The 137,390-nt window shown below is 53.4% G+C and overlaps 3 protein-coding genes across 9 annotated transcripts in view; 2 read left to right on the top strand and 1 right to left on the bottom strand.

Annotated features, from left to right (window-relative positions):
* The window catches only part of AGRN (agrin), a 132,067-nt gene extending 75,123 nt beyond the window's left edge, over window positions 1-56,944 (top strand). For all 3 annotated transcript variants that reach the window (XM_064470517.1, XM_064470516.1, XM_064470518.1), the window contains 33 exons: window positions 11,832-12,047; window positions 13,042-13,266; window positions 15,396-15,620; window positions 15,769-15,975; window positions 21,952-22,173; window positions 23,920-24,114; window positions 24,971-25,171; window positions 26,585-26,730; window positions 26,904-27,009; window positions 27,371-27,484; window positions 29,195-29,359; window positions 29,944-30,087; window positions 30,460-30,584; window positions 30,985-31,090; window positions 31,309-31,692; window positions 31,840-31,974; window positions 33,392-33,519; window positions 35,853-35,967; window positions 36,312-36,431; window positions 37,161-37,520; window positions 39,000-39,192; window positions 39,853-40,068; window positions 40,337-40,566; window positions 41,045-41,179; window positions 41,345-41,441; window positions 41,875-42,039; window positions 42,454-42,565; window positions 45,077-45,193; window positions 45,529-45,718; window positions 46,506-46,593; window positions 51,268-51,492; window positions 52,168-52,271; window positions 53,885-56,944. In XM_064470517.1, the coding sequence (XP_064326587.1) occupies window positions 11,832-12,047; window positions 13,042-13,266; window positions 15,396-15,620; window positions 15,769-15,975; window positions 21,952-22,173; window positions 23,920-24,114; window positions 24,971-25,171; window positions 26,585-26,730; window positions 26,904-27,009; window positions 27,371-27,484; window positions 29,195-29,359; window positions 29,944-30,087; window positions 30,460-30,584; window positions 30,985-31,090; window positions 31,309-31,692; window positions 31,840-31,974; window positions 33,392-33,519; window positions 35,853-35,967; window positions 36,312-36,431; window positions 37,161-37,520; window positions 39,000-39,192; window positions 39,853-40,068; window positions 40,337-40,566; window positions 41,045-41,179; window positions 41,345-41,441; window positions 41,875-42,039; window positions 42,454-42,565; window positions 45,077-45,193; window positions 45,529-45,718; window positions 46,506-46,593; window positions 51,268-51,492; window positions 52,168-52,271; window positions 53,885-54,042 (5,669 nt within the window). In that variant the 3' untranslated portion in view covers window positions 54,043-56,944. The remainder of the gene's footprint in view (window positions 1-11,831; window positions 12,048-13,041; window positions 13,267-15,395; window positions 15,621-15,768; window positions 15,976-21,951; window positions 22,174-23,919; window positions 24,115-24,970; window positions 25,172-26,584; window positions 26,731-26,903; window positions 27,010-27,370; window positions 27,485-29,194; window positions 29,360-29,943; window positions 30,088-30,459; window positions 30,585-30,984; window positions 31,091-31,308; window positions 31,693-31,839; window positions 31,975-33,391; window positions 33,520-35,852; window positions 35,968-36,311; window positions 36,432-37,160; window positions 37,521-38,999; window positions 39,193-39,852; window positions 40,069-40,336; window positions 40,567-41,044; window positions 41,180-41,344; window positions 41,442-41,874; window positions 42,040-42,453; window positions 42,566-45,076; window positions 45,194-45,528; window positions 45,719-46,505; window positions 46,594-51,267; window positions 51,493-52,167; window positions 52,272-53,884) is intronic.
* A 6,415-nt stretch (window positions 56,945-63,359) lies between these two features.
* Window positions 63,360-123,146, top strand: LOC104049694 (tyrosine-protein phosphatase non-receptor type 11). The gene is made up of 16 exons (XM_064470557.1): window positions 63,360-63,459; window positions 98,851-98,973; window positions 109,850-110,044; window positions 112,828-113,020; window positions 113,128-113,247; window positions 113,554-113,667; window positions 114,089-114,185; window positions 114,948-115,027; window positions 115,723-115,878; window positions 116,848-116,979; window positions 117,206-117,360; window positions 117,759-117,826; window positions 119,003-119,154; window positions 119,373-119,473; window positions 121,131-121,250; window positions 121,693-123,146. The coding sequence occupies exons 1-15, from the start codon at window positions 63,446-63,448 to the stop codon at window positions 121,213-121,215; spliced, it is 1,785 nt and encodes a 594-aa protein (XP_064326627.1). The 5' UTR covers window positions 63,360-63,445; the 3' UTR covers window positions 121,216-121,250; window positions 121,693-123,146.
* Window positions 123,147-124,327: 1,181 nt separating this feature from the next.
* On the bottom strand, window positions 124,328-137,126 carry RNF223 (ring finger protein 223). Of its 5 annotated transcripts, none has more exons than XM_064470559.1 (5): window positions 136,903-137,126; window positions 130,646-130,713; window positions 129,172-130,557; window positions 126,561-126,692; window positions 124,328-126,214 (listed from the first exon to the last, which is right to left on the bottom strand). In XM_064470559.1, exons 4-5 carry the CDS (start codon window positions 126,610-126,612, stop codon window positions 125,367-125,369), a joined length of 900 nt encoding a protein of 299 aa, XP_064326629.1. In that variant the 5' UTR covers window positions 126,613-126,692; window positions 129,172-130,557; window positions 130,646-130,713; window positions 136,903-137,126; the 3' UTR covers window positions 124,328-125,366. The 5 variants fall into 5 exon arrangements, with proteins under 5 accessions (XP_064326629.1, XP_064326630.1, XP_009504133.2 ...); XM_064470560.1 differs by having other exon boundaries at window positions 129,447-130,557; XM_009505838.2 differs by lacking the exon at window positions 126,561-126,692 and having other exon boundaries at window positions 136,903-137,125.
* Between the last annotated feature and the right edge of the window lie 264 nt (window positions 137,127-137,390).

The following is a 137,390-nucleotide window of genomic DNA, read 5'->3' as shown; positions in this document are numbered from 1 at the left end:
TCTAAGTATTTTTTTTCTTGTGCTTGCCTCCCTCTCTCGCGTGGGCTCTGTACAGGCTGCCGTCCCATCTGGGTCACTCTTTGTGTGCGCTGAGCTTTGGGTGTTTTGCTGCAGCGTGGCTCCTCGGGGCAGGTTCCTGCTCTTGGCTGCTTGCTCTGTGGCGAGGCTGGGGGGGTCTGTGTGTGCTGGGGTGTGCAGGCAGGGCAGCCGGAGCCTGCTGCTGAGGCTGGCTCCTTGCTCACATCTCCTTGTGGAGCGCGTTTCCAAACTGCTTCTCTCTCTGATGGAGGCTGATGAATTCTTCCAGTGATTAGGAGCCGTGACAGTCTGCTCAGAGCTGCTCTGGCAGGGGGCTCATGACAGATTAATGAGAGAGTCTTTTAAGATGATGTTTGATTTGCAAGAGTGAGTCTGATGTTTTAGACCCAAGAACACGCTGCTTTCAACTCCTCCCTGCCCTGCCCGCCCCCGGCACCGCCTTCGCCTTGCTCACTACCATCTCTGTGCCTCCAGCGCATGAGTTTGCTTTGAGATCTTCCAACCGATCAACTTTTTTTTTCCTTGCTGCTCACCCGTCCTGACCCGCAATTACAGACTGTGTAATCAGCTCTCCTCCCGCTCCTCCTTTGTCTGCCTTAGCCCGTGCTGCCGGCATCGCCGGTGTCAGCCCTGCGTGGCCGCCCTTTCCCAGGATGGGCTGCAGCGCTCGCTGCTCTGCTGCTGCTCGCAGGTTATGCTCTACTTGTGGTTTTTAGAAGCGATGAGTTTTTGCAGGTAGCTGTGCCGTAAAAGGTTGTGGGTTGCGACCACCGCATTTCTGGCCCCCCCCCCTTGCTGCCTCCCTGTGTGATGCAGGAGCACAGGGTGTGTTTGGGGATGCTGAACTACCACACTGTGGTCTCAGGAGGAGATACCTGGTTTCCCAGAGATCTCTGTCATGTCTAGAGCTGTGCAAGCAAGATCCTTGGAGAGCCAAGAGCGTCACAGGCACTCCCAAAGTGGATAGTGGATGCCTACTGTTCTCTCAGCTTCTTAAGGACCTTCCATCCATAGAACACATTGGCTTGAAAACTTTAAGTGGTCTGGGGTCTTGTTCTGGAGAGGTTCTCGTGGCCTTGGAGACCACGGATTGGCGGCTGCAGTGTAGCTCAGCTCTGTGGCTAAACTGTGGAAATGAAGATGTGCCCAATCCTGATGAGCGAGGAGGGGCGCTGCCTTCCCCATCCCGCTGGTACCTGTAGGGCTGCACGCAGCGGTGCTGGCAGCGCCGGTAGCCGGCATTTGCCCCTCACTGCTGCTCAGTGAGGCTGACTGCAGCTTTCCAGATCCACGTCGGTGGCATTGCATGAAGTCACTGTCCCACATTGTAGGTGAAGTGCTAATCTTCATGTGGGTGAAGATAAGCGACACGGGGGCTCGAGGACTCGGGGCTAGCATGCCCCTAATGCTGCTTTGGCTGTGTCAGGGCTAGGGGCTCTAAGCAAAAGTGCCGTGGTTAAGCAGTGTGGTGTTAACAACACACGATCTGACGGCTCTGCGTTTCTTTCCCGGGAGAGCCCGTGCCGATCTCGGCCAGGGCGGTGCGGTGGATGCCCCGGCTCTGCTGCCGGCGCCTGCGTGTGGCTCTCCCAGCCCCGCAGCGGAGGCCTTTGAGCAGGGCAGGCGGCTCCTTCTCCCTCACTGAGCAAGCCCTGGGCTGATGCAATTAATATCAATGGCAGGGAGGGTGGCCCCGGGAAGAGGAGTAAATGTGCACGGGCGAGAGTCTCGGCTGGAGCGCCAGCCTAACCGGTCTCCATGGCAACGGGCACCTCGCGCTCATGCAGAATTAATGCTGGTCTTTGCCGTCCTGACACACGCGCACGGCTCCGTCCCTGGGGTCTTGCGTTTCCCTCTGCCCTTTCGGCGCAAGGAGGCCCCAGAAGCAGCTCTGCCCCGCTCTTTGCTTGCTTCCCCTGCCTTTTGCACCAGTGGCGTCCTTACGTTTTGGATGGCAGGAGGGCAGGCTTGCTTAGGTTGTCCTGGTGGGGCCTTGCTCCTTCTCCAGAAGGAAGGCTTGACTTTGGACCGTGGTGTTTATTGTTCACATGCTCTCGCCCTTTGCTATCGTGCGTGCCTGCCCGTTCTCCCCCAGCCCGCTGGGCTCCAAGGGCACTGTCGAGCATTTTTCATGGCTTCTTGCCTACTCTGTGATGGTGGCTTCTCTTCTCTAACGCCGGTACTTAAGAGTGACTGCTCTGAGGCAGATTTTGGGACAGGGCAAATCCCTAGTGACCTCCCCATCCCTGGGGACCAGGTGGGGAACGGTGGTAGGTGGCACACAGAGGTGCCTCTCAGCTCAGTGCCCCTCGGTGTGCATTAGGGATTGAAAAAGGTCCATTTAAGCATCACAGCTTTTCCCTTCTGCTGCCCAGCCTACCCAGTTTAGGGCTGCTCTCCACTTTGTATTCCCCACTCCAGTATGCTTTAAATGGCTTTAGCTGGGAAGCACCCACCGCTTTCCAGAGAGGGAGAGGTTTTAATCCAACAGCATCAGATTAAAAGGCAGCCACCTTGCACACTTGGCACGGGCATCCTCATCCTTCAGTTTCAGGCTCTTCCCGTGAACAAGAATACCCAGTGCCAGCAGTTCAGCTACGAGTGGGTGCCCGGAGGTGGGTGTCTGGCGGGGAAGTGTCTCTCTCCGTCTCCTGCCTGCGGCCCTTGCTGCAGGGATTTGTGGCTGTGCCTGTCTGGAGCATGGCAGCGCGGCTCTCGTGCATTGCTAGCCTTTCCTCTCTCCTACCCCTTTCCAGTCACTGGAGATACTTTAAGCCGTGAAAGCAGGTACATCCCACCCTCGTAGCTCCCACCTGCGAGCTGTAATCAAGTTTCTGGCTGTGCTTTTCTGATTGTTTTTCTCGGCCCGTTCCGAAGACTCCCCTGGGATCTGGAGCAGGTCCATGCTAGCAAACACACGTTCTGCCTTCAGCCGGCAGGCCTGGCTGGGGAGTGGGGAGCTGCCAGGAACTGCCTGTGCGTTTTCCCGGCATCCCCCTCCTCTGTGGGTGTTCAGGGCCCTCCTCCTCCTCCCTGGGCAAGATTCCTGCTGAGGAGAAAGCGTCGGTCCTGGGGGCAAGGAACGGTGTGCCTGCCAGAGCCCCTCTCGGGTGCTCCTCTCCGTGGCCCGGCTGCGTGGCCGGGCGCTGCCAGGGAACGCGGGGCAGGCAGGCGTGTGCTGCAGAGGGCCTCGCAGGGTGCAATAAGCAGTCGCCAAGCTACTCCAGTAGCATTTTTTTTTTCTTTTCTATACAGTGGAAAAGAGCAATTTTGACATTACATTTATGATTATTGTTATTAAGCTGGAGAAACATTTTAATGTGAATGCTTGGGGCTTATTAGATAGAGCTCTTTACCTCAAGATCTCAAAGCACTTGACAAAGCCAGCTTGTTATTAATCCCTACTACTTATATTGAGCTATTTACCTACTGACATTGGGGGTTTGGTGATTATTATTATCTGCATGTTTTGTAAATGGGAGGTCCAAGGCGCAGAACTGGCCGGGGGGTTGAAGCTGGAAGCTCTGAAGCCTAAAGCCGAAGCTGCTCTCCACCCTCCCTGCCTGCAGCCGGCTCCCAGCTCCCCGCTGCCTGCTCTCGCTGCTCTGGTCCAGGAGGCTCAGAAGGTGGCTGGGATGGATTGAGAAGCTCACCCAAGAGCTCTGTCTGGAGGACTTGGTGCAAACTGCAGCGTGGCCAGAACTGGCGGCTGGGAGGGAGGTGGAGGGTGCTGGCTCCAGGCTGGGGAGGGCAGCGTGCAACTGGAAGCCTTGGCTGCTGCACTTTTTAGGAGCAGGGGACTGAAGGAGGGCACAGAGCAAGCCTGTGTGTTGGGGAGGGGAGAGGGGTTGCTGAGGCACAGAGCAAGCCCATTGCATACATGTATTTTCACGGGCTCTCCCTTGGCAGAATAGTTTTGCCAGCTCTGGCCCAGGAGTGCTTCGGGATGGGCCGGTATATATGTGTGCGCTGTGCAGCACCTTTGTTTTGCCCAGTCTCTCGGGCCTGGCTCGAGCAGGGCCTTTGCTTCAATGGCAGTCTTCTCCCGAGCTGCCTGCAGCCTCACACCAACTCCTGCAGCTCTGCAGAGCGGAGCTGTGTGCGAGGAGCCTCAGCCGTTCTTGCGGAGGCTCTGGCCCTCCCTGCTGGCCACAGTGGAGCCGTCCTATTCTCAGCTGTCCTTCCAGCCGCTTTGGGCATCTGCAGGCACTGTTGGACACAAGGAGGTGGAGCTGGTGCCATCTGTCCCGGCAGCTACTCCTGGAGTACCAGCCACCTGTGCCCGTGCAGCCTGCTCAGGGAAGTGCTGAGCTGAACCTTGGCAGGGGCTTCCCTGGTAATGAAGCATCCCACTCCCTCCCTGGTGCTAATTAGGGGCTGCCTGAGGAAGTGTCACGGATGGGGTGGGAGGCTTGGATCTCAACCTGTGTCATTACACCTGGTGCAACGGGTAGTCATTCTGCTTTCTGCAGGAGTGGCTTGGTTCTGATGAATGAATGCCAGCAGCTCTGGGTCCGGACCGCAGTAAGAAGCGCTCTGCAACCCTGACTCTCCCTCTTCCCACCCCAGTTTCAGCTGCCAGCGTAGACAGGCTCCCAGAGGCTCATTTCAGCTTGTCATCTCTCTCCTTTCCCCTGTTCTTCTCTGCGGTTCATTGATGCAGGCATCCCACCCTGGCCTCCCGCGCATCGGTCCAGAGGATCGCTGGCAGGCTGGGGAAGGTGTTTCCATAGGTGGCTTCTGTCACCTGGTTGCTGTGCTTGGCTGGTGCCCCTGCCCCTCTGCCTTTTGGGAGGAACCATCCCCTCTCACCCCAGCGTTTTCTGCAAACCCCCCATGCTGCAAGCCCCTGGGCCAGGCGAGGTCTGCCCTGCAGGCAGTTGTGGCACCCCAAGTTCGCTCCCCGTCTGCTCGTTTTGGGGGCCCAGGAGGCGTCAGGCAGAGGCCGGCCACGGCTCCAGCCGTTGCGTGCTGCCTGGCACGCTCCTCCTGCCTGACGGGTAATGCAGCCACGTGGCCTGTTCTCCAGGCTGCGGCAGTGCCCTGATCTTCCTCTGCTCTGGGCTGTTCAGAGGAGAGGCCAAGCGCTTCCGTGTGCCCCTCACCTGCCCCAATTAGCCACGGGACAGGAAACCCTCATTAGCATCCCTATGTGCTCTTCACCCTGAACCAGGCGGTCACTGCAGGGTGCCAGGTAGAGCCTCAGAGCTCAGAGTAACTGGGTTCGGAGCCTTGCTCCAGATCAGATAGGTCTTTCCTCTAGCCTTCGTCTCTTCTAAAAGCTTTTCTTTTGCAGGCTCAGCCTGGGGCTGCTGAGGGAGAGGAGACTGCCCTGTCCGTCCATGGAGTCATGCTGACTCCGTTGTGGCGGGAAGCATGGTAACATGAATTATTTGTAGCAGCACCTTTTGCTTTTCCCCTCCTCTCCAGCAAGCGCACTTTTTTATTATTGTTGTTGTTGTTATTGTTATTTATTATCCTGTTTCTGCTCCAGTGCTGCTAAGAGACATGGAGAGGCTTGGCTGGTATTCAGTGTGGTTACAATAAGCCTAAGCCCTCCCTTTTGTTCTGTACAGCTTGCTCAAGTGTGTATAGATACCTTACTTTAGCTGTTTCTCTCCCTCATCTTCGGCGGCTCAGGAGGTTTGGGAAAGGTCAGCTCCGAGCCGTAGCTTTTTTCTGCTCCAGACAAGCGCTGCTCTCATTGTTTGCCAAATGCCTTGCTGTGCCTCGTCTCTGCAGCACTAGGATGATTTAACCAGAGCCGTGCTTCGCTTCAGATCCAGTCTGCTTTCTGATCTTGCTGCACAGCCACGCCGTGTGCTTTGTAGATGGTTTTGAAGCACAGTCCTGAACAAGTACTAAGAGATCCCACCTCCTCTTTGTGACCGGGGAACCGGCACAATAGGCTGTAGCCTCCACCATCCCAAGCAGGGACTCCGTCTGTTGCAAGCTCACGCTGACTCCGGTTCACCACTGCCTTCCAGCGTCCGCCCTGCAGAGGTGTCCCTCACAGCTGGCTCCAAAGCCTCCAGTGCAGTGTTGCTGTGGATAAGGCAGGCTGCCCTGGCATGTCTGTCGGGTGATGTAGAAGGTGCACTGGTAGGAAGACATATGGTTGCTATCCTGGTGATGTTGTAGAGGTGGCACTAGAGGGGAAGCAGGCAGGCTGTCTGCATGCCCCTGGTCTGTGCTGCGCGTCCCAGTTGGCTGGGCAGGTAGATGATTTTCTTGCCGTGCTGGCGAGCACCATCTTGTCTCAAGCTCAGGAGCACGAAGGCAAGGCTGGTCCCTTTGTTGCATCTTGGCCTGACACCCAGCAGAGCAGGGACCGGTCCTGGGCGCCCGAAATCGCAGCGATGCTGAGAATAGGCAGCGGTCTGCAACCCTTCGCTTGTGGGGTGCTTTTGATAGCACGGTCTTCACCAGCACTGCCGGGAATTGAGTTTGAGAGGTCCTTGCACTTCTGTATGCTTTATCTGCTGCCTGGAGTTTATTCAGGCTGTTGCGTACGAGCGTTAGGACAAGAGCGCTTTGCGCCTGGCGTGTTGCTGCCTTCTGCCCGCACCCAGCGGGGCGGTCCTGTCTGTAGCGGCTCTGCAGGGGGAACGGGGTGCGAAGGCTTGGTCAGTGCCAAGTACCCTGGAACTGGGCTGATAGCCTCTTCTTCTTTCTGCTTCTAATTTCACAACTTCTGTTCCTTCTGCGTCAGTGATGGTTATGCTTCTTGCATCCTCCCAGGTAAAATTAGAGAGAAAGAGTGTGTCATGGTTTAACCCCAGCCAGCAACTAAGCACCACCCAGCCGCTTGCTCTCCCCCCACCTCCCCGTGAGATGGGGGAAAGAATCAGAAGGGTAAAAGTGAGAAAACTCGTGGGTTGAGATAGGAACAGTTTAATAATTGAAATAAAGTAAAATAGTAGTAGTAATAATAATATACAAAGCAAGTGATGCATGATACAATTGCTCACCACCTGCTGACAGATGCCTAGCCCTGAACAGCAGTCGCTCCCCCTGGCCCACTCCCCCCAGTTTATATACTGAGCATGATGCCATATGGTGTGGAATATGCCTTTGGCCAGCTGGGGTCAGCTGTCCCGCCTGTGCCCCCTCCCAGCTTGTTGTACACCCGGCAGAGCACGGGGAGCTGAAAAGGCCTTGACTAGGGTAAGCACTACTTAGCAACAACTAAAACATCAGCATGTTATCAACAGTATTCGGTTGAATACTGTACGCAGCACTGTATCAGCTACTAGGAGGAAAATTAACACCATCCCAGCTGGAGCCAGGACAGAGAGATAGAGAGAGATGTTGGGGAAGAAGGAAGCTGCCTCTGGATTTTGTCCTTTGCAGAGCTTGTTGGGCTGAATCATCTCAGCTGGCATAATAAACCCGTTTCATCTCCTGGGTCTGGCAGGGGAATTATGGCATTTTCTTTTATTCTTGTTGGTGTTCTGAGCTTGCATCATCCAACTGTATCACAGCATTGGATGGGTGAGTTTTCAAAATCATCTGCCGTGAACTTCACCGGCTTCTTCACCAGTAGCACCAGCGGCGATTAGAAGTGAAAGAAACTTAAACCAATTTGCTTGTCACAATTTGTTTCTAATTTGAAGCATTTTTCCTTCTCATTTTGGTTGCTTCTTGGTCTGATCACTGAGACTCAGTCAAGCTGGCTCCTTGTCTGCAGGAAGGACTGAAGCATGGTGTTTGGGGCTTGCCCCCTGCCATGCCCCCGCGCTCTGCCCTGCTCCCGCATCCGCCGGGCAGCTGGGCCATCCCCTTGAGTCGGGATTAGCTCCGAGGCACCGCGGTGTGCAGGGTTCTCTACCGGGGATGGAGCTCGTTGGCAGGGAGTGGGAAGGTGTCTGTCAAACACCGGTGCTGTAAAAGCTCACTTTTACAACATTCGGTTGATGTAGAACAGGAGGTAAATAATTACCCTTTATATCATCTCTTTTGCTCACATATTGGCCTATTATGTCCCCGATGTGTTTATGAAATACAATTCTGGGGGCAAGGATAGACTGAAACTTCAATTCTGATAAAATACCAGCTTTCTTTATGTGGCTTGACCCAAGTAACTTCTTAAGTTTGTGGCCTTTTTGCCATTTACCTTTGCTTTTATCGCTTCAGATTAAGAGATTCTTAAATATACGTGAGAAAAACAATTACAGGGAGGATGACTTTCAAGGTGACAAGACCCAGTTTGGCTCCAAATCTGAATGAACAATTTAAAAAGTGTTTTTGAAGAAGAGTCAAAACCATCAGTAATATTTTAACAACTTCTGAAGTCCTGTCCAGCGCTGAAAGCTTTTTCCTGCCAGGTTCACAGGCTGGCTGCTGCGGGGCGCTGCGAGGCCTGGGAGGAGAAATGGATGGGAGGGGACCGAAGGCAAAAGTGCTGGTGGTGCATGAGCTGCGTGGGAAAGAAATAGCACCAAGTGTCTTAGGACAGGGTTTGAAGTTCTTGGTGCTGCCCTGAATTGGGTCCCACTGAAAACTTCCTCAGTTTGGGTGAGACCAGGCCTGGGTCAGCCATTAACTTCAGAAACCCTCGCTTTGGATGTGTCAGGCTCGTTTCCCGACCTCTCAGGCAGAAGACAAGAACAGAAGGGCTCAGGAAAGGAGAGAGCTGTCCCTGACACCTCTCTGAAACCCTGGACATGCTTCCCACCTTGGATTTCCTATGTGCAAGTGTGCTCATGAACCTAGGCTGGTGTGTCCTGAAGGCAAGTGCCTTCAGACGGGCACCTCTCGCCCCCTTGCCTCTGAGCAGGCGCCTACCTGAACTCTGCCTCAGCCTGGCTCCGCATCCTGCATCTGCTGCGCAGGCCAGCTCCGTCGCCCTCTCGCCTCCCTCTGGTCGCTAGGACAGCTCCATCTCTGCCTCCCCTGCGACTGGCAGCTGGTTACGCTCCTGCTCCACAGGCCCGTGCCTCGGGGCGGGGGGACGGGCTGGATCCCCACTTGTCCTGCATTTCACGTTCCTCACTTGCACACCTCCCCTGCACCCTCTCGTCTCGGAGCTCAACAGGCTCATCTGCATTTTTGTTTTTAAAAAAAAAAGAAGGGAGAGAGAGAGAAAGAGCAGCAACGGAACGAGCAGGGGAGACTATCCAGAGTGCTTCATAAAAATGATGAATTGCTTTTAGATACTGGGCAGGAGAGGAAGAGAGCTCTTTTTTATTTGATGATATTAGTCTCTTAGTGGTGCATTGTTGCTGTGCATATGAGCTCAAAATCTCAAGGCAGTCAAAGGCAAACGCCCGGGAATTGAAGTGTAAATGAGCCGCTGTCGAGAATTTTATTTTGCCTTTTATGATTTCTTTTTCTGTCATAATGTAGGTCAGAGTCTGTTTCTAGCGTACGCAGTGTGCACAGGAGAGAGTGGGGCGGTGAGGGGTGCCCGGCGGTGCCCTCCGCGTGGGTGGCTGCTGGTGGTAGGGACTGGTGCAGGGACAGGCGCTGGCTGCTGGTGGTAGGGACTGGTGCAGGGACAGGCGCTGGCTGCTGGTGTGGGGACTGGTGCAGGGACAGGCGCTGGCTGCTGGTGCGGGGACTGGTGTAGGGACAGGCGCTGGCTGCTGGTGGTAGGGACTGGTGCAGGGACAGGCGCTGGCTGCTGGTGGTAGGGACTGGTGCAGGGACAGGCGCTGGCTGCTGGTGGTAGGGACTGGTGCAGGGACAGGCGCTGGCTGCTGGTGGTAGGGACTGGTGCAGGGACAGGCGCTGGCTGCTGGTGCGGGGACTGGTGTAGGGACAGGCGCTGGCTGCTGGTGCGGGGACTGGTGCAGGGACAGGCGCTGGCTGCTGGTGCGGGGACTGGTGCAGGGACAGGCGCTGGCTGCTGGTGCGGGGACTGGTGCAGGGACAGGCGCTGGCTGCTGGTGCGGGGACTGGTGCAGGGACAGGTGCTGGCTGCTGGTGCGGGGACTGGTGTAGGGACAGGCGCTGGCTGCTGGTGGTAGGGACTGGTGCAGGGACAGGTGCTGGCTGCTGGTGCGGGGACTGGTGCAGGGACAGGCGCTGGCTGCTGGTGGTAGGGACTGGTGCAGGGACAGGCGCTGGCTGCTGGTGGTAGGGACTGGTGCAGGGACAGCCGCTGGCTGCTGGTGGTAGGGACTGGTGCAGGGACAGGCGCTGGCTGCTGGTGGTAGGGACTGGTGCAGGGACAGGCGCTGGCTGCTGGTGCGGGGACTGGTGCAGGGACAGGCGCTGGCTGCTGGTGCAGGGACTGGTGCAGGGACAGGCGCACGCAGGGTGGCGTGGCGGGTGTGCGGTGCGTGCCTGCCCGCGTGTGCGTACGTACCTGCCCGGCGGTGCCTGTCGTGAGCGTAGGGCTGCGTCCGTGGCAGCAACCGCTGGGCAGAAGGTGCTGGCATGTTTTGCTCCCAGTGCCTCACCTGAGACCTCTGAGTCTGGAGACACCTGTCTTCTCCCTTCCTCCTTCCAACTGAAGAATTACATTTCCTACCACATTAGCAATGCAGATGCTGAACTGGTCTGTGCTGGCTGCTCTGATTAGTGGATGCGATAAAGAGATTTGTGCTGTCTCCTTTAGAGAGACACCAGCCACGTGATTTGGCTGCTTTGCATAAATGGCAATGAATAAAGCGGTGTGTGCTTGTGGGACAGTCCGTCCCACGCGGGACAGGTGAGGATGTTTTCTTCTCCGGTCCTTGACTTTCCTTTCCCTTGCTGGTTAGCAGAGAACACGTTGTGTTGTAGAGGACTCACAACAGCTTGAGCAGAGGCGCCCTGGGCAGAGCGATTGCTTTCCAAAGCCCTGGGGATGCTCCTCTGTGTCTGTAGTGGGGTTGGAGGCACCTCCCTCCTCACGAGCTGGGCCTTGACCTCCCTGCTGTGGTGCAGAGCTGGTGGCAGACCTTCCTTTCTCCAGTTCACGCTGACAAGGAGCAGAATGGGGAGCCTAGAGTGAGAGGGGGCACAGAGGAGGCAAGAGGGCTGACCGTGGGTTTGTTAGCTCCTTTTGGACCGTGCTGCACCCCAGCCTCTTCCCTCCCTGTCCTTGCATGGGAGGAAGGTGCCTAGCACATATCCTGCCTTACCCGGCCGCTCTCAAAGGGCAGCAGCGCTCAGTCGCTCCGGAGGGTCTGCGGTACAGCCAACGCGGGCAGGGGTGCGGTGCCTGGGGGCAAAGGGGGTCCTGCCTTCCAGGACAACCTCCCTTCAGAGGAAGCTTCCTCTGGGTCACAGGCTTTGGTCACTGGATCCTGCTGGCCAGTCTGCCCTTCCCCGTGACCTCTGTGCTGTCTGCTCCGCACGGTGCCGGCACGAAGGCGCAGGCGCTGAGGTTACCTGTGCCTTTGCTTAACGCCGGTGCTCTGGGTGCGGGAGGGAGATGGGGGCTCGGGGCGCAGCCTGGCTGCCTCGCGCCGTTCCCTGCCTGCGCTGGGAAGACCCTTGTTCTCAGGCACGTGGCTTTGGGGTGGGTGCCTTTGGCAGGGTTGGCTCGGCCCCCCTGCACCTCCAATGCATGCTAGGCGTCCCTGGAGAGGTATGCAACTTAACCGCATGGCTGCTGGCAGGCAGGGAGAGGTGGCATGCTGAGATAGTGACATCCTCGCCCTAAGCCAGGGAAGGACCTTGCTGTGCCTAGAGCATCCTCCTCTCGCTGTCCTGGTCCCCCCGAGGGCTGCAGCCTGAGCCTGGGCGGCGTGAGCAGCTCTGCCAGGGGAGGTAGGAGAGGCACGGGCGCTGGTCTGCACCCCTCCTGTGTGCAGAGGAGCAGCCGCGGCTCACCGGTGTCTCTGTGTCTGTGCCCACAGCATGTCGAGGGATGCTGTGTGGGTTCGGGGCGGTGTGTGAGAGGAGCCCCACCGACCCCTCCCAGGCCTCCTGCGTCTGCAAGAAGACGGCTTGCCCTGTTGTGGTGGCTCCTGTCTGTGGCTCCGATTACTCCACCTACAGTAACGAGTGTGAGCTGGAGAAGGCCCAGTGCAACCAGCAGAGGCGGATCAAAGTCATCAGCAAGGGACCCTGCGGTGAGTGCAAGGGCAGGCTCTCCCGCTTTCAGGAGGCGACCGTGTGAGGCCAGGGAGGCTTGGCCCGAGCTCACGTCGTTGCTGCGGTGCTGGTGATGTCCTGCGGGATGGGGACGGGGCTAATGGGAACGGCAGAGTTTGATAAGCAGGCAAAGCAATGGCCAAAGCCTGTTCAAGAGGTACGTGGCAGGCAGTGGGGAACAGCTCTGCCTGCTGCCTCACACTGCCTCCCCAGCGTGGGTCACATCTGCCACAGCTAGAAGTTGGAGCTAGAGGGCCAGGCGTGTGCACGGGCTGGGTGGGCTGATAAAAGCCCTTCCTCAGCCTGGCATTCACCATCTGTGAGCAAGGAGCTGTGTAAATGAGACCCCGGTCTCCTCATCTCAGAGTAAATTAACTTGACCTTTCTCTCATGCAGCGCTCTGGCTTGCAATAAATCTGCACCCGGCACTCCTGCTGGGGCTCTTGTCAGAAGGGAGAGAGTTCCGAGTGATTTATTTAAAATAATAATCATAAAAAAGTGACAAATAAAGGAGGAAAAAAAGGCAAAAAAAAAGCCGGCAAATAAATTTTGGCCCTTCCCCATCAGTGAGGAAATTGCTCCTTGAGCTCTTCCTCTAATTAAGGTTTGCAGGAGGTGCCTTAAGGACCCTTGTTTTGCTCGTCTGCTGAAGCAAGAGGATCTCAGAGACCATGTGCAGGGAAAGGAGCTCGCAGCAGTGAGACTGAGAGGTTTAGAAAGGCGGAGCCCTGCCTGAAGTGCCAGGTGGGGAGCGAGCTCCCTTCCTCGCGTGCCGTGGGTTCGGGGCTGATCCTACAGCCTCACGATCCTGCCTGCCTCTGCAGACGTTGGGGTGGATGAGCTCGCTGCTGTGGGACCAGGTACATGGCACTGGCTCCAGCATCTGCTGAAGCCGAGGGGAGGAAATCCATTGCCATCATGTATGTGTCTGGGCACTCAGAGACCGTTTCTGACCCCTCCTCCCTCCCGCAGGCTCCAGGGACCCCTGCGCAGAGGTGACCTGCAGCTTTGGCAGCACATGCGTCCGCTCCACTGACGGCCAGTCGGCCAAGTGCGTCTGCCCGTCGTCCTGCAGCGGCGTGCCCGAGAGCACGGTGTGCGGCAGCGACGGCAAAGACTACCGCAGCGAGTGCGACCTCAACAAGCACGCCTGCGACAAGCAGGAGAATGTTTTCAAGAAGTTTGATGGCGCCTGTGGTGAGTTCCCTGCCCTCCCCCCGCCAAGGGGTATTGCTTTAAAAACATTTCCTCTTGCATCAGGAGTATTGAGGGCAGACTGGTGGGAAATAGCAAGAATTGGGGAGAAAAACCTGCTCGCACACCTGCTGTCGTCAGGTCAAAAATGCGGGCTGGGCAGAAAAAAGGTCAGTCTGTGGGTGACAGCGTCTGAAACCGAGAGCAAGCCAGCGCTTCCCCCACGGCTTTCAGTTGTGGGCATTTCTGCTGGGGACCCACTGACCTAGAGAGCCGTGGCAACATCTGTGCCACCTCCTTTCCCTCCTGCCGCTTCCCCTGGCTGGAGTCCCCCGGCGGCCGCTTTTGGCAAGAAGCCTGGTGCTAGCTGGTGTCCCGGGGCTCTAATTAAAGCAGCCCGACAGGCACAGATCCCAGAGCGCAAACACAGTCCTGCCACTCCGAGAATGGCTTCCTCTTTGGCTAATGGTGGCTGTGGATACTTGTAATTAAAAGCAACTGTATTCATTAGGAAAACCATGACATCAGCCAGGACACGTGCCAGACCAGTCTTTGTCCCCTGGGGAAGGAGTGTGGGGGTGTGTTTGGGCAGGCTGCGAACCTGGAAGAGCTTTAATTATGCTCAGTCCCAAGTAGGGCGAGATGGGTGCAAGTGGGATGTGCGAAAGAGGTGATGTCATGCTGGGTGCTCCTGGTTTCTAGGGCAGAGAGAAGGCTTTGAGCCTCACTGTTCCTTTGAGGCCCTCCTGATTTTAGCTGGGTGTCAGCAGAAACTCAAGCAGTCTGAGCTGAGCAGCCAGGCTACAGAACCTGAAAATACTTGAAGGTGTTTGGACTCTATCGGATGCACTATGAGGCTTGAGGATGTACTGCAAGGTTGGGGAAAGAGTGGGGGTGAGCAGTGCAGGCAGAGTACACCTCAAATATCCTCGTCATGCTGTCCCTGAGATGTGTCTGTGCATCTGCCTCGTCCCCAACCCCTCTGATGTGGTCCCCATCTCCTCAGCTGTACCACATCTCTGCCTCACTACGGCAGCCTTATTTACCCACAGCACCTTGAGTCCATGCATGATGTTCTTGTGATTTGGTTAGGGGTTCGTAGAAGCCTCCAAGGAGGTAACAAATCCCTGGCTGTCTGCTGGTGTGACTGCAGGGCAGCAGCAAGCATGGGCAGGTCTTGCCAGAGGGGGAATAGGAGATGGATTGGGTAGGTCCTGTGGGACCTCCTTCATCTGCTTCACTTCCATGATTACTGCACGTGCTAAAATGGATAAAGCAAAAGACTTCAGCTGTGACCCTGTCTTAGGCCGGCCTTTCCCAAGGGATGTGGGGGTGGCGGAAAGGGAGGTCCCTCGCCAGCTTGTGGGAGGCTGAGGAAAAGGGGTGCTGTATTTTTTCCTCCCCTTCTCAGCCTGGGACTGTGGTCAACGCAAGGATTTCAGACTGGTAGGATTAAAGGGTGGAAACATTAGATCGTGTTTCTGCAATTGCAGAAAATGAATCAGCGCTCTCCAGGTACCGTGCTTGACAAGGAAGAGAAAAACCCAGGGCTACAGGAGGGATTAGTGAACAGTCGGCACCTGTTTTGCCCATGTCTTTGGTATGCTAATGTGAGCTCAGCTCATCAGAGAGAGTGATCCGGGTAAGCCTAGATTAGAGCAGTGGGGCAAGGCAGCGTGTGGCCCTGGCTGCCTTCAGGGCTCTTGCAGCACTTTGGAAAGGCAGGGAGGGAGAGGTGGAGGAGCAGAATAGGAGTACCGAGCGTCTTGGAATGCCCAACAAATGCCCCTTGGACGGGGAGGTTTGCCTGGGTCAGGGGAGAGCACCCTGTTCCCTAGACAGAGGGTGTGAAGGCAGCTCAGGATGGGAAGAAAGGCAGAGCTCATCCCATGCGGTGGTCGCTTTGGAAAGGGTGCGTGTCCTCAGTGTGTGCAGCTCAGTAAAAAATGAGTCCTTAGGTGTGCAGAGCCCTACAGATGTCCAGTCCCAAGGAAGAGATAAGCATATGTTGAGTGCTGCTGGGGAAGGCACGGAGGCTTCTGGGGCCAGCTGGGAGGGAGGAGGACAGGCCAGGAAGCACTTCTCTGGGCAGGGCATGTGTGTGCCTAACTATCTGCTCTGGCTCTGTGCAGACCCTTGTAAAGGCATCCTCAATGACATGAATCGTGTTTGCCGGGTGAACCCCCGCACCCGAAAGGTGGACGTGCTCTCCCGCCCCGAGAACTGTCCCCCAAAGAGGGAGCTTGTGTGCGGTGATGACGGGGTGACTTATGACAACGAGTGCGTGATGGGGCGCTCGGGGGCCATCCGGGGCCTGGAGATCCAGAAGGTGCGTTCAGGGCAGTGCCAGCATCAGGGTAAGTACCCCTCTGCTTCGTGGGGAACAGGAGCACTGGGGTTCCTGACCTTCCCCGCCGCTCCGTGCCGTGCTCTTGGCAATGACAACATACCCCCTTCCCCTGTCCCCGGGGTGGGTGCAAGCAGCGCTATCCTCTCTCCTCCCAGACAAATGCAAGGATGAGTGCAAGTTCAACGCTGTCTGCCTGAACCGCCGTGGCACCGCTCGCTGCTCCTGTGACCGCATCACCTGCGATGGTGCCTACCGGCCTGTCTGTGCCCGGGACAGCCGGACCTACAGCAACGACTGCGAGCGCCAGAAGGCCGAGTGCCACCAGAAAGCTGCCATCCCCGTAAAGCACAGTGGACCCTGTGGTAAGCGCTGGTGCCGCCGGGCTGGTTGCCCGCAGGAACACTGGTACCCCCACACTTCTCGCTTCCCAGCCCCAGCAACTACTTTTTAAGTCCAGCCTGTGTCAGTCCCTTCCGTGCAGGCAACGGTGCTCGAATTGATGCTGGAAAGCTGCAGGTGAGTTGTGTCAGGGTGCCCACCGTCTGAGCAAGCCACAGGCTCTCTTCAGTCTTGCAGCCGACAAGCCCTGAATATCCGTTCCTCCCTGTTCCTTTTCCTTCCAGCAGTCAGCAGTCCTTGTGTGTGTGTGTGCATGTGTTCCTCCTTGGTCTTGTCTCTGTCTGACGTGCTCAGTAACACAGGGAAAAATCATTTGTGTTTAAACAGTACTGAAATGTCTGTGATGTCCAGCTGGTTTCTCTCATTCATCGCCACGGCCAGGCGCACATTCACCACCACGCAGCTCCCGTGCAGCCCACGCCTTTCATTTCCCCTCCCAGGGTAGTGCCAGTCCCCAAGCTCCTTCCATGCTTCCCCTTCCATGCCTGCCTGCTTCTCTCAGCTCCAGGTACTCTCCATAAGGAACTCTTCCCAGCGTGCCCGCTCTCTGGAGGTCTCGTCGTGTCTTTGTCTCACCTCTGGAAGAAGCTTTTGACCTTTCCAATGGATGCTTTTTCAGGCGTACGTGATAGGATGGGGCTTTGGCTCCGTAGGGTGTTGGGAATGTCCGAAAAGAAAACGGAGGAGGTTAAACACCGTCACTGGATTGATTTGTATGAGTCGGAAGGACTGTTCATTTCAGCTCAAATTGGTTTTTGCTAGATCTAGAACTGTGTCCTATTATTTTAAGCTGATGTTTTGTAAGGTATCAGCTGTATCAAACCTTCTGAAGTAGTTGGAAATTAGGCCCTGTGTTGCAGGTCTGTTTTGTTGGCTTTGTGCTCCTGCAGTAGGTTTTTTAAGGCTGCCAGGCCCCGCTGCCTGAAAACTGTTTGTCAGGCTCCCAAAATCACACTCAGTATAATCACAACTGTTATTTTTAATCACCTGTTTCACTGTGTTTCTGGGGGTTGGCTGTTTAGGAGTCAGTTCCCCAGGTTCTCCCTATAGGGAGGGCAACAGAGGGGCCATGGGGAGCTGGGGCTGGACAGTAACCAGCAAGCCTTGAGAAGCAGCTGTGCACGCCGGCAAGTCTGGCGCTCGTTTTCCTGCCCTGATGTGCTGCTGCAAAGCCTTGCGGGAGGTGTGACTGGCCTCCGGGACCGGCGTGGGGATGCACGGGGCTGCTCCTGGCGAGGCAGGCTGCCTCGGCGCAGGGGAGGGTGGGGGCGAAGCAAGGTGCCTGTGCCTGGGCTCCTGAGGCAGCCCTGGGGCAGTGGGGCCAGGAGGGTGATAGTTTGCAGCTGGGTGCCCAGGCCCTGGTGCCCTGGGGTCTCTACAAACCTTTCCCTGCACCTCCTTTAGAGTCAGGGCCTTGCTAAGGCTTTCCGAATTTCTAGGGTGAGAGTAACTCGTGTTGCTAGTTACCCTGCTGTCAGGCGTGCATCATTTCCACCACGTTCAGTGGAGTGAGGCCAGTGGACAGTAGGATATGGTCCCTATGCACCTGCTGCTCCTCTCTCCATCTTACTCTCTTGTATTTCAGCTTTCCCCCAGCTTCTCTTCTTCCAGGTGAGGACAGCAGATGTACACATCTGCTTTCAGGAGCTATATCCTTGTGGGGTAGGAGCAAACGAAGCCTGCCACCTGGGGGAAGTAAATTAATGCTGGGGCTTTGTCTGCCAAAGTCTAGGGTTTCGAAGTCTATGTGACAGCTGCAGGCTGCCCTGTAGCAAGCCACCGTGAGGTGTGGGCAAGCCTTTGGCCTCCCCATCAGCTTAGGAAGGCATCTTCTCTCTGAGTTTGATGCTGTCCCTTGGGAAGAAGCACATCCTCCTCTGTGTCACCAGTTCAGACTCAGTGTGAGATGGGAAATGGATTTAGAAACAGGGATGGGGTGGTGATGTTGCTTGCCAACCTGTGTGTCAAGACAGGTCTTCTCAGCATGAGCACTGCTGGTGGTGCTAACTTCTCTCCTGGCTGGCTCCCCTGGGATGCAGGGTGCAGTCCCACCAGCACAGGCTGGGACAGGGCTGGTGGGACGCTCGGCCGTGGGCGAGACTGGGCGCCGAGGGAGCTACAGGCTCTGTCTGCATCCAGCACCCAGCATGGGAGGCGTGGAGAGTTCATCCACGCCTCCGTGCTGTGAGGATACAGGAGGCGCACGGACCTGGGGAAGGGGAGGAAAAGAGACAGGCCATTAGTGCGGTTGCGGTGTTTTAATCTCTCACGCATACCTGTCTAATGAATGCTAAGCTCTGCTGCTGTCTTTTCCAGCAGCAAGACAAAGGAGGCAAAGCCAAGCAAAACAGTCCAGGCCTTGTTTTCAGTCCTTCTCTGCTTTTACACCACGATGGGGCAGTTGAGAAAGAAGGGATGGGATGAGACTGACGTGGACAGGAGGTGGAGGGAAGGTGTCTGTAGTTGCATCTGTCTTTTCCTCCCTGCCTCTCTCTGCTCTCTTCCCCCCCTCTGCTCTCTTTTTCCCTCCTCTCTCTCTTTCCTTTTTCGTCTGTGTCTTGTGTTTTACAGTGTTGCCTGTTTGGAGGAAGGAGTTGTGTCCTCGCAGCACCCTTCTGCTCCCTACCCGGACATCTCTGCTAGGAGGTCGGCTTTCTCTCCTTCTCCGTAGCCAGTGCCTGTCCTGGCCTCCTCTCACTGCTCCCCTCCTCTCTAGTTTTGCTTGAGAGCCCCTGGGATGGAGAGATTGTCCTGGTTTTGCTCCCATCCCTCGCCCCAAACACTTCCTGCTGGAATGGAAATGCCTTGCAGTGCAGTGGGGTCTTGTCCGATGCTTGCCGTGGCTTGACCCTTCGAGGCAAATGAGTGGGAGCAGAGGTGGGTGCTGTGAGCCCCCCGATCCTTGGCAAGCCCCTCTTCGGCTGATACATCAATCTGGACTGCTCCTGGTTGATCTTACCTCTCCTTTTGCCCCCAACTAACCCTCCTTTCTTCCCCACCTCCTCTTTCCCAGAGATTTGTGCCTGCCTGGGACTGTGATGCTTGTCCCTTTGCTCTCCGTAGTGTGTGTAATGCTTGTCTGTGCAAGTCCAGTGGGCAGGGGCTCTGCAGGGATTGCAGCTCCCCTCCCCAGCTTCCAGCAAAGCACTGTGTGCCTTTTTGAAGCACTGAGGAGCTGTCTGTGCTCAGATGTGGTTCTTCTCTAAGAATACTCCCCTATGTCCCTGTGGAGCTGGTGCTGGAGCCCACTGGGTGTCATGGGCACAGATCGATGGGGCATGATGGGTTACAAAGCAGCTTCAGGGCCTCTTCCCCATAGCCATCTGCAGGTGAGGCTTGCAGGAGAGCTCAGTGTCCTCAGGGCTTGGTTAGGCTTATGCACAGCTTGGCAGCAGGTGAGGGATCATGCCCTTGAATCAATCAGGTGCAGAGTGAGCATTTTTGCTCTGTGCCTCAGTTTCCCTGCCTACAAGATGGAGAAGGGCCAGGAATCAAAGCGGGTCTTGATTATAGCACAGCCTAAGGTCCTTGCTCAGTAGGTCCTCATTATATCCACCCACATCAAAACTGGTGACAAAACTCCCATTGACATCTGCAGGTGCCCAGGGCTGTGTGGGAAATTTCACAGGCTGAGGTTCAGGCTGTGAAAGAACTTCATGTGCTGCATCTCTGCAGGTTTGCTTGCTCAAGAAGGGTGAGAAACGTCAGGGTGGTGTTCTCCATCAGGCTTGGCACCTCCCTGCACTCTCACTCGCTGCTCACTTGCTCCCCAAGACAAGAGTGTAAATTTGGATTTCAAATGAACAAATGTATTTGCTCCATGCCCAGCTCGTTGCATCCTCACCGCCTAAGTGTGTCCGCAGAGGCGCTTTCTCCACGCGAGTGTGTGTCTCTGGGTTTGGGGGACATGATTGTGGTGCAGAAGTTGTTTTAGAAAAAGTGAAACACAAGCAGGGTGTGAGCAGCATCACAGGGCTAAGCACAGCAGGGAGCGGTTCCTGGTCCTTGGGAACTGCTCATAAACTCTTCACTGCAGGGAAGTTGGGGGCACAGTGGAAAAGGCTGGGTTGAAGTCATGGCCATGTGCCTGAACTGTCCCGCTCTTTCGTGCTCCTTTGCCGACTGTTGGCTCTAAGTTTTGACTTGGCAGGTACATCTCAAAGAGCCAAATCCAAAATTCAGACTTGCCTGTGCCCATGCTATGGGCTATGTTCTCACCAGTTGACAGCGTGCAGCCGGACTTCTGGGGGCTCAAGCCTTGCTCTTGCTCTGCAGATATGCCACCTTGGTCCTAGCAGGGGAGGAAAACGGAGCTGTTGCCCCTGTCCACTCTGTGCCACGCCAGCAGGCTCTGGAGGGCTTTGTCTTTCCCGCCGCACTCCGGCTCCGTGCCTGCCTCTGTGTTTAGTGTTGTTGGGGCTGTGCTGTGTCTGCCTGTTGCATCCATCCTGCCTTGGCCACATTGTCTGTTCCCCACATCCGTTTTGTCATGTGTCCTTGTCAGCGTCCAGCACGGAGTAACTGTGTCCTGTCCTTGCCCCAGGTCCTCAGGGCTTTTCTCTTGAGTCCCAAGAAGGGGTCGCTGGGCACTGCTGGGTCTCTCCCCAGCAGCACAGCCGATCCTGCCTTTTAGCTGCCTGTCTTGGCTTGTGGATGGTGGAGGGTGTTCTGGAGGGGCATGCCTGCCTTCAGGCGGGCACGGGAACCGGGTGGAACCGCGGGGCTTTCCCCGCAAGCTGTTGCAGAGCCGTACCAGGGAGTCGGACGCAGCCTTTTCTCTTTGCTGTCACCGTCAGGGCTGGCTGCTCACCTCATCACTGCTGGGCATCCTGCAGGGAAGGTGCCACCACCTGCTCGGCTGACTTGGATTAAGCAGCTCCAGTGAGTGAGCAGAGGGGGCTGCTGCCTCTCAGCCCGCAAGCCATGCTGCGGGGCTTTACCCATCCCCAGGGAGCTTCAGGGCTCTGATCCTAGAGCCAGATGCCTGAGGACTGGGCCAAAGGAAGGCTACCAGGTCTCTTCATCCTGTCGCACAGCAGCTCCCTGGCCTTTCCGACACCAGCTTTCAGGAGGAAGGGAAGGGAGCTGAGCTGCTGGAGAGAGACAGGCGGTGTGGTGAAGCCAAATGAAGGTGTCCCCTCTAGCCAGGTCTTCGTGTGTTCATGGGTATGGCCACAGAGGGCATGAGGGTGAGCTGCTCAGGGGACAGCATGGTTCTGAGGATGTGAGGCCTCAGTGAAAGGAACTATCTCTGTGTAAGCTTTTTGGCTCCTGAGGGTTCCAGCTGGTACCAGGTACTGCGTGATGATGTAGCGAGTGTCCTGGAGGCACCGAGACCCGCACTGATGAGGGCTTTGTGCTGCTCCCTGCCCTGCCCTCCCGTCTTTTAGATCCGACTGCACAGGCAGGCTTGTGGCACCACTGCTGCCCGGGAAAAGAAGTGCCAGCTCTTCTCCTGGAAACGAGGGGCCTCAGCCTCTGTTGCCCTCCCTCAGTGTAGGACGCTTGTTCTTGATGCTGGCTGGGAGCTGCTGGGGAGACCCAGACATCAGGGTTTGGTGCAGAAGCCTGTGGGGCTGATCCCACCTCTGAGCGGCCCCTCGGGGCAGAACGTAGCTGGGATGAGGATGGGATGGAGGAAGCGAGGCGGGAGTCCTGTTCATGGGGGGCAGGGAGAAGATCTTGTGCCTGCTTCCCATCCCTAACCTCTGCCAAGCATGTGGAAGATGCTGAGCTGGGCATGTCGGGGTGGCATGGAGGGTGCAGGGACTGGGCCGGTGCCGAGGCCAGGCGCTCTGTGCATTTGCCGTGGCTTGGGGGGAGGCAGGCGTGGGCCTGAGGCTGGGAATGCTGGCATGCATCGCTGTGCATAGCGGCCCCGGGGAGCCGGGGAAGCAGCAGACTGAGGCCGGTGCCTTTCTCTCCTGTCCCCTCTGCAGACCTGGGCACACCCAGCCCGTGCCTGAACGTGGAGTGCACCTTCGGGGCCACGTGTGTGGTGAAGAACCAGGAGGCCGTGTGCGAGTGCCAGCAGGTGTGCCAGGGCCGCTATGATCCTGTCTGCGGCAGCGACAACCGCACCTATGGCAACCCCTGCGAGCTCAACTCCATGGCCTGTGTCCTCAAGAGGGAGATCAAAGTGAAACACAAGGGGCCCTGCGGTAAGAGCCGATCTCGGGGGGTTCCTCCCTGTGCTGCTGGCCACAGCTGGGTTTGCTGGCTGGGAGCAGGCGTCTTAAGCACGAGTGTGACCCCAGCTGCAGGGAGATAGGGCTGTCGGGGTGTCTCTGTGCTTTGGTTGCCTCCGTGGAGCGTATGCAACTCATACCCACACACAGCAGTTCCGCCTGCAAGCTCCCTCTTTGTGCCAGCAGGGCTTTGCCGGTCAGAAGGTGTTTGCAGGCAGGCATGGCCTGAGCTGGCTGGTTTATCCTAGGGCAAAATCTGCCAGGATGGTCAGGTAGGGCTAGACTCATTGTGATTTTGTCAAAGTACAGTCTTTCTGCCCCTAACTTTCAGGCTGGGTATCAGGAGCTGCTGCCTGGCTTCCCACCCAGGGCTGGTGTGGCTTGGTGTGGCATAGCAGTGCCCTGTCAAAACTGGGCTTAATCCCTTACAGTTATTTCCCCACTGTTCAGTCCTACTTGGGGAACATGTCCCTGAGCTGTAAAGCCTTTGAGACAGCAGAGAAAAGGAAGACCCTTCCTCCAGAGAAGGAAGAACCCCTCCAACCTGCAGAGCTCCCCATTGCAGCATAGCAGAGGGCCCAGCAGGATTCAGGCCAGAAGAAAAATGCTGCTACCAGCTTCACACAGTTACAGGAGAATCAGTGAAGGATGCAAATACTTCAGCTGTCAGGCACACGCACTTGAGTGCCCTGTAGGAAAGAGTTGCCCTCGTGTGCACACAGGCTGCCTTGAGCAGCCCGGTCCCGACCTGCAGAGCCCAGGCGTGGCTGCAAACTTTGTGCTGTAGATAGAAACCTCCTGGCCAACAGCCTGCGCAAGCCAAGCAGGGGGTTGTTGCATCTTCCCTCCCCCATGCAAAGGCAGCAGCTGCTCTGTGAAAGAAAAATAAGAAAAACCGTCTTTGAGCCAAATTCTTCGTGAATTGAATGGCGGGAGGGAAGAGGGGCATTTGTCTGAAGGAGAAAATGAAGCCGTGAATCACTAAATACCCAGGAGAGAGAAGGTGTGCTGGCTGGAGTCTGGTCTCTCCTGCAAGGAGTGATAGCTCCTTTGCAAGTGAGTTATTACAAAGATAAATGTCTTCTCTGACCCGAGGCTGCATGCGCGTGTTTGCAGCAGGCAGGCTGAGGATCCCGCTGCGGGAGGCGGCGGCGCACTCTGAACTGGTGCTGTGTTATATGGGCGTCCAGCACTGCCGGCAGCCTGATAAACCAGGGGAAGACACTATCCCTCTTCGTGGCCGACTACCTCTTCCCACCCTGCCAACTTGCTGTGTGTGAATCCTGCTGTCTCTCCGCCCTGGGAGACCGGCCGCTCTCCTGGGATGCTGCTCTCCTCCTCCCAAGGCTGGGACTGATTTATCGCTCCTTGTAGTTGCACTCAGCCCCGTGCTCTCTCCCGCCTCCTATTTAGCTGTAGCGGCACACAGCTCTGGTGACATTTCATCATGGCTGCCCCTCGCCCTGATGGCTTTTATGAGTAGTTATTGTCTTTCTGCCTCCGAGCCTGACTCTCCCTCCTCCTGCAGCCCTCGCCTCGGCTGCTTCCCTTGCACTGCGCCCTGGGACTCCAGCTCCAAGGCTGCCGGCGTCTGCAGGGGCTCGACCTGGGGGAGGAGGGCGCACTGGGGTTTTTATTTCTACTCCGGTGCTTCATCAGACAGCCATGCCTGCCTGACCTGTTGTTTTAACCTCCCGCTTTTGTTCTTCATCTGCGCAGACCGCTGTGGCAAGTGCCAGTTCGGGGCCATCTGCGAGGCAGAGACGGGAAGGTGCGTGTGCCCCACGGAGTGCGTTCCCTCCTCGCAGCCTGTGTGCGGCACAGATGGCAACACGTACGGCAGCGAGTGCGAGCTGCACGTCCGGGCGTGCACGCAGCAGACGAACATTTTGGTGGCTGCCCAAGGAGACTGCAGTGAGTCTGGCAAGGTCCCCTTCTTCTCTCGTCTCACCCCTGCTGGTGGCATTTCAGAGGGCGGATGCTCAGCCCCGCTGGCCACCCGGCCCCCACGGAGCTGCCTGGCCATGGCCTTCCAAGGCTCACCGGTCATTTGTAGCGCTCGTAGCCTATAGGTTTGCCCTGGGAGGCACCTGAGAAACGCCAGGATCGGGATGTGTGGAGGGACATTGGCCTAAAAACATGTTAATGGCTACTGAAATGCTACTGAAAGCATTGAGGGTCTGTTTGATCACACGGTTCACCCCAGTAACTTTCCCTTCCCTCCATCCCCTGGGGTTAATTCCTCTTTGTTCATGTGTTTCCTCCCCACTCTCCTGCACAGGGAACTGTCTGTGCTAATTTCTTAATGAATCAAAAGCCCTGCCTACGTTCTTCATTAGGGCAAGTACTATTACAGTAAAAACAATGTGTTGAGCTTCATAAAACCTGTGTCTGTGTTCCTCTCTAAATTTGGGAGAGAAGAGCAACCGAGTGTGACAGGTGACTCTCGGTGCTCTGTGGGCACTGCGAGCAGGAGGAGGCTGAAGTCACCGTGAGAGTAAATGGGATTTCTTACTGCTGTCCTAGAAAAAGCTGTTGGACACAACACCTGTGGGTGCTGATGAGAATCAGAAATGCTCAGGACTGTCACCTGTCCGTTGCAGTCTTTGCATGATTTAAATAAGCAATAACAAACCACTCTGGGGAAGGAGGACTTCTCTCCTTGCCTCTGAGGGCATGGCATTAGCGGTCCGCAGCTCTGTGACACTGGTCAGTTGGCTCCAAAGGTCCCTGTGACATCTCACCGTGGTTCCTCCCTCTGTCCCCACAGAGTCCTGCGGCAGCACAGTGTGCTCCTTCGGCAGCAAGTGCGTGGGTGGGCAGTGCGTGTGCCCGCGCTGCGAGAGGCAGCCCTTCGCCCAGGTGTGCGGGAGCGATGGCCTCACCTACGACAACCAGTGCAAGCTGCAGCTGGCCTCCTGCCAGCAGAAGAAGATCATTGACGTTGCCAGGATGGGGCCGTGTGAGGACGGTAGGTCGTCGCCGTTCCTCCGGCCGCGTGGGTGCGAAAGGTGGGGGAAAGGGTGAGGAAGGACTGAGGCTGCACGCAGCGGGCTCTTCCCCTCGCTGCTCTGCTGTGCCCCGGCCACCAGATGAGCCCTGCTGCGTGGAGCTCAGGCATCGTGCCCTGTGACACCCCCAGCATCCCCAGCACAGCCGGTCCCATGCCAGCGATGCTCTCCTTCCCTCCTGGCTGGCTGCTGTCACCCAGCACTCCGCCTGCTGCCTCCCTTTCCGCTTTGTTTTTCTGTATCCAGCAGTAATGAGAGATGATGCCCCCTAATTGGCTGGGCAAGGAGTTTATCAGTGCTTTAATTTCACACTTCAACAAGCCTCGGCTGGGGGAAACGGAGCAGTTCCTGGGACAGGGAGCCTGGCTGCTGCGTCACTTATCTCTGCCCCAGGGTCTGCTTGACGGCCTGGCCTGTGGCCACTACTGAGCACCAGGGAAGGTCACGGGGTTGGCTTGGTCACACGAAGAACTAAGAAGCTGCTGAGTTTTCCCACTGTAGGGGGAAAGCTGTGGGTTAACGCTGGCTGAATCTGGGTACAGGAGGCACGTAAACCTCGCGCTCTGGTGTGCTGACCTGGCAAGCTGAGATTCTCTGGCTCATTGCACATGTAGTCTAGCTGGAAAGGACTTCAGTGCTATGGCAGAGTTTAGGGAGAGGGGAAGACATAACATGGTGTTTGATCACAGCCCTCCTTGGGGAATTTCAGGTTGATGTCCCTCTGGGAAAAGATCTTAAATAATTCTCTGTGTAATGCCAAATCTGAGCCTTTGATCACTCAATAAAAAGGGCCGGGTTTTCCTTCCCCCCTGTTTCCCCTTTAAGAAGCCTTTGAAATCAGCAGCGTGTCTCTCTAGCTGCTGAAGCTCTGAGCATCTTATGGAGAGGCAGCCAGGCTAGGGACAGAATTTATATATTGTTAAGAATACCTGCCTAACTGAACTTCAGACTAAACCCAAACCCCATCCCTTCTGCTCTGGTTTCCGTGTTTATGTTAGAAGCAGCAATCTCCCTGCTGCCCTGTGTGTTTGGGAGGGCAGGAGAAGCATCTCTGTGCCGTATTCATTATGTAGGGGTAGCACAATCCTGTGAGAGTGGTGGGAGAATCTGCTTTCTCCAAGGCAGAGGGATCTTCTCTGAAGTCCAGGCATAAGTGTCCTAAAATACGTGGGCCCAGGATTCTGGGGTTCCCTGTGCCGAAGAGGTTAAATCTGCTGTGATTTGGATGTGCCGGTGCAGCTGTGGGCTGCTTTCCCTGTCCCGGGCACAGCCTCGTGTCAGGGAGAGGGCTTTGGCCCCATCCCTTCTGCTTACCCCTAACTCTGCCCTGCTGGGCGTGAGCCCTTTCTCACCGCGGTCCTCCTTCGCTCCAGAGTGCGGCTCGGGGGGCTCGGGCTCCGGCGACGGTAGCGAGTGCGAACAGAACCGGTGCCGGCAGTACGGGGGCTGGTGGGACGAGGATGCAGAGGATGACCGCTGTGTGTGTGACTTCACCTGCCTGGCAGTGCCACGCAACCCGGTAAGCGCGCTGAGCAGCGCTGGGCTGCCTGCCGCAGTCCTCGCTCCCCTCCTCTCTTCTCCCTGGTGGCCTTCCCGCATGCTTCCTGGGCAGGAGAGGGCATCCCATGGATAGGCAACCTGCCACCCTGTGCCAGGGGCTGCCCTGAGCGGCTTCCCTCCCTGTCCTGGCAGGTGTGTGGCTCTGATGGTGTGACCTACACCAACGAGTGTGAGCTGAAGAAGACACGGTGTGAAAAACGCCAGGATCTCTATGTCACTAGCCAAGGAGCCTGCCGCGGTGAGTCCCCCGAAGGCAGCCAGCCCCCCCGGCTGACACAAGCTGTGTGCGCTGGTCCCCAGCCTGGTGCCCTGCAGTCAGACATGCCCTTTCCCTGGGGCTAAGCAAGGAAGCGCTCGCCAAGGACACAGCAGTGTCTCTGTGGGTTTGCTTATCCCCGCTGCATCGCTCCTGTTTCATGCCCTGTGCTTTCCCTGGTCCATGGGTAGGACCTGACCTCATCACCTGTTCCCAGCATCTCTGCAAGGACCACGTGGTTTTGCAGGAATGCTGCTAGCTGCTCGACCCATACATTGGCAATACTGCCCTGCGGCAGCCTGCGTGCCAAAGATAACCTGTACCTCTCTGCCTTCCTCCGCAGCCCTTGCCACAACCCCGCCACCTCTCCTGGTTGTGCACTGCAGCCAGACCATCTATGGATGCTGCCCAGACAACATGACCTTGGCACTCGGAGTGGGTGCAGCTGGATGCCCAAGTGAGTGACTATTGTGTTCCCTCCTGGGGGGGAATGAAGGGCCTTCAGGGATGGCTGGAGGCAGGAGGGATCAGGTGGATGGGGAACTTGGGGTCCCGACCCAGTGGAAACAAAGGAGGGTGGATCCTCCCCACTCCTCAGCTAACTAGTGACCGCCCAGGCTCAAAAAGCCTCTCTTTATCTCCAGCTCCAGGCTCACAGCATGCACACAGGGGCATGTGCGTGCATGCTTTGCCCTCTCTGTCTACCAGTGATGCTCTTGTCCTTTCAGAAGCCCTGAGTCAACTTCCAGGTCTAAGTTCCTCTGAAATGCAGGTAGACAGGATGGTGGCTCAGAACTTGTCTGGTGCCGAGGCCATGCTGGACACCCCAGAAGGTGCCCCTAGGGCCAGACTGTGCCCTCTGTGCCTTCAGCCCTTTGCTAGAGGCTTAGGGCTTTTCACTGGCCTGAGTGACAAAAATATTGCTGTATGCATGCACTGCAGGCTGAGGTGGAACAGAGCTTTTGGGTTCACCTGTGGACCTGCTGCAGGCCACCCCAGGACCAGTACCTAGTGGGTAACTGCACTGTGCAGGAAGCTGAGTTGGCAAATGTATCATTAATATTTATTAAATAATTATCAGAGTCGGTGCTTTAGCAGAAGATGCATTTTGAAAGGCATTAGCAAACTCTTAACAGCTGAGGCTGTGACTGCCTGTTAGGGAGACACATTATCCCGTGGAGACACGATTCACACTGTGCTCAGGCCTGGTTGATGCCTGCTTGATGAGGATGTAGTGCTGTTTAATGTGGCGTATAATTTAAAAAGCAGCAGCATTCAAAGAATGTCCAGAGATCCCCTGGCAGGGGGTGCGCGGGGCAGGCTGCGGGCTGAGGTGGGTGCTGGAGGGGGCCCATGGGTGGTGGTGTGGTGTGTGCTGGCCGGGAGGGGCCGGCAGAGCAGGGAGGAGCCGGTCAGTGATGCTACATAGGACACAAGCGTTTCGCTTCCAGCATCGCCCTGCCAGGTAGTGATGTTCCTCTGTGTCTCTGATGGAAGTCCTGTCCCCTGCCCTCCAGTTCCTGGACACAGCTTCCCAACTGACTGGGATTCAGTATCCCACTGGTTTCTGTCCCACCTGTGTCCCTCTGTTGGCAGTAAGCATACATCAGGAGGTAATTACCACTTAACCAGCAGCTTGAAGCCCCTAGGGCAGATTTATCCATTGCTGCCTGTTCTGGACATGCCATTTCCCTGCCTCTGGCAGTCTGGGGATGCGTGCGTGCACCCTACTTGCTGCTCCCGAGGTCTCCCTTTCTGCCCAGCTGGGCACCATGTCCCCTTTCTACCGCTCCCTGTGGATAAAGGGAGCATCTCTCTGTCTATCTTTGGATCATTTCCCTCCATCAAGTTCCTAATTAATGAATTAATAATAAACTTCTAATAGCTTCCTCCCCCTTTGATGTTAATGAGAGAGGAGTTCTTCATGCCAGCAAAGCAAGCGGGTTAATCCCTGAAGGTTTAGTTCCCCCTTGTAGCTGCGGCAGAAGAGAAGTATTGAGAGCAGCTGGTGAAACCTCCTCCTGCCCAGCGTGACACCACGTTCCTGCCCTGGCTGAGCAGCTCGGTGGCTCAGCAGTCGTTCCCTCCGCCCTGATGCAGCCCCCAGCATCCCCCCGCCTCCTTGGCCAGGACTCAGCCTCACGCTCCCTCTCTCTCTGGCTCGCAGGCACCTGCCAGTGCAACCCCTACGGCTCCTACGGGGGAGCCTGTGACCCCGCAACGGGGCAGTGCTCCTGCAAGCCAGGCGTGGGGGGCCTGAAGTGCGACCGCTGCGAGCCCGGCTTCTGGAATTTCCGCGGCATCGTCACCGACAGCAAGAGCGGCTGCACACGTGAGTGCGGGCAGGGCTGGGCCAGTGCCCCGCGTCCCCCGCGGCTCTCCGCTGGCACGGCTCCCTGGCCTGCTCCGCGGGGCTCAAGGCATGGCAGGGTATTGTGCTGTTTAAAACAATGAGCCATAATGTTGCTCTTACTGTAAGTCACCTCCGGCGGCTGTTTCTGCGGAGCTTCATGGCTTGCTCTGCGCAAGAGACAGGGTGGCCTGAAGCATTGCAGGCGTGTTATTGCTCCTGCACGGAGCAGCTTGGCTAGGAGATGGTGTCTCCTTCCATGGGCCTGCTCCCTGACCAGATGCTCTGCAGGGCTGCTTGAGCCCAGCGTGAATGAACCCTGAGGTCCCTGCCTGTGCCTGTGGGGCAGATGTGGGATCACAAGCCATAGGACCAGAGGGTAGCGGGCTGAGGCCGGTTCCTGCAGCTGGTGTGGGGTCAGTAAGCGCGGGGTAGCAGTTGGCATCATGGTCCTCCCCTGGACCCTTCTCACTCTTCTCTTGGGTTGCTGGGGGACCTGACTGAGTCTGCTGTTGGCTCCACAAATCCACCAGCAAAACAGTGTCTTTTTTTGCCTTCTTGCCCAGCCTGTAACTGCGACCCGGTGGGCTCAGTGCGCGATGACTGTGAGCAGATGACTGGACTGTGCTCCTGCAAGACTGGGATCACAGGCATGAAATGCAACCAGTGCCCCAACGGCAGCAAGCTGGGCATGACTGGTTGCGAGAAAGGTGAGGGAGCCACGTACCAAAGGGGTTGTGTGGGGCACTGAGAAATGGGTATCTGGGTACCGCTGCAGGGCAACACGTAGGCCCATGAAAGAAATGCAACCTCCAACCCTGCGTGGTTGCGCTGCAGGGGGAAGGGGTCCTGGCCTCGTTCGTGGCTGGGTTCCTGTTATCTGTGCACTCATGCACTGCGTGACGGACTGTTCCTCTGTTTGGTGAAAGTCTGTCTTGTCCACTGGTCTGAACTGCTCTGGCAAGTCCCTGGGAGAGCTAAGACCCACTGAGAGGAGAGAGAGATTTTGATTCAGCCTAGCCTTTCTGTATCGTTGGGACGTGCTTTGTGGTCATCTCTTCCCCCTTCTCTCCCTACCCCAGACCCATCAGCCCCAAAATCCTGTGAAGAAATGAGCTGCGAGTTTGGGGCCTCATGCGTGGAAGTCAACGGCTTTGCCCACTGCGAGTGTCCGTCCCCACTCTGCTCGGAGGCCAACATGACCAAGGTTTGCGGGAGAGGCAGCCGTGGGGGGCTGAGCAGTCTGCGCGGGGACGTGCGGCTAGCTCAGCTGCATCGGGTTGGTGCAGGCAGCGCAGGAGTCTGATGTCTCTTTCCCCCGCTGCAAGAAGCAGGCGGGCAAGTTTGGTCACCATCTTTGGTGCGTGGGGAAGGGTGACATGCAAGTCGTAGATGTCTCCCAATGGAGCCAGGTGCTGTGCGCCCTGTCTGGCACCTCTGAGCTGCTCTGCTCCTCGGCTTCCACAGCCCTCCCTTGGGTCCCTCTCTGCAGACCATTGCCTCTTTGCCTGCAAAGCCTCTGCTTCCAGCATTTAAGGACCAGTTTATTTTGCCCAAGGCTTGGAGGAGGACAGACATGCAGCTCATGTTTCCCCTCTGCTTCCCAGGTGTGTGGCTCTGATGGGGTCACTTATGGGGACCAGTGCCAGCTGAAGACCATCGCCTGCCGGCAGGGACAGACCATCACAGTGAAGCATGTGGGGCAGTGCCACGGTGAGTGTCTGCAGCTCTCGGTGCTGGGGCAGCGCCAGCTCTCTGGCCTGACACTGGACCTGGGTCTGGCTGCCTCCTGCTGCGGTTCCTCACTGTGCCCTGACTCTTCATGGCACAGCAGATGCACTGCCCAAGGCAGGTGCCTGAGGGTTTGCAACATGCTTCCCGGTATCATGGCCAGCCTTTCCTTACCTACCCTGTCTTGCTGCTCCTTTCAGAGTCCATCACTCACACAAGCCACCCCTCACCACCCACACCGCTGCCCACGCTGCCGCTGGACAAGTTAATCCTTCCTCCACCACTGCGGCTCACCACCCGGGCTCCAGAACCCACCGAGCTGGCTACCAGCTCCCTGCTGTTGGAAGCCAGGCCTACTGAAAGAGGTCACCCTACAACAAAGCGCATCACGACTGCCAGACCAGCTACTACACCATGGATGACACATGGGGTGTATAAGACCACCGTCCGCCCTCTCTCCACCGCACCGGTGGTCCTGGCCACCACCCAGCCTGCCTATGTTGAATCAGGCAGTGCAGAAGGCAGCGGGGACCAAGAGATGGGCATCAGTGGAGACCAGGAATCTAGTGGGGCAGGCTCTGCTGGTGAGTGTGCTTTGGCTTGGCAAGTCAGTCGTGGGCTAAACCATACCCTGTCTTTCACGACAAAATGAAGCTGTGCCTCAGCCCCATTCTCTAAGAAAGGTTAGGTCTTTCCTCCTGCTGGTGAACGCTCCCCTTAATGCCTTGCAGGGGAAGAGGAGGTGGAGGAAAGCCAGGTAACTTCCACCCCAGCCATTGAGAGGGCAACGTGTTACAACACCCCGCTGGGATGCTGCTCTGATGGCAAGACTGCGGCTGCTGATGCAGAAGGCAGCAACTGTCCAGGTGAGTTTGTCCTCGGGACTGGTCTCTGGGCTTCCTTTGGGTGGTCAGGAGTCAGGCTGAGCTCTTGCAGGGTGCGGGAGAGGGAGAGACGCCGCTGAGAGCCGACGGGCGAGGAGAGCAGCGTGGTGCTGTGCTCGCCCGGCTGGCAGAGAGCGTGGTTCCTGTGTCCAGCCTGGGGGCTGGCATGGTCCTGGGGACGTGCTGAGCCACGGTGGCTGGCAGATGTGCCCACCTGCCGCAGCCCCCGGCAGCCAGCCCTAGTGCTTGGGTGGGTGCTGCACTTCATGCAGGAGCCAGGGCACGCTGCAGTTTTCTTCGCTTAGGTGGCCACTTTCTTCCTTGACTGCTACAGCCCTAAAACTTTGACCAGTGTTTTGCCCAGGCTTCTGCAGAGCTCACGACTGGCACTAGGGGGGATGCGGGAATTTCTTGGATTCCCATTTTATCTACGTCAACAGCCGTAAATGGGAGCTGGGCTGACCAGGACCGTAGCCCCAGCATCCCTGCTGGGCTTCCTGGGGAGTCTGAGCTTCTTGACTCACGCTGCGGTTCCCAGGAGAGCACACTGCTCTCATGACCTAGCTGGGATCTGTCTTACCCACTCTCAGTCCCTTTCACACTGTCCATGTTGAGGGAACAGAGCCACCTGTGCTCGGTCAGAGTACCGGTTGCCCTGTACATACATCCTCGTTACCCTGAAAATTGTTGCTCTGGGGCGGTTTCCCAGATATTTGCTCACTGAGGTTCTTCTTAACTGTCCCTGTTCCTTGGGGGTTTCCAGCAGGACATCCCCTGTTCTTCTGGACACCGTGTTCCCCTTTTAACCCACGAAAGGACAGCTGTTGGGAACCTCCCGAGTGGGGGGGTCTTTCTGTAGCTGCCTCTGCACTCCCACAGCTCCGCTGGAAGGAAACCACACCTTGGGTTCCTCTTGCAGTTTCGGTCTGGTTTTGCAAGGCTGGCCACAGCCTGTTAGCTAGCAGGGTCTCCGCTTCCCTCTCCCAGCACAGGTCTTCTTGTCCAGAGCCCACATTTCGCCCTCCTCTGCCCCCTGTTTGCATGCACGTGTCTGATCCTGCCGTATTGACTATGTGCTGCTCTGGCTAACGTCTTTCTCTTGTTACTCAGCCGGTGCAGGGGGGCTGCTATCCGGGCCGGAGCTCAGAGGAAACCGTATGGTAAAAGCTGCCATCTCCAGCCTGGTCTTTGCCATCTGCTCCAGCACCCTTTGATACTAATCCTCCATGGCGCTCTCCCAGACCCATCCAGACTAACCCCGACACTGGCACTACCCGCACACCGCCATCACCCTTTCCCCCCAGGGACTCGAACGCTCCTCGCGGCTGTCAGCCACACGCCTGTCCCCTGCCCACAAGCCGACTAAAGGTGTTTGTCTTGTTTACCCTCCCTCCCATAGCTACCAAAGTCTTCCAAGGAGTCCTCATCTTGGAGGAGGTGGAAGGCCAGGAGCTGTTCTACACGCCTGAGATGGCTGACCCCAAGTCAGAGCTCTTTGGGGAGACGGCCAGGAGCATCGAGAGTGCGGTGAGTCCTTTGCGCTTGATCTAGGGTCTGGGTAGGGCTTTTCTGACCTCATCAAAAGAAGAGAGGACGCTGCCCATTGTGGTGGACAGACGGCTAAACCCCAAACGTTCGCTTCCAGAAGCACAGTCCTCCCCTTCTCAAGCAAGCAGGCGTTCGCCGAGCTGCTGCTAATAAGCAGGCTTGTCGGTTCAAGCGGCGGGGTTCCCACCGGGAGCCAGCCCGTGGCAAACCAGCCCGTGGCAAACCAGCCCGTGGCACGCTCGCCTGCTTGCGTCCGCTTGCCCCCGAGGCGCCAGGGCTCTGCAGGAAGGCTGCCTGCCTGCTGCGCTTCGTTCCGGCCGCCCCGCTGCGGCGGGGGACCCAGGGCGCTCGGCTTTCTGAGTGCTGCTCCCCGGGTGCGTGTTACGGTACCCTGTGGCGACGCCAGCCTCTCCGACTGCAGACGCTGTTGTTCCAACCACGGGGACAGCTGTGGGTTTCCTCCTGCTTTGGCTTCTCGTTCGCGATGGCTTTTGGGGAGGCTGTGGCCTGTTATTGCTGTCTGTCACAGGGGAACACGGAGACCTACCTGCGAAAGGTGTTGAGTGCCTTGGAGGAGCGTTGCTCCATCTTGGAGTTTGGGCTGGGTTTTTTTGAGATGGGCTTAACCTACAAAAGTTGGGAGCGAACATGGCTTGTTGCCAGGGCCAGCGCTTTTATGGGGTGGGCACTTAAGAGTGTAAGGAGATGATGCACCAATTCTGCCTGAGAGGTACCCTCTGAATTTGTCCAATCTCTTTTTAATCTGCGTGGGTTATTAGCCTCTGCCACATGCTGTTCAGTGGGTTCCATCCTTTGTTATGTGCTGGGTCAAAAGCTATCCTTTTTCAGCTTGATTTTGGTGGTGGGGCTGTTTAGACAAGAGGTTACATCTTAAAGCCCTGGATTTCCTAAAGCATCCTTACCTCCATGAAAAACCCTTAGACAAAAACGTGTCCAAAACCCCCTCGCGCCTCCAGTTCAGCTACACAGCTTGGGAAGCTGCTTGTGTAAATCCAGTCTCCCACCTTTAAGGAGAACCCCCCTGCCTTGCCAGCTCTCGGAGTAGGCGGACTTTGCGTGGCAACGTGTACATATGGGTATGCCAAGGAAGCGCTGGGTGGGGTAGCAACATTATACTGTAGCCTGCAGTGTGGCACAGCAAATACAAAGCATCTTTGCAAGATTAACATATTTCGAGCTGGTTCCAAGCCGCACTTAGAAGTTGGCAAGCCCTCAGTACAGTCATATAAGCAGATGTGTGCCTGGCATATGGACCATATGTTTTGTGCAGTTCTGTATCACAATAGCGATATTTCCCAATACAACAGTGGCTTCTATCTGAGGATGCAAACAGGCACACAAAAGCTTCTCTCACTGGTTCTTCCATTCGCCCTCCCCCTGTGAGAAGGCAGGAGATTTTGCTGATTTCCGTTTTCCCAGGGCTGGGGGAAATGAAGGCATGGCACAGGCCCTCTGTCCCAGAAGCCATCTGTGGCTGGGCTGAGAGTTCCTGTGCTGCAGAGACCTGTTGTCCCTGTGCAACCTACCTGCAAATACTCGTGGATGTGATGTGCTCCTTTACCCCTCCGAGATCACTATGCCCAAATTTATAGGGGGAGACTATACCATGGGGCCATCAGTCAGTTAATTACTTTCTTCTGGTTTTGCCTTGAAGCCAAGGGAAGGAAGCGGTGACCTCTAGCTGTGGCGACTGCCAGCCCAACACGAGGTTGGACAGATAGCTAGCAAAGGTGTTAAAGCCGTGACTTGCTGTAAGCCTTTGACTGTCACTGTCTCCTTCGTGTGACTTCAGACAAATCCTGCAGTGTCTGAGAGCCAAGTTTTAAAAGGCAGTCAGGTACATAGAGATGCAGAATGGTGCCTTATGGGATTTTCCAAAGTGCCTAAGCAGGTTTACGCAGCTTTAGAAGAGATCAGTAAGACTTAGATGCCACTCAGTAGAAAATCCCTATATGAACTGCAGGGTGTCTCTGGTCTGGCTCTGTTCCGCTCTTCTCCATGGGTACGATGGCGATAGCTCTCTTCCCCACACTGTTTCTGGATCCTGTTCTTACCTTTGAGTGCAGGGCATAAAGAATAGGGGCCACCTGAAATTATGACCCTACACAAAGGGGCACTGCTCTCTGCATGTGTCTGTGGGAGGTGTTGCGAAGGTTTGGACGCAAACTCCTGTGGGTTGAAACCGAGGAGACCTGCTGAGACTCAAGATCTTCTACTGAAAGGACCCATGCCCTAGGATTTCCCTGTTACTGAGTTTGTTTATCTTTCCTCCTTCACCTCCGACCAACTAGCTGGATGAGCTTTTCCGCAATTCTGATGTTAAGAAGGATTTCAAGAGCATCCGTGTCCGAGACCTGGGGCAGAGCAGCGCTGTCCGTGTCATTGTGGAGTCGCACTTTGACCCAGGTGAGAGCCTTCCCGGTGCTGATTCCATGTGGCATCCACAGCTGCCTGAGGAGGGAGCAGGCACTCCCGGTGGGGCTGCAGCCTGAGAAACACGCGTGCAGCAAGGAGCATGAGAGAACCGTATTAAAACTGGCCGGGGCTATGTCTTCTATCCAGCAAAATCAACAGATGCTGTGAGAAGACCTGGGAGGAGGTGCACCCTAAGCTGGTGCCTGGAAGGCTGGAAGCGTTTTCCTAGGGAAAAGTGATTCGGATGCGTTGTGGGGAGGTCACGAGAGGGAACTGCTAGGTGGGCCTGCGTCTTCACCCTTGCCTTTCTCCTTTCTCCCCCTGCCTACGATTAGCCACTTCCTACACGGCAGCTGATGTCCAAGGGGCCCTGCTGAAGCAGATCAAAGCTTCCAAAAAGAAGACCATCCTGGTGAAGAAGCCCCAGCAGGAGCATGTCAAATTCATGGACTTCGGTGAGCCCCCTCTGTCTGCGGTCAGTTCCCTCTCTTGGTTTAGGCTTTCAAACAGCCAGGCTGCCTCTTCTGGTCTTGCTAGGGCCTTTCATCTGTAGTGGTAACATGTCAAATGCTTCCCCAGACAGTGCCCTCCAGAGGCAGGGCTCAGAGGTTAGTCCACGTGCCCAGACTTACATCTCAACTCAGGAGGGCTCTAAGGGAGGGTAAAATTGCTCCCATCTTCCACAGCACGTGGCAAGCGGCAGTGCTGCGCCGTGGCGATGTGACGCTGCCCACAGTACTGGAAAGCGATCCCTTTCTGGCACTCCCGAAGGGGTGGGCAGCCTACCCACGTGGTCTCATGCTGATAAACCTGAAACACTGATTTTTCAGGAAAGAAAAGCTCGTGGTCCCCCTGCACCAGGCACGCAGCCCTACCTGGGAGCATGTCTACCCCCACGCAAGGGTGGGAGGACAGGCAGCACTGCGGTGCTGCAGGGGAGGACCCTGTGCAGACACGCACCCTGTGCAGGCCAGACGCGTGGGCTGGGATGTGCAGCCAGAGCCCTGGGGCCCGGAGAGTGGAGGGGGGAGAGCTCTTGGGCTTTTGGGCATGCGGGAGCCTGGGAGAGCTGTCTGTCCGAGCCTCTCTGCTGCCGTCTCGCCCCAAAAGCCCGAGCGGCTTTCACAGCCCCCAGGGAGGGTCGCAAAGCCACCAGCCTCTACCTGCGTTCTGCTGTGTTTCAGACTGGATCCCCAGGCTCTTCACCACCACTGTGACCACAACCACGGCCACCACCATGGCACCCACCACCACCCGCAGGTACACCACAGCTACCGCTGCCACCACCGTCCACGTCCTGCGCCCAGACGCCGCGGGCCGACCCAGCACCAAGACGGCAGGAGCCGTGAGCACCAGGAGACCCACCTCCACCCTCCCTGCCACCACCGCCCGGCGGAAGCCCACGCGCCAGCCCCCCGCCATGAAGAAACCCTCGCGGCCCTGCGACTCTCACCCCTGCCTGCATGGTGGCACCTGCGAGGATGATGGGAAGGAGTTCACGTGCAGCTGCCCGGCAGGCAAAGGGGGAGCTGTCTGTGAGAAACGTACGTGCCTCTGACCTGTCACGGCACCGGTAGCAGAGCTCGCAGCTGTAAGAGGGCGAGGGCCAAAAACGGGGACAACACAGTCAGGGGAACCACATCACGTGGAGCTTTTGAGTTCCACCTAGAGGCTCCAGCCGAGGAAGCTGGGAGGATGCAACTGGGAAAGCGTTGCTCTGCTGTTGCCCCTTTTCTTACCTGTTCTCCCTAAGCATGTGCTGCTAGGCACAACCAGGGCTGAAGGGCTGGGCTTCACGCAGTGTGACCCTTCCGTGCCCGTCCCCCCTCCAGCAGACTGCGATTCCTGCATGGCAGCGGAGAGCCGTGGGGGCACATGCAAACCCAGCTCCGTAACTTGTGCTGGCACCGCACACAGGCAGGAGGCACGGCAGGGGTCAATTTAACCGGCTTTCTTAACTCTGCCAAGAGCAGGTTGTACATGCGCTGTGTATTGTAAGAGTCAAGGACAGCGAGGCTGCAGGGTAAGAAGGTGCCAGGAGCAATTTCTTCCTGGCTCCACTTCTGATATACCACTGCCGCGAAGCATGGGGATTGTGAGCTTCTGCTTTTTTATCTCAGCCTGTGCCATTGTCACTCACAGCTCCTGCAGCTAGTGACGGCTAGTTAGTGTAGCAGAGAGGCAGGTACTGACTGTCCTCTCAAACACCAGGAGACGTGTGCTGATAATTCAGGCTCTATTCCCTGGCACTCAGAGCTGCTTAGCAAACAGCTGCAGACAGGCAACGTGCTTAACCAGAGCTGCTGTTATTTACTCTGAGCTCCCACTGGCAATTTGGTGTCACGCCGGGGGCTCTGGGTGGTTCAGTGCTTACTCCTGAAAAGATTTGTCCCTAAAGCTATAAGCCGGAGCACTCAAAGCTGCTGCTGGATGTGGATGTCCGGTCCTGCTAATATTAGTAGGGCTTGGCTTTCCAGATCCCTTGGAAAATCTCAGCTGCAATAAGTAAAAGCCTGGAGTGATGAATGTAAATCCGTCTTGTGGGATTCTGGGAGGACAGATAAAAATTACCTAAGGAGCCGGGAAGTTGAGTGTAAGGAGCTGTATGTGCAGCAGAGCTCAGCTGAGGGCCCAGGGGATGTGATAGCTGGGCACGGAAGGGACCGGCAGCACTGGTCCTTAACTGGGAGGAGCTGACTGGGACCCCACTGAAGCTAAGTACTGGGAGAGCAATACCACAGATCTCTAAAGCCTGGGAGCAATCTTTGGGTGCATGCCATCACGAGAGGAGCTGGTTGCTACCAGTATGGGTGTTTGGGAAGCAGTGACGGGCTAATTGCACAGGAGCATGGGCCCAGAGGAGAGAGCAAGCTTCTTTCTGCCATTTCACAAGAGTTGTTTGCTCGTACAGGTAGGAAAGTGTTCACAGGCTCATGTCAGGCCTTTATCTGCTCTCTGTTCTTCTGTTCCCTCCTCTACTTCATCCCCTTGTCCTTTCTCTGTGTCCTCCTTGGCTCTTGCAGCTGTCAGGTACTTCATCCCCAGCTTTGGTGGCAAGTCCTACCTGGCCTTCAAGATGATGAAGGCGTACCACACCATGCGCATCGCCATGGAGTTCAGGACCGTGGAGCTCAGCGGGCTGCTGCTCTACAATGGGCAGAACCGTGGCAAAGACTTCATTTCCCTGGCGCTGGTTGGCGGCTTCGTGGAGCTCAGGTGGGTGCCCTTCCCCTCGGCCCTGCGTGCTGCGGAGGAAGCAGAGCAGCCGCTCCTGCCAGAACGGTCCTTGCAGAACACCAGGAGGCTTCTGGGCTCAAACTTGCAGGCTGAGGAATAGTAGCATTAAATGGACAAGAAGAGGAGGTTTCTTTCCAATGTAATAAGAATACTATGGGGAGCCATTCCCTGTGCTACTTTCAACAAAGTTATTTCACTTATTTCAATTTGAATTTTGAAAAGCTAAAAGCTGTGGGAGGTTGATTTTTTTGGGGCAAGTGAGAGGTCTTTTTTTGGCACTGTTTTTGTACTGGGAGAAGAAATGGAGGGGGGGGAAAAAAGGGAGAAAGGCCCCAAAAATCTGAGCCGAAATTATTTTTCCAGTTCCAAAAGCCAAAGCCACAGACTTGGAACAAGGTGAGGTGGCAGGAAGACCTCTGGAGTCTGCAAAGTCCAGACAAGTTCCCAGGCAGCCAGTCCCGATGCTCAGCAGGGGACGGCTGTATGCTCTGAGCGCAGCCTGGCCCAGAGGTGGGGAGGGAGGGGGGCTCCCGTGCGCTCCCAGCTTCTCCGTGGGACACAGCAGCCCCTGTGCCATGGTGTAGATGTCACCTTTCTGCAGCGTGGCACAGACAGAGGCCTCCCCCTCTTCCGCTCCAGGTTCAACACCGGCTCCGGCACGGGTATCATCACCAGCAAGGTCCGCGTTGAGCCTGGGAAGTGGCACCAGTTAGTGGTTAACCGCAACCGCCGCAGTGGCATGCTGTCTGTCGATGGGGAGCCCCACGTCAGCGGCGAGAGCCCGACGGGCACCGACGGGCTCAACCTCGACACAGACCTGTTCATCGGGGGAGCACCGGAGGACCAAATGGCTGTGTGAGTGAGGGCGCCGGACCGCTGCCGTGGGTGTCGCCGCATCCGCTGCTGCTGCGGGCACAGCATCCGTGGGGGCTGCAGCCCTCTGCCTGCTAGCAGGCTGCAGGCGGTGGCTGGGGGAGCATCGTGGAGCAGAGCTTCCCTGGGCCTGGGGGGGGCCTCTTAATGCCCTGCTGGGGAGCACAGACTGACCCAGAAGCTTGGAGGTCCCCTGCGTTTTTGTCTTTGTGGACAAAACCCCCACCCACTTTGTCCTCTGTCCCCTCAGGGTGGCAGATCGTACTGCGGCTACAACCGGCCTGAAGGGCTGCATCCGCCTGCTGGACGTGAACAACCAGATGTACGACCTGCGGGAGAAAGGCAGTGATGTGCTGTATGGCAGCGGGGTGGGCGAGTGCGGCAACGACCCCTGTCACCCCAACCCCTGCCACCATGGTGGCATCTGCCATGTCAAGGAGGCAGAGATGTTCCACTGCGAGTGTCTGCACACCTACACCGGTACGGGGAGGGGGCCGCAGGCAGCGTGTTGCTGGGGCTCCTGATCCCGCTGGCTGGCTCTGAGGGATCGCAGAGCCTCGGGGGCTCATGGTGTGAGCTGCAGGGGGGGGGGGATGTGGTGTGGAGTGTCAGCAGTGGGTTAGAGGGAGAAGCGTAGGATGAAGCCGCGTCTGGTGAAGACAATAAATTTAGGAGGTAGACCTATTCCTAAGGACGTGAGCCAAGGGCCAGGATCTGTCTGTTCTCACGTACAAAACAAAATTGCCCCTTGCGTTTTGTGCAAAGCATAGTCTGGCAAGGGTATCACCTGCTGTTTGTGGGGTCCTCTGAGGGGGGCTTCTTGGGTCACTGGAACCCAACCTGGGCAGGTGAAAAGAGGCTGGTGGGGCCATCAGGAGACTGTTTGTCTCTGGTGAAATCATGCCTGATGGCTGTTGGTTTGAGATGCTGACGTGACAGGCTGCCTTTTCTGCTGCAGGCCCAACGTGTGCTGACGAGAGGAATCCCTGTGACCCTACGCCCTGCCACGTCTCTGCCACCTGCCTGGTGCTGCCAGAGGGAGGTGCCTTGTGCGCCTGTCCCATGGGCCGGGAAGGAGACTTCTGCGAGCTAGGTGGGACGGGAGCTGGCAGAGGAGCGGGTCTGGGGAAGGGGGTGGAACTGAAGGTGCTGATTTCCCCAGCCTGGGTGGCCAGGAGGCTTTGCCTGCTGTGGCTCTGGGGCACTGGCTGAAGCTGCTCTGCCTCCTCTTCCTCACCCTTCCCTCGTTTGTGCCCAGTGACAGAGCAGGACCACACCATGCCCTTCCTCCCGGAGTTCAATGGCTTCTCCTACCTGGAGCTGAATGGGCTGCAGACCTTCGTTCCTGACCTGCAGTAAGTGCCAAGGAACAGGAGAGGGGCAGGCGAGTGCATTGCCTGCGTGGCTGATCTGGGGGAGAGAGCTTGGGCTCTGAGCCTCGCCTGGCACATGCTGGCTCTCCCTAGAGGCTCTCCCTTTTGACAGGTTTTGGAGGGTTTGTCCAGAGGGACTGGCATCGCCAGAATCCCCGCAGCCAGAATGAGCCAGCAATGCTCCCCAGGGGCTTGGGGTTGCAACGGGCTGGGTAAATAAGCACCACGGATGGTATCCTGAACGTGGCAGATGTATCTCTTACCTGGCAAGGGTGCCTTACGGGAGTGGCATCTCTCTGCCATACCTGTAGTCCCAGGCAGGCAGGGGTCTTCTAAGGGCTCGGCACATGGGAGCGGAGGAAGAGGACACGTGGGTAGCTGGAATGGAGGGTATCCATAATCCTTCTCTCCTCAGGGACAAAATGTCCATGGAAGTTGTGTTCCTGGCCAAGAGCCCCAGCGGCATGATCTTCTACAATGGCCAGAAGACAGATGGCAAAGGGGACTTTGTCTCTCTGGCCTTACACGATGGCTACCTGGAATACAGATATGACCTGGGCAAAGGGGCGGCTGTGCTCAGGTAGGGTGGGCTACAGGCTGGGGAGCTGCTCCTCAGGGTGGTGGTGGCGACAGAGGCAGGAGAAGGACAGTGGTGGCTTTCAGCATCTAGCACTGGCTTTGAGCTCCCCCTCCCCAGAAAACCATAAGGAAGCCGGGGGTAGCAGGCTTCATACTGGCCTCGGCTGTTTGCTGTAATGGCTCTGGGGCGGCTGTCCCTCTGTGGGGCAGGGCAGAGCTGGGCCTGCCTCCAGCTCCTGCCTCTCTCCCGGGCTCTGCTGGGCTGTCTGCATGGCTGCGAGCTGGGGCAGCCCAAGCTGGTCAAGCTGCGGTGGCCTGGGCAGCCCAAGCTGGTCAGGGGAGGTTTCCAGCGCTGTGTTTGGAGGTGGTGATGGCAAAGCTCTCATTCACATGTCTTCTCCCTTCTCACCACCAGGAGCAAAGAGCCAATTCCCCTCAACACCTGGATAAGTGTCTTGTTGGAGAGGAATGGGCGCAAAGGGGTAATGAGGATCAACAACGGCGAGAGGGTGATGGGAGAGTCACCGGTAAGTTGATGGGCAAAGGAGAGCTCTCTGGGCTTTCAGCCCCTGCTCCTCTCGTGTGAAATGAGCTGAATTCCCAGCCTTGTGGGCTTTTAATGCCTGTGGTGCATGGCTTTAAGGGTAGAGAAGAAGTGGGCAAGACCTGGGGAGAAAAGGATGCTGCAGGGCAGAGCTTGCCTGCCCCTCTCAGCTGCGCTGTAGCTTGGCCCTGGTGCTGTAGGACAGCAGCTGCACACCTCTTGCAGCTCTTCCTCCCTCCTTGTCCCCCACCAGCCACAGAGCTGCAACCCCTTTGCCAGCACCACGCATGCCCTGATTCTTGGGGCCTCGGTTTCAGGGATGTGCTTGACTGAGCCCCCCTCGCACAACATGCACACACCCGCACACCCCCTTTTTTGGAGGTCCTCGAGTTTCCCTGAACAGGGGCAGGTACGCAAGGCACCCTTGCAGCCCCGGGAAGCGGCTGCCCGTGCTGCCGCTGTGTTGGGCCCCTGTGGGTTTCATCCCGCGCCCTTGGCGCTGGGCTCAGGAGCCCTCCGAGCGCGGGAAGCTCGGCCGGGAGGAAGTCACGGAGTCGTAAAAGCCCCGTTGCACTGTTGCTGCTGAATCCATTAGTGCTTTCTCTGCTCAGCTTCTAAGCTGGCAGCTTACCTCTCTGACTTCTCCCGTGTCCTGTCCCCCCCTGCACTTCTGTCTCTGCACAAACAGCAGGGTTTCATGGCAGGGCTACTGGCCGTCCTTCCATCCACCTTTCCAGTGGGGAAGCTGATAATGCAGGAAAGGGCCTGACTGCTGCTGAATTCATCCTTAAGCTCCACATAAAAGTGCAGCATCAAGATTATGCAACGTTCCTGCAAAACAAGGGATTTCTTCCTTCCCTCACTCTCATCTTTTCAAGCTCCTCTCCAAGTGAAGGTCACCCCTGGTTGGCAGGGTGGCAGCAGCCCCTCCTGTTGCGTTCTGCAGCTCCCCTTCCCTGGCTATCCCGGGCACTGGTTGCAGTGGTGGTCTTGCAGCCGTGCATGTTACAATGTTACCCACTGATCTCCCTTTTCTCTCTCTCTCTTTCTCTCTCTTCCTTTTTCATTTGTATTTTTCCCTCCCCTGCTGTCTGGATCCCAGAAATCCCGTAAGGTAAAGATAAGTATGACCCACTGCACCTCCATCTCATCCGCCATTGGCACGTTGTTCTCTTTTGTTTTCCATTCAGATCTCAGTGTTTCACCCACTCCCCTTCCCATCTGACCAAGCAGCTTTAGGATCTCTGTAGATTAGAGACACTTCTTTTCCTCTTCCGTCATTAATTTCCAGCCAGTTGTTACGTTTTGTTCCGGAAGCATTTCAATTAATCCAGTCATGTTTCTCGTGTTAACTCCACAAAGCATTAGCTAGTGATTCATATAACTGCATCTTTGCCTTGCTGCTGTGCCTCTGGGTCTGTCCCAGGTGCACAGGAGGGGACCTTGCTCCTGTTGTGTGCCCGGTGAGCCGTGTGGCTGAAGTCTCACCTGGGACTTTCCGTGCCATGCAGTTGGGGCTGCAGGGTGGCAGCAAGGAGGGGGTCTTTCTCCTCCAAACTCACAGCCCCGTGCGATGCAGGAGAACCTCCTCTAGCCTTTTGCCGTAAGGGACCTGCAGCAGCTGGATGAACCCAAGCTCAATCCCTCTGGTTTGGGTTTAAACATTAGTCCTGGCGAGACTGAAGCAATATTTGTTTACTTGGTTTTGGGGGCCACATAAAGCCAGGGGCCTCCACGCCTGAGGACGTCAGAACAGCATCTCCCTGAAATTAAATTCACAGGAAAATCTTTCCCTTGTGTGCCTGCTGGCAGGTGAGACCTTGCAGCTTGGCGTGAGGAGGTTCGCTGGGGGCTCCCTTCTCCCAGCGCCCTTTACGCAGCCTGGTTTGGTGCCAGATACGTGGAGCTCATCCTCCCCCCGTGCTCGGCGGCGGCTCGCCCTGGCAGTGCCGCGGCTGGTGGGCGGCTGCGGGTCCCAGTGGCAGAGCAGGGAGAGCGAGGGCTGCAGGGCATGGGGAGCAGGGGCAGGAGCAGCACAGGGAACGGAGGAGAAGGTGGGGACCTGGTCCCAGGCGGGATGTGAAACCCAGCCTGCCTCTCCCTGCCCGGCCCGCCTCCTGCCTGCCCACCCCAGGGCAGGGCTGTCCTGCCCGCTCCGCTGCGGCAGAGCCTGTGCGGGGCCCCTGGCATGCTTTCTGAGGGGCTCTCCTGCTCCAGCCTCCGCAGAGATGGCTAGCGGTGCCCCAGCCAGCCCTGGCCCAGGGCACAGCCCATGCCTTGAGGGAGGAAGGCAGGGAGTGGGGGAGCGCCGGGGACAGGCATTTTCTTTCCCACCAGCCCAGCTTCTGGTTGTGCACGGGTGCCTGCTCTGCCGGCAGTGCCGCCCTGCTCTCAGCCTCCTTTAGTCCTCGCGGAGCTGGGCCAAGTGCCCAGCTTGCAGCTTAGGGATAGCCTGACATCTTCTCCATCTCACCTTCTCCCCTTTCAACCCCAGGTGCCTCACACCTTCCTGAACCTGAAGGAGCCATTTTATGTGGGGGGAGCCCCTGATTTCAGCAAACTAGCTCGAGCAGCTGCCATCTCCACCAGCTTCGACGGAGCTGTGCAGAGGGTAAGACCCTACCGGGCAGCCTGGGGCAGGCGTCTGGCTGGGAGATGTTCCATCTGCGCTGGCATCGCCGGAGGAGAGCGAGGATGAGCCTGAGAGTGGGCTTCCCTGGCACCTGGGTCCATGTGCACGGGGGGAAAACAGCCAGCTGAAAAGTGGCAGTGGTGGGTGGCAGAAGAGGAGGCAGGGGTGCATCGCAGGAACACGTGTGGCTTGGGGATGGGTTCCCATCTCCCTTTTCCTCTTGAGGGTGCTGGCCTCTGTCCCCCCGCCAGCCCCGCAGAGAGGTGGGGTGGTGAAGGCTGACTTTCGTGCTTCCTCTTGCTTGCACCTGTCAGATCTCTGTCAAGGGGGTGCCTGTGCTGAAGGAGCAGAACATCCGCAGCGCCATTGAGATCTCCCCCTTCCGAGGCCACCCCTGTACCCAGAAACCAAACCCCTGCCAGAACGGAGGCACTTGCAGCCCCCGGCTAGAGAGCTACGAGTGCGCCTGCCAGAGGGGCTTCTCCGGGGCTCAGTGTGAGAAAGGTGAGACTGCCAAGATAGGGCTGGACATGGACCCTCACCCACTGGCCAGACAGAGCAATGAAACTGCTTCTATGGTTAGCTGGTGGCAGCAGGACAGCACAACGCTTAGGCCAAGCCTGAGGTCTTGCCCTTGTGGCAGGTGGGAGGGATCCAGGGGAAACGAGCTGCGGCGTTTGCAGGCTGGCGCTGTTGTGCAGCTGTGAAGTCGAGGCAATGCCATTTCTCAGAAAGGCAGGCATTGCACTGCACGCAGCAGGGCAAATGCTGCTGCCCACGGGTAGATCACCCAGCCCTGTCACCTCCTTCTGCCAGTGCGCTCTCACCTGTCTGGTGTTGCTGTGCTCACTTGAAGCAGGCTGGGGCAGGGAAACGTAGAATCATAGAATGGTCTAGGTTGGAAGGGACCTTTAGAGGCCATCTAGTCCAACCCCCACCATGGTTTGGTGCTGTAGCAGATCAGGGTTTCTTTCCTGCTGCCTCCCTGAAATTAGCACTTGGGCCATCACCGAGTCCCGGTTCCTCCCCAGCTTCAGCCAGGAAGACAGCAAGGCTGCAGATTTCATGACAGTTGGCTGCAAAACAAGGAGGTGGTCCAAACTCACAGGCTTTAAAGCCACAGCAAAACTTTCCAGGGGCTTGCTTAGAGTGCTGACATGCCCCAAGGGGTGGCAGGTTTGTGCACGCCTTCGTCCTGTTTTGAATTCTCAGTGTAAAGGGGGATTTTCCTATCTCCAAGGACAGACGGGCCATGCCATGTTACCTGACAGCTCTTTTTTCCCACCTCCAGTGATCATTGAGAAGGCTGCTGGAGATGCAGAGGCCATTGCTTTTGATGGTAGGACATATATGGAGTACCACAATGCCGTGACAAAGAGGTAACTTGGCTGCTGAGCTGAACCAAGATCAAAACAAGGAGTTAGGGCTGCTAGCGGGAGGAAGAGCTAGGGTGGGAGAAGTCCAAGTACAGAGCTCAGAAAGGGGCAAGCCAGACTGGGGCTGTGAGCACTCGCTTCCAGCCGCTACCTCTAAAGCTGCCTTGTTGGCAGAGGGCTTTTCCCCACAACGGCAGTGCCTGGCCAACCTCAGGTCTGGATAATCTCATTCTGTAGTGTGTGGGCCACCTTCTGGGTTACCATCGTCTGGTTTGCGAGTGGGATAAAGCTGGCTGAGTCCACCCATGGAGATGGTTAATGTCCCCTGCTCCTGGTCGGTGCCTTTCTTTGCCCACATGCTCAGGAGAGGGTTATGGGCTGGGTGAGCTGTGCTGAGGGGAGAGATAGCTCTGCCTCTGTTTTATTTCACGCCTGTTTGCCAGCTCCTTTGTCTCCCTGGCTGTTTGTGCAGCAAGGGGGCGGTTCTGCCAACAGGGATGGGCCGTCGCTGCTGCAGGACCTGGCTAGCCTTCTCCAGCATCTGCTCGACCCTGACCCCATGGGCTAGGGGTACGTGTTCGGACCCTGTGGCCTCTGTGGCTGTACTGGTCCCGGGGGCTTCTCGCTCAAGATAAGCAGAGCCTGGTACGCAGCTGCTGACTGAGGACCCCTTCAGCCTCTGGGCTGGATATTTCTCCTGCAGTAGACTCTCGCTGCACTGCAGCCTGGCTCAGCACCGTGCTCCTACAGCCCCTGTGGTTAATCCCAGCTCCATGGCACCGGGAGAGGGGATTGCATAAGGCTCTGTCCATCTGCCTCTTACACCCTCAGATTCCCTGCTGCCCCAACACCCTGCCTGGGGTGGGCGTCTGTGTTGAGCTGTTGTCTGTCAGTCTCTGTCTGTCTTGTCTCTTCTCAAGGTCCTTGTTTCTTTGTTTTCAAGCCACCTGACCAATGAGATCCCCGCGTAAGTACAGTCGTCCCCACTGCCCAGCTCCTCCCTGCAGCCATCTGCCCTCCACCACGTCTCCCATTGCCACCCTGACCGCCAGCCCACCCGCGGGGGAGCGCAGGGCAGGTGTGGGAGGAGGAATACGGGCACTCTCCCAGGGGTCTGCCAGGGACAGGGGGTTCCCGTTTCAGGGTGAGGACGACACAGGTACTGACCGCAGCTCTGGCAGCCGTACAGGGGCCCGAACAGAGCCACGATGCAGCAGGAGCGACGCTGCCTGGCTCTGCTGCAGTCAAGGTGTTGTCCCAGCAGCATGCTGCAACATAGCCTTAGTTTAAGTGGATGAGCATAGGGGAAGAGAAGTTCTTGTGACTTACCTTTTCCATCAGTGGCAAAGGCATTGGTGATGGAATTAAGGGGTGCTAACCCTGCTGTGGTTTTTCTGGCACGAATGTGGTGTTGCTGCCGTAGCAAAGGGGCCAGGCTGGGTGATAGGAGGATGTTCCCCGGTCAGGGGTGCGTGGCCTGGGCACCCCCTCACAACATGTGCTGCGGCCAGGGGGGCAGGTGGATGGGGAGAAGGGCTTCTTCCCTAGAGCAGGCTTGACAGCTGTTGATTTGCTGTCTGTCTGTCTTGCTGGGTGGCAGGAGTGGAAGAGAAGTACTGGTTCATGCAGCTCCAATGTGTGGGGAGAGAGTTTGAGTGATACCTGCCTGTCACATCTCCATTTCACCTCATTTTCTACAAGCTGGGGTCAGACAGAGGCTCGGGAGGCTGAGTTGCGTGCATGCGTGCATGTCAACACCTGGGGAGCCACAGAGCCCCTCACCTGCATGGTCACAACAGCTTGGGAGGTGGTCTGGTGTCTTGGAAAGGGCTTTTTGGGAGCCAACCATCCTCCTAAGCTACACAGTGTGCCCTATGGCAACGAGAGGCATGTAGTGGCCTGCACAACAACTCTGCCCCGTGGCAAAATGCCCAGCTGTCCCTCTGCACAGACGTGAGCCACATCCCTGCAGATGAGCAGAAAGCTGCTCCCCGTGTGTCCTGCCTCTCCCAGTGCACTGCAAAGGGAAGGTCACCATTCCCAGCCTTCTCCCTGCCTGAGCCAGCCTATTTTGGCTGTGCATGCCCCATCCTGCAAGGGAGCTTAGCACTTCTCCCCAGATCCCTCTGCCGGGATTTGGCAGCGGCACTCGGTAGCCCCGCCAGGGCTGAAGGACCCATTGGGCTGCCCATAAAAAGTAGTTTCTTCTGTCTCCAGGCAGACACTGGGGTGTGCCTTGGGCAGGACTAACACTCCAATTGTTTCTCTGGGCTCTGCTGGCCATGACATGCCCGTACTTCTTTTTTTTTTTTTTGAACATACATTTTTATATATACATCTAGTTAGAGCTGATTGTAATGCCGGGACTGTAGCCCCTAACACTTCCAGCCAGTGCCAGCAGGACAGCTGTAGTGCTGGGTTTCCCCTTCTCCATGCACGCCCTGCTGCCCAAGTGCCCCAAGGCTGACTCAGAGGCCTTAAGTGACAAGTCAGCTCTCTGGCTAGGTGGGAGCCCATTCTGCGGCGTCCCAAGGAACCAGCCTGAGACCTGCGTGCAGGTCTGCCCTGGAGAGAGTCCTACTGCAGGGCCGTGGGCCAAAAGCTCCCTTCTGCCAGCAGTTCTACCCTCTGTCCTGTCCTGGGATGCTCATCCCAGCAGGGCGGCATGGGTGATTAGCAGGAACACTGATAGTCATAGAATCATAGAATCGTTAAGGATGGAAAAGACCTCTAAGAGCATCAAGTCCAACCAGCAGCCCAACACCACCATGCCTCCTAAAGCATGTCCCGAACCCAGGAGAGCATTGCAGAGTCCCTGCACCACTGGGACAGGGCTGTATTCGCTCGTTGGCGTTATTAGGCCCACTCTGGCTAAGCAACAGCTTGCAAAAGCCTCGCTGGCTTGAGGAAACTCAGCCCCAAGGACAGCGGCTGAGGCTTCCTGCTCATGCTGGGTGGTTTTCTCAGCTTGGGCGTTGTGGAGGGTGAAGAGCTGTTGCTGTTGAGCAGGGCTGTTCCCTGTCCGTGAGTTGGGGTGGGAGGGAAGGGTCTCCTCCGCTGTTCTGCGCTTATCGCATGCTCCCCTTTCTTCCTGCATCTAAGTCCCGAAGCGCTGGACTATCCTGCAGAGCCCAGGTAAGTCTGTGCCAGGCTTTCAGCTCTTGTGTCTCGTGCTCTGCTGTTGCTGCCTCAGCATGTCTCTGTCTCTGTGCGTGTTCTGTGTGTCCATACCCCCGGCTTTTTATTTATAAGGGATACAGCTCTGCAGATGGTGAGAGTAAACATGAAAGAAGCTGTGTCCTTCCAGCATAGGAACAGCAGCTCCTGCATAGCTTGAGCGCTGGCCCTTGCTCCTGGGGGACCTAGACAGCAAGTAGCTGCTGGTGAGGGGAGAGGCTGAGTTACCTTGACAGTACAGCCCTTGTCCAGCCCCTTGGACAGTGTCCCTTGGGAATAAAAAGCTGTCTGTGTTGCCCATGTTGTGTGGTCTGTGTGTGCACATGTGTCAGCAGCGTGTCTCAGAGCATCCCCGGAGAGCGGATGGCAACTCCATACGGCAACGTCACCAGTTGCCAAGAGCCTTTTGCCTGTTCCAGAAGGGACTGAGGAAAGATGGGGGTGCCAGTGTGGGGGAAATTCTGTCCTCCTTTCATTCCTCCCTTGAGAAAAGACACCACGTCTAGGAGAAAGAAGGCTTTCCGCTTCTGTGGACAGCCTCCATCCCCTTCAACTGCAGGGTGCTCATCGCCTCACGGACCCCAGCCTCAGGTTCCCGTTGGGCTTTGGTCAAGCAGAGGCAGCGGTGTAGAGCAAACGCCTCCAAGGCTGATGGCTGCGTGGTGATGGCATGGGGAGCAGCGGTCCCCAGGCACCCCAGCTCTGCTGGCACCTCGGGTGCCTGCCAGCAGGATGAAATGGTGTTGACGCCAGCTTAGCTGGTGCCTGATCTGGCCAACAGAGCCCACTTTGTTCTGACTTCTCCCAAATCAAAGGCAGCTCTGTGGGGAAAATCCTTCTGGCGATGTGGGGGCCAGCCCAGTACTGTTCACCAGTCCATGTAACAAACCTCTTCCTTCAGCGCCTGCATATGAGGAGGCAAAACCAAGACTCGTGTGTCGCAGTTCACAGGGGTTGATGTGTCCGAACCTTGTGCTCCATGGAGGGCAAAAGCAAGGGTCAGTAGCCCCAGGCTATGTCTTTGGAGGTTCAAGCTGGATTTTGGGGAAAACGCTTCATCCCCGAGAGGACTGTGCAGCCCCCGCTCAGGTCAGCAGGAAGATGGAGAAGCTCCATTCTTGGTGTTCCCAAGCTCCACTGGGCAGAGCCAACGCTGCTGTCATGTAGTGCTGGCGCTGGTCATGCTCTGAGTGGGAGCTGGGTTGGAGAACACCAGGGGGCTATTTCTTTGATCCTGTGGCCTGGTTCAGAGCTTTCCATCTGCTCCCCACCCCCCATCATGCAGCAGGCCTGGGATATTGCAAAGGCTGCGACCCCTCAAGTGCAGCAGGTAGGGACTGAGGCCCCATGCGTAGCCTGATGCCAAAGGTTGGTTGAAGGTTCTCTTCAGCAGGTGAGCTAGTTGGCTGGGATCAGAGAAGGCTGCTCCGAGGAGCTGACTGGCTGCCTGTTGCTTTTGTAGCCGTGTTTTTAACTCTTTTCTGTCGTCTCCCTGTGCAGCGAGAAGGCCTTGCAGTCAAACCACTTTGAACTAAGCATCAAAACAGAAGCCACTCAGGGGCTGATCCTGTGGAGTGGGAAGGGGCTGGAGCGATCAGACTACATCGCCCTCGCCATAGTGGATGGCTTCGTTCAAATGACCTACGACCTCGGCTCCAAGCCAGTCGTCCTACGATCCACGGTCCCCGTCAACACCAACCAGTGGATTCATATCAAAGCATACAGGTGTGAAGGCTCGTGGGAGGGGAGAGCAGGACCGTGGCAGATTGCTCTGAGATGGGCAAGCTGTGAACTAGGGAGCCTGAGTCATGGCCGTGGCTCCATGCCCTGTGATCCCCAAGGGTCACTCCTCTTCTTGGATAATAATAGAGGAGAGGCATGTGGGCAGTGCCGCGTTGGAGGGGTGCGTGTTGTGACACGCCTGGAAATGTCAAAGGGGCAGGCTCAAGGAGGTACGAAAGGTTCACGGCTTTTATTTTAGCTGGCTGAGGGTTTGACATTCTGTTCGTGTTGAGCCCAAGCCATCCCTTTTTATTTTTATTGGTGGTGGGAGTGGTGAGCGGATCATGGGGCTGGCATGCCAGGGATTTCTGCTGATGGGTCTGGACGGCACGGGAGGAAGCTGTGGCTTCTGGCAGGGCCGGCAGCGGGGCCGCGGGATGCCGTGGGGATGCCGGAGGGGAGCACTGGCTGCCGGCTCTGCGGCGCTCCCCGGGGAGGCGTCGCACCGAGGACCGCTGCGCGCCTCGTGGCCTGAGGGAGAGCCCCGCTCCTCTCCAGGTGGAGAAGGGCTGATGGTGCCCGGCACCTGGATTTAGCGTAAAGCAGAGGGCAGCTCTGGGTTATTCCTCTAAGGTTGCTAATCATCTTCTCTTCCTTCTCCCCTCTCTCCGGGAGCAGGGTACAGAGAGAAGGTTCCCTTCAAGTTGGCAACGAAGCCCCCATTGCTGGCTCTTCTCCACTCGGTGCAACACAGCTGGATACAGATGGGGCCCTGTGGCTGGGTAAGTTGGTGTGGAAAGGGTGAACCTCCTCTGTGCCCCTTGCTGTGCGGGGCTCGGAGCTGGAGCCGGGACACTGATGCTCCCTCACTTGTTTCAATGGGACATCTCTGCCTCCCAGGTGGCTTTGACAGGTTTGGCCTAAGAAGTCCCCGGCTCGTTCTCTGCCTACCAGGGCGGGATGCTGGTGACAGCTGAGGGACGAAGGGTTGGCTTTACCAAATGCCAGTCCTTTCCAAGTCACCGTGTCCCCTAAGGATCCCCTGCCGCCAGTGGCGTGGAGCACTCTCTACTGCAAACTGGGAGTGCTCCCACCTGCCGAATTCCCTCACGTGTGGGAGCCTCCCTTAGTTCACAAGCCTCCCAAACGTTACTTGCTTGGGTAACTCTGGTTCCCAAAAGTGAAACAGCTGAATTGAGAGAAAGGTACTTCTGTCTGGAAATACATAAATACCCAGATTTTAAATGTTGCTTTATTTGCATAACAGAATAAGCAGATGTGCCAGAATGTGCCCGCCTGTGCAGCAGAGTCAGGTCCATTTGTGTGTTTGCAGTATTTCGATCCTGCAAGCAGAGTTTGGCCCATTGCAACTACCTCACACTGCCTGTGGCAGATCTGTCAGCACAGACAGAGGCTAGATTTGTCCTGTACCAGCTCAAATAGGCCAGAAATCCACCCACAAGTGTAGGATAATTGCGCTTAACTACAACCAGTACTAATCTGAGCTAAGAGGAGAGCGAAGTCCTTTTTGGAGCATAAAGGATGAAAGAAGCACGCCCAGTGATAGGGGATGCTGCAGGTCCCGGCTTCATTCCTCTCGAGGAACCTGCATGACTCAGCTCTCCATCTGTAAGTGAAGGACTGGGCTTCTCCTCCGGCGGGTGCTGTAGCTGTCCTAGCGTTCAGGATTGCAAGGGGGCACAAAGACCTCAGAAATCAATGGACAGAAATGTTCATCTGGGGATTTCAATCAGCTGTAATGAAGAAACAGTGAATTAGATTCTGTTCACGCTTTTCAGAAGCATCTGATCTTATCTTCCTAGTCTAAGCCTGTAGTTCCAGGTCTAACCCGACTTATAGAGTTCATGTTCAAAAATGTGGCCTTACGTCTGAAAAGACAGATTCCCAGATGCCATTTCTTGTTCTGAAATCTAGAAGAAAGCAAAATTTTTCCATGAGAAATTTTTGCTTGGCTTCCCCACTAGCTCTTCCAAAGGCTTTGTTTGCGATCAGCCTTTCAGAATTTCAGCGCCTCGAATGAGCCATAGTTCACGTCTCAGTAACTGAAATAAAATTCAGTTTGAATTTAGGACCGATCTCCAAGGAAATGAAGTATTTTAAGTTGAATTGGTATTTTAGAATGCAAGTTACTGGTTTAGGTGTCTTCAGGAAACCTGCGTCTATTGGTTGGAACTGGCATTTCTCTGATTTAAGTGAAAATAAATAGTGGCCAGGAAAGAGGGTTTTTCCCCCGCTGTTGAGGAGGGCGCTCCCAGCAGCGCCTGCACTGCATGTGTGTGCGCATGAGGGTGCGACGCTGCCCGGGGCAGGCCGCTGGCCGGCACAGCAGCCTCTCCTTGCCCTCCCAGCCGACCTTCCGCGCTGTCTCTTGCAGGGGGAATGGAGAAGCTGAGCGTGGCTCACAAGCTGCCCAAGGCCTACAGCACTGGCTTTATTGGCTGCATAAGGGACGTGATTGTCGACCGCCAAGAACTGCATCTGGTGGAGGACGCTTTAAACAACCCCACAATATTACACTGCTCAGCCAAATAGAGCCCCAGGGACCCTTCCTTCTCCTTCCCTCCCTCCTGCCTATTGCTGTAATTATTTTCTATTTTTGTAAACTTATTGCTTTTTATATTTTGGGGGGAGGGGGGAATGGGAGGGGAGGAAACACCTTTTCTTTCGGTTTATCTGTTCGGTTGCAGTCTATCCAGGTCAGTCAGACTCTAATCAAACAGCAGCAACAAAGAACAAACCTTGAACCAAGTCTCCAAGAAGTGACAGAAGAACTTCCCCATTACACCTGCATTGTAAAACTTTTTCATACTTGAAGCTTCTTTTTGGGTTATTTTTCCCCCTCCTTACTTGTGTTCTTGGGTTGTTGTTCATGCCCGTGGGGGAAAGGATGCTGGTGCTGGCGAGATGTGTGGCCTCCGTGGATTCACTGCCTTCCCACCTCAGGCCTGGCCCCAAAGCCCCGCTCTGCAGGGCTGGCTGAGCAGGGAAGTGGCCACCAGAGAAGCGGCAGTTGCCACCCTGCTTTGGGGCCTGGCTCTGCCAAGCCTTCTCCTGGCCCTGTGTCCACCCTATCTCCCTCCTCCCCCCTTCCTCTCACTATAATTTATGTGTGTAAGAATCTCAAGTGCTTTTCTCCTTTATGCTCTGTTAAAATCAGGGATGCCATGCACTGGAAGAGAGACCAAGGTCTGCTCTGAGCAGGCAGGAAAGCATTGCTCTTTGGTTGTCTTATGACTGTTTGCTGGACTGAGAGGTGCTGTAGGGGAAATGTTGATTTCTCTGTTGGCTCTCCTCCTCTTGGACATGTGCAGAAGCAGCTGTGAAACCTCATTTCCACGCTTTGTTTTTATCCAGACATGTCCTAACCACCTGCTTGCCCTGGCTGCTCTTCCCAAGAGCTTCTGTGTACCAAGCGTTGCCCTCCCCTGTGCACCAGTGAACTTGCAGCACCTCTTCAAGAGCTGGAAGTGTTCTCCCTCTTCCAGCGCTGTCAAACGGGCTGCCAGGGCACGGGGACTGGGTCCCTTTTCACTTTTAAAAAAATAATCTGTTGGATGTGTCCTTCCATGACCCATGTCCATTTTCCAGCCTCCGGGCGTGACTTTGCCCTCTGTCTACCATGAGGATGCTTGCAGCTGGCCAGCATGGGAATCGCTGTAGAGCTGGTATTAGAGCCTCTCCCATGAAGAGTAATTGGAGTTTTACCTTTGACTATAAGTTTTTGCAATGCCCAGTGCAATGCGGGGTCTTCCACGCCATGATCAAAGCTCCTCTGGATGCCGCCAGCCCAGCAGCGATAGCTGGAATGGGAACGGGGCGTGAGTCAGCTGTCGAGGCAGTAGTGTTTGGGAGGAGGGGATTTTTTTTTTTTTAAGGGTTTTCTTCCTCCGTGCAACTCTTGGAAGCAAATACTGTGGTGCCAGTTACAAAGCCAGTATGTGTGTTTCTGAATGAATGAGTGTATGTTTGCGAGCGTCCGTCAACCAGCACACGTTTGCATGCAAACCCTGAATCTCCCGTAAGCAGGAGAAGAACAAACGGATTGCAGCTATGAAAGAAATGACCCGCTCCATTCTGGTTCCTTCTCCATGGGAAGAATTTACTGGTGCTGTGTAGCATCTGTGTCCTTTTCCACCGCCGGGACACAGTGTGTCCCTTTCCCACCCTGAGATGGCAGCTGGCTCTGTGTAAAACCAGCTTTATGGAACGTACAGAATTAATCTGAAGGATTCCACCAGGTATCAAGTGTTATTTAATATCCAGAGTGCCATCGTTTTGCAGTTTTACCATAAATTTCTAGCGCACCTTGTAGTGTCCCTTTACAAAGTAGTGCACCCTTTAAAAATGTTGTTTCTCGGCACTACGTTTTGAGCCATGAAAAGTCAAATTACTTTTCTCAGGGTGAGCTCTGAACACAGATGTAATGAAGGGGAAGAATATTGTATAAAACCACTTGGCTTTCCTTTTTTCTTTCTTTTTTTTCTTTTTTTTTTTTTTAATTAAAGGAAATCTGTGCTCCCCCCCCCCCCCGCCCAATCTCTACCTAATCTATTGACATTCCTCTAAAAATCCAGTGGTTAAATATTTCACGGGGGGGGGGGCTGCACCCTCTGTGGGATGGAGCCTCCAGGGTGGGTGTGTGTGGCTGTGTGGGTGGAAATACCACATTTTAAGTGGCTAATGTAATGTATATAAATTGTGGTTCCTGGTGGGGAGTACTGTGACTGTGTTGTGAAAGGGATGGGCTGCTGTATTTTGATCACGAGGTGTAGATAGATGGGGGCTAACTAGGACTGCAGCGTGGGGTGGGCTGGGAGGGAAGCTCGAGACCCTCGGTCTGTGTTTTGAGAACGTGAGTTCTAGCTGGGCAATGCAACTGCGTCGGCCGAGACTGAGGGCTGACCGTGCCAGCTCCGGAGGGAGAGGGGCATGCGCAGAGGAAGCTGCTAATTTTCTAGAATGCCACTGGAATGAAGCCAGGGTCACTGAAAAAAAAAAAAAAACCAACTAAACAAAAACAAAAACTCTGTCTGCTTTTGCTGGGGCTTGGAAATGCCTTAAAACAGGACTTTGCGTCCTCGTTGCCAAGCATCTTGAACCAAGGTCAGATTCAGCAGTGCTCCCTAGGGGCTGTGCACTTAACTTCGGCTTTATTTTTAATAGCATTTATAACATGTATGTACAAAAAAAACAAGACATTGAGGTTTGGGTTTTTTTCTGGTTTGTTTTTTTTTTTTTTGCCTTTTTTTTAAAAAAAAAGTTGTCCATGTGGCTTCATTTATAGGGTAAATTAATGACCATTGTGAACTGCTGTATGAATTCTGAAGGGCAATGCACAGTAGAGGAGCAGCATGATATAACCATTACTAACTTGTGTCTTTCGTCAATCACCATGAAATAAAGTTTGAAAACTATTAAATATGTTTTTAAGGGGCCTATTGCTTTTTTTTATTACTTTTGAACTCTGTGCCTCCCGCTTGCTGACTGGTGTGTGTCTGTCTCCTGCACAAATACCGTGTGAAGTCAAACCAGTATCTCCGTTATCTCCCTTAGAACCAGAGCGGCTTGTGCAGGAACCTGCTCTGTCTTCTAAACGCAGCCTCTTTCCAAATGCCAACCTCAATCCTATCTACCCCGTGTCTGCAGGAGGAAGACTCCTGTGTGGCTCTGTGGCCATCTGCCCTCTGTGGCCATCTGCCCTCTGAGTGGTTTCACCTATTCAAGTACCCGCTAGCCTTTCCTTCCTTGCCATGCATGCTTTTATCACCTCTTAGGTAGCGTTTTCAAAGGAGGCTCTGTATCCCACTGACATCGAGCCTTGTCAACCAGACAGAAGCGGTGCTTCTGTGGCCTGCTGCTCACTGATGGCAGCAGTTTCCCCTGGGTTTCACCCTCTGTAAGCTGAGGAGCCGTGGAAAGTCAGTCGCAAGCATGCAAGCAGGATGTGGTTTGAGACGTACCAGCGTCTTAAGTTCCTGCTCTCAACAGGCCTTCCTAATGGGGCCTTTCCACCTGGCCAGAGCCCTAGCTCTGTAATCTCTACAGCTTCATCTTGCTGCAAGAAAAGGTGGGAGGTGGAGAATTTTGTTCGATCGAGAGCTCATGTTCATCCAAGTGGTGTGAAGTGAGAAAAGAACGTGGGTTTCCTGCCATTTGGGAGGCAGCTAATTTAGCAAAACGAGTCATTTTGATATCCAGCGGTGATGCACGTTTGATCGGTGTCTGCACCAGCTCAGTGGGAACCGGCTTTTCAATGGACAATGCAACGCCGAAGAGTCACAATGGGGAACAATGAGGCCAGTGTTTGAGCAGCCACAGGGGTTGCACAATTCACAACCGGGGCCGTGCTTTGCTCGAGATCAGCCTCCTGGTGCAGCATCTTCTTGACAATGACCTTATTATGCCACAACAAGCACGGACTTGCAAAGTCAGTACCTCTTTCAGAGGCGTTTTGCCAGCTTGCTGCAGAGCAGTAGGAGAAAAAGCCATGGTTGTCTTGGCCCGAAGGAAAAGCTGAGCTCTGGCAGCTGGATGGTGGTTTTTTTTTTTACTACAGGCTGGAAAAAACCCATTGTGAGGGGAAAGAGGAAGGAAAGAAGGACAGGAGCCACACTGGGGGCATCCTTGGGCAGGCAGCAAGCATGGCTCTGGGGAGTGGCCTGGCCATGCTTTCTGGCAGCCCGTGCTCTGAGGGCAGCGCGCTCAGCTCCCAGGAACACACCGTGTGCGCATCGAGCCTGACCGCCCGGTCTGCTCTCACGGGGAGCAAAGGCAACGAGGCTGTGTCATCCAGAAGGAGAGGGCAGTTGAGGTTGGATGGTCTTACCCGTCCTCAGCTTGCGCTGGCACTCCTAGCCTCTGGGAACAGCTAACTCCGACAGCCAGTTGCGAGCCTCTCCCATGCCCAGGAGCTTCAGTCGGGGACTAAAAGCAGCTTGCTCCTTTCTTAAGCCACTGAGCTGAGGCGTCAGCAGGATGGTGGGAAAGCTGATGGAGGGACCTGGGGGAAGCGAAGGGCAGTACGTGTGTTGCTTTGGCGATCGTGTGAATGGTCTCACAGGGCTCTCCCATGGGCTGTTGCTCTGGTGTGTCACCTTTTAGAGCTGCACGCTTCCTGAGCTGGTTAGCGTGAAGTGAGAGACCGGTCAGCGTGCTGGTTCCTGAGGTTGTTGCCGCCAGGCTGGTGGGAGCTAGTCCTTCTGGAAGTAGCCTTACTCAGCGCTTGTCAGGCCATGCCTGGAGCACTGTGTGCAGTTCTGGTCCCCGCTGTACAAAAAGGATGTGGCCAGGCTGGAAGGGGTCCAGAGAAGGGCCACAAGGATGATCAGAGGACTGGGGAGCTGCCATACGAGGATGGGCTGGGAATGCTGGGTTTGTTCAGCCTTGAGAAAAGGAGGCTCAGAGGGGATCTCATCCCCGTGTACCAGTACTTAAGGGGCAGCTACAAAGATGGAGCCTCCCTTTTTACAAGGAGTCCCATGGAGAGGACAAGGGGGGATGGACACAAGTTGCTCTTGGGAAGATTCCGATTGGACACGAAAGGGACATTTTTCACAGTGAGGACAGTCACCGTTGGAATAATCTCCCCAGGGAAGGGGTTGGCTCGGCCACGTTGGGCACTTTCAAGAGTCACTGGACAGGGTGCTGGGCCATCTTGTCTAGGCTGGGCTCTTCCCAGAAAGGTTGGGCTAGATGATCTCTGAGGTCCCTTCAAGCCTGGGGTTCTGTGACTCTGTGATTCTGTGAATACGGCAGATCAGACCTAAACCTCTAATGAGTGTTATTTGTGGCTGCCATCCCTTTCCCCTGTAGCCTGGGGTAATGGCTGTTAACAGATCTGGACTCCTTGGCTCCATGGCTGCTTGGCCTCATTTTGCAGTGTGTGTGGTGGGGGGCAGGAGCTGTGGATTTCTTCCCCTGCTCGGCTGCTGTCGCAGCCTGTGCCTCGGGCTGGTCGCTTCCACTGCCTGCACTGCGCTCTCCTACCTGCCAAAGCAGCGTAATGATCCATTACTCTGCTCTGTAACGTACCCCTGTGTCTCTGGCTGGGAAAACGTGATTATTCAGAGAGAAAACAGGCTGCAGTGTTTGTAAGTAGACAACCTGGCCCATGAACACGATCTTTCAGGCTCTTCATCAAAGCAGCCTGTCACAGGGTCTACAGTTCAGGGCTACGTAAATGCCCTGAATTTCAGGGTTTATGGAGCTCTTGCAGCTGTGGCTGGGAGTGCAAACGTCTTCCCAAAGCTGAGCACATGCAGTGGTTCTGGGCTGCCTGAACTGCCATCTCTCAGCTGGATGTAACGTGAGGGTCCTGGCCCCATGTGGACCTGAAGGAATGGGACTAGTTCCCAGTGTCTGGCCAAGGTGCACCTGGGGGAATTCCCTTCTGTCAGACTGGAATCCCAGTCGCTTCCTCTGCATTCCCAGCACCAGCTGTTGGAGAGCTATGCGATGTGGCTGTGTCCTGGTACGCACCTATCCCTTCCCAGCCTGCAAATGGCAAAGCAAGCGTGTGAATCTGCTAATATCAATGAACAGCTCAGGAGGAAATTGTAAGTGACTTTGAGTAGCTCTGGGTGGGTGCTCCTCTGGATGAGTGACACAGCTGAAATGGCATCTTTATAGCGATCCTCACTGCAAACATTACAGGCACCTGGAAGCATTATTCCCAGAACTTAACATCTTCAGAGACACTCCCCATGGAGAGTCTGGTGTCTTAACCCAGCGATCAGCCTGGACACGGACACAAAGCCTTCTCCCGAGTCTCCTGTCCCATGTGACTGCTTCTCCCCTCCAGCGGCGGCCAGCATTTTGGTGGGATGTCACCAAAACGTTCTCACTGGGGACCTTCCGCCCTGTCCCCTGGGAATTCTCCAGCCCAGGCACACACTCTGCAGTTGAGAGACAAACATTATGCCTCCCCAGGGGCGTTCTCACTTTTCTTTGCTCCTAGACGTGCTGTCAGTATCGTCCTGGTAATTAGTATGTGGCATTTCCAGCCACTCTCCCACCCCTGTAGATATTTCCAGAAGAACATACAGATTAGAGCTAAAAAATGTGCTCTCCTCTGCCTGCAGCAGGAAATAGGGCTAGGGCAGCACCACCAGACTCCAGAGCTCCTGAGTAAGATGCCAAAACCCACTTTCTCCTGCTCTCTGGGCCAGCTATGCAGGATCCTGGCTGCTCCCCCATTCCTGGGGCACAGAGCAGAGCAGGTGCCTCCAGCCATCACCGGGCACCCAAAACACCTGTCCTTGCTGGGGGAAGTGTAGCAGGGTAGAGCCCAGCCACCATTAAAGCCTCTCCCAGCCAGCCACCAGCTGAGACTGGGCAGGTTAGAGAGCAGATGGGGTCACACAGCCATCTAGCACGCCTGCTACTGTCACGGTGCATTTCTGTCGCAGCAGGTCCCCTGAGGGACAGGCACCATCCCAACCCCGACAAAATGGGATGTTCTGGCTGCAGAGAGCTCCCAGGCCAGAGTCTGGAGTTCTCTGCTGGGCCTTTCCACGGGATCAAAGCATTCCAATGGCCAGGAGACAGGAGGGCTAAGGTCTCGCAGGAGGGGCCCGCCCATTTTCACCAGTTATCTGTGTCCCAGTAGCATAGTCTAGAAACCAGGATCTTACAAGAAGGGGGGCAATCTGTTTTGATCTGTTTTTCACCAAGAAGCTGATCAGCCGTCCCCCCCGACCATGTGCATTGCGCTGAGAAGGGGTCTTGTTGCCCCCCCACCGTACGAGACAGGCACACACAGAAGTCACAGTTCGGTCTCTCACAATGAAGTCTCAGTGCTGTGAAAGAAGGTCCCAGTAACTCGGAGCCTCGCTAGCAGGGGAAATGAGGAAGGAGAGGACAGGGGTCATTGTTATCAGGGTTGCTATTTGGCCTCTGTGGTCCTCGTTGCCCCGTGAGCAATCCAGTGGCATGCAGGAAAGCTATGCAACCCGCCAGTCCTCCTCACTGAGAAATGAGCTGGCTCTTGCTGCCAGCTCTCTGGGTATTCCCCGAATAGACACGGAATTTGCTGAGTCTTATTATAGTTATAAAACTGCTATTTTTGCCACTATGGGTAGACTGGGGGTGGGGAGGGGGGGGGGGCTTGCTGGCTGTATCCTGGCTTTTTCTCTCTCTTGGACAGCTGGCTTTGTTTTCTCACCCAGCATTCATGAAAGGTGCCAGATTCAGGGCATTTCTTTGGGTTAATTTCTATCTTTAATGTGAAGCAACATGTATTTGACGAGTTTGTTAAAGGCCTCCAAATTTACACTTCAGATGGCAAAATGTGCTCTATTTGTATAAAGCCTATAGCACACCTGACCCCAGCTGACCCCAGTGGAAGATTGGGGTGTCACCATCCCCATCTCACCATAGATATTGGGATGAGAGTGGGGAACCCCCTCCGGGGACATTGTGCCTTCCAGACTCCAAAGCAGCCCCTGAGCTGGGGTTGTTTAGGGATACCAGCAAACGTGGCTGAGCCTTGCCAGACTCAGATGCTCAGTGTCTGGTGGCTTGCTTCCTTCTCTTGGTAGCATGACTCTCCAGTCTTTGTGACCTCAGCACCAAAATCTAGACCTTCAGTAGTGTTTGGGTATGGAGCGCTGTCTCAAATCACTGCTGGTGTGAAATCTCACATGCTGTCAAGACTGTGGAGCTGCCTAGCGAGGAGCACGGATGTGTGGAGAACGTGGTTACCAGCCTGGAGGGTGAAGGAGCGCTGGCACCAGAAGGGGAACGGCTCCAGGGAGGAGGGAAGAGGGGAGGCTGTGTGTTGCTTAAGTCTTATGAGGAGCAGCTGAGGGAGCTGGGGTTGTTTAGTATGGAATCATAGACTCATGAAGGTTGGAAAAGACCTCCAGGATCATCAAGTCCGACCCCCAACCCCCCAGGCCTCCTAAACCATGGCCCCAAGTGCCACATCTACAAGTTTTTTGAACACCCCCAGGGATGGTGACTCCATCACCTCTCTGGTGGAGAAGCAGAGGCTGAGGGGAGACCTTATCACTCCCTACAACTAACTTAAAGGAGGTTGTAGTGAGGTGGGTGTTGGTCTCTTCTCCCAAGTTACTAGTGATTGGGTGAGAGGCAATGGTTGTGCCAGGGGAGGTTTAGATCGGATATTAGGAAAAATGTCTTTACTGAAAGAGTGGTCAGACATTGGAACAGGCTGCTCAGAGGTGGGGGAGTCACCATTCCTAGGGGTGTTCAAAAACCTGTAGACGTGGCACTTGGGGACATGGTTTAGGAGGCCTGGGGGTGTTGGGTTGGGGGTTGGACTTGGTGACCCTAGAGGACTTGATGGGACTGGACTCTTTTCAGTGGTGCCCAGCAACAGGCCAAGGGGCCACGGGCACAAGCTGGAACACGGGAAGTTCCACCTGAACGTGAGGACAAACCCCTTCCCTGTGCGGGTGCCAGAGCAGGGGCACAGGCTGCCCAGAGAGGCTGTGGGGTCCCTTCCCTGGGGACATTCACCCCCCGCCTGGACGCGGCCCTGTGCCCCTGCTCTGGGGGTGCCTGCTCCAGCAGGGGTGGGACGGGGTGAGCTCCAGAGGTGCCTTCCAGCCCCCACCAGTCTGGGATTCGGTGTGACTTCTCCGGCCTCCGTGACTCCGCGCTGCCTGCTCGGAGCCCGGTCGGGGTGTGCCATGCAGCCCGCGGCCGGGGGCGCTGCCGGGGTCCCGGGGCGCTGCCGGGGTCCCGGGGCGCTGCCGGGGCGGGGGACGGAGCGGGGCGGGCGGGGCGCTGCGGGCCGGCGCGGCCGCTCGGGCAGGCGGCGGCGGCGGCGGGCGGGGCGGGGCGGGGCGGAGGGCGGGGATTCCCCCGCGTCACAGGGAGGGGTTTCCCCGCCGGCCCCGGGCCCGGGCGCCCCGCCGGTGCGGGCAGTCGGAGCGGGGAGCGGGGCCGCTGCGCGGAGCTCGGCGGAGCCATGACCTCCCGCAGGTAAGGACCGACCCGACCCCAACCCCGACCCGCGCTCGGTGCCCGCCGTCGGAGCACCCGCGGCCACCGGGCGCCGCCTCCTCGGGCACCGGCTCCGGTTCGAACCTCCCCGCCCCGCGGCGGGGCCGGAGCGGCCGCCCGTGCCCACCCGTGTCCGTGGGTAGGTGCTGCCGCCGGCAGCGCGGCGGGCGAGCGGCGCTGGGGGCGAGGAGCCCGGGCCGGCGTTGCAGCCCAGACACCTGCCCCGAGCCCCGGCCCTGCCTCCGGCCCCCGGCCCGCGGCCGCCCCCCGGGACCCTCCGCCGCAGGGCGCTCGGTGCCGCCGGGAGAAAGGCGCTGCCTTGAAGCCCCCCGTCTCAGCAGGCTCTGTAACCGGCGCTAGGGATGCTGAAGAGGGGATGGCAAAACGGGACCGAGCTTTAAAACTTGCTTGAAATATCTTTGTGGGCTGCGAGCTGGGAAAAAAAAAAAAAAAAGGATGCTTCGGTGCATCTGGTGTGGTGTTGGTGCCTCCCCCAGCTTCTCCCAAAGAAGCTGTTTCAAAGCTTCAGTCTCTTTTTCTCAGTGGTGGCAGGAGCCTGTGTGACTTGGGGACATCATCCCGTCTCGGTTTCTCCTCGGCTATGGTTTCCAAAGGGGTAAATAGTCGTCCGGTGGATGATCTCTTCCCGTGGCTCTTCGGGAACCAGCTCCAAGCACCAGGTCGCACACGTAGCTCCCGCCGGCGGCAGTGCAGAGGGGTTTCCCCATCGCTGGTTTGGGGGTTCTTGTCTGTCCTTTCACAGAGAGAGCCTTAAGGTGACCTGAAAAAGCGTTTGTTGCTATTAGAAGTCAAGTGTGTTTTGAAAAACCCTGAGAAGGGTGGTGGCCGGGGAGCCGCCGTACAGCTGACGGTCACTTCAAGCTGAGAAATGGGATCGGTTACAGGACAGGGAGTGCTTGTTTGGTGTCGGTGCAGGACCGAACACTGGCAGGTCACGAGTGGGGTTTTTGCAACCATCTCTTGGACGTGCAGGAACTCCAGATTCTCCTCACACGCATTCCTGCAACGTCAGGATCCTGGGAGTTGTTTGGTTTATGGTTTTTTGGGTCTCTTCTTGCCATCCAGCACTGGCTGTCTCTCTTGTACAAGTGCTGAGCTGTGTTTTGTGAGTGCCTGATTCAAAGCGTGCAGAAGTTTAGGAAGAGGCAGTGCTCACCTGGGCGGTGTCACATTAAGTTACGAAACATGCTTGCTGATGGGTGATGGAGTATAAAGCAGAGGGCTGGGACTTGGGGCCCCTGGATTTTATTCTTGGCTCTGGTAGTGCTCTCGGTGCCCACAGGCAAGTCAATATTTGTCTACGGTACCTATACCTTGCTAGCTCCACCCTGTCGGGCAGTTACCTAGGGCAGCAGACTGCTAGAGACAGCAAAATGGTTGTAATGCTGCTGCCAGCTCAGCCCTTGCAGGAGTCCTGAGGAACCTGGCGAGCTGGTAGTACTGCTGCTGGGAAGAGGTCAGGGCTGTGTGGACTGGCATTTGTATTGGGGATTGATTGCTCCCAGCCTCTGCTGCCCCCACCCTTTCCACCTGTGCGCTGGAGCGCTGAATTTGCTGCTCCTGGTTCTGTAACACTGCTCAGGTCCTTTTTTCCCCCCCCATGTTGTGGCAAGACTGGCTTGGCCCCAGCCTTTCTTCTCTTGCTTAGCAACACGTAGGGTGCCCACCAGATTTGTATGGCATCTTTCTCTTCTGCCTGAACCCCTGGCCGATGCTGTTCTCCCTCTGGCTCAAAGCACGGCCTGGCTCTGCCCAGGTGGATCCACTGAGATCACGACCTATGCTGGTGGAGTGTTGAGAGACTCGAGCAGTCCCTCAGGAGGGATGGTCCCTGCAAGGCCCAACTGAAGTACGAAATAGTGGACCCTTTGCGTACTGTCACCATCCTACCTGCATCCTTTCTTGCAGGTCGTTCAGGCTTGCCTGGGAACCCTTGGAATTCAGGGCACTTTGGCATTAATGGGCTTACAGGCCGACTACAAAGGCTGGCAGTGTGGAGCTGCTGAAAGCTGGTGTAGAGCTGGCCTGTTGTGTTGAAAGAAGCAGGGGGATCTGCAAGGACGTCATTTCTCAGTAGCTCCCTTTCAACGGAGGTGCTGATTCCTCTCTTCAGGGACCACCTCTGTGGCTGCGTATTCGCTTTGCGTCAGTGGGCGGCGGTGAGGCTGTCACCAGCTGGAAATGCTGGGAGCTGGCGTGGGTACAAGTGTGATGGTGGACTGGCACTCAGGTTCGGAGTGTGCATGGCCTGCCGTGACTGTCCCCCTGCCACAGCACTGTCCCGTGGCTGCAAGGTGGGATGCTCTGGGTGATGCAGTCGAGCTTTCAAGAGGATCTGCTGGGACTGAAGGATGCTGCATTCCTTTCTGCCCTGGCGTAGGGGCAAGATAATACGGATGACTGAATCAGGCGAATGGCTTCAGGAGTGGGCGTGGTGGGCCACAAGCCTCTGGTGGAAGAGTGACATATCTAATCACCCAAGGGTTATTTTTTGCCCTCACTCCTGTTCCTGGACTCTACCAGTGTGAGAGCTGTTTGGATAAGCACGTGCCTCTTAACAACTGGTGCTCTCTAAGAGAGACTCGGGGGAAGCACAGGCTTATATGAGTGCTGGGACCAGTAACACTGATGCTGAGTGTTGGACACTGCTTAATGCCTCCCCTCCTGCCTGCATGGGAGTGTATCTGTGGAGAGACTGGGAGGAGATGGGGTGACTCCCTAGCTGAGAGGAACAGCTTTACCCTAGGGCACCTAGGATACTCGTGTGTGCTAATTCTTTTCCAAGGAGGCACGTGGAAGGGGAAATAAGCCTCTTTGTGGGTGTTTGACTTGTTTGGTAAGCTCTCCTAGCGGCCATTCGGTGTTGTGGGGAGAGGCATCGAGGACTGGTGGATGCTGGTCACCGTGCTTACGACCTTCTGAAAGGCCATGCTGGTGAGCTCAGGGGCCCAGCCTGGAAAGCAGCGGCCGTGTGGCAGTGTGGGGGTGTGCGCACACGTGTGACGTGAGGGAGGATCAAGCCCTGTTGTAGAAATAAAACAAATTTTTTTGCCGTCAGCCTAAACCACAAAGCTGTTGCAAGTACTGAGCTCCAGGCTGCTGCCAGGGCCTTATTGCATTATTTCTTAAAAACAGCTTGTTGAAAGAATGACCGTTTCTTTCCCTCTCCCAGCTTTACTGGCATGTGACCCATCAACTGCAGGAAAGGCTTGGAGGTCAGGGATGTATCACCGCCCAGGCAAGGACACAGAAATCACGGTTCTTCTAGAACAGTGAGAGCCTGGGAATCTAAGAGTAACTGCTGCCCTTCTTCTGCTCTAGTGCTTACATCTGCTCGGCTGCGATTAGAGGCCTTTTGCTGTGGCGTAGAGATCTTGGTGGATAAACCTCCCATCCCCATTACTGACGAGTGGCTTGCAGATCCCAGATGCCCTCTTTCTTTTCCTAGAAAGGAGTTGCTCAGTATCTGGAGCACTTGGGAGGTGGCAGCTGGCTTGTACGTTGCCCTTGTCTGTGGGGCAGGCTTTTTTCTTTACAGCCAGGTTTCCTGGGACGCTGTGGCTGGGAGGAAGGGAAAGTCTGGAGGAAAAGAGTACATGCCAGCTTCTGGAGCCTGGTTGTCTCCAAAGCCTGGGGGATTCAGTTCTGCAGGACTCAGTGCTGAGTGGTGCTGCCACAGAATTGGAGCCTGTGTGTGATAGATCACGGAGGCCCTTTCCCTCGTTGCTCTCTGTACTGTGGTTCTGGCACTTTGAGCATTGCTACCACCGGTGAAGCTGGTCCCAGTGTGGAGCAGACAGTTCTTCCTCTTTCCTGCCTGTGCATGTATGAGAGAAGCCTTCCCTCTTGGCTCCAAGGGCTTGGGTGGTGGTGAAACCGTGCTGTCAGCTCTAGGGCCATCACGGCCCCGCGTGTGTTAGCCAGCAGCGGCGATTGTGCAAAACCCCCTTTGGCTACTGATGTCCCCGCACGCCGAGTGGGCTGGAGAGATGCTGCCTTGCAGCACTGTGAGCAGGAAACTGCCCCTGGAAGGGAACACTGAGACCGAAAGGACCAAGTTTCCAGTTTTTGGGCCAATGAATGAGCAGGCTGGTGGTGGCGGGGGGATCGGTACTCTGGTGACGTGCTTCCATTTCTGTCGCAGGCTTGACAAAGAGCTGCTGAGTGGTATCCCACATCCAGAGCTGAGTACATTTGTTTGACAACTTTTTCCCTGCATTCAGATGAACCTTTTTAAAATTCAGTCTACTGCTTAGCTGAATTACTTTATCCACAATGATTTTATGGCACATTGTGGGTGGTTCCCTTTGAAGTCTTGGATTGCTTGTAATTACTAGCATAAGCAGGGCTGCTGCAACCACCAGTGTGGGAAGCAGTGGCTGCTCCAGCGTGGCTGATAAGTCAGGATTGGCCAAAATCCAGCATATGCTTTCTCCAAGATGGTTTGCCACGCTTGTGCAGGCCATGTTGCTGCGCATATGAGGCATCAAGTGCATCCAGCTGGATCCTGAAACCTTGCTTGCTGTCCAGCCTTGAGTATGTGCTGCAGTGACGGGAAATACAATGCCAGTCCCCTGACCAGCTGAGCAGCCTGTGGTCCCAGCTTTCTCATTCTCTTTACCAGTGAGAAAACACATGCTTCCTGTGCTGAATCCAAATATAAATATTAACCTTAAGTATTTGCAATAGCTGCTTACTTTGGCAACTTGGGTGGTGGTGGGGATGTGGTAATTTCTGGTCCAGGAAGCAAAACCAGGTCAGTGTTTTGGCATCTTGGATATTCATCAACAACACATGATGGGCAGAGCTTAAGGCAACAGTGGCTGGAACCAAGGCGATTGCGGATCTCGCTGGCGGGAGCGTGCTCAAGCCCACGGCTGCTGTGTCTCTGAAGTGCAGGCCCTGAGTGGTAAGCTGAGAAATGTCCTCCGGCAATTTTCTGCGAGCTGTTAATTTCCATCTCTTCAGGCAGTACTTCAGCGCTTGGCTCTGGAGCTGCCTTGTGCTCAGCTCCAGCACGAAAAGGGTCAGTCGGCCCGGGCAGCCGGAGACAGGTCACAGCAGCAGCTTGGATTCACACCCTGCCTTCCTTTGCAGTGGCTTGCTCACGCGAGCAGGCTTCACGAGACCTTCCCAGCAGGGCAGCTGGTGCCTTTTGCTTCCCTCCTTTGCTGTCGCTGCACCCGAATCTCGGCTCAGATTTTCCCCGATCTTCTCTCTCTGGCCAGGCTGTTTGAAGATGACTTTGGACCCAGGCTCTGTTAGCAGCAGTACAGGAGGATCAAAGCTCCAAGGCTTTTGTGCTACTGTGTGCTGAGACTGCCTAGACACTCTCTGCCGGGTCAAGTGGGGAGGTGAGAGATGGGAAATGCAGGGAAAGGAGGAGACTTGCTTTTACACCAGGCTTTACTCTGGTAAATGAGGACGACAACATCGGCAGCAACTTAAATTACACTTTGATTGCAAGCCCCCAGCCTACTCTTTATTTCCAGATAGAGCGAGTTCCTTACTGCAGGTCATAAAATGCATAAATACACCGTTGACTCCTGTTTTCCAGAGAGGGAATAAGAATTGTTAAAGGCCTCACTCAAAGACAGAACACTAGCCTTGCCTAGGAGAGGTTTTTGGATCAGGCCTCCGGTGATTTTCCAGTATCCTATGGTTTCCCCGAAGGCAGAGTGAGCTGCTCTCGTTATGGTCCCGAGACAAACGTAGCGCTCTCGGCCCTGGAACACATGTCTTGGATGCAGCTGTACCTCTGCTGCGGGCTGCCAAGGAGAATTCCTCGCCGTCTGCAGTGGCAGGGTAAGGCAAAGAGCACCGAAGAGGAAGCCAGTCTTCCAGCTCGTACTGCCAAAGCTATATTGAGGGTGAGTTTCCTTTGTGGCTGGGTGGTACCGGAGCTGCTCGCTGCTCCTTCCAGCAGGGTTTAAATTAATTGGATTTCTAGGAGATGCTTCTTCTCAGGAGCCTCGGAGGCACCTGAATGAATGAATCGGAGCTTTGTGCTCCAGCGAAGCGGCGGAGCTCTGCCAGCGGAGCAGCGGCAGCCAGCTGGACTCTCCCGGGTGTCCGGGTGCGGGTCTCGCTCGGCGCGGAGCTGCGTAACCGCTGCCAGCAGGCGTGGGGAAGTCTGCTCCCAGTGCCCCCAGCACCTGACCTGCCCCCCCCCAGCGAGAGCCTTCTCCCCCAAGGACAGCTCAGCTGGCCAAGGCACGCGTTGGGAGCCCAGCAGAAGCGTGCCTGTGGCTTTGCGGCTGGGAGCTGCCGCTCCTTGGAAAGGGGAACCGAGCTCGGTGCCTCCAGCACTGCCACAGAACGCCTGGCTCATGCGTCAGCCCCAAAGCCCAGCTGGAGATGCTTCTTGGTGTGCAAAAAGGCGGGTGTTGGCCCTTCCTTCTGCTCAGCAAGGCAAACCCTGCGCTCGTGGAGCTTTTCCCAGAGTCTGGCTTTTCATGTTGACCGTTACATGCTGGATCTCTTGGTGACTCCATTTAAAGCAGTTGGAGGGAAAGTTTGTTTTCTTTAATGGGGGCTGTGACATATTCTTCAATCTGAAAAGGACTGGCCTAGCCAGAGGGCTCCTTCCTCCCTGGTGCCAGTCACTCCATGAGCAAACCAGCAGCCTGGTCACTCTTAAGGAGGGTCCTATGAGTGGGGAATTGGAGCTGAGAGCTTCTCTGTTCCCAGCTGGGTCACTGGTTTAGTGCCTATCTCCATAGTGTCTTTGCAGTGTTCACCTTCCCACCCTCGCAGTGCAGATGCCCTTTAATTCCCAAATGGCTTACTAAAAACTTATTTCCCAAATGCTGACATTCATTTGGGTTTCCATCTCTGCCCTGAGGGATGAACAGAGCTAACACCTATTTCCAAGCTAAGAACAAGCCCCTGCCCTCTGAGGGAGGTGGGGGGGAGAAGTACTCCTAAGGCTGCAGTTCTTTAAGCATTGATTAATACTTTTTCTGCAGTGGGAATGGATTTATTTTGTTGCTTTTTCACTGCCTTGACCAAAAGCAGTGGCTTAAGCACTTGCTACCTTGTGAGTGGTGGGGAGGGATGGAAAGTGGCTCCTGCAGCGCAATTGCATGTTCCAGGAAATGTGCATAGGATGGGGCCTAATCAGATTATGGAGCTGGTCTGTTTGCAGGCTTCCTGCATGAGTCTGAAGGGAAGAAGGAAATTCTTTGCATGAAACCAAGCTGGAAATCAGGAACTGTGTGCTTCCTGCATATGCATTTTTTTTCTGCAAATAGCTCATGCTGCTGCTTGTATCAATGGTGCTCTCCAGAGAGCGAGTACTGCCTGCCTGCAGTGGCTGAGGGACGCACTTAGAAGAGAGGTACGCTTCAGCATCTCCTCCTGGGCTTTCTGAGCTGCTGCTCTCCTGTAGCAGATGCTGTGGCTGTCACAGGTGTCCCAGGCAGGTCCCATGTGGAAAAGATGTTGCTGAGATCCAGCTGCAGTAAAAGCATCTGTCAGGTAGTCTGGGAGCGTGTGACTGTGAGTATCAGGCTTTCGGGCTTTGGGGGAACCAGGGGGCTCTACCTTGCAGCCCCCCTTGGCTCCTTGTTGGAGGAGGTTTTCTGCGTCAAGTCCCAGTTCTTTCCACGTGGACAAGAGAAACAGATGAGCCTCATCCTCTGCTGCATCTTCTTTGAAATGCCCTTGTGGTTGTTAACGATGGGATGTTCTCAGTGTCTTTGTATTGCAGCCCCAGCCCTTCTGCCCTGCTCTGTCTGTCTGCCCCCTCAATCTGTCCTGCAGAACGGGCTGCAGGGCCTCCGTGGACCCCTGTGTTGGGAGACAGATGAGCTCTGTTCTGCCCCCATTGCCGGGGGCAGTGAGCAGGCACCCTAATAAGTGCCTCGAGGAGGAGGTCACCTGGTCCAGCCGGGGCTGCTGGCACCCGTGTGCATGCCCAGGGCGAATCACAGCACCGTTCTGCAGAGCCCCCCTTGCGAGGGCTCAGGGCTGGGGAAGCCTCTCACAGCAAGGAGTGATTAATTTTATCTTGCTTGTTGCAGCTTCTTGGTGTTGAAAGAAGCACTGGGGGAGGAGAGGGTGAGCTGAATTTTCTAGTTGGGCTGGTGTTGGCTGCAGCTGTTCTGATTACTTTATCAGGTGAAGAGGCTGTCTCGTAGCAAGTATCTACTCAAGGTTTCCTGGGCACAAAGCTGCTGGGGGTGGTTCCCAGCCTGTACTTGCTGTGGCTGGTGTTTCTCGGTCTCCCCAAGGACAGTGCAAGCACAGATGTGGGACTGCTGGCTGACCTGGGAGAAGAGGCACCAACAGCAGGGAGAGGGACGTGCCAAATGCAGGCGGTCTCAGTGCGCACCTCCACGCGGCCCCTCTCATGCACAGAGGTGGGGTTGCTGTGCAGGTTTCCAGCACCTTTGGCAGTACCCTCTGCTGCCATGCCGCAGCAGGCCGGGTTCTCAGTTTCTTCCTGCAGTCCAGGCAATCTTTATGCCTCGGTGTCACCTTTTGTATTATCTGGGGAAGAACGTGTGCTGTTGATGCACAAGGGCCTTTCGTGCAACGCCATCCTTTCCCTTTTCTCATCCAGCTGAGCAAGATAGCCTGTGCCCTTAGGATAATAAGGTCTGGAAATTCGCCCCCCTTCCCAATGTACAGTCATTAGATTTATCTGGATAGTGCCATGATACTCACATTTGTTTAGCTGTCTGCCAATCTCCTGTGGGTGCTACAATAAAGATTTTTTTTCACTTAAATATATTTCTGGCTTGCAATAGCCCACACCAGAACAGGTAGATAGGAAGAAGCTTCTCTTGGTGAGCAGATGCTAAACAAGAGATGTGCCGCTCTGTACTGGGATGGAGGAGGGCTGTGTGCGAGTGGAGATCCGGCTGTCCAGAGCTGGCAGGAGGAGAGAGGCTTGTCCTCCATCTGCTGGGGGGAGTCAGCTGGGCCAGAGGGCCCTTCTCTGTATGGGGACACGGTCCCCTGTCCCACGGTCCCCTGTCCCACCGGGCTGCAGCTTGCTTCTAGGCTGGGCTGCTCCCTAGCTCTGGCCCTGCAGTGTCAAAGCTGAGCCTAAGGCTGCAAACTGCAGTTCACATCTCCAGTGCCTAAGTGAATGCGGCTTTCCGCCCCCCCAGCACTTGATATGTTTTGAAAGTTCCCTTTTTGGCCAGACTGCATGTACCAGTTAGCTTTCAAGGGAACTGTTTTGCGCCGTCCCCAGCTATTTTAACCCAAGGGAGGGAGCTGATGGAGGGCAGCCTGCGCAGCACACCCAGGAGATGGTTCCCTTTCCCCCCCCTTGCCCTGTGCTCCCTCCAGGGTGGCACAGCTGTGCCAGCCAGGGCCTTTGCCCCCCCCCCTTTCCACCCTGCTGTGAAAACCCCATTTCTTTTTTGTTTCCTTCTGGGGTGCAGCTTGCCTCTGTCAGAGTGTGAGCTAATAAAGGCAGCAGGGCTGAGCAGCTCGGGCGCTCTGACTTGATGCTGAGACGGGTTTGAGGAGATGGGCGCTGTGGGTGCCCGGAGGGTGTAAAATGGCAGTGGTTGGATTGACAAAACAATGGTAAAAGACCTGCCTTAAAAATATGAATAGGACACAGGGCAAGAGATTGGAACACGCAAGTTCCCCGCTGCTCCAAAGAGTTTTTAAAATATTTTTAAAAATTGAGTGATTCCGGTCAGAGAAACCGAGGGAAGACCTGCCTGCAGTGACAGGGGAGTAAGGAATTAGCAGCATCACCAGCCGTTGGGCTCTCTGTTAGATGCTACCTCCAGGGTAACCATGAGGTTACACACAGCCTAGGACTTTGTTAGTTGCTCCAGCCATGGTTTGCTGCGGCTTGTCGTTCCCCTCTGCAGCCCGTCGCGCTGGGCACATGTGACAGAGGGAAACGGCCAGCTTGGACAGTCTTGGGAGTTGGGGTAACTATGAATACTTGACATAGGCAGAGAAGAGCCCATCCCTCGGGACACGTTGTTTGGCCTTGGGGATTTCAAGAGGGTGGGAAAGTGACAAAGATTTAATTTCAAAACAACAAAAAAATCCCGCTTCACACCCTTGAGCAGCATCCCTACCATGTAAGGTAGTTGCCAGGGCTATATTTGTCCTTCGTTTGCTTTTTGGGGTAGTTTGTTTGTTTGTTTGTTTGTTCCCACCCTCCCCTTCCTCCCACCCTCCTGAAATATTTCCATCAGTCTCCTCTCTAAGAAGTGTAACAAGCCCTGCCACTGATTAAATTCTAAATATAGCTGTGGTATTTTTTTTCTCTCCAATTCTTCATGATGTATCTAAGTAAAAAATAGCATTGGCGACTCTTCAAAGGGGATATGGGCCTGTTATGGGCTATATTTTTGTCTTGTCACCCTGCCCGGGTCCAAAATAAACCTCCTCATTTTTAATTAGCTCGTCAGGTTATATAATCCTGAAAGCTGAGGATTTCTGGGCTCGGCAAGAAGGCACGTGACGCCGTGGGCTCGGGCAGATCACGGCAGGCAAAGGTGGCGTGTCGGGGTAGGGGCGACACAGCAGGAATCTCCTCTCCTCCTGCTGGCCCCGATGCCAAGTGGGAGGGAGCTGCCTGGGGAAGCCAAGATGCTGCAGCATAAGGCCACCCGTCTGGTCCCTCTCGTCCTGGGCTCTGCTCTTGCCTTGCTTCCTTATTGCCTTATTTATTTATTTCGTTGCATTACTCAGAGAGAAACCTGCTGAATGAGGGAGGGCCTGGTTAGCCATAGGCTCTTTGGCTGTCTGTGTTGCCTGGGGGCTGGTTTTGGTTTTCCTCTGCTCCTGGGAGAATGGGTCAGGGGTTTTCTGCCCTTGGCATTATCCTAACAGTAGGTTGTTTTACTCCAGGTGCACATATGTTTTCCCATAGCCCAGGTCTGAATGCTTAAGCATTATCCTGCTCCCATCGTCCAACATGAAAGGTGAGAGCCAAATGATTCCCTCTGCTCTAAGGTGCTGGACTGTTCAGCGCCGCTGCCGCTTTACTTGCCCTGGAGCGCCAGCCCTCATGAGCACTGCTGCTGTAGAAAGTGGCCACCCTTGTGGTTCGCACGTGGGAGCCTGACTGACTCCTCAGGTTCTCGTACTCACAATGACCCTGGTCACCCAGTGTGGGGAGATCCCCTCACACGAGCGTCCGGCAGCCTTCTGCTCTTTGAGTGCTTCCCCGCCCTTACCAAAGTGGTCCACCCCAAGCTTCTCTTCAACCTCTCTGGACAGACAGCCCAGAAAATGAGCAGGCCATGCAAGGGAGCAGCGCGTGTTTGCTCTACGCAGCTTTAAAAACTTTCTAACCACCAGATGGAGCAAAGAAACTTAAAACCACGGCCGACACTTTGGCCAGGGGCTGCCATTGGGCACTGAGGTGTAACCGCTGCCCTGTGGGCAGCTGCTGGACCTGCACCTTGCCAGGCTTTGCATTGACTTCCTTCTCTCCAGCATTTCCCTGGAGCGGGAAGAAAGCAGGCCTCAGGGTTGTCCTGGGGCTGTCTTGGCAAGATGGCAGGTAAGTGCAGCTGCTGGTGCATTGCAAGCCTGCTCCTGGCCCTTCGGTGATAACCTGCCGCACAGATTGCGGTTCCCACTCCCTGGCACGTCTTTAGTCTTTAGGATGTGCTGCAGCAGCGATGCCCGTTTGCTCCCCGAGTTGAACCAACCCACCGCCTGCTGTCAGCTGTGCCTCAGACCAGTTTCAGTCCTGCTCTGGGGACGGCTGTGGAGTGGGAGTGTCACTATTTGTTGCTGCCGCAGCTTTAAAGCTGTGGAAACTTTCGGTGTTGTCATCTCGATGGTCAAAGCTAAGAGGAACTGGCGTACTTCAAGAAGCGCAGTTTAGTGAGGAAGGCATAGTTCTGAAGTGTTTGACTGGACTGAAATCGGCAGGTTTTTGTGTCCCTCCTGATCTCTGGAAGAAGAGGGATGTAAGGCGCCTCTGGGATTTGAACGGGCTTCTTCAAACCTTAAACCTCTAGTATGGTGTTCAGCAGCACTGGGCACGAGCCACAGAATTAAGAGTCTTCAGACTAGTGCAAGTGAAAATGGGCTGGAATTTCCCATGGCTGGTTTTCAGAGGAGTGCCTCAAAGCAGCCAGCTGGTGATCTCGGGACAAACAGAAGAGCAGGCTGTTTGCATAGGGTCCCTCTTGTGCGATGAGCCGTCGTAGAAACGATGAGCTCCTGCAGCAGGCACTGTGACACCGGCCAGGGCAGTCTTCCCACCTCTTGCACCCGTACTTCATGCACAGGTGTTTGGGCAGGGACTCTGTCTAACACAAAGGCAGATGGCCGTTTCTTCTCTCCTCTTCGGCTTATACCAGTATTTATCCCAGAAGAAGTCTCTTGCCTCAGTTGCTGCAGGTTTCCTTGGCTCATGGCAGAGGGCTCTCGCAGGCGTGCTGGGGGAGAAGGGAACACCCAACAGGTTTCTGCATGAAGGGATGGCTAAAAAGCAGTGGAAAGTACGACAGCCAGGTAGCGACTACATGAGACAGGCGAGGTGTAGTTTGAATTCTGCAAATAATCCTTACTGCAGCAATGAAGCACGATAGCAAAGCATAAAGAGCTTGAGGAAAACAGCGTGGGATCTCATGCAGACAGCTGGCCCTAGCCCTAGCAATCTGCTTTCAGATGATAAATGTCCTGGGGGTTATATTTAAACACAGCATCTTGAAGGCCCTATGAGAGATTTTTCTCCTGTGCTCACAGAGGAAGGGAATACAAGTCTGGTCTCTGTATACGGGGCTGGTGTGGTTTGGACGTTGCTGGAATTTCATGAGACAAAGGTTTTAGTCCCGCGTTAGTTTGCTTCTAGTGCGGAGCTCTGAGGCCATAACGGCAGAAGAGCCCCGTGGGCGGTATATCTAAATACGTTAGGATGTACATAGGGTGGAAGAGGAAGACACGGCTCCACAGAGGGCCAGCACAGTGTAGCCTTTTTTCTTCCCCCCCTTTTTGCTGTACTGTTGCAGCTGTTATCTCTGGCATCTCTGATGTCTGACCATTGGCGGGTAGTGCCGTCTGCCTACACCAGCAGTGGAAAAGTGTATGAGTGTTAAGTAGGAAACTGTATATTTTAACGCACAGGTTTGCACGGAAGTGCTGGCAGTAAACAAAGGAAAGTCCTGTGCTAATTGTGAAAATGCTGATGCCCTTGATTGTTAGACACCAGTTCAGCTCTTCCACGGCAGAATGTGGCTTGTTTTCCAGTGTTGCTTTGAGCCCTGGAATGATGACAGAGGGAGAGATAGGATGAGTTTTTAATCCTTGGATATTTTGTTGAGTGTCTTTTTAATAGTTTGCCTGTTGGTTGTTAGGATAATCTCAGTAGAAAATCTGTCTTCTGTTTGTACTCTAGGGATAAGAAGAGAACTCAAGTGCCAGTTCCAAGCAATGCCCTTCCTAGGGAGAGAAAAGAAGTTTTTTGAGGCTTCATTGCTGTGTAGATTTCTTCTTTTCCTGCTAGCGCAGCACTGGTTTCTATGAGCAGAGACGCAGAAATATTCCTTGAAAAAAGAGGCCACTGAGCCCTCCTGGATCTATAAGTACCGCGCAGGGCTGGCCACGAGCCATGGTTTAGGACTGCTTTTCCGGGACTTGCATGTTACGAAAAGCAACATTGCAGGGCCTAGGGAATGACCTGGAGAAATGGTGAAAGGATGAAAAAGCAGTGCCAGGAGCTCAGAGCCAACGCAGCCTTGTGCAGGACGGCCACGCTAAGCCCCTCTGGTACTTCAAGGCCCTCTAGGGTCCATTGGAGCTTAAAAGCCTTCACTAGTGTGGGAAGCAAGGGCAGGCTGTTTGCGTGGAAGCAGCTGTTCCCCCGGCTGAGCACTTGCCGCCAGGAGCGGCGATACGTGGTAGGACGGCGTGTGGATTTCAAGAGCAGTCGGTAGCGCACGCGGGGTGGTGGCTCGGACTGTGCAGAGGTCCCTCGTGCAGTTCAGCTGGTCCTGCTTTGGCGGAGCAGAACCGCACACACACACGCACAGGCGCTCAGTGCAGACGATGGAGTGTCTGTCCAGGGAAAAGCAAGGAATTGTCCCGGTGCAAAATCAGCCCCGTGGGCTGTCCCTCATGTTGAAACCTGTCTGGGTTTGCGTGCAGGAAAGGGAGGAAGCTGGGAGGTTGTCAGCAGGCAGTTCTGATGCGTGGACGGCTCATGGCTGCGTGAGCATCTCCACTGCTCCTCTGTAGCACTTTCCCTGTGTATAGTGGCACTTCTGCAGCGCTTTTGCCGTGTGAAGCTGGGATAGCGGCGTTCCTGCTGGTGATGGCTTTTGATATTTCTTACTCTCTGACATCTCTGCAGTGTGTGATGCCTGTGTTCACTCCAAGATGGAGGAAAAGTTGGTTGTTTCTGAATGCTGGAATCTCACCAAATCCACCGAACGCTTTGGCAGGAGCGTTGCTCGTTTGGGGTGCCGTTTGGTGGCTGCTGGCCGTGATGGCACACGTTCGGGATGGTGGCATTGTCACGGACGCTACCGTGCTGGCGTGGGAAAGTAAGGATGACAGGTTCTGGCTGAAGAGATGTCTTATGGCAGCTAACCTAGAAAACACCAGAGCTCCGCCTCTAGTCTGGACACCTCCATTTTGACCATCCAAACAGGAGCAGCAGGAACAGATTGTGCAGAGGCAGTACTGCACTGAGCTGAGCGAAGGGAAGATGGGAGTGCTGCTGTTGCTCTGCCACTGACCCCTTGCATGTCCTGGGGCAAAACATTCCGTCCTTGGCACCTCTCGGCCCCAGCTGCAGTGTTCTGAGCCCCCGCAGGAAGCGTTATTCTGAGGGCTGTTCCCACTAGCTGCACCAGGCACCTGGGGAGCAAATGGGGATGCTTGGCGCTACTGGAGGGTTGCTGGGATCTTCTCCATTAGTGGGAATTATGCCCCTGAGTTGCTCTGGTTCTTCCTCTGGGGCTGTCAGCTTTTCCTACTGACTTGGAAGCGAGCATCCTTCTTCAGCAAAAGAGCTACTCTTCCTCCTTTAGCAGGATGAGAAGCCCAGCTCTTGCTCTAGAGCCACTTGGGTGGGGATGAACCCTAAAAACGGACCAAGCTCTGTGCTGTTCGCCTCCCGCTTCCCCTCTTCAGGCCCAGCCGGGCCCTGCGGGGTCGGTCCCCAGTCCTGCCCAGCATTTCCGAGCTCACTGTGGCGAGACAGGGCTTCCAGAGTGCTCGGCTCTGCTCTGCAGTTGAGGCTGTTCCTGATCTCTAATCTCCTCTGTGCCTCAGCTGCTCTGTTGGCACATTAAAGGCTAGCCGCAAAGCAACCATAACTGTGCTAAGTGTCTGTGGGATAATGGACTAAATAGTCAGGATTGCAGAGGCAGCCACATTCCCAGCTATTTAATACCTTAATTGATGTATATTTAGTTGTTTGCCAGCCCACAGGAGGCCGGCCTTCTGAGCTCTTGTTTCTCCTGCTGTATGAAGCTGGTGATGCAAGGATATTAAAGAGCTAGGCGGGAGCGAGCTATTTGGCCAGTCATGCGGTTGCAGGGCTGTGATGATCCCAAGTTTGCTAGGATTGGGTGTTGTGTTCTTCCTCCCTAGCTTGCTGAGCCAAGAGAGGGAGATCGGCGGCGGTTTTAGGCTCTGTTTGGAAGAGCTGAGTTGTCCTCTGTTGCTACAGCCTTTGGCTTCTTGCAGGACTGAGAACGCAAGTTCTTTCTGCCCAGGGGTGGCCTGAGGAAGGTCAGAGTGCCTGAAAGCTTGTCTGCATTTTCCAATTATATGATCTGATCTAATAAAAGATGTTGTCTCTCCCTGTAAACCTTGCTATCTCTCCACATTAAACCCCGGACCTGGACATATTGACATGCTTGGGCTGTCTAACTTTAGGCACCTGTGTTAAGTGGCTGAGATGAGTGTCCCTGTCTAGTCAGGGGAGAGGAGTGGGTTCTATTCTGCATCACCCTCCAGAAGTGACTAGTTCTCTCCATGCCTGAATAAGGGGACCAGACTCTAACTTGGGTACCTTATAGCTCTGTGGTCTACGTGCTGCTGTCGAGTGTCCAGAAAAAGCTAGCTCAGAAGGGCTGTGTAGAAACGCTTCTGCGCGAGGTACAGCTGTCTTTGGGGCCCAGCAGTACGTGCTGTTTACCATGGGGAGCGGGGCAGTATGTTTCCCCGAAGAGCTCGCAGGGCGGAGAGATAAGGTGCAACAAGTGAAGGCGTGTGAACCCCGCTTTGGAGGGCAGAAGACCCGAGTCAGAGCCAAGTGAAGGGAGTGCTTTTAAAGCCGAAATTAGGAAACCCAAAAAGCAAGCAGGGGTGCAAAGATGTTTCTGAGTATCTTGAAGGTTCCTCCTGAAGGAGCGTGGCCGTCCCGTCCCCGACGGGAGCAGAGTCGGGATCCCTGAGCTGGTGCTCTCCCCTCGCAGCTGCGCTGAGGGCAAGGGCTGCTGTTCGGCAGGGTCGCCTAGCGTGGAGGGCTGGGAGCCGAAATCTCTCTTGCCGCTTTGCGTGGAGGGGGAATATTTCATAGGAAACGCTGTTCAGATACAGCAGCATCATGGAACATAACTTTGCCCATTAGCCATTCTTTTTTCTTTCTCTTTCTTTAGCTCTGGCTGCCCATAAACTGACAGCCAGATGTCGTCATGTACCATGTGTGCGTGGTGGTTACCCTCCCCTGTCCCCTTCTAAACACTCAATTCACAGCTGCCGGCTCTGTACCGATAAGAGAAAGAGATGACTTCCTTTTCTTCTCTCCACCCCCACTCCCTTCCAGAATAAGCTGGGCTGTTTTTTGGTAAATAACTAGCTGTCACTTCTTCGCTTGAAACTTTCCAGGCTCCGCCACCTTGGCCAACCCTCCTGAAGGATGCTGGAGGCTGGAACGTTCCTATCGGGCAGCAAACTGCCTTCTGCATCCTAGAGCGAGCTCTCCCCACCTCCCATATCCTACGAATCTTAGTGCCTTTGAGGTGTCCTGTGGTTTCTGTGGACTAACGAATCTCTCTGCGTACTCTGCCGGGTCAGGAGCCTTGACCAGTTATGGTGAGGTAGGATATCTGTTCTGTGTATGTCTAGCTTCTATTTTTAACAAAGCTGGTATTTCTGCGTGGGAACAAAGCGAAGGGGAGAAGGCATGGAGATCATCTGTGTAGTTTAGGTTGTACAGAAAGGTTCCACTTGTGCTGTAGGAGGACGTGAGCTGATACCAGTCCGAGAGCACCTACGAAGGTGTGGGTGCTATTAGGGTGGGAATAGTGATTAACAGTGCTTGTTAGCCACAGACTAGCAAATTTGCTGCAGAAGTGCAAGATGCTCCAGTGGAAACTACCTTTCAGATGCTTCTGCAGCACATGGGTGATGGTAACTTTCTCCTTGTGCTGGCTTCAGCACTGGGAAACAGTGTGTTAGCAGTTTCGTTTATATGATTACTATGATTACTGTTAATATGATTACCGAAGAGGCTTCTGGTGCTGACTGCAGCCTGGGAGAGGTTATCCCTACTGTGAGCAGTATGTTATTTTGTGTTGTTATTAGATTTCTATCTTGTATTACCTTGTTAGCAATGCTACGTTAGTAGTTACTTGCTTATCTCTTCATTTGCCTTGCTGTGTCTCTAGCTGAGCACGCTTTCGTGCACTGATAACTGGCTTGTTTGTGTTGGAGCTTTGTAATTTCTAGGTGCTGGACACCTCTAGCTGAATTTTGTAGGTACTTAGAAACTGCGTAAAATGACAACATTGAGTCAGAAGGGTAGTTTGTAAAGTAGTGAAATTTACAGGGGGCATGAACAATAAAAGTAGCTGTATGTGAAAGGGTCTGCTGGAGCAGGGAAGGGGCTGTGGGACGGTGCCTTTGCCAGGCTGGGAGGCACAGCAGGTAAGTGCGTGTGTGGAGAAAGCAATCCTGCCTGCTGGAAACGCGGGGACTGGATCCAGGGCAGGAACTGGGATGTGTCTGAGGTCATGTTTGAGGCTGTTAAATGCAATGGGATCGTTGTGCAAGTGACTATGGCTCTTTGCCACGGAGTGTAATGTGGAGCATGCCTCGGGTTTTCCTTCCTTCCTTCCATCCTTCCTTCCATGGGCGTGCAGAGGGCGTGGGCTGGTCCGCGGCACTCTGCAGGGATTCAGATGATGAAAGTTGCTACAGCCCGTTGGTAGTTTACGTTCCCTTGTATCTCAAGAGCATCCCAAGGCTTTTGCCCTATCCTCATTTCAATGCTGCTGCTCTCACGTGTTGCAGAAGTGACTGGTTTCTCAGTTTCTGGTCTCTTCTTTGAGTGTGTTCTGCTTCACTGGATCATAGCAAAGCGGCTAAACAAATACTTTCCTGCTCCAGGAGGAAGCCTGTCAGTCAGACAACAGCTGGGCTAGTTTCGGTGCTGGCTGGTGATATGTATTTTTAATGTCCCAACTGTCTGGCAGGTGGGCCTGCAATTTAATTTTAACTTGCTTTATGAGAACAAAACCATCCATAAGATACAGGCCAGTAAACTTCCATGAATGGAGGGACTTCAAAAGAGATTTCTCCAACTATTAGAACTTTTGAGACCAGTAGGTAAGGCCTTCTCTGGCTGAGGATAAAGTGTAGCTCAGTGTTTATGGTGGTCCTAACAGTGGAATGCCCTCTGAATAAAAAGGACTGATTCAAATATAAGTGCAATTTAGAGAATTAATTTAGAAAAGTTGAAAACTGCAGCTGAAAATAATAACCTCACACACCTTTGGGGCTGATGCATTCAAAAGAGCTTGAGGGACTCAGCTACGCCTTTTTTAATTAAGAGAACATGGGTGTAAATCCTCTGGGCAACTTGGAAGAGCCCCAGCTACCAGTTTCCTGCTGGTGCAAGTGAGTACAACCGGGTGTTGAAATGCATGTTGGCCTGATACCACTAGTTCTGCCTCTCCCGTTCTGTGGAAACTGAGAATTCTCAGGCAAAACTTGTGTCTTTTTCCCAGCAGTTTGTCTCGTGCTGCGCTTCCTCTCCCCTGCCTCAGTGTAGCATGTGCTAAACCCAGGTACTAAACCAGCAGCTGACCTCTTGCCCACCACCGCGCTGGCCGAGGTCCCGCTGCGCGCCGGGGGGGGTCCCAAAGCCAGTCCCCCAAGCTGCGGGGCTGCCTGCCCTGCAGACTGCTGGCGGCTGGCTTACAGACCACCGGGCAGGGTGAGGACCTAAGGACTGCAGGCAGGGACGTGCCTGGAAGTGGAGCGCGCTGCTGAGGAACCGGCACGCTGAATGTTAATGTTATTTCTGGAGTGAGCAAATACTTGGAATCTGATTGGGGAAATTAACAGGGTGCACGTCCTGTAAGGGATTCTTATGCTTGCTTAGAGAACAAACCCAAACTGTCTCAGCAAGAGGCTCTGCCCTTCGGGTATTAGGCCCTAAACTCTCAGCAAGATCGGTGGGGATGGACTTAGAGCATCTGGGTACTGGGCAGGAATCGGTTTTGCTCCTGAAAGCATCCATTGGACTTGCGATTGCCCCGAGATCCGCGCAGGCAGCGTGGAGGTTGGGGTAGCTGTGGGTAAATCACTCAGGTAGCGTTACCAAGCCTAACAGTTCCTCGCCTGCTGTCCTCCTGGAGCAGCCTTCTGCTGACCTACCGAGTGGCCTTAGCTCCTGGCTAGAGATGTCTGTAAAGGCACCCGGTGTCTGAAGTCCTCTGCTACCCGTGGGAATAAGCACCACTTCCCAGGGTAGCAGCTGATGCCTCTTCCAGCCTCTTGTGGTTTTTAATTCAAGTCCCGTTGGTTCTCTGCAGATGACAAAGAGAGGTGCTAATCTGTGGTCTTCTCTCCCCAGCTACTTCACACCTGGATTTACCAGCTATAAATTTTAGCGACAGGCTGAGAGCCAAATCCTTTGCTGGTCTGAATGATTCGAAGGGAGAGGTGGCAGGTTTAGGATTTGTCCTTTATCAAAGACTGTCCTCCGAGGAAAGGTGGACAGATAGCTTACTCTGCAGTCTCTGCCCCAAGCCTTTACTACACTAGTCACAGAATTTGAGTTAAAGTTCACATAACACCCCTCTGCCCAAATCGTGTGGGTATCCCATAACTGACATGCATTCTTGGCAGTAAAGAAGGGTATTTGTGGGCGTAGTTCCTTTCCTGAGCAGCCAAACCAACTCTTGAGGTGGCCCTGTGTTTAAATCAAATGTACAACGAGATGAAATGCGATGTCTAATTTCAGTGCTAAAGAACGGGAAACTTCATTAACAGATTTACACGTAGAGGTAAGTGTTAACGTGCCAGGTCTGCTGTATCCCTAGATGCTGAAATACTTTGCTCTAGCTTGGCTGTGAATTTTGCATAGCCCTTTTGGGGTAGCGCAGGGATATCGCTTAACGCCATACCGCAATGTGGCGGTAGGGCAGTCCGCTCTGACCTAACACCCTGAGGTAGAATAGGGACTTGTTTTCTCCTGCTCTCTCTTCTGACTCAAACCTCCATGGGATACTTCTGCTTTCCAATATCAGGCTCCAGGTGCAACTGGAGAGACCGTGCCGCTCAGGTCAAGAGGAAGAGCTGACAAGATGCTACATCCTACATCTCTAAACAGAAACTATTGAGGTGCAGAAGCGAGGGCCGAAAACCCACATCTCGCAGAGCACGCTCAGGCTTAGCTTTTTTTTGCAGAGAGTGACCTCGTGGTGTTGGTGGCCCGTGCTAGGAGGGCTCTGCTATGCCTGGAGAAACTGAGCGTTGGGGGAACCTTTTCACAAGGTGTGTTCTTCTCTTGGCTATTGCCTACAACAGTGCTGAGTCTACAGTAGTGTCTGTGAGATTTGACAGGAGTTGGTCTGTCAATGGCTGATTTTCTTCCTCTGTTATGGCTCGTATGCCCACATTTCCACAGTCGTCTTTCTGATGTGACTCGGTCCTCAGCGTGTTCTGACACAGGTCTGATAGCACGTGTAAATTGGTGGCGATAGGCCCTTGTGGGGTAGATAAGTGTGGTGCTTTAAAGAAGGAACCCTTGCATCCAAGCAAGAGTGTGTAATATCTTATTTTGGAAGTGAAAATGTAAGTTTGCACTTGTGGTGGGAGGCCAAGCTCTCTAACAACTCCTCCTTCCTTCCTGCCTTCAGTTCTTAGTTTGAAGCATCTCTTCCTGTGGCTAGAGAGGACCAGCTGGAGCCCGATATTTGAGTGTCCTTCCGTGGCTATAGTTAGGCATGCTGCATGCAGTAGCCCCAAGGTAACGCTGGCGCAAGAATACCCGAGCATAAAGGCAAACAGGCGCACTTTGTTTTGCATTGATCCACTATCTGCCTCCGCAGGAGTGGAATGACCAGTTAGACTTTTCTCTGATGTGTGGTAAATGTCCCCTGTACCATCCCTGTGTCCTCATGCTCACTCTGCTCCCTTTGGATAGACTCTCCTGGCTGCACAAGTTGGCCAGACAGAAACTCCGAGGTGCTGCTTCTGCAGCCAGCCCGAATGCAAGTGCAGCATGCTGGGTATTAGGATGTTGTTGCAGGAAGTCATTTTAGCAAGGGGAGAGGTTGAACAATACACGTGCTCGAGTTTTTGCAAGCTGTCGTTCTCAGGACTAGAGCTGCTAGACCAAATGTGTGCAAAATGTTGGACCAGGAGTGATGGTAGACCTTCAAAATGACAAAGGCGTGATCTCTCTCATTTCTTCTACACGAGCACGAGGGTGCTCAGCCCCTCGTCTGCCGCAGCCTCCCAGGGCTGCAGGAGCTGGCCTCGGTGCGGCTGAAGTGACGGCAGCTGCTCACCGCCACGAGGTGAGGAGGAGACGGCAACGCAGCAGGCAGGTGCCAGGCTCTTTCACATCCTTTATATGCACCCATGCGAGCGTGTAACGCAACTCAGCCTCGCGCAGCGGTTGAAGGCCAGGTCACACGCTCATGCTCTGGTGCCCTACTGTTTGCTCTAGCCCTGCAGAGCGTGCTGTCCCTTTTGTCTGCAGATGATGTATTTTTGTGTCCTGGATCTTCATTTTGTCCCTGGCTTCCTTTCCTTGTCACTGCAAGGCCTTTATCTGGGGAGCGCAAGACGTGATGGTGAAAGAGGTTTTCCATATCAGCAGCGTGGGATGGGCTGTGAGGAAGTCCCTACGATAGGCAAAGCCTGGCTTAACGTGTGCGCAGGCTGGGGAGCGATCAGGCTCTCTGCAGCCACTTCAGCTTGGATATGTCCTAGACTAATGTTGACTGCTGGAAGGATCACGGAGACAAGTAGCTGTGAAATGGGCATCTCCCGTGAGCTGTCGTCCCTGCAGGACTGCTTTAGACCTGCTGCTCTTCCTCCATCTCTTCTGAAGCCAGGGCGAGCTGTATCTCTAAAACTAGAGCTGAAAGATCCAGATAGAAATGCCATTGAAACAGGTGTGTGACTAAATGAGTGTCAGAAAGGGGGCAGCTCGTGTGCCAAAGGCCCTTGCTGAACTGTCAGCAGAAAATCATCCACGGCTGAGCGTGGATGCAGAAGAGCCGTGCTGACAGGCTGTTCTGCCCGCGGCGGCCGAGCTGCCGGCGTCCGTGTCCGCGGCTGTTGGTGCTGCCTGGGACAAAGAGCCTCCACGGAGCCGCAGGAGTCCGTAGGAGGGTGCTCAGCTGAGGTGCTTTGTGTCCCAGGCAAGTGCTTGTTTGGGTCAAACGGAAGAATGTGAATATGCCCATCTTTTATCTTTTTTTTTCCCCCCCATAGCAAGGCTGTCGTACTGGGTATCTAGTGAGAAGGGTAAGAACATGATCTTTTGTCTGTAAAGTTCACCCTGGCCTCCTTAACACAGGGGGTGAAAATCATGTGCGGTACACTGTGAATAGAAGTATTCTCCACAAAGGGAAGGTCTGCATTTGCAGTTTCTTTATACGCTTCTGGCTTTTCTTCTGGAAATTGCTATTTTTGAGCTGATGACCTGATTAATAGTCTTGGGTTTCCCCAGAGAGATAACAGGTGACCATGTGATTGCATTTTGACTCTTCGCATCTTAGGTCATCGCCTTTTTAGAGAAGTGAGCCTGCACTCCCAGACTTTTCTTCTTCACCCAGTGCTCGTGCTCTGGCCTGAGCCGCTTTCACAGAGCGGGCAGCCCGCGATGCAGACCAGGCTGGGGGAGCCGTGGCAGAGCACAGAGGTCACTGCTAGATGCCATTGGCAGTTACTAGGTCAGCCTGCAAGCTTTTCAGGTCCTTTGAACTGTGTATTGTCCTTCCAGGCTGGTCAGCTCTAATGGAAATTAGGCCCAGCTTTGAGGCTGCATTTAATAGGAGTGTGAAGTGCCGGTCCTAGTCTCATTGGTAAACTTCAAGCCATGCTACTTCTGGCATCTCCCATGCACTTCTTCCCTGGCTTCATGTGGTGAGATCCTGCTGCAGGGACCACCCTTTGAGAGCTTTGAGTATCTCCTGATCGTAACTGTGTTATATAGGGGGTTAAGATGGAGAAAAGTACCTTAACGTGCTTGGATGAAGGGCTTCTGTGCCTGCACTTGCCACTGCAGGCTTTGAACCTGAAGGCAGCTCAGAGGGGACTTGGCCGTACTTCTACCAGTCCGGACTGTGTCTTGGCTACACGGTGGCCAACTAGTGAAGGGGAACGTCCTTCCTGCACACAGCTGGAGCAACTCTGTCTTGGATAGTGTAGCTGCTACATCTCCGCGGTTAAGTGGCCAGTCCCTAGCTCCAGGGGTGAAAGAGGGCATGCTGTAGCTGTGTGCTTTGGTTTGTATTAGTGAGATACGAGAAAAGAGCAGGGTCTGTTTCTGAAGTGGAAAGAACATCAGTCAAAATGCTAATTTTAGCAGTTTCACATTAAAGCAGAGAAGCAGAGTGAACCCTAGCAGACTTTGCAAAGCAGAGAGTCTGGGACCACAGAGACATGCCAGGTCCTCTGGGCGATGTGTTTGCCTGTGCATCCATCCCAGGCAGAGGAGCTGGTGCACAGCCTTAACTGGCTGCTATTTATGTGACGGGAGTTTTTCGTGGTATTTGTCCTTGGAGTGATTTCTCTCTGTTCTGATGTCAGCCAGATTTAACAAGCTATCTAGTTTCTTAGGCAAAATCATTGCTTTAGTCACCTAACCAACTTGAAACTCTCTGCTAAGGGGCTGTGACAGATCATGAATGTGTTGCTGCTTTCAGTAGGTGGGGGAGATGGGGTGGGTGGCTCAGAAGGTGAATGAACGGGACAGCGCATGAGAAGAGGAAGATGTGCCAACGGCAAGCATGGACTAGAATAATTTATATAAAGGGACTGAATCATAGGGAGTAGATGAGCACAGAATCTTGCATCTGTCAGGGAGAAAGGACAGATGTAAATTTATATTAATTAACAATTAATGCCAGCTGAGGCTCCAGAGCCAGTAAATGGAAACTGTCTGCACCAGCTCCTTGCCAGGAGGGTGTTGCCACCTCCTATTTTTGTAAGGCCTGCAGGAAAAAAGCTCTTGGAGTCCTTTTACTGCTGTCTCTGGGTTTTCTATGTGTGCTCTCCTCTTCCTGTTTCAGCAAAAGCCACCCCCTCCCCCAGGATGGCAGCTGTGGGTCTGTCCAGCCACTTTCCTCCAGGTCTCCAGGGGCAGGACTGAAATCGGAATTAAATTACAAAGACATAAAACTGATCTTACCCATGTAGTCAGAGGCCTCTGCTAATCCCTAGCTAAAATCAATTGCTCTGACTGAAACCGCTCTGCTCAGTGCGCTGTCTTGCAAGTGACATCTATGGAAAAGCCTCTCTAAAGAGCTGTATATGAAACCATTTCTGACTGTAGTGCTTGAGTTTCAGACCAAAACGTGGGTGGTGAATTAAAACCCCACTTTGAACGTGACATAGAGGAGCGTTAGGTACGCTGCTGCTCCGCAGCTCAGAGCAGCTCTGCTTTGCCTTTCATGAAGGTCGCCGTCGAATGGGCAGAGCTGTAGGCTGAGGTTTCCATTGCTGCAGCCAAAGCTGTTTCACACCCACTCTGTGCAAGCATCAGTGGCGTATCCTGCGGACGGGCAGTGGGCTGGGGATGGTCTCGTGAACCATAGGACCATGCCTGTGCTCATGACTGGTACAGAGGCTGCTGAATGACATGGAAAAGTTGCCCGTGCCTTGATACTGAGCTCTGACGTGTTAGCTGGCTTGAAAAGCTGCCGGGAAGGCAGCACGTGTTAGGAAGAGAATGTGGCTTTCCAGAGACGTGGAGGGATGGCTTCCTCTGGGGGTTAGGGCTCGATATCTAAACTGCCGAGGGCGTGTGAGCAGTTCCTACAGAACAATTTCAGCGGTGCAGCAAGGCATGAAGGCTGAGCGGTGCTGGTCAGCCTCGCCGGTGGGCTGGCAGCCCGGTCTCTGGTACGCAGGACCAGGACTCTGGGTTTTGTATCTCTGGCTCTCCTGCTGCTCTGCTGGGCCTTTGCTGGGTGAGACCGTGTCTGACCTGAACCTGGCAGAAGAGTTCTGCGGGAACCCGCCGTGCATCCTGCGCAGCTGGGTTCATTGGCACCCCAACGCCGTCTGTGCCTGCTGCTGGCACGTCGCTGAGCCGCTGTCGGGCTACTTCGCCTCATCTCTTCTCTCCGAATAGCGCTCTGCATTGTTCTCGTCGTGTCTTCTCTGGGGAGGTCCCTCTGTGCGCACACACTCACTAACCATACGCCTTGAGATTGAACGGGGGGGGGAAAAATCACTGACCAGAACCCCGGCTCTTTTCCCAGAGTGTCAGTGGAAACCTGGCCTTTCTCAAGGAGGTGGGGCTGGTGGTTGGAAACGTGCGTGCACCCTCAGCCTAGGCTGGCTGGTGCACACAAAGGGGGTCGCTAGCATCAGGTCTTTCTTGTGGTAGCTAAATCCAGTGGGGCTCACCAGCTGGTTAAAAAAGTCGTCTACAAAACCCTGTGAATAGCTGCAGAGTTTGCCTGCAACAACTCCCAGTCTGCCCCTCCTGAAATGAGAGCTTGGCTTCTGCTTTGCAGCAGAAAAGGGTCTCTGCCCTCTTCCAGCCCAGCATGCCTTTTCATCCTTGCTCTTTAATATTGCTCTCTTTTCAACCGTTCAACCATTGTCCAGCTATGGGTAGGGGTGGGCGAAGCTGATTACTCATGTCAAAAGCGTGGCAGGGTTTTATCCTACTTACCTGCTCTTGTACTCGGAGATCCTGTGTTATTTTTATTGAAGGGTTCATCGAGAACCAGGAGACCTCGATATTACGTGAAGTACGGGTTGTGCTGCATGACCCAGCTGCCTCTCTGTGCCTCTCTGACCCAGGTTTATCACTGGAGTCTTTCTTTGGGTGTCAGAACCTGCTTGCAAAGGGGCACGGCGCGGCTGGAAGGCACTCTGCCCGGCCCGAGTGGTCGGGGGAGGCTGGAGGCACCATCCTTCTCTCGGAGACAATTTGAGAAGCGGGTGAAAACTGTGAATCTGCTTGTTGGGAGCAATCCCACCAACCTCTGCGCAGGGTCAGGGCCTGAGTAAACCGTCCATCTGCTCTTTGCTGTTGCTTGTGCTCTTCCTTGTCTTTAAGTGTTGGAGAAAACAGCACTGCTTGTGGAAACTGGCCAGACTCTGCATAAACACGCTCGCTTGGAGTTGGCTGGTTGTGCGAGTGTCGAGAACTTGGTTTGTGCGAAAACCGGACTCTTTAAATGGGCCGAAGGATGTTAGACACCTAGATTCTGCTGGAATTTGGTGAAAATAAGGCGTGTACCTTCTCAGAGAAAGTAGTTAACTGGAGCGTGAGATCCATTAGGAAAATGTTCTGTAAAATACGTAGGGAAGGAAGCAAGCCGGTTTCTACAGAAGTGACTGTTGCACCCCAGAGAATGCGACGCAGATTTCTGTACCTGCCATGGAAATGGGTATGCTGAGTTAGAAATGTAGTTAGAATATTTTTGTTTGTTTGTTTTGAAGCTGTTTACAGAAGTCTTGGGGGATATTAGATGCTGCACACTGGCACGGCTAGCTGTCATGATGCTAATTGCTTTAGGAAAATGAAAATATTTACCTGTATGTAGAACTGAATAGATTTGTAGGGTATATTTATTTAATACACTCCCTTGAGGCTATGCTTGGTATAATGAGTCTTCTGATGGGGTTTGAATTGAACCAGACTAGAACCAACAAAGGCGGCTGTTGCAGCTCTGTCAGGTTTGAGAAACGCTTTGTACGCAGCCATGTCTGTGTAGAACAGCTTTCAATGAAGATGTGAATGCTAATAATTCAGTATGGAAACATCTTGAAACCAGCAGCAGCCTGCTGTGTAGTGAACGCACAGTTTGCTAAATGAAGGCTTAATGTCGCAGGACAAGTACGACCTCTCCGCAACTAACATGGAATTGCCTATTTCCATCCTTTTAGGAAAGCCTGCCTTTTTTTTTTTTTTTTAATATTTTTTCCTTCCCCCAGAAGCTCTGGGAAATGCCCTGCCATGTATGCAAGCACTTTGCTGTGGATTTTTGCTGATGGCCAATGTTCCGGCACCTCGCGTGGTGCCGTCCCGCGGGCAGGTCCATACCAGTATCACCGCGTGGTGCACCGTTGCTGGACCTGCTGCAGAACGGAGCACCTTTCTCAGAGCCTCTACTCCTATAAGCAAGTATCAGAACATCTGTGTTTTGGGAAGAGGAAACTTTCAGCCCTGGTGGGTTCAGAGAAAAGCTCGGACAAGGTGACCCTGAGCGTCTTCGAACGACGAGAATGCAGCCTTGCTTTTACTGGCTGTTTTATTCCTTGACTCCAAACCTAACAGCTTTTTTCAGTGCTTGAAGCTACCACTGCTGACACTCGGGATGCTTTCAGTTTTGCATGGAGTCCTGAGCAGTTTCTGGAGGTCTGCTCTTCCTTTTGCGGCTTGGGGGGGATTTATAAGCTGAAGAGCTGCTGGCAGCATGTTGGTCCGCTGATGGTTTCTCACAGGACAGGCTTCCTTGTGCAGCTTGACCCCAGGGTGGGCTGTGAGAAAAAGCCTGCTCACACAAGCAAGTTTCTACTGCTCTTCGGAGAGGTGCAATGCTGTAGCTGCTTCCTACGCTGAACCATATCTGCAAAAACCCCTAAATACACAAGGGAGGAATGCGTTTTTCATTCCTCTTGGAAACCAGTGAGTGTGCCAGATATTGGGAGCAATCCTCTGACAAATGGGTCTAAATACTACTGTTAGCTCTGGGTCTCCTACTGTAACCTGGTCCCTTGGCCAAGTTTGGCTGAGAAGCCAAAGCAGCCTTGCGGAGGGTGTGGGTATGATACTCCCCAACCACAGGCAAGCTGCAGAGAGCAAACCATGCTGTGTGGAGCCTTGCTGTTCCCAGAGGCGGCAGGGTCTGAGCCCAAGTCTAACTAAATCTCCCTGAAAAAAAGAGCGGCTTCCCTCTCCTCCAAGCCAGGATCCTGATTCATGGGTGTTCCTCCTCCTCCATCCCAGAGGTGCCTCGCAGGAACGGGACAGCAGCGTTCACTCAGCCCAGAAGTTTGCACCTACTAGTCCCGTTCTAAGGATTAATAATTTTACAGAGCGTGAATTTCTTCTGTGACTGTCCCAGCTTTGTTTCTGCTTCAACTACATTGTGAGAGCTCAAGAGGTATTTACCCTTCGCTGTTCAGCACTGAAAGGAGCGTCTCTGTTGTGTGCAAACATAAAGTTTATATTCCCTTTAAATAATAAGTATCTGGATCCTTTGAGCAGCTCTGAAGATTTCTTCCTATTTGCTGAATAGGAAACTTAGTCTTGCAAAGCACTGCGCTGCCCCGGGTTACGCCTGCTCCCACAGGTCAGCCTTCTCGTTTCTCTGCTGGAAGAAGCTTCAGTTGTTTGTTTGCTCGGCTGCCTCCAAGGGCAGGGTCCGCATCCTGCCCTTCCTTCGCTGCGGTGGGAGGCAGGGTGTCTCTGCCTGTGGAACCAGGGGATCCGCCTGCCCTGTATCAACAGCATCTGCTGTGAACGCTGACCCTTGCTCCTGGCTAGGGTCAGGAGGCTGTAGCATAGCAGAAGGGAAGTCTGGTGGCGGTTGGTCCCCTCCTCCCCCTTTTCCAGTTTCTTGACCCACCTCAGCTTGCTGGGCTGGAGTTTGTGTTGAACCAAACAGTGCTAACCACACACGAAGTGCGTAGGCGTTGTCTCTTGAGCCACATTTTGCTTTGATCCTCTCCAGGCCTAACAAAAAAAAGTTTTACCATTACAAATGCTCCAAATTCTCTTGCTGACGTTGGGCTAAGTTGGCCTTCAAACCCAGGCGCTAGCGGGGCTGCAATAGATGTGCACCTTGCGCTGGCTTCTCTGGGGGTGCCCCAAAATAGGTGCTGTGAAACCCTGGGCACGTGTGGTTCCCGAGCCCTGTGGCAATTGCTTTCAAGTCTTCAGTGGTGACTCTGGCTTTCGTGTGTGCGGTGTTCTGGGACAGACGTCCTGTTCATGCTCGGAGGGGTGCGGGTCTGCGAGTCTCAGCAGCCAGTGTGTTCGCCTGTGCATCTTGCATAGAAGAGAAAGCTGCCGTGGTACCTTCTCTGACCTGTGTGAGAGAAGGGAAAATGAAAAGGTGGTGATCTAGAGTAACTTGCTTCCATCTCCTTTGGGGCTTCGCTTAGAAACTTTGTGGTTTACCTATAGGTTAAAGGATCTCAGGCCCCAGCAGGTCAGTGTTAGCGGGGAGCTGTATCCCCCTGTGATACCTCAGACAGTAGTTTTCAAGAGTGCATCTGCTGGAGGGTCGGGATGCTGGCACCCTGCTTCCCCGGGGCCGCATTCAGCGGCCTCTGAATCATTTCAGAAGTATCATTGCAGGTGTGGTGCTTTTTATCTGTGGGATGTTTGTGGGAGCTGTTTAGAATACCAGGATTCCCAGCTAGGCTTTTTAAAATGCCTTGGTTTATAGATTTCTGAGGGTGTAACGGTGTTGCTCAACTATTTGTTCTGTTTTATCCCAAGATGGGGGCACAAGGATGCATTCCAGCAGAAAAAAAAGCATTCCTGTTCATGTGAGGGAGTAAATGAGTAACAGTGTGTGGAAAAGCCAACTCTTTAGTAATTAAAGAGAAATTATTTGATAATTTTTAACACAGAGAAAGGTTTCCTTTTTCAGAGCTTCTGCTGGAACATTGCTCCTACCCAGGGGCCTGTTTTGAAGCCAGAAGTCCCTGTGTCTGATTTGCCGGGGCCTGGGGAGCTGTGGCACCACCAGTGCTTATCGTGATGCCCACAGGGTCAGGAAGGGTCTGTAGCGTTGCATCAGTCGGCGTTTATCGCGGTACATGGACGGGGGATGGCTGGCATCTACCGAAGGCTCTCCCTTTTGTGTAAGCGGGTAAATCCCAGCTGGAGAAACCGACCCGCCTTTGTCTGACCCGTGGCCAGATTTGCTCGTGGTGGCCACTGAGCGCTCGAACGGGACACAAGGCTTTCCTGGTGGGGGGTGTTCGACAAGGGCCAGCCGTAGGGGTGCGAGAGCCGGCGAGGAGCTGACGCAGCGTGAGATGTTAAGAGCAGAGCTGGTGTTCCGAGGGGCTCCCCGCAAGGCAAGTGGTGTGGAGGGCACGCCACGTCGGTGACTACCGTCCCCACGGCACCCTCAGTCATGCTGGGTTTCTCACGATGGGCTTTCCGGTGTTCTCGTGGCTCTCGGACTGTTCTGCTCCGAACGTGCCGTGCTGCGGTGCATCGGCCAGCCTGGCCCGAACCCTGCGCAGAGCCCTCTCCCACCGTGCAGGGTTCGTTCCCCTTCTGACCGAACCGTACCCCCCGTCCCTCCCACAGCCCAAGCAACATCCTTCTGTCAGTCTGTGTTGGGGACCGAGCCCTGCGTGCGAGTGTCTCTGTTTTCTCTCTAGTTATTTTAACAAATTTCTTTGTGTAGCTTTGGTTCTTGCTTTTGGTTCCTGAAAGGCACTTGCGGGTGGCTTTTTAATTTAAGTTTGATTTTAGATGAATTGAACGATGGAGGGGAAATGCATTTCTCTGCAGGAAACCAGTATTGCCTGAAGTAGACAGTGTATATTTACTTGTTGCAGTAGAGATGAAAAGTTGTTAGATCCCTACTCATATTTAAAGCAATTCTTCAGGGGTGACTCAGTTCTGCCAAAAGCACTCACAACTGAGCGGTTGCCTGAATGACCGACTGCACAACAATGCTCGTCATTTGCTGACGTCGAAACAACGGCGTGATATTAATAATGCCTTTTTCTTGTTGTTGTTCCCTGGGCTGGGTACCTAGTCTGGATCCTCTTAATTTGTTTTCCTTCTCAGAATATTGCAGGTCTTCCTATAAACAACCTGTGACTCCAAAAGGTCTGACTCGAAGCCCAGGTTTACCCGCAAGTGAGCGGTGCCTGCTCCCCCGACGCACGGCTAGACTTTGCAGCCTGTGGGACTGTCTAAGGCTGTTTGCAGGTTTTAGTATTGCCATTTAGTGAGAGATGTGTGGGTTGGTGCTTTCTTCTTGCCTGCTCTGTTGTGGGTTGGTTTTGCTTACCAACAAATGTACTTCAGTAAAAGCCGTAATGAAAAACAGCCTCTAAAGATGCTTTCTGTAAGCACAGCTTACTCCAGGCCGGGAGGAAAACAAGCCGTATTGATAAGAGCACCTCCGGCTGTGTAGTGGCCGTGGCAGATGTGCCTTCACCCACAGGATGAAGCGGCAGAGAGCTTTAGAGCACTCAGGCTCTTGGGTACACTGAGTAGGATGGGGCAGCCTTGACGAGCCGAAGAGCCTTAAATTCAGTGTTGGCTGGTTTGGCTATTGTGTTTTTCATTCCGCTGCTTACAGGAACAGGGAGTGAGCTGGGACCTGGAACTAGGTGTGCCAGAATATCCTGTGAAGGGGAGAGGCGGGGGGTGAGTCGTTGGTAGCGCTCTGATCTGCACGAGGGGTTGAGGACGTGTGCTGCCACAAACCTCGTGGGGTTTTTGTGGATTCCTGCGTAGTGCTCAATTTTCCGGACTGGAATTCCCAAATGGAGATGGCCTTGAATTTGAAAATACCCCTCTCATGCCACAGCCCCGTAGTCTTCGCCGGCTCAGCCTGTCCAAAGTAGTGCCAAGCAATACGTTCCTGTCCAACCGCAGCCCTCTGAAGATGAGCTGCGCAAGGTTTTGTTTGTTCTGGAAATCCATGGGAGAGGCGTCTACGCTTGCTGAGGGCTTTTTTCCTTTTTTCTTCTCCTTTTTTTTTGCTGCTGAATTTGGAAATTGCCTTTCCTCCCTCTTCTGCTTGTGGGGGCTGCAAAGGTTTCTCCTCAGCTCATTGTTTATGCTTCCTGCAAGCTAAATAACAACCGGTCTGTGTATGCGTGTATGAATTGGTTCCTGCCCAAGCAGTGGGAGTCGTTAGGGGAAACGGCACTTAGGTTTCTGTTTAGTGACACAAAGACAATGTCAAAATTGACAGAACCCCAGATTTGCCCCCAATATACTCCTTCCCTCTCCCGTGTTACACAGTGTTGTCCCACTCTTGAGTGTTTGCGCAGTTTCTAAGTGGCCACTGCTATTCCCTCCCGGTTTTTCACTGAGAAAAAGATGGTGAAAAGGGACTGTTGTGAATCGCGTTTGTAGCTGTGGTCAGCAGCTGCTGTGGTGGAAAAGGGTTATGGTCCTCCCTTCCCAGGCACCCATCCTTCCACGGGAGGGGATGTTGGACATAAGGTCCTTTTTTGTTCCTGTTGCCTTCTTCCTTGTGGGAGCCAGTGCCGTGGCTGATGGAAGATTTACAGCCCCAGCACCTTCCTGACACCAACAGCCTACACAAGGGTGGCCGTTCTCAGCATCACGCAGGTCTGGCTCCAGCTGAGGCACTGCATCCCAGGGCAACGAGTATTTATGTGGGAGCCCCGGGGGATGAGGGGAGCCGTGGGGACACGTGGGTCCTGTTGTCAGGGCAGCCTCTGAGGAGTGTACACCCCTGGGAGGACACTGCTCTCACGCTGACGGGGATATTCGGAGAGCCGGTGTGTACTCACGGCTATGGGTACGTACGACAAGAGCTCTCATCCCACTGTTTTAGCAGAGATGTTTCCTTAGGTTTTTCCTACTATTTTCTGGCCAGCAGTATTGTGCTGGCCTTATTGCCATTAGGCATTCAGTGGAAACGTTGTGTGTGGCCTTTGGCAGCTTTGCGCTGTCCCTGAGCTCCATTAAGCTCCATTAGAGGCATTCATTCCTATGCCAGTAGGAGTTTTTACGGCACGGTTAAATGCTGGCCCCGCAGATGGTGGATTTATGAAAGGGTGTCGCTCTTGTGATGTCAGGAATACGAGGCTTGGAAATGCTGGGATTCCTGTTTACCGTTTGTTTCCATGGCCCTTCCCTAATAGACCTCTCCTCCTCCAGAATTCAAGGATCTTTAATCAAAACTGTTTGGCTTGTGGTGGGAGGGAGGAAATCCCAAATTGTGGAGGAGATGGTGACATTTCTTGACCTTTTCTATGTGTATCGCGGAGACAAACACGTTGTAACGAGCGTGCGTGTGGGTTACGTTTGTAGGTTTAGTCTTTGGGTGTATTTCCTAATGCCGGCACTCGGTGAGATGCTAGGTTACACGTTTCTCTGCAGCACTCGAGATAAACTTGCAAGCCCTTTGGGGGGGGGACAGCATGTTAGCTATTCTGATCCGCAGACAGCTCTGTTCAAGAAACTAGCTTACTAAATGTTTCCAGATACGCTCCTCTTGATAACCCTCATTTCACTTTGCTTGGAAAACTAAATGTTGCAGTTTTGAGTCCTTTGGTTCAGAGTGGTGCCGCAGACCTGTCCGCCCGTGCAGGAGCTCTTACAGCATCGTCCTTTACTCTGCAGGGAGCTTTGTGTGCGCAGCTGGTTCTCTTGCAGTTGGTGCTGCCCAGAAACGCTCAATAAGTGAGCTTTGTTATCATACAGTGCTCGTTGTGGCTCATCTTCCCCTCTTCGCTTATGAAAAATATTACAGCAGCCCCATGCAGAAACGTCTGCCGGAGTGTGATCTAAAACTGAGCAATACTTTCAGAATTGAGTGACTCGCAGTTTGGGGTGCTCTTTGTGTGACTTGTGAGATTACTCAAAAGAACCTGGCATTTAGAAAGTGGATTTTCAGTGGCTTCTGAAAAATTGAACCATAAAACTGGTGCCACATGGGAAATCATTGGTCTAGCATGCATATTTAGTACACATTAAAGCCTGGGGAAACACCAGTTCTTGCGATTCCATCGAGAAAACTTGATCAAGACTGATAGCATCAGAAATGAGGTCAGTAGATGGTTTGATGACACTTAAAATACAAAGATTACATTAAAGTAGCACATGATATGATGAAACATTTTTCCCCTTAGGGTGAGCTGTCTCTCTTTTCCTTTTCCAGTATGTCCTGTTAGGTACGTACACCAATCGCACTGTTACTTTCCAGCAGCACGCAAAGCAGTGTTTCCTTTGCTGCTTCCCGGGCTACGCGCTGGTCCTGTGCGGAGAACTTTGCTTTTGACGCAGCAATTTTGTGGTTTGGGTCATTTTTCTCTCGCTCTTGGGAAAGGTGGCTGCGGTACCACAGCTTGAGCTATGACTAATTGGAGTTTAAAAGTCACTGCTTCACCTTAAGTTGAAGAGTCAAAGCTGCCTTAGCTAGGGCTGGAGCAGAGTTGCTATTTTCTGTGGGCCGGGCAAAGAGGGAGATCCTGGAATATGCACTTGCCGTTGCATTTGCACCGACACTCAAGAAATGCTCTTGTAGCATAAGGACTCTTTGCTCCTACAGCATACTGCAGACCAGAGTGTGCCTTTCATTCCCAGACAGAGACTCGAAGGAAAGCCTTTCTTCTCTCCATCTCTGAGCATCCCCTCTTCGAAACAGATTTTAAATGGGAGAGATGAAGGCCTGAGGCTTGTGTTCTTGCTGGGGAGAACATGAGGTTTAGTGCTCTTGATATTGGAGCTTTTTTTTGTCATGAAGCATGCCAGGAAGCCCCTAAAGAAATGCCTTAAGTGCCCTCAGGGGTGCAGGTCTTTTCTTGGTCCCAGTTCATTTGCCAGCAACGTGACAGCTCTGAGAGTATGAGCTTGGTAAGTGCTGGGTGGGAAGCAGCCAGCCAGGATCAGACCTGGAGCCAGAAAACTCAAAACTATTTTTCTCAGCCGGTGCTTTCCTCCGGAGAGGGAACCTCCCGCCTGTGCCACAGGCGGCGCGCAGGGCTCTTGCTTTTGCCTGAGCTGAGGGAGAGGAGGACAAAGCCCTTTGGGAAAGAGACCTCTTCGGGTGGATGTCTGAGAGGACGTTCTCCATGGTAACGTCGGGACGGAGGGCTTTTCTGCGCGGAAGCTGTTCCTGCGATGCGGTGGGGCGGAGGGTGGGTGTGCTGCCGCAGGCTGGGGCTCTGTGCCTGCCTCGCAGGTAGGGAAGCGCGTCCGCCCCTCGGGCAGCAGGGAGGCAGTCGGGGTAGGCTCAGGCTAACCACCATTTCACATGTCTCATTTGCACTTTGTAGGTGGTTTCATCCCAACATCAGTGGCATTGAGGCAGAGAAGCTGCTCCTGACCAGGGGTGTCCATGGAAGCTTTCTGGCTCGACCCAGTAAGAGCAACCCAGGAGATTTCACTCTCTCTGTCAGGTAAGCAGACAGCAGCACATGAGGACAGGAGGAAGGGGCTATCTCAAACTCTCCGGCACACCCTGCTCTGATTAATGTGCAAGGGGAGAGGTGCTGCACAGAGATGACCTCTCTGTGGTACCCCTTGAAGTTAAAGGGTCACCGAACTCTCCCCATCGCCGCAGGGGCTGTGCTAAAAGCCACACGCTACCTTCTCCCAGTTTGTTCCTCCCCGTGGGCTGCACATGCCCCTGTCCTGCCAGGGTTGGCTCCGTGCTTGTGGCATGTGTTTCTGGAGCCGTTGTTGCCGGAGGAGGGAAGATGATGAGCCCACGTGTGTTTCTGGGGAGACCATGTTCGATCTCAGGAGGGATAAATCATCTTGCTCCAGTTTCAAAGGAACTTACGGTAGTTGCCTTTGGGAGAGACTTGTTTTCTGTGTTTGTAAGGGATCCCAGGAGCACCTCCATAAGAGAGGAAGCTTGCTGGCCAGCCTCGCAGTGGCTGTGTTCCCAGACGGTATCATGTGCGTCACCTTTAAAGCGCTCTTGAATTCCTCGGGACCAAGGCAATTGCAGAAAGGAAAGCTGCAGTTTTGCTGATGGTCTTTGTGAACGTGGCCGCCGGCGATGCGGTGGAGCAGATGCGCTGGGTAGAGCTCTCTGAAGGCGAGCTAAAGGGAGGAGGCAGAGAGTAACATGGGCCCAATGAACCCCTGAGATAAAAGGAGCAGGTTGTGGGTTCAGGGCATGAACCTTCCATGAGCACCATCCATCTGGTGCCTTGCAGGGAAATCGCTCAGCAAGGGTTTCTCCAGGCACTTGTAACACAGACCTCTTCATTTTTTATTTTTATTTTTTTTGGGTGGTGGCTTCTGTTTAAGTTTAAACAACCCTCATTTTGTTTAGGAAACTCCAGTGAGTTTATAAATCCTCTGACCAACACTGTGCACAAAGAGAAACTTTGTGCAAAGGACTCTCTGGACAGAGAGTCTCCACCTGGCAGAGCGCCGGCATCGAGCGGGATGTGAGCAACGCCGGCGCGGTTTGCACCCGGTCCCTCCCCGCGCACCTCTGCCCCCGCAGCCAGGTGCTGCCGGAGCTGCTGGCGGGCCAGAGCAGCATGGCAATGCCGACGGGCTCCGGCGAGGCTTCGCCCTCTCCTTGTTGCCTTAACCGCTTGGGTGAAACCCTGCTTGGCCTTGTTTCTTCCCCCCTTGCAATTGTCGCTGGACGTGAACCTGCGCTCCTCTGCCAAGCGCCGTCATTTCTTAGCTTGGCAAGAGGGAGGGTTTGCAGCTGCCTTGATTTTTTTTTTTTTTTTTTTTTTTTCTTCTTTTAAATGCTTCCTTTTGTGTTGGGGAATAAACCCCAGCAGTTTGACCCTTTGCCTCTCAGCCGGCTCTGACCGCAGCTCCTCACGCTATGGAGCAACACAGCAGAAGGGGAAAAGGCCAGCTTTTCCTGGGCATTGGCTGGGTGGGGAGTGTTTGGATCTGACTTCAGTAGCTCTCCAGTAATCTTGCAATCAGAAGTGGCTGTGAGTTAATGAGAGAGGCAGGAAGTGCTTCTAATTAGAATGGAAAATAAACTCAGTCACGGAGAGCTGCCTTGAGCAAGCTGTGACAGCGAGGGAATACGTGTAAAATGGGGGGATGTCGTCATGTGAGCTTAGTGACTCTTCTCGTGTAATCTTGTGAGTCAGGGTGTTGTCTGATCGTGAAGCACTGACAGCACCTGCTTGGCCAGGCAGCGTGCAAGCAGATGCAGGTTATGGCTGTGCAACAGTGTCCTGATGTGGAAAGGTACCCAGCTAGCAGCATAATTACCCTGAAATCGCAGGGTAAGTGGCTTTGCCAGGAGACAGAGTTCCCACACCTGCATTACTGCACTCGTGCCTTGTGCTGTGGAGTCAGGCCACAAGTTTGCATATTTTTCTTCCCCTAACTCTGTCCCTGTGCCTCAGCCAAAGGCCACGTGCGTTTCTGCTCTTGTGGTTTGTTGCCTTCCACCTGTGCTGGGCCACGGCCTCCCCTCTTCCAGCTGTGGCACGTGTTGAGACTGAGTGGATAAAAGCTTGGCCTCCCGTGGAACAGCTGCAGCTGGCTATGGAGTCCCAGAGCAGTTTTATTATTGCTATTATTTCTTTACTCTTCTCTGTTTTCTCTGTGGCAGAAAGCAGAGAGCGGGGAGGAAGCGAGTGTCAGATTATTGGAGGGGGTTTGGACCACTTTCTACTGCAGGGAGACCTTTATATTGCAGTAAATGGTTAATAACAGTATTGTTTTGGCCATAAGATCGAGCCAATTAATGCCCTTAATGGATGAACAGTGCCCTGCAGTAATGAGATGCAAGAGCAGGGCAATACAGCATGCCTTAACATCATAATATTGAAGAATACCACCACAACCCACTGGCAGATTGTAATTCAGTGGAAAATCTGACCAACTCTTACAGTTCTGAGTAAACCAAAGCTGTGACATATACCATGTTTCCAGGAAAGCATATTAAACATGACACACAAGCTTAGAGGCAATGTGTAGAGCTTTGAGGCATCATGAATTGAAGACAAGGAAAGAAAGAAAGAAATAATTCTTTAATTGGCTACTTTTACCTGCAAGTCCTTGCTCCTTCCTGCCTCATCCCATCTCTGTTGCATGACCTGAGGTGAGGGTTGTCCTATAGTCTCAGGTACGGAAAATTTGCTTGGACACCGTCAGTGGTTAGGTAGACTGGTTTTGCTTAAAATTCATCTTAGCGATATGTTCTTTTCCCGCCAATAATGGCCCCAAAACACATGCATAAGTGTTCTCGGGAATTAGAGTTGCAACACCAAATAGAGTATAGAAAGGGTAGCTTTATATGTTGTGAAAGCTGAAAACTTGGGTGTCCGTCTCCCCCGTTTTCCCCCTTTCCCTGTTACATCACACGCACACACAGACGGAACAATGTGTTATTGTCACCTAGAATTGTGTCCTGACACAGCTCCTATTTTTTAATCTCTGAAATGGACAGGTCTCTCTCTATTTTTTTTCCTTTCTGAGAAATAAAATGTTCTCAAAGGAAACAATACAGATATCTTTGAAAATGTACCTAAAATAGAGGTGGCACTGGGAGAAAGTACCTTTAGGAAAACCATCAAAACCTCTTCCTCCTTCTTTCAACCCCCTTCAGCTTTTTCAAGGGCTCTTGAAAGCCAGTGAGGGGAAAGGCAGCTCCTTTTAATTAGAGAGAGGATGTGGGCTGAAAAGAAAGCAGGCGATGGAGTTTTGGCTGACCAGACCACACACCAAGTGACCGTGTGCTGGTGTGTATCCAGATGTGTGTCCCTGAAGAGAGGCTAGGAAATAATATTGCAGAAGTTACGAGGTTTCTGTGAAACTCTGCGGCTGCTTTCCCTTTCTTTCTTTACTTCTGTGCACTCTTTCAGCCTTTACTGTTACAAGTCTTCACAGGGCTATGTTTTTTCAGCTTTTAAGAGAAAAAGGCAAGCCACGTGGAGAGGACGTGATACAGTTAATGAACGGATGATGTTTGTCCTGGTCTTAAAATAATAGAAAAAAAATCCTCAAAAAATCCTTAGCTCTGAGTCCAAACTGCTGGCAGCCTGCAGTCGGCCAGACTTGGCTCCTTTCATCAGCCCTTCCTCTTCTGAAACATATTCCTTCTTGGGATGTCTCTGCGGATAAGTTCAAGAGCTTGTTCCACCCAGAGGATCGGACACACCTGCCAGAGTCCAGTGCCAAGAGGGCCGTGTTTCTGAGAAGCCTTTGTTTGCTGTGCTGGTGGTATGTCAGTACCAGATACCGAATCTGGATTTATTGGCTCATCTTATTCTTTGGGCACTTCAGCAAATCTGCGGAGCGCATCAACAGGGAGGAAAGAGGTCTGGCAACTTCAGCTGAAGTGTCACGATGACAGAGAGTAATTTTGAGTAAGGCTGTAGTAATAGCCTCTGCACCTGTGCATGTGCTGCCTTGTTCCATGTCGTCGCTGCAGCACTGCTCTCTGCAGGTATTTCAGTGTTACCTCCACCCACACGATAAGACAGCTCTGTATCAGTGGGTCGCTTAATGCGGGTGATGCTCCTTATTGCAGGGATTGGCTCCTGCAGGTTATGAGCGCTTGTCTTTGCCAAAGTTTATTGGGTTTGCATGGCAGGGTTTTGGCTGCAGGGGGGCCACGGGGGTGGCTTCTGTGAGAAGCTGCTAGAAGCTTCCCCTGTGTCCAGTAGAGCCAGTGCCAGCCGGCTCCGAGATGGACCCGCCGCTGGCCCGGGCCGAGCCCATCAGCGACGCTGGTAGCGCCTCTGGGATAATAGATTTAGGAAGAGGGGAAAAAACCTGCAGCTGAAGAGAAGAGTGAGAATATGTGAGAGGAGCAGCCCTGCAGACACCGAGGTCAGTGAAGAAGGAGGGGGGAAGGAGGTGCTCCAGGTGCCGGAGCAGAGATTCCCGTGAAGACCGCGCTGAGGCAGGCTGTGCCCCTGCAGCCCAGGGGGGCTAGCGGTGGAGCAGATATCCCCCTGCAGCCCGTGGGGACCCCACACCAGAGCAGGAGGATGCCCAGAGGAGGCTGTGACCCCGTGGGCAGCCCACGCTGGAGCAGGCTCCTGGCAGGACCCGTGAATCCATGGGGAGAGGAGCCCAGGCTGGGGCAGGTTTGCTGGCAGGACCTGTGACCCCGTGGGGGACCCGCGCTGCAGCAGCCTGTTCCTGAAGGGCTGCACCCCGGGGAAGGGACCCACGCTGGGGCAGTTCATGAAGAACTGCAGCCCATGGGAAGGACCCATGTTGGAGAAGTTCGTAGAGGGCTGTCTCCCGTGGGAGGGACCCCACGCTGGAGCAGGGGAGGAGTGTGAGGAGTCCCCCCCACGAGGAAGGAGTGGCAAAAACAATGTGTGAAGAGCTGACCCCAAACCCCGTTCCCCATCCCCCTGCGGTGCTGGTGGGGTGGAGCTAGAGAAAATAGTGAGGAAAGTTAAGCCTGGGAAGAAGGGAGCTGTGGGGGGAAGGTGCTTTTTTAAGATTTGGGTTTATTTCTCATTATCCTACTCAGATTTGATAGGTAACAAATTAAACTGATTTCCCAAAGTTGAGTCTGTTTTGCCCGTGATGGTAATTGGTGACTGATCTCTCCCTGTCCTTATCTTGACCCACAAGCCTTTTGTGTGTTTCCTCTCCCCTGCCCAGCTGAGGAGGGGAGTGATGCTTTGGTGGGCACCCGGCATCCAGCCAGGGTGAGCCCCCCCCCCAAAAGTAACGACAGCGCTCCAACACTTCATGCTTTCCTTAGAGTGGCTCACAAAACCTGGACTGAATGGGACACTTTGGAGGAATGCCTCGGCTTCTGAGCCTGGAAGGGGCTGTAAGCTGGAGCTGGGCTTGCAGGAGAGCTGCGGAAGCTGTTCTGCATGGTGGGAGTGGAGCAGAGGGGGGTTTTGGAGGATGCAAGTAGACTTTATTTGCCTGTTGCAGTTCTGATGAGCAGCTGGTGCAAAAGCTTCCTCCCCTTTCTCATACGCTATGTCACATCTCATTTCCTAGAAGGACCTGGTACTGGGTTTGCTTTTGATATTGAGTCTTCCAAATTTTAATTGTGATTCTTAAGAAAATACAGCCTTTTGAAAGTGAGGGCTGTTGGGGGAGAAATATGGGAGGCCATGCAGGAAATGCCCCCTGTTTTCAGCCTTCGGTGCTTGCCTGGATCTGCCAGAGCATGTTTGCAGAAGACCAAGTATTCAGAATTGCTTCTGAAGAAAGTGAACAGCTTCTTACAGGTTTGGCCAGGTCTGGGTAAATAGTTTGAACAAAAGGAAAAGGCATGTTGAATGTTTGCCTAAATGGCCTTTGGCCTGTGGCCACGACAGGGATGCAAATGCCAGGACACTTGGTTAAGAACCATCCGTTAGAGACCCTGTTAACTTGGTAACTGCATCACATTTTATGGGAATGGATCTTATCGTCATTCAAGGGATATAGTACAAGATGCTTCTGGATAACAAAATTTTGTCAGAGCTAGTCTCCCTGAGTGGTTTCCCTGATAACACTTCCTTGAGCATTCCTATATTTAACTGGACTTTTTTTTTTTTTCCAAAAAAAAAAAAGGCATGTACAGACACACTCTGGGTACTTGTTAAGACATGCAAACAAAAAGGAGGATTTTATGTCCTATAGAGTACGTACTCTGTGGAAAGGAGTAAATCAATACTGCATGTGCGTTACGCTGGTGGAGTTGCTGCCTGCAGACGATACGGATGCAGCACAGGAAGAAAGATGGGTCGGGAGCAGAATGGATGGAGGCTTGAAACAGGCTCTTTTCTAAAACGGTTGTCCTTGTGCCTCATCATAATAGCACCTACATATTAAGGCCCTGTAATCCAGGCCTACACAAATATTCAGTGAGAGGTACGCCTGATTCTGCCTCTTCCAAGGCAGACCGGCCAGCCAAGGGAAGCGCTGTCTTCATGTTACAGCTAGGAAACAAATGATGGACGCAGAGTCACGCCGAGAGCCTCTGAGAAGGTACTGAACATCAAATCTTGGCTAAGGGCTTTTATCACAAGGCCCTGCTTCCCTTAAGCAAGCATGTGCTCCTCTGACAATGGCTTACTTTTGTCCTGGAGTGGCTTGAATTTATTTTGAAGCCCGTCATTCAGTTAGAGGCGTAATCCTGACAGATGGACACCTCTAGCTTGCTTGTGCTCGTGTTTGCTGCTATTTACAGGTTTGGCAAGCCAGAGGAGGGTGTTGGAAGACTCTTTTTGATGGCAGCCCGTTGGCACGTGGTCTGTGCTTTGCATCCTTTCCCAGGGCAAAAGGCTGGGGCTCTTTGGAGCAGAAACCACCTTCAGGAATGCAAAAAGCATAAATGCTCTATAGGGAAACAGTGCCAATGTGTGAGTACTTGGATGTCCTTGGTCTCATCTATGCACCTCCTGGAGCTCCTAACACCTTAAGTGAGCAGTAGGGCTCAGGCAGTCGGCTGAATTGCTTCTTCCTAGGAATTGGGTATGAGGATTTGAAACCCATACCTAATTTCTAGAATTCACTTTGTTATATACTTGAAATAGCATGCAAATGTCGGTTGGTTCTGTTGTGTTGTATTGGTGGATCGTGAGTTTTCTCTGAGAGCCCAAACTATCGTGTAATTGAAAGCAAACCTTCAGTGAAGTTTCTAAACCTTGTGGGAGATTTGTCTTGTTTTTCACAGAGCAACTTTGGGATTTTGGGGGTTTCTTTCTGTAGGTTATCTGGGGGGTCCTACATGCGTGCTGTGAAGTTCTAGGCTTTCTCTGTCTGACGCAGGCAGGACAAGCACATGACCAAAAGAGACTTTTGGGGATGCAACAGGCGAATGTATTTCTGACATTTAAAGCGGTTCTTCTGCCTTCAGTGACAAAAAAGGGTCTGTTTGGGTTTTTTTGCAAGCCCTCTTTGTATTGACTGTGCTCTATTGCGAAGAACAGACTGCATCCACACTGGTGGTCACTGCAGTATGGACACAGATTCACCAGTTGGAATGTTTTCCATCAAGCAGCCCTCCTGGATGTCTAGCTAAGGAGTTGTGCTGATGGTGTGAAGAAGCTTAGCTTGGAATGGAGGCAACTCTCGCTTGCCTGACTGCTGACTCTGAAGCTGCCAGAAAAGGTGGCATCTGTATTAAACAGTGCTGCATCCCTGTATGAGAGCTGTGTGTCTGTTAGAAGTAGCTGTGCCCTCTGGCGCAGGGCAGCTGAGTCCTTTGGGCATCTCCTTTGTGCTTTATTTCACCAGCCAGCATGTCGAGGGCACAGTTTAATGGATGCTGCTACTGTGCAGTCCAGTTCTGCTGCCCAGCGGAGCTGCAGAGGTGACGCAAGCTTGAAGAGAAAAAAATGGGAAGGAAGTGGGGATCGATCAATGCCCTTTGTGTTTAGCACGACCTTGAGGGCTCATGGGATAAAGGACCCTGATTATCTCTCTGCTTTTCATCCCTGAAGTGCTCAAAGGGCTTGGGGGTGGGGGAGTGGGTCTGTGAACTGAGCCTTTGTAGGTCTGTAATGGGTTGTGATGTGGAGACTAAGCTGTGGAAAGAAGGGAGCTTTTGAGCCTCAGGCCAAGTGGCAAAAACAGTTTCGTCTGCTGCCTTCTGTGCTGCACAAAAGCTCTTCGTGTCCAGCTGCTGGTGTGCACGGCTGAAGCACTTCATGTGCCAGCTCCTCTCGGAGAAGAGGCATTGTCATTGGAGAGCTGCCTGGGATGTGACTTTCGCAGCCAGTTTTCGTTTCCATCTAGTGAGTTCTGCTCATATCCTAGATGGCCAGACTTTGAAGTCTCTGCCCATGGGACAGCTGGAGTTGGCATGGCAGGCCAGGTCAGAACTACGCTTACCAGACGTACCAGGAAGAGCTAACTGTGCCTCTCCAAATGCCCAGCATTTCCCTGTGCCGCTCAGCAGTTCCCTATATGTTACAGGCGGTTGGGTTCTGTCTCCAAGACCTTCTTGTCAAGGTGTGGTGAGACTGTTCAGGACCCAGATGCAGATTTTCACACCTCAGGCCTGTTTGTCAGTCTTCTGCTGGTTTTGTTCTGCTGTTAATGTGGGATGATAACACTGTGGATGCTGTCTCTGTTCACGCTCGGTTGGTTGTTGCCACTGAATCGGCACTAACTGGAAATCGCCTCGATGCCAGACAAAGAATCCAAGGGGGGCTGCGTTAGCGCAAACTGGAATTGCTGAATCTACATTGACAAAGTCCTCCTTAGCAACTGGGATGGAGTAAATGTGAATATGGCCATCTGTCAGGGCAGTGTTTTAGGGAGAACCACATGGCATGTGGTGGGCTGTAGCTTCAGTGTGGCTAAGAGTGGTGCCAGCTAATCGTAAGCCATGCCTCTAATAAAGGCAGGTCTGGAGGCGAGACACAGAGTAGCCATGCTAGGACACTGCTGTTCATGTTTCTGTGGGCTTATCGCACTGAGATGTCATTGCCGGGTTCCAGCTTGGCCTCATCTTGTGGCAGAGCTGCTGCTGTGTACTCTAGCACAGCTTGTCGGACAGTCAGCATTTAATCTGCTCGTGCACGTGACAAGCCCCTCACATGCCAGAAGTCGTGGCTGTTAAAATCCTCAAGGTATGTGGAAATAGCAAAATCCGCGGCAGTAGTTGCATAAAGGTAGCCGTGCCTCTGGGCAACAGGCGTGCCTCCCAGGGATGGCGGTGACCGTCCCATCGCTGCGAGAGGCTGCTGCGCTTCCCACAGTGCTCGGTGTGCCCTTCGCCAGTCGTCCCACAGTCCTGCAGGTACACAGCCCCAGGCTCACGGAATTTGATGTCAGCTCTTTTTGGGAGAGTTATTGCAAAGTCAGCAGAGTCCTCTCAGGTGGACTTTCACCAGACCTTGCAGTGTATATAGTTCGATGCAGTATTCAAGAGGAGGTTGTTTCTCATGTTACCTGAGGAGCCAGGTGTCCCGTCTTGCATGTGCGAGGCAGGATGGATCCCCTCTGCCAGAGGAGAACTCAGCTGCCTTGGTGCTCTCCCAGCGCTTGCCTAGACTAGAGGAATTTGCACCAAGGTATCCAAATAAGACGACACCGCTGTAAACCCTGTGTAGACTCAGCCTGATACCGGGAGCCTTCGCGAGCACGTCGAGCTGGCACAGCGGGGCTGTGCCCCTGCAGCTGCGCCACAGTCCCCTAAGGCAGGCAGAGCCTTCTGCCACTGCTTGCGTTGGAGGGCCAGGTCTTGACCTCTCTCTGACATCAAGAGTAGGGTCCAGGCTCTGAGGTAGGCAGTACCTACAGCCCAGGGAAACCAAGCAGGAGATGATTTTGAGGACCTGGGGCAGGATATCCAATAGCACCTGGATATCTGGTCTTTCACTGCATTGCTACGGGGGCTGTACCCAGCCACAGAAAGGTGGCAGAAATGGGGGCAGAACCGCTACTGAGAGCCCCAGAGCCCCTGCCATGGATCCAGCTCTTCCTTCCATTTAACCTTGTGCACTGCACTTTAGCTTTTCTAATTCCCCACGCCATGAAATGGCTTTTCTGTCTGACCTGGTACACTGCTTATACCACCTGGAGTCTCCCACATCTCGCTGTCACGGTTGCTTTGGCAACAAATTGAGAGAGGCTGGGAGCAGCTCGGCACGGTAAAGAACAAGAAATTTGCTCAGATTTACGAATGTCTCTGACCCAGCTCGTCCATCAGGCAATGGGCTTCCAGCCACGTCTCCCCGGCTCAGAGGGGCTGCTGCTAAGTGCATTTAAAATGCAATTAACCTGCCTCTTGGAGGTTAGTGTGGCCTTCTGAGGAAGGAGGCTGGGCTTTGCCAGGGTGAGTGGGCTTTTGGAACAGGCTGATAAAGGCACGCAGCCATATTCCCTTGAGCCTGGAGGGCACCACTGGAGAGGGGAAAGCATTAACCCTTTTGGTACAGTTCACACACACAGTTCACAGGCAATATGTTGGTTGGGGTGATTTCTTTCCTGTTTGTTTTGGGTTTGGTTTTTTTTATATACTATTTAGATGATAGCTAGTATACCTGTGCATAGAAAACTGTTTGCTATAAAGCAGAGTCAAGGTCAGAGCCTCATCTAGCTGAGAGTATAAGTAGTGTAGGAAGTGGAAGTGATGGCAGAGGAGGAATTATTCACCTCCTTTGTGTGAGGCTGCCTGGGAAGCAGAGCGGGCTGGGAGCTTGTGAGGTACGGAGCCAGCTCTTGGCTGCGTAACCTTGGCCAAGGAGCATCCAAACCTTCCCCTCCTGTAGAAGCGGGGCCAGCATGAGCGGAGAGCGCGCGGTGCAGCTTACAGGGGCAGGTGGTGTCCAGGAGGCATCAGGACTCTGAAGGTCAGTGCTGGGTTTCCATTCTCTCGTGCTTACAGTCTTGTTTGCCTTCCTTCCTCAGAAGAAACGATGAGGTGACACACATTAAGATCCAGAACACAGGGGATTACTATGACCTCTATGGAGGTGAGAAGTTTGCCACCCTTGCAGAGCTGGTGCAGTACTACACCGAGCAGCAGGGGCTGCTGCGGGAGAAGAACAGCAATGTCATCGAGCTGAAGTACCCTCTGAACTGCCAGGACCCCACCTCGGAGAGGTAAGCCACGCTCTCTGACAGCCTCTCCCCGTGGGGGTGACAGCCATCCCAACTGGCGCAGACCCTCCAGCTGCACCTGGCCTGCGTTTGGAAAGGAGCCCGAAACAGAGTGTGTTTGGGTGTGATTTAACTTTCGTGACCCAAAAGCTGCACGCCTCTGGGATACGGTTCCCTAGCTGCTCTGCATGCAGAAGCTGGCTAGATAGCATTAGCAAGGCCCAGAAGCTGATACTTGCTCAGCGTCAGCATGTGCTGATAAGCTTTCTCTAGCTTTTAGGCGACTGGGGACATGAGCAGAAGGAGCTCATCCGCAAAGGGTCCTGCAGGTGTATCCTAGGAGGCGCGTAGCTTAGCTTTTAAAAGAAACAAACCACAGACTTGCGTCTGCCTGCAGGATGCTGGGTGGAAATGCCCTGAAAAAAAGTCTTACCCCACCCCACCTCAATCTGTAACTGCTGTTCATCCCAGCAGCAGCACGCTGTGGTCTTGCAGGGATGGGGACGGCTGACTCGCTGTGAGAAGCGGCTTGCCTCAGGCTACCTCAGGGTGTTTCCACCAGGCGATGAGCGGCTTGCTTTCTTGCCCTTCATCTGTGACACTCCAGTGACCCCTTTTTTCCTTTTCCTCCCCCTCAGTTTCCCCAGCGTCATACGCAGCGGCTGACATGGTGGGTTGGAAAGGGGAATGCCTAGTCAGGCGGCTGGCGATGCCAAAGCAGGCCCCTAATTACTCTAACTTTAGCAGCCGGGGTAAGGCGAAGCTGTCGCTAGTCTCGGTTCCTGAAATGGAGCAGAGGTGCTCCCTCCGCTGTCATGTGAGCCGGCCGGGCCGAGGTGCTGGGAAGTCCCTCCAACTCATGTGCTCCCTTGTTGCCAGGGAGGTTTCTTTGCTCCTTCCAGATCGCAATGTGAAAAGCGGCCGGGCAGCCGCTCGCATTAGTAGAAGCTCTGGAAAAATGGAAACCCCCTTCAGCTGGGTTTTCCCCTCCTCTCCCGCCAAGGAGAGTCTGGCTTGGCAAGGAAGCTCCATAAAGACTTCTCTCCAGACCACACATCTGGTGGCATCTGGAAGAAGAGAGGGAAGAAGGGTCTAAGTCCTCTAAATACACAAAATGACGCCAGTGTCAGAATATAGCGGGATGCGTCAGGGTAGCAGTGTTTCCAAGACCTGAGCCCGAATAGCAGCAGCGCTGTAAGCAGGCACCAAGGTGCTTCACCAGACGTGGGCCGTTCTGCCCTCTGCAGCCGCGCGACTCGCGCAGCCCCGTGATCCTAACGCCTTCGCCAGCCTGCAGGAACGAGTCTTGCTCTTTACAGCTCTTCCCAGTCAGGCTTGAAATGGCTGCCTTTGCAACACGCTGAGTCGGGACTCGAAGGGCCCAGCATCACTGACTGCTGTCCTATAAACTTTGTCCTCTGGGACAAAGTTGCTGAGACGTGACATGATGCCGTTGCATCCCCCCGGAAGGTTATTTTGAGCCTCTCTGAATTCCTGGCAGCTTGGCTGGCCGGCCAGGAGCCAGCGTCTTCAAAGTGGGACCTGTGGCACCTGCCCAGAGCCATTGCTGAGTGTCGGAGTGTGGGGATCGAAGGCTCCGAGGCAGAAGGAAACTCTGCTTCATTGCAAACTGTTGTTTGTGTCGGTGGAAGGCTGTCGCAGAGCGCTAGCCCGCGAAGCACGCTGCCCTGGACAGCCGCTGCGCGGGCAGGTGAGACGTGCTGCCTCGCCGAGCTGCTGTGCAGCACAGGCCAGGTGAGCTGCAGGCAGAGCACCCAGCTAGCACCACAGTGCCGCCGGCTGAGCGGCGGAGGGCATGCCCAGGAACGGGCCGGGTTATCGTGTGCTTAACCCCAAGGCTTCGTGGCGAGAGTGCTCCAGGCTTCTGACGGAGCCGGTCGAAAGATAGCCTACGTTTCACTGGGACTGCAGTGTAAGTGTGTCAGCAGAGCAGGAGAAAGGATTATGAGGGATTAGGTGGAGAAACAGGGGCACGTGCACACAAGGTGTACGGAGAGGTGGAGCGGCTCGTGCCTGCGCAGTGAGGCTTGGGAAGAGCTCAGCACAACCCTCTGCGCGTTGTAATTGCCCCTGGCCGGAGACGTGGCCGTGGGGAGGGTTGGAGGGGGAGAAGCCTCCTGGGCATGGTGGGGAGCCTGGTTTTGCCACTCCAGGCGGGGCCTTCAGCCAGACCTGAGCTGAGGTTAGCGATCTGTAAGGGGAGCAGCAGTAACTACAGCGAGGAGGACCCTTCTGAAAATCCTTCCCAAACTGTGTCAAATCATCCTGTTCCCGGTCAGTCTGTCCATGCTCTGTGTCTGATACCGTCTGGCTACAGCCTGCTGACTCCAAGTGTTCTGCTTTTTCTTCCACATTGAAAAAAATACAGGAAAATGCAGCCACCTTCGAGTAAGAGCTGCCAGAATCATGTTTCTTGTAGCTTTGTCGGAAGCTATCCCTAGATGACAGTGCTGTCATACATCATGTGGCAGTTCAATATACTGATGCCGTTTCACGTTTGGCTGGAGGATTGGGCAAAGTCCTGACACTTCCAGTCTCAGACTAAGGGGCTGATGTGACATTGCAAAGAGTTGGAGGGAAGTCACTGGGGACTGTTTCTAAAATAACTCAAGCCGGTCTAGTGCCAGTGGGGAGAGCAGCCAGGTTGGGAGCCTAGAAACGGGTCTCCCCTGCACACCATCCCCAGCAGCGAGTGTAGCTCGTGCCTAAAGGCAGTGCTCTGTGCGTTTCTGAGCTGACCTTGGTCTCCATTGCTGCTCCCCAAGGTGGTACCATGGGCACCTCACTGGCAAGGAGGCAGAGAAGCTTCTGACGGAGAAGGGGAAACCAGGTAGCTTTCTGGTGCGGGAGAGCCAGAGCAAACCGGGAGACTTTGTGTTGTCGGTGCTGACGAATGAGGACAAGATGGAGACTGGAGACAGGAAACCCCACGTGACCCACGTGATGATCCACTACCAGGTGCGAAACGGGCCGTTCCCGCTCACCCTGCGGGAGGTGCGGGGTCGGTGACCCAGCTGGGAGCTGGGGCATGCGAGTCTCTCTGGTTTTGTCATTCTCTCCCGCAGCCGGACGGGAAGTATGACGTGGGGGGTGGAGAGAGGTTTGACACGCTCACAGACCTGGTGGAGCACTACAAGAAAAACCCCATGGTGGAGAAATCTGGAGCTGTGGTTCATCTGAAGCAGGTAATAGCTGCTCTAGCATGTATTTATTGGTACTGGGCTTGCCCAAATTCCTGGGGGAGTGCACGGATCTGCCCCTGCTCTTTGGGAACTCCCTGCCCCTAGAACATCCCGCTGGCTCCTTGTCATGCTTGTCCAGGCTCACACTTTCCAGAGAGGTCCCTGGCCCTGCACTCAAGACCTTGGGAATGGAGCCAAAACCTGCCAATACCCCCAGGGATTCATGAACTCTTTTGGTTTTTTTTCAAGGGGAAAGTTATCTCTCTGTTCTTGAAAGTGATTTCTATTCTGTCTTCATTTGTCTTTCAGCCATTCAATGCCACGCGCATCAATGCCGCTAACATTGAAAACAGAGTGAAGGAGCTGAACAAAATGGCAGATCACAGTGAGAAGGCCAAGCAAGGGTTCTGGGAAGAGTTTGAGGTACGGGATGCTCCTGTGCTCTGTCCCACTTGTGCCCGTGGGTGAAAATTATCATATTTGCATGGGAGTGTTGTGGTTTTCCGGCACTGGGGAGCTCTTCTCAGCACTGTTGCTCCTTTCCCTGTCTTCTGTGTTCAACTGAGTTATTTCCTGGTCCTTTGTTTTCATTGCTTTTTCTCATGTCCAAGGTAGTTTCTCCTTCCTCATCCTAGAACCTTTTGTTCCCTGCAGGGATTTGTGCCTTCTCCCCCATTAATCCTCTCATCAAGCTGCTTCTTGGCTCCCTCTCCCTTCCCGCAGGCACTCCCTCTGCTCTCCTCAGCATTAGGAAGCCAAATGGCTTGTGAAAAGAGCCCTCCCTTTGCCTCTGACTCTCCTTATCTGGCCAGAACAGTTTGTTCTTGTGTACTCTGCTCCGCAGATGCTGCAGCAGCAAGAGTGCAAGCTCCTCTACCCCAGGAAGGAGGGACAGCGACCAGAAAATAAGGCGAAGAATCGCTACAAGAACATCCTTCCCTGTAAGGAGACACTGAATACTGGTTTGGGTTTTTTCACCACCATTTCTGCAGCCTTCTCTGGGACTAGTTAACCCAGCAGGGCTTTCTGTTCATAGCTGTGCTGGAGAGAAGGGTGCGCCGTCCTAGTGGAGTGGCCTTCTCCATCCCCTTTCTAACCTGGTCCTTCCCTTTTGCATGGGAAACTACTGGTAAATCACGCTCCTCTCTTTGTGCTGTGAGTCCCAATATGCTTCAGCTCTCAGGTGTGGTTCAAAAGCCACACGGAGCCAGAGGTAGAACCTCCGAAGGAAATACTGGAAAACTTGAGCTCAGGCCAGCCTGCAACACTCCGTATCACTAAGATCCATCCAAGTTACTAGATTAGCAACATAGCTGTGGGACGGGTAGTGTGGGCTACTGCCGTCATTAGGGGAGCGTTTTACGCCCTCTTTTGCAGTAGTTACCCTTCATGGGTAATACTGTAGACTTATATATAATGCAAATCGTATTTATTTATAAAAAATTAAATAATTTTAAATTTTAAATATAATTTTAATTTAAAATAAATTTCTTTTGAATGTAATAAAAATTAAAATTCAAAATTTTAAAATTAAAACTTAAATATAATTATATATATAATATACTAAATAATAGTATAATATACTAGACTTCATAGTAAGAGCCTTGGGGGAGCCCTTGCTGGGAGCCACTGTGACTACCCTGCAGCAAAGCCCGTGCGCGTGAGTCACTCCCGTGTTCATTCTGGACTCTCTCCTCCTTCAGTTGATACCACACGGGTGGCACTCCGAGACGCGGATGAGAGCGTGCCTGGATCTGACTACATCAACGCCAACTATATCAAGGTACTTGGAAAAGGGAAGACGTGTGGGGGCTGCCTTCAGCCCAGTGCTAGGTTTCTGGTGGGTAAGTGCAGTAATGGTCTTGAGGGCATGGCCTGCCAGGACCAGCATCTTTCACTGGGTCCAGGCCAAACACTGGATTTTTTACTGATCCCACCATTCTACCATGTCCTATTTGCCTCTGTCTCAGAGTTTCTCTCAGTCCCCTCCTTTCCTTACCAGTTCAGGAGGTCCTGGGGGTTGACTCAGACTCTCTGTCATTGACCATTATCTCTGAGGTCAAATTATAATTGTCACCTGTAAGCCAAGAGCTGCTTGAAGCTGTATTTCCAGCAGTGCTGCTCTGGCACTTAAGCACCAGCCCTTGGGAAACCTTCAAGGTGGCTTCATTCCAGCCACGTCCAACCTGCAGTTGCGCAGCTGCCCGCTGGCACGCGCCTGCTGCGCGGATACGTGCGTTACAGCAGCGTAAAGGTCCCCGGAGGCAGGCAGACCATTCTGGTGGTGGCTCTGTCGAAGCTGGCGATGAGAGTGGTTCGTGTCCAGAGTTCTGATGAATACAGGAGAATCAGCTAGCTCAGAAATCCTGCGTGGCAAGGTGTGCTGACTTCGCTGCTGAAGGTGCACGAAAGCAATTCTCAATTCCTCACTCCAGCATCGTTGGCTTTTTCCCCCCCCCCCTCTTCTTTGCTCCTCAGAGCATCCCTGACGATGGGAGGAACTCGGAGCACTGCAAGATCTACATAGCCACCCAGGGCTGCCTGCAGACGACAGTGAACGACTTCTGGGCCATGGTGTATCAAGAGAACAGTCACGTCATTGTCATGACAACCAAGGAGGTGGAGCGGGGCAGGGTGAGCACTTGCAGGGTGCTGCCCCCAGGCCTGAGCGTTACCTGCTGCTAGCACTGATAGTGCCTAGTGGAGTTGTGCCTGGCTAGCTTTCATATAGTTTCTTCTCTGTCTTTAACGTTGCTTTAGCTCTTCTTCACGAAAGAAACACACCGCTTTGCTCTGCACAGCCCATCTCCCCAGACCCCTAAATATTAACAGGGTGTCCCTCATATGACTTGCTTCAAGGCTCTGGGGAGTTGCAGGTGGCAGAAAGAGAGAGAGGGAAAGCCTTGTGCTTGTTACAGCGAGCTGGAAAGAGGGGAGGGGGTGTTGCAAGCTGTGTGAGGGACAAAAGTAATTACACAACCTGTGTACCACCTGTATGCATTTCACTAAGAGTGGGTTGGCAGGGACCAGGGAATACAGTGAAATTCCATGCAGAATAATTTACTAGAAGAGCCTTCCCTAGTGAAGAGAGGAGCTGATGATTGGCACTAGCAGTTTTGCTTAGGGACGTGGGGGAGGCTGTGCTTGCATCAGCCTAGTGCAGAGACAAAGATAGTTCTACTCACAAGCTTTCTTTTGTACTGGCAAAGTCGCTATAGCAAAGGGGGGAGGGCAGGAGGGTACAGACAGGCTGTGCCGTCCCTTGGGATGGAGATTTGGCTCAGGAGTTAGGCAATGACCAGACCAACAGCTCAGGTGCTGTGTGTCAAGACTATGCCTTTGGCAAAGCAATGCCTACGTGAGGCTGGGGTTAGCTGAGAAGGGCGATTCCCCTAGGGACCACGTCCTTCGTATAGCAACAGCCCTTTCCAGTACAGCCCCAGTTCAAAGGAAATGCTCTGTGTGTATGGCTCTCCTTTAAACCTCTACGCTGGGGCTACACACCCTTTGAGAAGGCAGCAGCACCCCTGAGCAAGGTGTTCAGGGGTTCATCCTCCAGCTCCCAAGCCGCGACTAATGAGCAGCTCTCTGATGTTGCTGCAGAACAAATGCTTCCGTTACTGGCCGGACAAGAGCTGCACCAAGGAATACGGGCGCATCTGTGTGCGAAACGTGAGCGAGCGTGAGGCCCAGGGCTACTACCTTCGGGAGCTGGAGATCTTGCGGACCGACAGGGTGAGTCCTCTGGTGCTGCCCACCCGCTGTGCTGGAACCCCCAGGGAGGAGCTGTGGCTTTTCTCTTTGGTTTTTGTTGTGTTTTGTTTTGTTCTTTTTTTTACTTAATGGCCCCACTGCTTAAGTTCTGGGCCACTTTGCCCCAGCTTTGATAAAAAGAAAGGAAGGAGAAGCCCCCTTGTAGGAGGGTTTTCCTGACTAGGTGCTGGGTCTCTGCTTCCTGCAGGATAAGCGCCCGAGGCTGGTGAAGCACTACCAGTATTTTAGCTGGCCAGACCACGGGGTGCCCAATGAACCAGGAGGGGTTCTGAGCTTTCTGGACCAAGTGAACCGGGCACAGCGAAGCATTCCAGACACGGGGCCGATCATAGTGCACTGCAGGTACAAACCAGTGGGCTGCCAGCAGGGCGCTCTAGTGGGGATGGGTAATAAAAATGGCTCCTCTTTTCTGTTACTGGGTCGTTACTGCAGCTGGGTCATCATATGAGCTGATGGTGGGTGACCAGGATAGAAGGGTACACATGGGAAAACACAGCCCTCCTCCAGATCCTCACTGGTGATAGGCCAGGGCAGAGCGGGCCTGATCTGGAGCTGGTAGCTCTGATGCAGCCTGCTAGACTCTGATCTCCTAAAGATTAGTATTTGGTTGGGCTTATCTTATAGCAGCCATGCCAAATCTGCCCAAGATGGAGCAGGCATGCAGATGAGTGTGGGAGCTGAGCTAACTAACTCTGAGGAGTGTTTTTTCCTGCAATTATTTTTATCTTTTCTCTTTCCAGTGCTGGAATAGGACGTACAGGCACCATCATAGTGATAGATATTCTGGTGGATATAATTCACAGGCAAGGTACGTCTCCCTGTGTCATGGGTTTCACCGTTTGCCTTGCTCTGACCAGTTATGGGATAACCCTGCTCTGATGCAGTGTGGTGCATGACCTCCAAGCAGTGGGTATATGACCTCCAAGCAGTGGGTTTGACTTGTCCAGGAAACAGTGGGCATAGGCTTAGCCTAGGGTGAGGAGGACTTGTGTACTGTGCCCAGTTCCCCGTTTCTCTGCGGGCCAAGAAATGGAGCTCTGTCGTAATGAAGTGTGAACCCTCTCCACGTGAGTGTGCACGTGGACGGCCCTCTAATAAGGGAGATACTTTAGCAACACAGCACAGGAGAGCCTTCTCGTTGGCATCAATAGGTCCAGGATTTCAAGGTCTCCTGGAAAACCCTCTTTTACTGAGGGTGGGTTGGGGTAAACATATTCAGTAAGGATGTAACTCCAGTAGCCCTTTCAGAAATAAGTCCCCCGAACTCTTCTGCGTAGAAGGGCTGTCACCCTTACCTGCGATTCTAGAGCTGTTTTGGAACTCTCCATGTTGTCTCTGGGTCTGGTCTGGGAGCCTTGAGGCAGGTAGACCCTCTGCAGCAATGGTTGTATCTATTTCATAAACCCTGCACACGGGTGGCAAGTCTGGATCTGTAGGAAGCTGCTGCAGAACAGCCCTAATTCCCCCTCCCCTTGCTCCATGCAACTCAGCCCTGCCTCAGCCGTTCTCAGTCCAAGGTGCTCTGGCAGGGGAAAAAAAAAGAAAATTAAAAAGCTTGCGGGCACAGGGATGCACCAAATCCTCTCACAGTTTTCCAGGGCTTTGCTGACCCTGTGTTCAGCAAGATACTGAAAGCTTTCAAAGTTTTCCTAAGGAAATCCCAGAATGCCAGGTGGGCAGGGACCTCAGGGATCATCTAGTCCAACTGGGAGGAGCCCAGCCTAGACAAGATGGCCCAGCACCCTGTCCAGTGACTCTTGGAGGTGCCCAACATGGCCGAGCCAACCCCTTCCCTGGGGAGATTATTCCAATGGTGACTGTCCTCACTGTGAAAAATGTCCCTCTCATGTCCCATCGGAATGTCCCCAAGAGCAACTTGTGTCCATCCCCCCTTGTCCTCTCCATGGGACTCCGTGTAAAAAGGGAAATAATTTTTTCAGCCTAACTCCCACTCCCTAGACCTCATCTTCTTGCTCTTGATCAGGTTTGGACTGCGACATTGACATCCCCAAAACTATCCAGATGGTCCGCAGGCAGCGTTCGGGCATGGTGCAGACAGAGGCACAGTACAAGTTTGTTTACATGGCTGTTCAGCAGTACATTGAGGCTGAGCAGAAGAGGTTGGAAGAAGAACAGGTGAGTTCCATTCAGCTTGGTTGGAAAAGCAAGGGTAGAACTTGGCCCACACCAAACACCGCTTCCACGCCCACCTTCTCCCTGGAGCTCAAATACTGCCCTGAACACATGGAAATAAAGCCACAGCCACTGCTGCTCTGCTGGCATATGGGATCTTGTAAGGCTTTCTTCTGTATCTGCTTTGAGTGGGGCTTTATTGTCTTTGCTTTCTCTTTCAGAGGAATAAAAGGAAAGAGCGAGACTACTTGAATATCGGCCACTCTCCTATGGAAAAAGGCAGAGCCAAAGGGCAGCCCCCTTCACCACGGGCCCAGCCTGTGTAAGTTGAATGTCTCCGCCAGGGCTAAGAACTTCTGTGGCAGTAGCGAGGACAGCTTGAGCAAAGGCCCTGGTATTTATCCATTGCCAGCCTGCCTCTCCCGTACCTGAAACCTGACCAGTTGCTGGCTATCGTACGGGAACGGCTAAAAATGAACAGGCGATCCCACCAGGCTGCCAGCAGTGGTGGTAGCAGCCCACCTTGCCTGTGTGCTACGCTTTTGGAAAGGAGAGGAGGAGGTAGATCCTAGCCTTCAGCGAGCAGTGCCCCATATCCTTGCCTCTGGAGAATGTCTCTGGAGACTCAGCTGAACCGTGCTACTGCCACCGAGGGACTGTTACAGCAAAATCTGAAAGAAGATGAGAAGAGAGCAGAGGGAGGTAGACTCGCACCCATGTGGAAAGGGAGCATGTGCTAAGTAGCATGAGTTCCTTACATAAGCAGAGATAAAACACCCCAAATTATGTTTTTCCCTCTTGTCCCAAGTAATGGGATACCAGTGAGTGATGGAGAGGGGTTCTAAGTTGAAGGTGAGTGGGTAGGGACATATGTCAGTTATATAATATCAGAGATTTTGGGCACCTTGAATTGCAGTACTGGTTTTGAAAGAAAAGACGGCTAGGCAGGAGCAGAGGCGTGGGTGTTAAAGTGGAGGCAGGAATGCTGTTGCTGGGCTCATGCAGAATGAAAAATCCAACTGAAGAGGAGAGAGCAAAAGGAGATGTCACACCTTCTCTGGGTGTTTGGCAGCCGCCGGCGTGCTGGCGGCTCCTGCTGTGCCTGGCAGCACACCGTGCCCAGAGCTGCCTCTGCGGGAAGAGCCAGAGCCGGGCCCAGCAGCCGGGGCGCTCCGGGCCGGGGCTCGGGCGGCTGCCGCCCTGGGAGCCGGGAGAGGGCAGGAGGAGGCAGGGAAGGGGCTGCTTGGCTCCCGGGGCGCCGCGCAGGCAGAGCCGCTCTGGTCCGGCGGCGCGTTAGTCACTGCGAAGACCTCGCTAACGGGAAATCTGGATCCTTTGCTGGCATCGTGAACCTTCCCAACTCCTGCTGGATCTGGCCAGTTGGGTTCTTCCCCTCTGGGACTCTAGAAGTGTTTGTGTCCTGTTTAAAATGCCCAACCTTGAAACTGCAGCTCTGAATAAATGAGGGCGGGGAGGTCTGCACGGGACTGAGCCGAGCAAGGCGAGCTCGACGTGGCTGGTACTGTTGCCTCCAGAGAGGTCCCGTGAGTTCAGCTTTGGGTGTCAAACCTGCTTTAGAGGTTCTTGGATCTGGCCTTTGGAGCAGCCCTCTCCTTCCATTAGTTTTTGGAAAATCCAGGGAAATTGGGTCTGTAGAGAAAGTAAAAGTAGGAAATACCAGGAACTGTATCCACTGATCCTGCAGAAACTTTGCATCCACGAAAGGCTATGGTGTGGAGGAAGGTTCAAGGCTCCACGCCCAAGCTGTATTTGAACGTAGGAGGGGTGGCCCAGCCACAGGGAGAGAAAACAGGGGCTGAGAACAGCGAGTAACCCAATGTCATCCTACCTACGAGGCTGGGGAGGGAAAAAGGGAGCTTGGTAGGGCCGTTACCCACCCCCCACTAGGCGCTTGCCTCTAGGAAAAGATGCAGAGCAGTGAGGCTGTTAATAACAAGCTTGGCTTTGTTTCTTGACAGGGTTGATGATGAGTCAACTTCCGTCTACGAGAACCTTAACATCAAAAGCCCAAAGGTTTCAGGGATGAGCAACACAGGGCGATAAAAGAGCCGGAGGTGAGCTGTTTGGAGGCTGTACAGGTAGGAATGCTTCCCTGGATTAACTGAGAGTGTCACCACAGTCTGTTTACACTGCATTTGATCCAGCTGCTCTTCAGTTCAGCTTGTGCAGCTCTCTGTGGCTCTGCCCACGTCAGGGAAGGCAGCTATGCTTTGATGAAAGTTGACGGAGCCTAAAGATGTGGTCGTGGCCAGCAGCTGATGGGAGAACAGGGCGAAATGGGGGTAATGAGATCTCAGCAGGGAAGCACATTTATTACATTGCCAGTGAGGGGGGAGAGCTGCTTTTTGGACTGTTATGTCAGGTATCTGTCAGACTCGGAGAGCAAGACTGTGCTATGTGTGCAGGCAAGTAGGAGAGGCTTCACACGCTGGGAGCCTCTCAGCTCTGTAACCTTATCAATGCGCTTTTCTCCCAGTTATAAACCACGCCACCCTTCTTCCTTCTTGTGTTGGAATGCAGGATTTACAGTGTTTACGTCCACCCTTCCCAAGTTCTGCAATTGCGGACAATTTTTTTTGCCCGTCTTGCCTTCCCCAAGCACCTTGGGTTCAGCGAGGAAGTAAGAAGCTGACTGTAAGAAGCAAGCAGAGTCTGCACCTAAGAACATGCCTTGACCTAACTTATTCACAAGAAGGATCTTCTCCCATTCTCCCCTGTATCAGTAGGTTGATATTTATGTAGAAGTGCCTCTGGACATTCATTAGGGCATCAAGGCTCAGTTTGTTTGGTTTTTTTTTTTTTTAATTTAAGATTCTTATTTTTTACACACGAATTGTTAAAAGGAATGGAAATGACTATTTGCTTAGGAGCTTTCCCAGGGTTGCCCACTTAGGGCGTTTGTAAAATGTTAGTACACTTTAATGTTTTCATTAGGTCAATCATTTCTAAGCTAGAAGTGTTTTTAGACTAAATCCTGGAGTAACTCTGCTGCCTGTGAGGGTGAGAAATAGAGAGCACTGCCTGGCCCCAGTATTTGCACCTCTGTTGATTCTTCTCACACTTCCTTTTGGCTGTACCAGTTCTAGATTTCTATGCAACCCTGCCAAAGCACACCGAGCAACCCCTGCTGCTGTAGTACAGCAGATGCGTGTATGCGTGTGCCTGAGAATCTGCTAGCTGCTCTGCACGTGGGTTTCATAGCAGAATTGAGAGGCAGAGGTGAGCATCTCCATCTTTGACTGCGTGGGTCTGAATGCTGAGCTAAGTGAAATCCCGCCTAGCCGATGGGTGCTGAAGAGTAGGAAAGCAGCTTTGACTGTGCGCTGTGCTTTTAGCCACACCTAGCGAATAACGGCCTCGGATACTAATCTGAGCTGAACCTTTTGAGCCGGGCCCCTCTAAGCTTGATGCAGCTCTGCCATTACCTTGCTGCATGACCTCTTTTCCCCCCCACCCCTCGCAACTACATGACAAGGTAAGCGTTATACCTGCTGAGTAGGGGTGTTGTAGGCGTGTTTGTGACTTGACCAGTGCCATGAAGGTGAGCGTGTCGCTGAGTGGAGTATCCCAGCTCTGTTGATAAGTCTTGACTTGTGACTACCAGTGCTTCCTGCTGTTCCAGCCCTAAGGCCTGCAAATAGTCCTGCCAAAGAACCCCCTCCTGCAGGATTCATCAGTGTCTGGAAGTGTGCTCTGTGGGGAGCCCTGGGTCTGAGGGCCGGTGCCTGAACCTCCGGAGCGTGCGTGGGGCTGATGCTGAAGACCTCCTAGGGCTCTGGAGCTGGATGGACTTGCTGCACACTTGGGGTATTAGTGCCTGGAGTGCCGGCTCCAAGCATTGAGCAGAAGGGGTTGAACAAAAGCACAATGACATACCTTGGCTGTATTTCCTGGCTGGTCTTTCTGGTCCCTTGTCACAGGGACAGGAGAACTGTTTATTTTTATTGCACTTTTAATAAATGTTGAATTCTCAAGCCTTTTTTTTTTTTGCCCCCTTTTCTTTTTAAGAAGTTTGCTTTTTGGGAAAGCAGCTGACAGTTGGTGTGACAATAGGGCATCCTGAATGTCTCCCATCGCCAAATGCTACTGTTCAGGGCCCTGTTTTCACTTGCTTTGAATCTTCCTTTCAATTATGCATGAGCGAGAGGTTCAGCTGCGTGTTAGCTAAACCTTCAACCTTTGTTTCCAAGTACATGGTGAGAAGGGGAAGTGCAAAGGGACAGCCCCCACAAGGATGCTGTGACAGACCGCTAGGAACAGTTGGGACTGTGCGGATATCTCTGTGGCCTGTTTGCCACCGTAACAATAGATTTTATGAGGCTGAAAATGTTATTTCCCTCTCCCCTGCCCTTAGGTGTCATCAGTGGGAGTTGAATGGTAACAGAGACATAATGACAAAGCACTTCATCTCTACTAGTGTCTGTTTTCTGGGCTTAGTCTCAAATTGCACCTCGGGTAAAATGGAGGTGCCTTCTCTGCCTTAAGTCCGGGTGAGTCACTTTTTCCAAGAACACACTTAAATCGGTGCTGTGAAGATATCCTTTCAGTGGCAAGCACGGGGGAACGGACAGGATGATACAAGTGAGAATCCCTGTCAAGCCCAATGACTTTGGCAGAAGTTGCTACAGTGCCTGGAGTAATTTCTGCAGACGTGTGGCTGGCGCAGATAATACCAGCCTGCAGCTGAACAACAAAGGTGGCGCAGGTACAGCACACGCAGCAGCTTTCCACAGAAAGTTTTGCATAGCAACAGACTTGAGTTACTTCTGCTGTTGCTTCAGCCTTCTCTCTTTCAAATTACACTTTCTGGAAAGGGAGACTGGGAGCATCTTTCGTCCTGCTGGGAAGAAGCAAAAGATGAGCTTTGCAGCTTCTCGTTTTTCAGGTCAAATCAGGTATCCGCAGGGGGAAGTCGCACCTGGGACAACACCGCTTAGATGGTTGTAAGGACGAATTTACAGGAGAAAGCTGTCCACACGTGCAGGGCTGTACAACACTGGGGCAGCTGATGCACGGGCCAGAGTACAGACGTGCCACGTGCTGCGTAACTACCACGATCTGGGAATGCAGCTGGACTCGGGACCGCTAAGCGAACACCTCCAGCTGCAAGTAAGAAGGGAAATGTGGAGTAATCGCTACAAATTGACACCTTGCATTGTATAAAACATAATTTAATACATACACATATCGTACTTGCATACAATACTGTCTTACATCCACGTGTTTGAATAGAAAACATTTAATTGTAAGCCATCTTCATCATGAAGACTTTTGTGAATCACTGTCAGAAGATCACTGCATTAAATAAAAATATAGTGTAAGCAACTGGCCTGTGTCTTAATACTGACACATTTTAAGATTAGGAGGGTAAAGCTGTCAAAGGGTGGAATTTACATCGTTTTGGCAACCGTTTTTGCCTGTGAGAAGTATGAAGGAAGTTCGCTGACGAAATAACTTGACGCCGCTGTGTCAGGGTGCCTAACAGAACTCACCCCGCGTAACAATCGCTTTCCAGGTAGGGATGAGTGATTTCTAAGCATCATCTTAGGAAAAACGAGTAGAAGGGCTACTCTGGTCTGTTCAAAAGCTCATCAGGCTGGTAACACAGCTCAGGTGAGTAGCAGTGGTAGATTCACCGTTTGTCAGCAGGAGGCAGCATTTACACCTCCAACATCGAATAACAACAGAAATGTTTCAAGCGTGTGGAATACGGATAATTTTCATTTGCCTATATGGCTTTGACATGTCTTTACCCTCCCAATCCCAGCTCCTCTGAGGAATAATCATGTAGATCCTTCGGTTTGCAAAAAATAGCCCTTTATTCCCTAAGGGAGTTCGAGGAACTGCGCCCACGGTCATCTGGTGCCAAGGCGGCACACGTCCGCGTGCCACTCGAGGCAACCAGTCCTGGGAACCTGTCTGCTGCTTTCAGAGCTCTGGTTTCCATGGAGAGTTTGGCAGCAGGATGCCGAGCCGGCTCCTTGGAGCATTTCTGGGCTGGAGACAGCTTGGCAGGCGAGTGTGTCAGCGGAGCTCCTGGAGGCGGGTGCGTGTGTTCAAGCGCAGGCACAGGAGGAGTGTGGGGAGCGGGCCAGGGGCTCTGCCAGCAAACCAGGGAGTGCCGTCAGCGCAGGAGGCCCTATTCCTCCCCCCCCGACGCGCCGTGGGGAGGGGGGCGAGGGGCTGCCTCGCTGCTACTGGAAAGGGAGTTGTGTCACAGGTGTTGCCGCTGTGGTGTGTTTCGGGGGAAGATACTCGGGCCTGCTCATCGCAACGGTCCTTGTGAAGCAGCGGAGGTTCCCCGTCTTCAGGGCACACTGGACTGGCCACAGAATGATGCAGAACAGGATGATGATCAATGCAGAGAGGAGGACTATGCGTTTCCAGTCATCGCACATGTCACAGCGGGACAGCCGCCCAGCTAACCCCGCCGGGGGCGCCTCCGGGCTTTCTGGCTTGCTCATGGCGACGTCGATGGAGATGCACGAGTCGGGATTCTCAGGGTCATCAGATGGCTGACGGCAGCAAAGCTTGGTCCCTTCCATCCAGAGCACCTTTTCCTGCTGGAGTTCAGGAGGCAGTGTGGCAAGGAGCTCCTTGCTGGTCTCGAGTGCTGGGGCACCTTCCAGAGGGATACTGGTCAGCTGCCTGCAGAAGGGGCAGGGGAGCTGGTCCTCTGGTTGGTTTGGGGGCAGCCCTGTGCTCAGGCGGGCCACACACTCCAGGCAGAAAACGTGGGAGCACTGGAGCAGCTTGGGTGTCTTGAAGGTGTTGTCATAGGTGTTGAAGCAAATGGAACACTCAACAGGGGAGGCTGGCTTCGGAGATGTTGGGTTCGGAGAGCCTGGCTTGTCGGTCGGGGACCTCGCCTTCCTCTTGCCATCTCCTGGGGAGGTGACAACGATGGGGCTGATGGGGATGGGGATTTCACTTGGAGATGCAGGGACTGGGCTGGTGGGAGAGTCTGGCGTGTTTGAGTGCCACAGCTGCGTGAAGCACGACATGATGGAGCCCGGGGAAATAAATAGAGCCCTGGGAGACTCTGGAAGAGAAGAAAACCACAGCCTTCATTTTAAACAATGTGAAGACACCCATCACCAGACCTATGTTTGACCCCTTAAAAGGAACAAAGAGCAAGTTCATGACTTCCACTGCATCCTGCGCCTGGAATAGATCCCTGCTAGAGGTGAGAATGACCCAGGTAGCCTGTTCGAAGCTGCGTACCAAAGGTGAAGTTAAACATCCTGCCAAGAAGCAAGCAACCAGCAGAGATTCGCCATCCAGCCAAAGCCTTTTCACCAGAACCACCGTGGCGTTACAGATGGGTGCAGCCTTTTCCCCGTACATGCCTCCCTCTGGGCAGAAAAAAAACCACACCAAAAACCTACCCCAGCTGGTGCTCCCCGACACCTGAGCAGGGAGGAGAGCAGAAGACTCCATGAGGTCAAGTAGGGACCTCGCTATGGCAGTCTGTTAGTCTGGGAGGCACTCAGATATTATGGTGGCAGCATGAGCAAGGCCTAAGAGACAGATAACACTATTCAGTCGTGGAGGTAGCAGAGGGGTGAATCTCTTCTCTTCGGTGTGCTCAGAGCTGTGTGCCTCGAAGCATGGTTCTGCGTGCTGCCTAGCAGGCAAGTGAGGCACCACCCAGCGCTGCTGCCTGGTTTTGTCTATCCACAGTGGGGTCTGAACTCCCCCATGTCCCAGGAGAACCCAAGTGAGGTGAGGAAACTCTGTTATCTTGCAAAGTTTTTTCCATCCTCAGCCCCAAGCAGCACAAGAAGCAGCTCTGTCTTGTCACCATGACACAGCAAGAAAAGCAACGTTGGAGGAAATGGCCTTGGTGGCAGAGCAAAGGGAATTCACCACTGTTTCCTTGTTGTCTTGGTTTGCCTAGAGAAACACGGTTCTCCCCGTGCCCTGCCCTGGAGGAGCGCCAGCACGGACCAAGCCTTGCCATGTGCTGCCATGTGCTCGCTGCTTTGTTGTGGTGTGCAAGCAGGAGCCTGGAGTTCAATGGCTAATATGCCAGTTCTAGCAAATTGGTTTACAACTTACTCCAGCCTTTTCAGCGCCCTAAGCGTTACCCTGCCTTCCAGTTATCCTAGGCCTTGCAGACATGCTGATATTCAGGCTTTTCAGCCGACTTTTCAGCTATCGAGCACTTTTACCTGAAAGCAAGCGTTTAGCTGGAGGAAGTTCCCAGCGACAGCCCTGATGCTGTATGCCTGGGGAACATTTTTTTAGGCTGTGTCACTGAACTAGCTAGGCTTGATTCTTTGTGTTGGGAGATTTACTGATGACAAGCCAGAAATGTTCAGATTGCTGCTGTAATTATAGGTCTCCAGTCAATCCAGCAATGGCTCACCAGCATGGGCTAGAGCCTCCACATCTCAGCATAAAAGGCTAGTTTAAGGTATCAGAAAGACTATGTATTCCTTACATTGCACAGAAAAAGTCTCCATTGTTTAAGAATGAAGTATTCTCCCCTCTCCCATCACAGCCAGCATTGCCAGAGCTGAAACCAACTTTAAGAACCTTCCTTCCTTTTCTTCTCTTATTCTAAATGAAGACATTTTTGTGAAGCCTCTCCTCAAGTTGAATTTTCAGCCCCAGACTATCTGCACTTTTCAGCAAGTTGTAATGTTTTTTTAATGTGGTTTGGTTTTTTTTTCTGGCTACAGATCACCATGCATGTTTTATCACAATCTGGCAGATGCTGATGAACTACAAATCCAAGCCCAAGCTGGCACAGAGATGAGGGAAACCCCTGCTTTGGTTTGGTTTGGGTTTTTTTTTAACTAAATCTTCTGTTTTGCAGAACTCCATCCCCTCCGCCCAGTTCTTTGCCATCCCTCAGCTCGGGGTGTTTGTCAGACACTACGAGCAGCAAAACCAGTAGCAGAAGGTAACCTCTAAAAGAGAGAGCCTTTGCTTACACAAACTGTAATTTCATAACCTATGTGAAAAGCTGTTCTGTTGGGGTTTTCACTAGTTTGTAACGTGACAGCTATAGCAACAGCAGTATCTCGATAGTAAACTCGAGGAATTTTATTCACAACAGTTGCTTTTAAATGACGATACGAGCTTTTGCCCACATTTTCCCTTTGCTAAAGATGTGACGCTCTAGTCGCTTGTTAGTTTTAATAAATTTAGAGGCTACTTATTTTGAATCGACGTCTCGGTGTTATGCAGCACCTCGATCAGACATGGTGCACGTAGTTGACTTAAACTGGGAAGATGTGAAGAGCGGGGCACGGAGCTGAGGCATGGGAAGGACAGTTTTAATTCATACGCTGCCACACGGGACAGGCCAGCCCCTGCCTGCTTCTTGCGCCTTTCAGTGTGTTGCCATAGTGCTGATGCTCATAAAGTTAAACTGGGTTTGGGCAGCAGCTAAAGAAGGGTCCAAGATTTCTCCCGGGCACTGCTGCTGTACTACTAAATGAGAGCCAGTCGCTACAGCTGCAGAGTCCCAGTGAAGACATGCAGTGGAAAATCTCGACAGAATTAGTTAGGGTTTGGGGGTTTTGTTTGTTTTTCTGTTGGCTTTTATTTTTCCATTACACAATCATATGACTTTTTTTTAAACACAAGACAATATCTCCAATTGTTCAGACCTCCGTGGCCACACCGCATTGCCTCAGACCCTGCTGCAGCTGTTTACCTCGCTTTCCCAGCTGTTTACCTGGGCTTTCTGGAAACTTTGGGAACATCACAAATAACTAAACCATTCAGGAGAGACACATAAACTCAGATTTAAAACGAAGCAGTTAAGTTTTTAAAAACTAAGTAAAAGTAGTTTGGTACTTTTTACTTCTCAACAAGTTCTAGAAATGTTTTTTTCCGCGCCATAAAACCAGACAAAAGAGAACACGCAGTTAAGGTAGTGGCCAACACTGTGCTGTAATATGATTCCCTAAGGTACCTTTAACTCAGAGCAACTGAATACACAGCAAGTTAAGAGGTGTACAGCAGATTAAAGTCTATAAATACCTGTTCGGAGTGCTGGTTAGAGGGAGAAAAGCATGTTCTGGGCTCTTGATTTCTACCCCTGAAAAGTCTTCTCTCCAGAGGATAGTCTTAGGCTCAGGGTCTTTTGTATTTATAAGCCGCCTTCTGGTATTTGAGCTCCCCGGTAGCTTCCTGAGTTGCCTCCAAGCACGGTGGGTCCGGCAAGACAAGTAACCTCTAACAGCTCCCTGCACACAAGTGGCCCTGCCACTGTAATTCAAGTATCTTTTATACCTTCCTGTCTGGAGGTGACTTACCTGCTCCACCTGCCCTTCCCCATCACCACTGAATCACTCCGTTGGCTGCGAGCGCGCTCCCGCTCCGGCCGGTTTCTATGACAAACAGGGCAGGCTGGAATGCTCCTGATAAGGGGCAGCGCTGCCGAGGACACCCGCCTGTGGCTGCCCTGGGAGGCGACGGGAGAAGCGTTTATTTCTTCATCCTCTCTGGGCTGGGGAAGGCCGCCTGCTTTCTGGTAAATTCTCACGCTTCTCCAATTGGCTTTGAGGGATTTTTTTAATTCACGCTTCAAAATCTGGTCCGGGTTGTGCCGATGCACCGGCCACGTTTTCGCAGGGCAGCGGATCTTCTGAAAGCAAATTTCAGGACACCTAAAAATGGCAGTGATTGTTCTCTTGTTTCTTCAGGAAGGACAAATAATTTGAAAGTGCCTTAGGTTAACAGCACAAACAAGATTCTGACAGTCAAGTTTCTTGTGATTAGTTAAGGAAAAAATCATTGCAATAGAAAAATCCAGTATAAGTTTGAGAGCCTGAAAGCTGTTTATAAATTAAGTGAACCACTCTATATAATCACATGTCTGCTTCAAGCTCTATACAATTATTCAAAATAATACTGTATGGATTGTCACAGAGAAGGAATTTCATTCTTTGCGGCTTTTGGTAGTAATTGACGTAGAGAAATATTATTCGACCTGCCAACCTTTCGTGGTTCAGAGGACATCAGCCCGTGACCCAGAAAAAAGAGCCAACAAGCTTGCACTCACATGCAGATAAGGAGAGAAGCGAGGGGGGTGGAGGGGGAAGTAACAGACAGACATTCAAAATTTAGTCTAGCTCTTATTTGTTGCAAGCACAACTTTTCTTTCTTCAGCTTCTCAAAAAAAAAAAAAACAAACCCCAAACCCACCACAAGATGGTCTGTGGAGTTTTTTTTTGGGGGGATGGTATCAGGAACTCCCTTCTCAAAAACCGGTTGAGAAATTTCACTCTAAAAATGTGCGGAACTGTGTTCATCTCTTGGGACAGAGAAGTGTCTGAATCTTAGAGACTTCAGTGACAGGCAGATACGACTCGCTTGGGCTTCCACGGTCCTCTACTTCAGGTCACACTGTTCAGTCCTAGTGAGCTGAAATCCAAAAGGAGGCTTTTAAGAATAAGAGAAGCACGTTGAAATCAATGTTTTAAATCAGTTTTAGGATTAAAGCTAGGGTTACCTGATCCTTCCACAGCTGGGAGGATCTGGTCTGGAGCAGCGTGGATTCACGATGAGCTCCATGAGGGACTAGAAGACAAATACCTCAATGGAGAATGCAAGTTAAGACTAAACTTTCCCAGATCTGCATCTCAATGGTATGTACACTCCACTCCCTCAGCGGAGTGCTCATATACCTTAGGAATAACAATCCGTACACTACACTAGGCTGAGCACACAATGCCAGCATGGTGCACCCCCCACAACCCCCCCCATCTATTTATGCTGCTGTTCAGGGATGAGTGAGGCTGGGAGCGAGCACTGTCCACAGCTGACAAAGCAGGATGTTTGATGAATGGATGTAAATCGGATTTTTAAAAGTCTTGCTCACTTAGTCACTCGCATAAGCGCGTTGGTAAACTGGGCTCAAAATTAACAACGTTCTAGTAACATACCGGGGTACGTTACATTCGGTAACACGCTGAGGAACACCAGTCCTTGCTCTGGGTCCAGCTGAGACCCTCTCCCCCCCGTAGTCGGTGGAGCAACACTGATCCGCCGCTTGATCACGCTCTAAAGACAGACACAGGCACACTTTAAGCCCTTCAGCCACTGACACGACCAGGGTTGCTGAACTGCCGCGTGAGCAGAGCTTCGGAGTTTCAGAGAACTGCCCCTTCAGAGTTTCAGTGTTTCTGAGGCTGGTTTCCCATCAGCCTCAACGTGGCGGCTGTGAGGAACCGGTTGAGTCCAACCCAGAAGCTGAGAGCCTGGGGCAAACTGGGCCACCCCACGCATGCCCGCGCACTCCTCCCTCTGCAGGGATACGCCGGGTAGGCAAGGCACCGAGCGTGCCGAGACCTAGCCCAATACCGGGGTGACGGCCAGGGCTTGGCTTCCAAAAGGGAGCGGGAGGCTTGTTGTTATTTTTGTCATCTGCTTGGAGGACTAGACTGAGCATGTCAGGAGCTGCAGCTGGTCTCGGGTGGATCCCAGAGGACTGGGAGCAATTGGCCGTGGGAGCGTATACTTTCATGTTTGCGTTTAAAGGAACAGTGGTACTAAGCAAACAGTTACTCGATTAATACTGTTATTCCCTTGACCTTGCATTACACATGGACACCTCAGGTGCTTCTCAAAGGTATTCGCTGTGTACAGGTGTAGGGGTGTGCAAACAGCAGTCTGAAAATAATTGTTCTAAATTGATTTGTGCTAAGCCAGGCAAGAATGAAGACGATGTGACTGTAACACTGGGATGAGATGTAGGAGGTACCTTGAGCAAAACAGTTTCCATGGACTTCTGTGGTTATATATTCCATATATATTTATATACCTAAATAAATATTTAGGTAAATGAAATAAAATTAAGAAAAGGAATTATAAGCCTTCCTTTTTGGTCATAGTCTCTGTCTGGATTGTGTATTTAGATGGGAACCCAGGAGGGATGAGTGTTGCCTGGTACGTAGGGCTGGTCACTATGTCTCCAGCCAGAGATCTAATGCAGGATCCCACCTGCAGCAAATAACTGTGATTGGAACACAGAGCCTTTCAGCTGTTGGACCCTTCCCACCATCACCTCTCCTTATTTTACCAGCATCAGTAACCGCTGCCATCTCCTCCAGGACTGTGGGTGAAGTGATGAGATCTTCTAAAGGGTATGTACTGTTTTCAGGGGGATTTAGAAGGGTTTATAATGAAAAATATTATTTCTAACAGCAACTGCCAACTGGTTGAGGACAGGACTATTTAAAAACTTGCAAGCCAGGCTCCTTAGTGTGAAGAGAAGCAAAGTATACTGTAGAGTAATAAAACCAGACTGCTGATTAGAGCTTCAGGCTGTTTCCTTGTCTTGTCTCTACCTCCACCACTGCCTAAGTACATAACTCTTTTCATTCTCTGTGTAGTTCATATCAGTAGATAAACTAAAGCCACCAAATAAAGATGGGTGGAAAAGAAAATCAAAATAAAAAACACCAAGCAGTGAGCAACAGGCTTCCTCTGATTTCTCTCTCCCTTCATCCAAGGCCAGCTAGTTTCTCATTATTATGTACCACACCTGGGGGTGCTGGTTTTGGGTATTGTCTGCAGCTCTGATTTGTTAGGCTACATCCTAAGGCTGTGTATAAAGCCTGCAAAGGTTTTAGAAGGTCTTTCATGCTGGGAGAAACCCAAGGGAACAGTTGCCACAGAAGCACAAAAGTGTTATCAGCCCAACTGCTTTGGACTTAGCCACTGCAGGGCGAAACTCCAACGTATGTAGGGTTATTCCTGCCAACAAAAGTTATGTCCGCTAGGTTTGCGGAGCTGCACCCTACTTCCAAGGGAAAAAATAAGGGTATGTTTTAGGATGGATGTGCTGGTTTTAACTGGGTGAGAACAAGCCTGTCTAAATCAAACACCCTTGTGCAACATGGAATAGAAGTCTCTGCAGGGTTAAATGCTTAAAGCAGGTAGATACTACTTAGAGTATGTTTTCTATGGGCTCACGCATTCATGTGCCAGCTCCCAAGCTACCGAGACCCAGTGAAAACCTACGCACGCACCCCCCCAGCTAGATCCAGCGCTGCCTGAGTTTTCCTGGCAGACAATTCTTTGGCCTCAAGCTAGTAGCACTTTTTGCTCCTACTTTTTGGTTCCTCAGAGTCAGAAGGCCTAATGCTCTGTGCAATTAATGCTCCAGGGTGGTAAACAGCACCATTAAGTGATGTTTGCCATGCTGAGCTCTCACATTGGTCTGGCTTCACGTGCAGCCAACTGCCTAACCAGGTGTTCGCCGTGAAGTCTTATCATTGGTGCAGTAGTTTGCACCTACGGCTAGACAGGGCTATTTAAATTCCAAAGTATGTATTATGTACTGGCAGGAAACAGCCTTGGTGAGTCATCAGATAAGCTAGACAGGCACTCACTGTGGGATACTTTTAATGTAATTACATTTTATCCTTCTCTAACTGTTTTTATCACACAATCTCAAGATACCTCACAGACACGGTGAACGGAGCCTTCCAATAACTGTGTTTATTGAGGGCATTATCTCATTTTACAGCGGGGGAAGTTTTGTGGCGCATGGGAAGCCCCAGACAACATTGAGAAATACTGCTGTGACCTCTGCAAGCCACAACGCCTGGACAAGCTGTGGCCCTTAGCATGGCAGAGTGACTTGCCAGAGCAGAGGGATAAGGCTTAAAACAGGCGGTGGAGTGGGAAACACCACCAGAGTTGTGCGTTACCGATAAATGTCCACTAAGGTAGCTTGATACTGATTTAGAGAGAAACTGCTCCTGTTAGAGCCACAGATTGTGCCCCTCAGGTGGCTCCTGTCCTCTAAGTGATGCCCGTCTTTACTGACTAGGCCAAGCCTAAGTTCTGGGACCATCTGCCTCTGTAGTTGAATCTCATTCAAACACTGGATCCACCTGGCACCTAACTTTGCACTGTTCTTCATTTCCTGTAGTCACCAAGAAAACACCATGATTAGATAATCATTACAAGGTGCAGGTGCAACATAGCAATTTTCCTGATACTCTATAACTCAGGTGACTATTACTCTTCAGCAGCTTGAGGCTCTATGATTCAGCCACTCACAGCTAGATTCTCAAATAGCAAGAATAGCATCCATTCCCTGGACATAAGGTCAGGTCTTTTCTTCTAGCCCATTATTTCTGAAGGAGTAAGTGACTCGGACCAATGGTTCAACTGTGGTCTATATATCATTAGTGATCCCTGATACCATGCCTAGGAGACTGTTGGCTTTCCAAATGTCTATGGTGTTTCTCTAGTGGCTTGCAAGGAAAGTTTGATATCAGCAATCATAAACAGTGGCTCAAAGGAAGAGTAAATTACATGAGAATAAAGGTCCTTGGAAGTATTCAGTGAGTGTGGCAGCTCTTTCAGTTAAGAGGATACCCACGATGTGGCCTGTAAAAGGAGCGGGGCTGGTTGAAGGGTCATTAGATGTTCCCAAGAACTGCAGCATCAGCTCCTTTTGATGCTGTAAGTGGCTCAAGCGCACCTGGAGTTGGGATATAGAGCATGTAAAGTGCATGGGAACCAAAGTACTCTCCTGAAGCACAAATGGGTGCTCTTCCCATGGACCAAAGGTAGCTGTTGTTGCCTGCCCTAGAATACGCTATCCAGAGGCAGCTGCAGTCATAGCGTGTTGCTGATGAGGGAGACTATCAGCAGGACGAGAGGGGATGGCAGCAGGAGCAAGGCGAAGGGCTACGCTAACAAGCTCTCGCCAACACGTTGTTCATTGCTCTCATGATTGTCCCACAGAGGTCGTGTTCCGGCAGCGTTACTCACTTCCTGGCCCGGCGTGGTGACGTGACGAACCTGGGAACTGGCCTGTGATGTCAGAGCTGGCGGGTGAATGTTCGCAGGGACACCTTGCTTCTCCTCGCCAGGGACTTTTCCTTACATAAGAAGCCACCTGCCCTCTGCTGGCTAAATTCTCCTCTTCTGCCCATGAACTGTGCTCAGCTCCGCTTGCATCTGTACAGTAGAACAGATGCCTCACCCCGCAGCGGGGGTTGTTTGCGCTCGTCAGAGCACGTCCAGGCAGGAAGGGGGTGTTGGGATGCTGGTGCATCTGACCAGGGACATTTTCTGGTACACCAGACCTGAATTCCAGCCTGTGGCTCCCCATCAGGTCACTACAAAAAGGACCTGATGGTGGTGGTGATGAGGGACAGGCTTCTCTGCGGTGTCTGTGGTAAGTGCTCACAACCCGAGAGGTCTATACTGATCCTTTCAGGTTACCAATAGCACATTCTGAGTTGATCCCTTTTGCTTTCTTCACCCTGCTGGACTCCACCAACTTGAGAAGGATCAGATGACACACCTTCTCAGCTATTTCCAAAGCCACACATGACCCTAAGCTCTCCATTTCTCTGTCATGTTCTCCCCACCCCCAAGGATGAGCCAGCAGTCTTCCTTCTCTTATCCCCACAGATGTAATCCCACAGTCCCCAAGCATGACCTGAGAAACCAGTCGAAACCCTCTCCATAAAGCTGAGCAAAGCAAGCAGAATGCCGGCCGTGGAAACCTCGGTAGCTTCCAGCTGGGGGAAGGACACCATCACACCTTGGTCTCAGTGGCACTGTATTTCTCCCGCACTGAGCAAGCACAGGACTCCACCTACTGTCCCCTTCCCTGTCCTCTCCCAGAAGATTAATTATCCCTGAGCCATATCACAGTCCTAAAACTTTGCACTAGGGAAGTGCTTTTTCTCTTTTTATTTTGATTTTTTTTTTTTACTTCCTCTAAAGCCCCAGAGAGAAATTGTTCCTCTTTTGCCCTGTACGCACCAACATAGAATTGATGGGTGTGATGCATAAAATTAGGACGTACCCTCGTAGCTGTCCTTTTTAAACTCTGATCATTTTATATCCCTATTTTCTAGACAGTGTCTATATTTGCTTTGTATTCCTTGAGCTTCTGGAGTATTGATAGAGTTGATCTTCAGACGGTGGTTGAATGCTTTCTCAAGTGTGACACTTCAGTTATGGCTGATGCATAATAGGTTTAGTTCTTGCAACTATATCTGCAGCTGGGTATTCATTTGTGTTACTAACACATACAGTTAATCATTCAACTGCTTAAGGGAGTCTAGGCCAATATCCCAGATGTGAGACTGGCTACAAGTACAGCAGGAAAAATGTCTTAGTGAGTTGTCCATGCTGAAGAGAGCAATTTATACGTCAATCCTAAAGAATGTGGTGGGACAAGTATGCAAAACACATCCTCATATGAATTTGTAAATACATTAGTAGATGCAGAGATGTAAACTGAGTCCCAGTAAGATAAGGCAAAGTGAAAAGCAGTCAGTGTCGGCACAAGGGTAAAATGTCCTCCTAGCTCATCAGATAATTTATCACCGTTACCCTTATATGGAGATATAAAAAGAACATAAGGATGTTCTCTGTGCCTTCCTAAAAGTTTAATTTATAACTTCATCCCTCGGTCTGGTTCTGTCCCCAAACACTTTCTGACATATGGAGCTGAGCTGGAGAGACACTCTCATGCTCGGCGTTCCAGCAAGAGATACCATTTCAGTTAATGATTCAAAGGGAAAGAGCAATAGTGAGTGATGTCCTTTTAATATATTTCTTCTATTCTCTATATACATATTTATTATGCTATTTTTAGCAAAGTAGGACACTAGAGCCCTTTGCAGCTCTCGCCTCAGGCTCCAAGTCGCTTCAGGGACCGGTAGAGTCAGAAAAGCTGGTGTTTCGTAAGTGTATGACTAGAGAGAGCAAAACCAGGAGATAACTCACCAGATCCTCAGCAGATAAAGTGGGTTTTACACTGGGCCGCTCCGGAGTTCCCCAGTGCCTCACAACCGCTGAGGATCCAGGGTTCAGAGGATTAAGGAGACGGGCATTGAGCAGCCTCGGTGCCTCCTGGGGCAGCTCTCTTGCTTTCGGTGCGCGTCCACACGCATGCATGCAGCCGCACAGATAAATGCGGCTCCTGTTCTGGTTACATCATCCTACGGTGATCTTTGTACACCACCTGCTCTAAATTATATGCCCTGTGTCCTTTGCTCAGCGCTTCGCACAGTGCAGAGCGCCGGCGCCTTTCAGTGCTAGCAAAACAACAATATTCCAGTGGAATTGCTGGGCAGGAGCCCTGTCCGGGCAGGGCTGCCTCTTCCAGCATAGCAGAAGTAGGAAGTTGGAAAAGGGTTGTGGGATTTGGCTCCCTACAAATAATGAAAAGGCAGAATCCCTTATGCATGTAGTAAAACACAGAGGAACATCAC

Source organism: Phalacrocorax carbo, chromosome 20 (genome assembly GCF_963921805.1).
Source record: "Phalacrocorax carbo chromosome 20, bPhaCar2.1, whole genome shotgun sequence".
NCBI classification, from domain to species: Eukaryota; Metazoa; Chordata; class Aves; order Suliformes; family Phalacrocoracidae; genus Phalacrocorax; species Phalacrocorax carbo.
This window is presented reverse-complemented; position numbering and strand designations above follow the sequence as displayed.

What these genes read in the sequence shown, in the direction of transcription:
- LOC104049694 (XM_064470557.1), top strand. An exon ending in GATTTCACTCTCTCTGTCAG is followed by an intron (nt 98,974 to 109,849) that starts GTAAGCAGACAG and finishes TTCCTTCCTCAG; the next exon opens with AAGAAACGATGAGGTGACAC. An exon ending in AGAGGTTGGAAGAAGAACAG is followed by an intron (nt 119,155 to 119,372) that starts GTGAGTTCCATT and finishes TTTCTCTTTCAG; the next exon opens with AGGAATAAAAGGAAAGAGCG.
- RNF223 (XM_064470559.1), bottom strand. Translation starts at nt 126,612, where the DNA reads ATGGAGTCTTCTGCTCTCCTCCCTGCTCAGGTGTCGGGGAGCACCAGC. An exon ending in GTCGGGGAGCACCAGCTGGG is followed by an intron (nt 126,215 to 126,560) that starts GTAGGTTTTTGG and finishes CTTCTCTTCCAG; the next exon opens with AGTCTCCCAGGGCTCTATTT.